Consider the following 104,740-nt stretch of genomic DNA (forward strand, 5'->3'; position numbering starts at 1 on the left):
TTCTACTGGATCAAAACAGGGACAGATGTGTCAACAAAACCCAAATCACCCCTAATCATCACGGCTGCAAAAATGAAAAAAAAAAGAGAAAAGAAATGATCAGTCAAAGCGGCGGTACGTGATGCGGCGCTGGGTAGGATGTGGTGTTGGGAGCTGAGTGAGTGCGCTGTTATTGATGCAGCAGCCAATGAGGTCTGACACATGGCTTCAGGACAGGAAACGCCAGGGGTTATGGGTAAAATGGGTGTTAGCGAGGATGTGCAGAAAACCAGAAGTACACCCACACCTATGCGCGTCCTCCTCGCACGCAAAGGCATAAGAAGAGGGAACGCGCGCGCACACACACACACACGTAGAGACTTTCCATATATTCTGCGGGCACCTCGGCCTCATTAAGGGGAAGTGAAGGGCTCCCTGCTCATCTTTTAAAGATAAAACAAAGTGCTGTGATGTCATACCTCATCAGCCTTCGCCGAGGAGACGAGAAGCACTTTGGCAGAAAGAGCAGAGTGTGTGATCGCCTGAACGCACAGACCTCCCTCTGACACTCTCTCTCCCTCTCTCGCTCTCTCTCTCTCTCTCTCTCTCGCACACACACACACACACACACACACACACACAGAGAAACGCAGCGGCAGTGGATGGTGGATGAGGGATGCATGTTGGTTTGGGGCTAAACATGATATCTCCTCTCCCCAGGGCCAGCCAATCAGAACAGCCTGCCAGGGAAAAACAGGAAAAGCACTCAAGACTGGCCAGGAGAAAACACATAAACACATACACACTACACTAACAGGCACATAAACTCAAACCTACAAAACACACACACACACTCCTGTGCTCTTGCATGCAGCAGAACTCCCTCCGAGCAACCATCCATCCAGACAAAGAGAATTGCTTCGGCAGACACACACCCGAAACGCCGACAAGTACACTTTACGGCATTATGCAAGGGCTTCATCATCGCCATCATCATCATCATCACCATCATCATTATTATCATTATCACATTCGTCACAAGCCAAAATATGAGCCGCCGCCTTACTTGTGCAGAAACTACACCTGCTATCAGCAGTACAACCGAGCCTCCCCTTCGCCGCCAATCCTCTTTTTTCAGAATTGCACCAGTGCCTGGAGGGGGGGGTGGGGGGGTGGGGGGGTGGGGGGGGTAGGACCTTAGGGTGGGAGCTGGAGGGGTACAGGGGCACAGGAAGTAAGTACCTGGGGGGGCAGCAGCAGTCGGGGGAAGCGCCTAGAGGTCCCGGGCCCAGGGAAGGCAGAGTCACCGCTATAGGCTCTGTGTTAAGGGGGAAGGATCGGGGCTAAGTGTTTCCAGGAGGAGTGTAACAGAGGAAATGTTGTTAGGAGGGTGAAACCACGGAAACCCGATTGGTGGAGGGGGGGAAAAAAAGATGACGGTGAATGGAAAAGTATATAGCAGCAGTAGAAATCAACTTTTTTTTGCTGTTTTTGCCCCTTTGCTCTGATTTTCTAAGGGCTTTTTCCTGCCAGTTTTATTGAACTACGAAACAATACATTTGTATTGCATATTGCCCCATAAACAGTGAAGTTGTGTTATTTTAAATCATAATGTACCATCATATAAACAGAGTAACAATAACAGACATATTCCACTGCTTCAGGCTGCATGCTTGGTTGTTTTCTGATCAGATAGAAGTCATACTCTCCCTCAAATGACTTACAGTGGCCCCGGGGGTCATATAAGTGTGAACTCCTTATTATTTAGGGCATTTCAGTTTTAATTTCCCTAGCATTTTATGCACTTTAAAGGGCATTTTTGCGTTAATTTCTGACCCTGCAGTAATTTCAATTTATCTGTTTCAGTGATAATAAGGCTGATTGGTGGGAGTATTGGATGTTGGATGTACACACTTCCACTGCTCTTCTACTCTAAATATGCAAAATAAGCGGTGGCTGTTTACTGTATACCTGCATATACCCTCGACTCCTGTATACCTGCGTATACGCTCGACTGGAGTGCAAGTGCTTACTGTCAAGCCGTCAAACTGTCACACTAGAAATAAATGAGAGAAAACAGCGCATGCTAAGCGACAGACGAGCCTGCAAGTAAAACAAAAAGCTGCAAGTCGCAAGTCACCGGTCAAATTAACGTCATACACCAGAGGAAAGACTAGCAGTATCTTTCAAGGCCCCAGTTATGCAATGTGTGGGCCAGAGCTACAGGACAGACAGGCTGAGAAAAATGGTCACATGGTCAGTAGTCCAGTCCTGGTAAATCCAGGTTTGGGAAGCTGGGTTTGCATGTTAGCCTCGGTTGCTTGTTGACCCTGATATTATAGATCCGCACTAAATTCCTCTCTTGTTTGCTATTACATCATGCCAGCACGTCTAGATGCCAGCAAAACAAAACAAACAACAACAACAACAACAACAAAAACAGCTATACAGATTCAGGATTTTCTTTCTTTTTTCCCCTCCTTTATAACAACTTTTTACAACAATTACAGATAATTAGTCCCACATCAAAAAAAAAAACAGCAGTGACCCAGGAGAACATGGGGGATTGGGGGGTGGGGGTGGGGGGTAGTTGGTGATGGTAGGGTCATTAGGGTGTAGAGCAGTGTGGAGGAAGGGGCGGGGGGGGGGGGGGGGGTAGTGGGGTGACTGAGGGAGACGGAGATGGGGGGGGGGGGGTGAGGGGATTTGCGCGGGGTGAAGGCTGGGTGGGGGGGCGAAGGGTGCAGCTTGGAGGCTGGTGTGTGGGTGGGGGTGCGGGTGGGGGGGGGGGGGGGGCGAGGGTGTGTGTGTGTGTGTGGGGGGGGGGTATCAGTGGGGAATGGTGTCAGCTGCAGAGGCAGCAGGGAAAGCCGACATCTTAATAAAACAGCCTCGGGCTAAATCCCATTAAAGGCCTCAGAGCCTGTTACCACTGCTGGCCAGGTAGCACACACACACACATACACACATGTAGCACACATAACACACACATGCACACATCGTATATTTGTGCGTGCGCGTACACACACACACACACACACGAATATATTATATATGGATCCATGTGTCCGTCTCTCTGTCTGTTCCTGTCTGTCCATGTGTGGGGGGCTTTCTTTGTGTGCTGGGGTTTTGTGTGTGTGTGTGTGTGTGTGTGTGTGTGTGTGTGCGGTTTCGCCATCTGACCATCATGCAATTATAGCCTCCAAATCAACCAGTACTGTACATACAAACCACCAAATACCCCCTCTCTCTCTCTCTCTCTCCCTCCCTCTCTCCCTCTCTCCCTCTCTCCCTCTCTCCCTCTCTCTGGCCTATTGTTCTTCCAGCCACACACTGAAACAACCGCTGAACTCCTGAACCGACCCCGCTATCACCCTGTCAGCCTCTATCGGCGCCGTCGCTTTACCTCTTTCCCTCCGTCCTTCGCTTCTGCACCTCTCCGCTCATTAGGATGAATGGGGAAGAGGTGGAACCGCCTGTCCCGAACGCTTCCAGGAGAAAGCGTTGGGAAATCTCAGCCGCTTGCGGCGTCCCTGAACACACCACCAGAAGCGTTGTAGCTGCAGCAGAGCACGTTGTGTCATGTATACAGGGTTCCTACACAGTTTCAGTTTTGAAATTTTATACTCTTTCCAGACATTCATTTCTTGATTTCATTTGAGCATTTTGATGTTCAGTATGATTTACACTGATAGTCATCTTGCCCCTGCTAACTTTGCCACATCACTCTATAAATGAAGATAATTCCTCACAGCAACAAATATCATAATATGTGACATGATGCATGTCTAAAACTACAGAAATATATAACTGTATGTATATTGGGACAGTGCAATAATATTTTTTCCATTATTTTCCAGCCTTTTTGGTGCAATTTCCAAACTTATCAAGACCAGGAAATTATCAAAGTCCTTTTCCATACATTTCCAGACTTTCCAGACCTGTGTGTTCGTTCAAGGGATGACACAAGATAATATCTCAGCTCATATGCATACTTAAATATGTATTTTCTACCATTTTTACAGATTCAAGTGATTCAAATGGGACAGCAGTGTCACCTAACAGTAAGTGGAAGGCCTGTCGAGCAACAGTCATGTATTCTGTCAAAGTGTCCTTGAGCAAAATCTTATATCATAAACTCTTAGTGGCAAAAGTGTAAAAAAGCACAATTTTTCCTTCTATTAGTGCCATATGATCACTGACTCCAGGTCACAGTTTAGCTGCCTTTTTATTTCCCCCTCCATCACTGCTGGGATGTCTGTCACTGTGCTGCTTACACAGACCGTGGGGTGTTTACCAGGGTGCTGCCACCCTCCAGCAGCCCATTCTGCAGCGCCCCCTGGTGGCTGCAGAGCACACCTGACCGCCTTTATAGGGCAGATAGGCCGACAACCCCCATCCTTTATACACTCACTGTTTAATACCGAGTCTCACAAAGCTATCCCAAGGCTTAAAACTGCATACATCCCATTCATACGTCTGCCCTTCGTGATTGACGTGCATGTGATTGTGTTCAGACTGACAGGGAAACTCTGCCTCATATAACTCCATATGCAGGTGCCTTCCACTGCACTACTGGCTATATCCCACAGATGGGAAGTCAGACTTTTTTTTAAAGGCGAGAGAGGAACAGTATCTTATAGGCACGGCAGGAAAAATCTTCACTGGTGGAGACGAGCTCTGGAGGAGATTTGTCAACGATGGCAATTTCTCCCTGGAGCACTACAGACGCTCGTATGATGAACAGTATCTAAACTGTCCTCTGAGTTTTTATCTACACATACACTCTCTGATTCTGGGCTGGGATCCAAGTATACTGGCCCAAATGAAACACATGCTCACACACACACACACACATACACATACACATACACACACACACCCAAAGTGGGGGAGATCAATATGAAAGAGGAATCTATACGTCCCAAAGTTGAAGTTCAGCCTCTGTCTGACAGAACACACAAGTTCCTGTTGTAGTAAACTATTGTTTTGACAGGATGTCACTTCAGTTCTGCGGAGTGTGTGTGAGAGCGCCGCGCGCCGCGCGCCTCCTCTTTATCTCAGGCCTAAGGCTACTGTCACTGAGCCGGGGGGAGAGTGGGAGACCGAGGCAGACAGACAGAGGGAGAGAGAGAGAGAGAGAGAGGGAGAGAGAGGCAGGGAGGGAGAGAGAGAGGGAGGGAAATAGGGAGGAAAAAGGGAGAGATAATTCACTTGTCAGCTGCCTGATGAAATGCCATTTTAACTGAAGCTGCTAATAGGAGCATTACGGGGGTTCAGCAAGCCGGAGACAACTTGCTGATACTGAAGTGTGTGTGCGCGCGCGTGTGTGTGTGTGTGTGTGTGTGTGTGTGTGTGCGCGCGTGCCAATCCGCTCATACTTTTTTCCTTCCCTTTGAAAACTCTCTTGCTGCCAACAGCCAACATATCGTATTTCTGACTCCACGCTGACTGGGTCATTGTAGTTTTTTTTATTGTGCTGCTCCACCCAGTCACAACACCTGCAGCATCAAACCCAGCCGCTAATTACTCTCACTTGTTAACATTAATATGAGATGGTAAAGCTGCAGAGACTTCACCGCTTCACCCATTCAGCGTTCCAGTGTATTCCAGTCAAACAGCGCTTTCATTTTTTTTTTCAAAGTCTGACAGGAGAAGTTTTGAATATGGTCAAGATTAGATGAATTATTTATATTATTTATATGCTTAGTCACCAAAAGATGGAGTCATAGTTCTTGGTTGTGGCACATTAACTTGTGGTGTAATCATTTAACCAAAGCTGATTCAATTTGAACTTTTGGATTAAATGTAGTTTTGATTGCATTTAATAAGAGTGTGAATAGATCCAACTTCTGATTTAAATTATGCAACAAATTATTTTAATGTTTCATAAAAATACACTTGAGTTAGTAAGATAAACTAAGCCTTAACACACTTTAAAATATAAAAAAATATGTAATGATCGAATCAGCGAATCGTTCCTTTTATTTTATTTGACAGAGGCTAAATTTTGGCTTATTTATTTTATTAAATTTTTATTGCGGGTAATAAGAATGTTTATCAGAAACATTATTCCATTTTGATGCAGTTGTTGAGATTGAACTCCTGATGCTGTCAGTTATACACGGGACAAAATTGACTGCAGTTTTCAAAAACACAACCTTTATATAAATCATGGAAGAAAGAACTTTTTCTTTCTCAATAGGATAAAACCTATTTTTTTGTAATGCTTACAAGGCAACAACAACCACCAATATGAACAAAAAACACATATTTTAAGGACTTTTTCCCTTAAAAGAACCTATTCTCATATCTTACATCAGTTTGATTATACAGTGTGCTATGAATTTAGGTCATAAAGACTTCTGTCAGGCTATAAAGGTAGTAAACTAAAAAAAAAAAACACACCTAAGCACAAAATAAAGTGTGTTTAGGTGGGTTTACTCTCCATTGCGTTCCTGCTTATATATACACAAACTATCTTAAATTACATTACTTGGCTTTGCAATCAAGTTGACAAGAAACTATACGCTTTACTCAATGTAGAGCTTGTTATGTTTCCTGCTCAACGTAATATAAAGTCATTAAAATTGAGATTTTATATCTGCTGGAAAATGATTGTATACATAATTTACTGTACTGTATATTTCCTCCTCTTATAAGCCAGTATTCCACATTAAATGTTGCACCACATTGTGAATTTCTACTCTAATATGGACAAAACACGACAGTTTCTCTGATTTAGTCTTATTGTAAACTGAATATGTATACACTAATTGTGTATATTAGTGGTTATTAACTTCCACCTGACAGTTATTTTTCCTGTTTTGGATCGCGGCCCAAACAGTCTGACGGTGCAATAGATTTAATGCACTTTCTCACACAGATACAATGGCAGCTGATGTGGCATCATTACATCAACCGGTTGTACTGTCCGCCAGCATTATCGTTTTAAAAGGGACATCTAAGACACACGCACACACACACACACACTCTCTCTCTCACACACACACACACACACGCACGCGCAGAAAGAGAGAAAGGGTTAAGAGAGCCCTGAGGCCAAGTGATTTACGCAAGAATGGGCTGAATAGTTACTGCTTCTTTCTGCATGTGTGTGCATGAGTGTGTGTAAGTGTGTGTGTGTGTGTGTGTGTGTGTGGCACTCAAGTATTATACTTGGCCGTTGCCCAGCAGGGTCTCCTTTCCAGCCATACTTGCAGTCAGGTTTTAAGTGATGGATTGATGTCCTCTCTCCACTTATATTAGAGTGATAGCCAAAAACAGACAGCTACATTAAACACACTGCACTACACACACACACACACACACACACACCTACACCCACACACACACACACAGACGTATTGAGAGACAAACAGATAATCAAATGCACTGACATATGGTAACTAACAACTGTGACCTTCAGTGCATCACTAATATAAACACTTATATTTTCTGAACAGCATCAATTTATGCTTAAAAGATTTCATATAATTGACATCATTTTGATATCGTCATGACATATACTATGAATTTATGTCATAAACAGAGTATATTGCATCACAACCACCAGTAGAAACAAAAATATATTATATTTTCATTAAAAAAAATCAACTTAATGCTATTTTTTGCCTTCATGAGAGCCAATCCTCATAGAACTTACTTCCACTTAATATGAAGTACTTTAGTATTTACATGCTAAAGCTTCATATCTATATAAACTCTAATGCTGCAAATGAAAAGGTGGGTAAAGCGGGTCCCTGGGTGCACTTGACAGTCAGTCGGACAGATATATAAACACAACACACTGAACGACCTGCAGATGAGACAGACAGACAGTGAGGCGGTGAGGCTCTGGCTCCAGGCCGCCTCGGTGTGTGAAGAGCCTGAATGCCATCTAGTGGCTGCTGCTGCTGCTGTGGTGGTGACTGTAGCGGTGGGTCATGGCACTGAAGCGGAGCGTCTTCCGTGTCAACAGCGCCCCCTGCAGGGTGAAGCTCACATGCCCCCCCCCTCCCTCCCTCCCAACGACCCATCTGAAAGCAGATCAGTTGTAATGTTGGTTGCATTGTCAGTTTTGACCTGTCCAAGGATGGAAGTCTATATTTTTTTAAGACTAAGTTGGTTAAACCTTTGGCTGCACTCCTTGTGTGTGTGTGTGTGTGTGTGTGTGTGTGTGTGTGTGTGTATGAGGGATACACGGAAAGTCAGATTACCTTGTGTAAACTGTCCAGTGAAGACATCTTCATCGTCTGCTCATCATCTTCTTTCTTCTTTCTGTCCAACATACTTCAGTTTCATCTCCGCATATACAGCAGCTGTAAAGATGCAGCTGAGCTGTCAGTGTCAAAGTTTCACAGATTTTTCCCAATATCATAAGAAAGAGCATTTTGTTTGGGGCGGCCTCACGTCTCATAACTCTGTACTTAAAGTGGTAATCCTCGAATTCCTCTTTTGTTTTATTCAGTCTCCATCTTTGTTGCTGTGGTGTTTCTGCACTTCTCCTCCCAGAGATCACCTGTCAATCAAACAGTGTGTCCAGTACTGTGACGTCTTTTTCCTTGGATTTTCTCTTGATGAAGTTTCTTTTCTTTGTCTGTTCAGTCATGGTGGCTATCACTGCTCATGCTAACTACCCAGTTCTTCTTCTTCTGTTTATTCTGAACAAAACGGAAACGTAAAACGCATCACTTCCCGTTCACCAGAGGGTTTTTCCCCAGGAAAGACCAACCAGACACCGGGTGTTTAGAACAGACAATGTAAAAGCTTTCATGAACTGGATATAGCTTGAATCACTATTGTGTTCTAGCAATCGGTGACAGAAAGCAGTAAAAACATGACATTTATTTATATGAAAATGTCACCGATTATTACTTTAAAGCATTATGGATATGAACCCCGTTTCTTGCCCCGCTGTTGCCACATGTCACCTCCTTTCTCCCTCTCCCTCCATCATATAATAGAGTGATAGAATGGAAAATAATAGCAGAATGCCATAGAGGAGAGGAGTGTTATTCCGCACGCGTCTCCCACCATATTAGTGTCCCTGTAGCCATCAACATTCAGCGAGTGCAGGGGAAAAATAGGGACGCTCTACGGGCCTGCAGTGTCTAGCGGTGGAGGAGCTGGGGACCGGGGAGACTGACATGCGCGCACACACACACGCACACACACACACACACACACACACACACACACACACACACATACGTGTCTGCGTATGTGCGTGCACCTGGAGATTTGTGTGAGTTTATGTGTGCATCTCTCAAGGTGTGCTTGTCTGCCAGAGCGTGTGTGTGTGTCTCTGTGTGTGTGTGTGTGTGTGTGTGTGTGTGTGGGGAGCCGTGGATCTCCTAATTTAGCCTCTAGAGAGCTGAGACGTCGGGGTGTCAATCTCAGCGCGCCGCTTTTTTCCCCACTTAACTTTTTAACCGAGTTTCCTCCTCTTTGCAATCCTCCGTATTTATAGCTGCCAAGCCTGGAGCAGCCACGTATGTCTCTCTATGTGTGTGTGTGTGTGTGTGTGTGTGTGTGTGTGCGGTATTTACCAACATTAAACTCTTTGTGCCGCCTGTGTGTGTGTGTGTGTGTGTGTGTGTGTGTGTGTATAGCTGCACAGCTGTTGATATTGTGGGGTTAGGGGTTTTGGTATTTCAGTCAATTTCCACCGAGACGCAGATGAAGCGCCGCGCGCGCGCGCGTGAGAGAGAGAGAGAGAGCGATGGAGAGAGACAGAGGGAAAAAGTGCAGAAATCGCTGGAGGAAAAAGGGAGAGCAGAGGAAGAAAGGGAAGAGAGGGAGGGGAGGTGAAAGGGATGAGGAGGAGGGGGAGGGGGGGGGCTGGATAGAGGGATGGAGGCAGACTTCTGGCCGGGGCCGAGCTGCTCTGAGACTAATTAAGGTGAGGGCAGTGGCAGAGACGAGGTAATGATGAAGAAAAGGATTTACTCCCTCCATCCCTTCGTCTGCCGACCCCCCATCCCCCCCTCCTCCCCGCTCCCCACCTCTCTAGCCATCACTCTCCCCTTCCTCCCTCTTCCACCTCCCACCCCCCCACCCCCCTCTCCATCCTCCATCCTCGTCCTCTTCTTCCTCATCCCTGTCCATCTCCCCTTTACTCCTTCCACCTCTCATCTTGCTGTTCTAGCTCTGGTCCAGTATTCCGGTCTTTGGGCCTAAAACCAGTTTGCAGGACTGGGGAGGGACGCATTAGATGTAATCCGATTACATCAAACAGCCTACAAATGGATTCCTCAAAAAACGGAAGTGAAAGAGGCATTAAGACGGTCAGGTGAGCATGTGGTCTGGGCAAAATGGCCTCAATAAATCTGTTTGCTGAGATTCATGTGACAAAAAAATATGCGCTCAAGTGCAAAGGAACGATGTTAAAAAGCAGCAAACGTTCCAGTCCCTTAGACTATCATCAGTGCAGCTCAAAGGTTTTACATTCAAACATTAGTAGCATCTTGAAGGTTGACACTGGCTGCAGCACTAATCAAAATGAAGAGTTCATTTCCATAGAATTATATATTCAAATATATATATGTATACTACTTTCCATTCGATATCTTTAAAATATAAATGCTCCAGTCAATCAACTGTTCAGTAAAAAGTGCTGAAATTTGTGTTCATTTTGTAGTTTTGGCCACTTAATGAGCATGAAACACAGATACTTTTGAAATAATTTTGAGATTACCTGTTGGATTACACAATATTTTTTGAATTACAGATGCTAACATCATTCTGCACATTTTGAAATTATAGTTGTTTCTGGTTGTAGACCCTTTTCTTATTAGTTTATCAACTTGAATTATTGTTCAGATAGTGGCAAAGTAATGGCTTATGTTTTTATAGGCAACTTTCCCAACACTCATCCCTCTCTTTACCTGTCTGTTTTTCTTGGCTCTCTCTCTCTCTCTCTCTCTCTCTCTCTATTCTCTCTCATTCAGTGTATCGTCGCTGTCTGGTGAGAACCTTGTATCTCTAACATGTCAACTTTTCAGCAACTAAGACAAACAGCCTTATTTTTAGCTTGACCACCATGGATTTTTGAGTTTATGCAGTGGGGGTTTTAAAGGGTTTCATAAGCACAGAGGGATGTAGACTTTTCTCAGCCCATAGAGAAGCATGGGATCCGTCAGCTGAGGTCAAAACATGAAAATTGGAGGAAAGTTTTCACAGTGATATGGAAAGTGTTATATAGTCTGTGGTTTATCTGTGAGGTCCTATATACAGTATGAAGGGTTTTGATTCAAAATCCATCATTTGAAAAACCTGACACTTAATCTAACCGAATGATAAATAACACAAAACCTGCTACTTTCAGACTTAATTTAAGGGATTGGCTGCTAATTAATTTGCCTTTAAAGATGTAAGGGTTTTTAATTTAATATATGTTTTGGAATAGAACTAGTCACATAGTGTATAGTCTACTGTGTACTGAATATCTTGCACTGTCCTTTTGCATTGTGTGTTTTTTTCTTCTCTCGTTCTTCAGGTCTATCCCTCCATCCCTTCCCTTTCTCCAGCTCTCTCCTTTTCTCTCCAAATTGTAATCAGCAATCCACTGGAATACTCAAGTTTTGTAGCATAATCTGATTACTTTCAGTTACTTCTGGGTTGCTTTGCCTCCAAAATCTGTGTGTGACAATTGAGAACAATTCATTCCTATTTAAAGTGTTGGTGCTGCTGTCAGCATCTATAACCAGTAACAAATGTTTTAGTAACAAAGGTGTAAAATGATCGCTGTGATTGTGGAAATAATTGCTTTTTTTAATTGTTTTTTTCTTACTTGAAATGAAAGTTTATGTGTTGAGTGGCATTATTTGCCTCACTCTTGACAAACCTTATGGATAAATAATGTTTTTGTCTGACAACAGCGTTACAGTTTTTCCTTCAAACATGTATATGAGTAATTCAATAAATATTACATCACTTCAAAAATAGCAGGAATCTGATTACTCTGTTTTTAAACTGAGACCGATTACAAGCAAGAATTACTTTTATTTTCATGACAAATAGTTGTATTTTACAAAATAATTGTATAAAAAATAGAGTAAAAAATAAAATAGAATTAAATTAAACAATTGTATTTTATAAAACATATTTTTCTTTACTTTTACTATTTTTTGTTTGAATATTATTTGATCATTTGACAAGTTTTTGTACTTGTATTCATATTAAGTCAACTGAAAATTATAATTTTTTTAAACGTCCTGAAGCCTACAGGCAGATCTGGTTGGAACCACCAAAAACTGCAGATCTGGATGGCAGCAGCAAATCTTCATATAAGAAATGTTAGAGCTGAAGTGGAGAACAGCGTGTTCTCAGTGGCTGAACATGGGCCAGCCGCTTCCCTAAGAAACGCAATAAACCCCACTCTCGCTCTACCTCTCGCCCTCCTCCTCTCCTCCACTCCTCCTCCCATCTCTCTCTCTGTCAGGCAGGTGTTCGTCTGCTCGCTCGCTCCAGCTGTGACTCTTCCTGTGGCTTTCTCCTCCCTCCACCTTCCTCTCTCTCTCTCTCTCTCCTCCCTCCATCCCCCCCTCTTGTTCCTTAGGTGTCTTTCTGTGGGCAAACAGGAAGCTACAGCGGCTTGTCACGGGGCCTCCGCCGCGCGAACCCCGCCGACTGTGTTTCTGTCAACGAAAACCCCGATTACTTCCCTTTCCCCAAACGTCGGCTTCCACCCACATCTGCTTATCGCCGTGTTGCCGTCTTCTCGGGACATTTGCATACGGTTCGGAGGAATAGAGTCGTATTCGAGCGTGCGGCGGTTTCTCCTCCTGTCATTTCCATGGGAGTAAACGGGAAGCGAGGCCAAATTCCTCCTTGTTTTGACTCAAGTTTGATTGCTTGACTTGAACAAAATAAGTCGCAACATGCATGTTTGGAGCGGTTTATTTGAACTCCGGAGCGTTTCCTCCTTTAGTTCGGTTCATTTGGCCGGGTGAGAATGATGCCAATGGAACTCAGGAGTCTTACAAGGTTTCAAGTCTCATGCAAGTCTTGTGAGTCCATGTGACTTTTGTTTACAAGCCGTGGTTCACCTGTAACTGGGCAGCGTGAACTTAAACAAACCAGTTAACAAAGTCAACTTTTCCACTATGGTTCAGACCAAAGACAACAAACTGAAAGTGTGATCACACCTTTAATCCTTTTGCGCCAGGCTTGATCAAACAGCAAACAAGCAGAATCTAAACTTTTTGATCCGATGTCATTGGTCAGTGTTACTGGTCACAAGTCCCCAATGGACATTTTATCTCCTGTAAATACTAGGAGGAGGGAGAAATTTACAGGTTCCTGGATGGAGTCCTGCTTGCCAAAGGACAATTTCTGACCCGTGTTGAAAATTCGAGCAAATTTGCGTCCATATATCGCTCTGTTTGCCTCCTTCCATTGACTTTGCATGCATTCATACCACATAGGATAGTAGGGCTGCATTGATGTTACTGCACGCTGCAGTTCATAAAGTTCTCTAAAGGTTACAGAAGCAGCTTGGTGAGCGGAAGGCCCGAGTGTCAAATCTCCAGACTGGCTGGGAAAATCCAGGCAGGGAAAAGTGGGATGGATACTGCTTCCCCTTCTATGCAATTACTGTTGAGGAGACTTTGAGCAAGGCACTTCACAGCTAATAGGAGCCTGCCTGAGCTCTTCTGCCGGGTCCCTATTGGCTGTTCCAAAGGTCTAGATCAAAAACAAGAAGCGATCAGGCTCCTAGACTTTGGATCGACCTGCAAAATCTGTACCGTCTTTTAAAATCACTTCTTAAACCTCAGTTTTATAAATTTGCTTTTATGTCATGATATTTTTTCAATTATTTTTGACATCCCTTTTTGTTTTACTTTGATGTTTCTTTCCTTGCTTTTATATTTTGTACTATTTTTTATGTTATGTCATTGCTTTTGCGGTTGATTTAATTTTTTTGATTTTATTTTTTTATTTGTTTTTTTTTGTAAAGCCTTTTGTTACAGTGTTTTGCTCTCAGTTGCTCCATTGGAGCTGTGTAACTCTGTGAACGTGAAACAGGACAGTGCTGAAAAAGCCTTATATTATATAAATACATACATATTATATACAACTATGATTTTTGATAAGGGAAGGAAAGGGAAGCGGGGGAGGAAGAAGGAAAGAAGGGGAAAGAGGAAAAATGAAAGAAGGGGAAAGAAAAGGAAAGAAGAAGGGAAAAAAGGAAAAAAATGGGGAATTGCTATTGGCACAGTATTTATATCTGTCTAAATTAGTTTAATAAAAATGAAGAAATAAGAAAAAGTCTGCATGATCCTTCCATGTAAATAAGGGTTACAAAAAAAACAACACAAACGTAAAGGCCACTGCCAGTATTTATTACAGTGACAACAGACTTCTTCAGCCCATTCATGTGTCCCTCTGTCATGTAACAAACATGTGTCATGTTAACAGCAGCAAGGCCAGAGGAACAAGCTCATGGGGAGAGAGAGCGGCAGATGAAGGCAGACAGTGTGTGAGGATTTAAATAGCACGCCAAATGTTTCATGTGTAATACAACATGTAAAGTCATTGTACCATTACAACACTAATACCAATTCTTCAGCACATTTTGATGCTGTGATAATATTGTTTGAAAATTTAAAAAATGATACCTGGTATGTTTATTTCTTTTAATATATGTTTTGGAAATAGTGGATTCTCTTAAAGAATCACAGAAATCAGATTTTTCTGAGCAGGCATTATAGTTATAGTAGCAGTTCAAACGCTTTAGACTGTAAATATCCTATATTTTCTGTATATACATAACCTTTTGTCTTTACCTATAAATGCACAAAATGCTCTATCATACAGTTTTCTGATAATGAGGCTTGAAAATGTCACTTACAATGAGGCCCATTTTTCACATTGAGGCCCATTTTTTTTTCACATTGAATCATTTTGATCAGATCTTTTTGTGGGCTAAGAGAAAAAAACAGACACCAAAGTTTGTTGCTTTGCTTGGTGTGCCATCACAATTCCCTTTGGTTACTTTAGTTAACAATCAGACCTGATTCAGGCCAGTTCTGCCCGATATAAATCTGACAAACTCTTTTCAAATTTGATCTAATTGTATCTTTCTTGCTAGAAAGTCTAATACATCTTAATAAGATTTTAGGATATACAATGTTTTCTGCTTCCGAATGCCGGAGCGCAGTGTGGAATACCTGCGTCACTAATAGCTGGCTTTTAATTCCTGGGGTTTCAAATAAAATGTATTCTCCCTTCCATCAGTACATTTGAGAAGACAGAGGGTACACCTGCAGTACACGCTCTCTTCTCTGATTTTTCCTATGTTCTGCAAAGTGCACCTTATGTACTTTCACATGTAATGATGGAAGGAAACAACGTGAAGATTGCATGTTTGATCACCTCGCGCACCACACAAAGGAGAAAAGTGCGTTGGAAGAACTTTGGTGTCATTTTTTTTTTTTCTCTCAGACTCCCTCTATGAACTACTGCAACCCACAAAACTCTGTATTAAAAATGTGCAAAAATGCACACAATAAAACGGGGTGAGCAGTATTTCGCACCACTGTAGCTAAAGGAATACACCAAGTTTTAGGGAAATTGTCCCATCGGTTAACTTAGCTGTTAAGTGATGAGAGCATAGACGCCGAAATCATCCATGTGTCCCCGGTAGATCAGTGGCTCTGGTGCTCCATGCTAACACTTTAGCATACACTATGTTGAGTGGTAGCATTATCCAAAGCGAGAAGACTTTTTATTATATGGTCTGTAGATTCATAGATTTTAACAATAAAACATCATTAACTCAATTTAGCTGATGCAGGTTTATTCTTGGAACTATTTCATGAGCAACCACGCATTCATCCACTGTTTTTAGTGTCATACAGTCTCTCGTCGCCTATTACCTTCACTTCCTATGGAAACAGGGAAAGTAGTCCCTGCTAGTTCAAAACACTACATTGTTTTTGTTGCATATCATTTAAGTTTAGCTTTAAAGTTGCTACAAGTTCTCATTTTCTCACTTTTGAGATAATGCTAGTCGCCTACTGTCACTCAACATAGTGTCTGCTAAAGTGTTAGCATGGAGCACTGCAGCCAACGATCTACCGGGGACACATGGATGATTTTGGTGTCTATGTTCTCATTGAAGTGTAAGTTAACCAATAGGCCAATCCAAAGCAGCCTACACACTCACTGCAGAAGGGAAACACACACACACATCCTTGTGCATTTATCCTTATGAAGGAACCTAAACCTAATCCTAATTCCAATCTTAACCCTAAACTAACGTCTTGAAGAGGTGAGGACCGGCCACTTCACAGAAATATCCTCACTCTGAAGATCTAAAAAAATGGGTTCTCACAAGTATAGAAGTACAGGAACACACACACAACACACACACACATCTAGAAATTGGCCACATCTCATCAGGTAATGTCAAACGAAAAAAACAAAACAAACCCATGACAAATGTTTTTGTTGGCAGAATGGCGGGACGGCGACCTTTGACCCCCTCGTCCGCCTTTAGATCCGCAACCCCTGAGAGGCGGGACCACGGCCCAGCGGGTGCTCTCATTGGACAAGGTCGTTGGACATTTCGCCCCAGCGGGGGGACGTGATTGGACCGCGAGAGAGCATGATGGGAGAGAACAAGAGACAGTAAGACAGCATGAAACACACACACACACACACACACACAGAGAGAGAGAGAGAGGAGGAGATTGAGACGAGAGAGAGAGATGGATGGATGGAAAGAGAGATGGGGAGGAAGACAGTGTGTGTGTGTGTGTGTGTGTGCAACAGAAAAGCCCGGATAGCAGTGTGTCAAGAGTGCTGTCAGTCACTCATCCATCCAGCTGGCTAATTGGCTCCTTACCCTCTCTCTCTCTCTCTCTCTCTCTCCCTCTTTCTCTCTCTCCACCTCCCTCCCTCCTTCCCTTCCCTTCCCTCCCTCCCTCCCTCCCTCCCTCGCTCGCCCTCTCTCTCTCTCTCTCCATCAGGCGTTGCTCCTAACTGCGCGCCGGAGGCCAAAATGCAGATGAGCTCTGCCTCGCGTCAGGGGGAGCTTCTGCTCTGCTTAATTATCTGAGAGTGTGTGTGTGTGTGTGTGTGTGTGTGTGTGAGAGAGAGGGAGAGAGAGAGAGAGAGCGAGAGAGAAAGAGAGAGAGAGAGTTAGCTTACCAGCTTACCGGCCCACACACACACACACACACACACACACACACACACACACCGTTGCTGCTGCTGCTGCTGCTGCTGCTATGCTAAACAGCAAGGCATCCTGGGAATTGCAGTGACAGCTCATTTTGGTTTTTTCGCAGTCTATGTATGAAAGCTGCTGAGAGACAACCCTCACCCCCCCTCCCCTCCCCCTTTCCCCCCTCTCTGTACAACACACACACACACACACACACAAACACACTGACACATATATACACACACACACACACACCCTCTCTCACTCTCTCTCTCTCTCTCTCTCTCTCGACGGTGCTCATGGGAACGGGTCCGGGGCCTGTCACTAACCCTCCCCCCCTCCTCCGCCCCCCTTCTCCACCTACCCCCCGCCCCCCCCACCCCTCATCGCCGCGGTGACAGGGCTTGTTGACAAACGCCAGCAGTCATCAGGGCACCATGGGAAATCTTCTGCCACCATTTTGTCAGCAGAATGACAGAAGCTGTTAATGTCTCGCCTCTCTCGCCCTGACACGAGACGCCGGGGCTGACAGACTCTGACACGCGCCATACACACACACACACACACACACACACACACACACGCCGACACACACTCCCCCTGCACATACTCACGCACAAACACACTCCTGTGTATATCCGCGCGCTGACACGAATGTCATGCTCGACGCAGACACAAACACACGCGTCCGCGCGCGCACACACACACACACACACACACACACACACTGACATGCCGCACACCATTCATGTCCACACATTTTATGCCCCCCATCCTTCACTCTCTCCCCCCCCATCTCACTCAACTGAAGCAGTCAGTGTGTGTGCGCGAGAGTGAGTGTGTGTGTGTGTGTTGTCTGACAACTAGATGTGTATGGATGTTTAGTGTGTATGACTAGGGAGTGTTAATGAGGATATGTCTATGAGTGTGTACGGCTCCTAATGAGTTGTACTCTGTGTGTGTGTGTGTGAGAAGCAGTGTCTCAGCTCTCGTTATGGATGCGGCGTATGCGTCTGATCAATAACATTTACAATCCCGACAGGAGATCGAGCCCGGCGGACAACCCTAACCGACCGTTATGAGAACATGATGAACTCCGGACAGAGCGCGCGCGCACACACACACACACACACACACACACACACACACACACACACACGTATGGGCAGCTTCTCTGGACAGCCAATTACCGTTGCTCATAATCCACTTGCTCCACACACACAGCCTCTACCATCCACCTGTATACGGTTTGTGTACAACCGACAGACGTCCAGATGTATTTTGTGAGTGTGTGTGTGTGTGTGTGTGTGTGTGTGTAGTACAGCAGGGTTGCTGAGGATGCCAAAGTTCCCCCTAGAATCCACAAAGCTGCACCGTCTTAAGCGCACAGGCCCCGGATCCGATCGGCGTCGGTAGTTTGCCACATTTCACTGCACCGGCTGCCCTATTAGAAACTGAAACATGTATTTAATGTCTCGGGTTTTTATCGAATCGCACACCGCAGGGACGTACAGTATAGAATTTGTTGAAGGTGTAAACTTTAGGAAGGAGTGCGTATACGTCCTCATTGGTAGGAGTATTTGTATCACTTCAAAGACTGAATTAGGATCAGTTTTGGGCGTTTCAAGAGGTTGGAAGAGAATATGATATCATGACGAGGTAAAAATTCATATTAAAGCAGCTTTGGAAACTGATATCACAGATATAGATACTTAGATACTTTAGATTTGAGGTAATTAAACATAACATTCTCATATGTTTTCATGTCACAAACCCCCAAAACAGACACACATTATACCCCACACATCCCCATTTGATAAGATTTAGTCCCAGTGACCCATATGGAAAGATTGATTTTGTATTGAACTGTAGAACTGTCTACACTATACACAGGGAGATAATAGTGGTGAGTGAGTGAAACCTAGGATTAAAACAGTCACTCATATTGTTTCTAATTGGGAAGATTTCTAGTAGATTTGCATTGGAAAATCTTTTGCTAAAATGCACATTAATCCAGAAATGTACTTGCAACGTTTTAACTTTCATTCCGACTTATGTCAAACATGAGCATATGTCATAAACATATAAGACAAAGGTGTGTTGCAGCTCTCCTATTGGCTATTAAAGTAGGCTGAGCAGCTACACAGCGGGGATGACATCAGGGTTATTTCATTTCTAACACTGGCTTTGATCCCAGCTGGTTCTCAGAGGCTCTGCTCTGGAAGTCAAGTCTGGACACAGTCTAACTGCTGGAGCAGTTAGTTTCCATAACGGGGTAGCTGGTTGTGTGTCGATCGAGTGAAGACGCCCCCAAAAAGTTTGTTTTTGTGTTGAGCAAAATTGAAAGAAAAAGAAATTATTTTACGTCGAGGCTGTTTTTTCGAAGAGGCACATGATGACGTTCTATCAAACTGTGCTCTGGAAAGTGAAAAAAGGTCCTTGAAAGAATCGATTCATTTGCTTTTACTCAGAAACGGGCCTGTAACTGATGCTTATAGGTTTTGCACAAGTGGTATGAGCTTTTCACTGCAGTCTGAATGAAAGAAAACAGTGGATTGCATGATATCGCAGGATAAATATCTTCCTGATATCAGTTCAAAAGAGTCTCCAGAGCTGTTGTAATATAAATTTTACCATGTTGTGAAAATGTTGTGCTCATTTGGGTTGACGTTGAACTTGGCCTCCTCCTGTGCGTCACCATCTGTTAAAAGCTTGCTGGGATGTTATGTGTTTTTCATTTCAGTGGCAATTAAGTGCACTTGGGGTCACTTTCAAGATCACACCATGGACTCTATCAAGCCTGGCAGGCAGCATGGCTTCATCCCGGCCTGCAGATAGAGAGCAGAACTCAATACAGTTTATTCAAATCTTTCCTGTGCAGGCTTCCTCCTGTGGAGCCCTCCAGCATACAGTACAGAGCCAACCTATACTGTAAGACATGAGGGAATGAGGCTTTCATTAGCACCTGGTTAAGATGGGTGGTGTGTGTGTGTGTGTGTGTGTGTGTGTGTGCGTAAGTTTCAATATACTGTACTAGTGTCAGAGCTCCATCTCTTCTACCCACACAGAGATGGAGTTCTGACTCTAGTGCAGTATATGGGAGGTTTAACATTAGGCTACACACACACACACACACACACACAAATGGAGTTCTCACATAGTACAGTAGGCCTACTTTGAAACTTGTTTAACATTACACACACACACGCAGAGAGATGGAGTACAGTATTGTTTAACATTATATGCGCACGCACGCGCACGCCCCCACAGGTGGAGTTCTGACAAGAGTACAGTTGCCTATATCGAAACTTATTTTACATTATGCAGACACACACACACACACACAGAGGCAGCGCTCCGACACTAGTACAGTGTACCGAAACTTGTTTAACATTACCCACACACACTCACACACACTTACACACACACACACACAGAGAGCAAACGGAGCAGGTGGAGGAAGCGCGAGTCAAGTGCAGCTTTCAGCAGGTGCCGCCCCGTGTGAGCCGGCTAGGACGAGATGAAAGGCCGCTTGCACACCGACTCTCTCCCCGACTCCCCCCCCCCCCCCCCCCGCCCTCCCTCCCTCCCTCCCTCCTCCGAACCCCCCCGAACCCCCCCCCCCCCGTTCCCCGCTTCCCTGTGAGCGCGGTGAGGTAGATTTGTAGTGACAGCAGCGGGTGCATTCGCCAGTCATTCCCCATAAAAGGCTCCGTCTGATCAAAGCCCCGCTGAGGCAGGGAGAGGCAGGGAGGCGGCCCCGCTATGTCGGTGTGTGTCGGTGTGTGTCTGCGTGTCTCCGGTGTCTCGCAGGGTTGAGGCGGTTTTTGAAGCTTTAAAAACACAAAAAAAAAAAACCTCCCTCCCTCTCTCTCTCTCTCGCGCGCGCTCTCTCCATCTCCCCGCTATTTACATTTGAGCTCCGTTTTGCCTTGGCAGTAAAACATTGGTTTTATTCCCCTCCGCCCGTAGCCTGTGTGACAGGCTCGGCTGCATTAATCAACTCGTGCCGCTCAGAGTCAAGGATTTATTTTTTTTTTAAACTGGAAGAATTAAATCTTTAAATACATTTTAAACGGAGGTGTCTGGCTCTGAAGTTGTGTTAACAAGCCCCCCGACCTGAGGTGTGTGTGTGTGTGTGTGTGTGTGTGTGTGTGTGTGTGTGTGTGTGTGTGTGTGTGTGTGAGCAGATTCCCCTGTGAGCGCTAAGGGGATCATACACACCAAAGCGTCTGCGTTACAGAAAAAAAGAGACAATGTGTTGATATAAATTTACCCATCCGGAGTAATTTAGACAAACACTTTAGCGGGTGTAAAAGTTCGTTGTGCGCGCGACCGTATTTCATCTAGTCACTCAGCACCCAAATATCAGCAAGCCAGTGTGTGTGTGTGTGTTTGAGTGTGTGTGTGTGTGTGAGACTTTTAAGTCACCTGCCAGTCACATTTCCAATTTTCCATATTCATGTTGTTCTAAAATCACCAGGAAGCCTCAGCGTTCTCCTTTAGCTCCTCATTAACATCAGTGGTCATGTCACGCGCAGACAGCGTTGTTCACTTCCAGTTAAGCTTATGGAATCCAAAGCCAGTCTCGTGCTGACACATCTTAAAGCCAGGGTACAAATACACATTTTGGCAATGCGGATTTTGCCAACATTTAAGACCAAGAGTATTTTTTCCACTATTTTTTTTGTTATCAGAGTTCTATACACTGATCTGGTTTCTTTTGCCAGTTCCAACAATTTGAATCCCCGCTGAATAAAACAGCCTATCAACACTGCAAGATGTCGCCCATGCATCAAGGCCTTCATTCCACATAGACAGTCATTCATTTAAACACCATTGTAGCTGAAAGTATAGGTTCAAACCTAAAGTCAGAGTATGTTTACATGCAAACTAACTGATTAAGGCAATACTCCGACTACTGAAATTGTCATGCAAACTCCTTTATCTGATTTATTAATTGGGGTAAGGTCATAATTAGAGTAACATAACACCTAGATTTCTGCTTAATCTTTCTATTTATTGGGGCATATAAACACCTTAGTCAGATATCTTGTAGTTTTTCAAACTGCACATGTCAAAGGTCACCAGACACAGTAACCCAGATGTTGGATTTACAAAACAAAGCACATATACAGATTAAATGAGCCCATGTAAACCGGGTTATTAGAGAAATCGCGTTACTTCGAACCATGTAAATGTTGTAATCAAAATATTGCCCAGTAATCAGAGTATTAGTGTGCATATAAACCTACTCATTTCCAGAGCAAAATAATATAACAATAACAACAAAAACAGAAACGAGAGCCCATCTGGTTAACATCATACCATTTAATTCCAAGAGTTTGTAAGAAAAAAATATTACAGCGTTTATAAACATTATTATTAGCATCACGGAAGCTCTTCTGAGTGTTCAAACTTTGCTATGTTACATTACCGAATCGGTGAGAACTCCGACTGGCCCCCGCCTCTAAGTCCACGAAATCAAAAAGGCAACATTCCTGGAGAAAACGCTGCTATAATTTAACAGACTCTAAGCAAAGTTACATTTACATACAGTCCTTCACACACACACACACACACACACACACACGTACTCTAGCCGACTCCCCTCCGATCAAGGCAAAGTGGTGCTGGTATGTACAGTTTGTCGCGTGGACGTCGATGTGTGTGTAGTCGTCACGTTGAAGCTGTAGAGTGGGTTAGAGATGTCGGTGCTTTACTGGGGGTAGGCCTCGATCACCATGGCATGACCCTGGAAAACACAGACAGATTCTTTTCATCAGATAAATCATCTAAACAGGGAATAATGAAGAAGTAAAGCAGGATCTCCTTTAAATGCCCATTTGAAAAGCAATTGGCGTGTTGTGTAGAAAAGAAAAAGAAACATAATCCCTGTCCCCTGAATTTCAGCATCTCAGACAGTGGAACCAAAATACAAAAGGGTTTAAATTGTAAAGTTTGAATTCAACAAAAACAAAACAAAACAGTCATAGCCCGTGTGACTCTTCTGCTGTGGTGTAATGTGTGTTCTTTGCTCACCTGTCCTCCAGCGGCGCACGCTGCCACCAGTCCGTACTGCCCGCCCTCCTTCTTCAGCCGGTGTGCCACTGTGGTGACCAGCCGGCAGCCGGTGGCGCCGAACGGATGACCCAGAGACAGAGAGCCTCCCCACAGGTTGAACTTGTCCATGGGCGGAGTCCCCACCTACACACAGTGGGAAATCCACACTTAGGCTGGGGGACGCACTAGAGGATTATCAAGCCGATTAACAGCATTCTCATCTGAGGCTTTGGTCAGGACCGACGTTCTGAGCACATTATCTGGCAGTGTTTACGGATTCAATCTTAACAGACTGAGCAGCCCCAAGATCATATCAAACATGTTTTTTACGACCTGACTATGGGGATTACGGATTCAGTCCAAAAGTGGAGACGCCAATAGCCAATGACAGCCGAGTTTACAGTGAGGTGGCAGAGGCAGAGGAGTTATATTACAAAAGTTACATTAATGACTTGTAGCAAGTTGTTAGCAGTACTTTGCAAGCACCCAGATGCACGGCGTGAATCTATCCTGACAAAACGCCAACAGTAGAAACTTCCTTTACCTTCGATTTCCTGCCCATGTACGTCTGGGCGAACCAGTCTGAGTCCATAGCCTTCAGATTAGCCATGATCTGGCCCTGGAAAACACACACACACACGCATACACACCCACGGAGTTACCATAGATACCAGACAGGAAACACATTGATTTCTACCAGCTCAAAAGCACTAAGTGCAGGATGTGAAGTAGACCAGTCAAATCTTACTCCACATCGCTTCAAACATTGATGTCCATGAATAACGCAGGCCACAATGGGATTGAGCCAGACACAGAGATGGGATCAATACCTCCACTTCAATTATAAAAAAACTGCATATCTATAACTTACAATATCTTGGAGATTGACAGGATATTTATAGACACGTAATCACTCACTCAAACACCTACCGCTACACAAGCGCACACAAACTTTTTTCCCAAATACACTGTGCCAACTCACTGCGAAAGCCTCGTGGAACTCGAAGACATCGATGTCACCCATGGTCAGCCCCGCGCGCTCCAGGACTTTGGGCGTACCGTACGTTGGCCTGAAGGTCGAACAGCCAAACGGTACAGTGTGAGACAACAGAGAATGGGAGTAATGCATTCAGTCACCTAAAATAAACATAATAAGCCTTTTGCAACTTTCATAACCCATCGCGAATCAAACTACAGGTCTTTAAAGGAACAGTTTACATCAAAACGAAAATGCTGTCATTATCTACTCACACCCATGCCAGTCAAAACCTGCATGGGACCTGGTTGTTAGAGTTCCAAAAGGGGCAGAAAATGACCATCAAATTTCTCTCTTTTCTCTTTTTTTAATAATTTCATTTTAGGGTGAACTGTAATGTGTAACAAAGCAGAAGGAAGGGTAAGTTGTGGAGGGACTCACCCCAGCAGCAGCTGGTCTTTGGGGTCCTGGGACACATAGACAAAGTCTCTGCCAGGAAGAAAACACACAACAGGATCAGCACATCACCTGAAATAATACCGTCGGGTAAAACTGAGACCGTCCCACCCATACAAGGAGGGGTGAATTTACCTGAGGTAGGCTTTAGGCTTGTAACCCATGGCCAAGGCTTTCTCTTCAGACATGATGAGCACAGCGGAGGCGCCGTCAGTCTAAGGACACACACACACAAACTAGCAGTCAACTTACAGTCACGACAATTCATGAATGGTGACTTATTCTAGTGTTTGCACTTGCAAGTGAGCTAAAATGGCTAAAATGTAAATCTTATACATTTCATATCTTGTTATCAGTCAAGCAACAGTTTGTGGTGTGTGTGTGTGGGTGTGTCTGTGTGTGTGTGTGTATCAGGAGAGATGGTTTGGCAGTGGTAACCAAACTGTGGGCAGGGCTATATAAAAGCTTTCGTCAACTGGCCCCAATGGCTAGTGGACGCAAAATTTCACGGGCAAATTCATCCAGAGCAGTTTTTTATATAATGGACAAAACAAAAACAAAGTGGCAGGCAGTGTTTGTGCACACACATAGGTATAGCTGCATATGTATGTTTGTGTACCAGGGAGAAGAGTCGGGAACTGTGCTGTGGGGTTTGAGGTGTGTGTGTGTGTGTGTACCAGGAAGGAGGAGTTGGCAGCGGTGACTGTGCCGTGGGGTTTGACGAAGGCCGCCTTTAGTTTGCCCATCTTCTCCATGGAGGACGGGCGGATGCCGTTGTCCTGGGAAACGATGTCACGACCTGGGGAAGAACGGGAGGGACGATCACCATGTTAACGTCAACACACTGAACAATGTTTTCTATGAAATACAATATTTTGAGAAGGTATCCCATTTGTAATTTAGGTGTATGTATATGTGCTTCACAAAACTAGCAATAATCAGGAGAGTAAGCTTTAGTCAAAATCTGGTCAGTAGTGTCTGAGGTATAATGGGTGATGGACAGATGGATGGATGGATGAAGGACAGACTGATCCATAGCCTAAATGTACTTGGGTGATTGCTGCCCAAATATCATTATGGCAAACACGGCAAGGGAAAGATATGCAGTCATGTGTTTACCTGGCACTTTAAAGGAGATGACGTCCTCCAGCAGGCCGGCATCCTGGGCCTTCTTGGCTAGAGAGTGTGATCGCAGAGCGAACTCGTCCTGCTCCAACCGGGAAACCCCGAATGCGGCGGCCAGACGGTCAGCACTGTGGCCCATAGTCTCTGCCGTGGAGAACTCGGCCACAGCGGGAAGCTACACACACATAGTACGGAGGTTAAAGTCAGGGAGGGATGCTGTACGTCAATGATCTAATACCTAATACCTTTATCTAATAATCTTTCTAATACCGGCACCCCATTTTAGTCCGATATCCGATACCAAAATCACTACTTGTGGTGCATCTCTCGTAGGTTTGGGAGTGGGTGTGTACCTCTGGGGAGAGGTGGGCCAGTCGGATGCCGCCGATCAGACTGAGCCTCTGGCCGAGGGTCTTGGCCTTGTTGAGGGACAGCATGGTCTTCCTCATCTTGCGGCTGTGGCGGATGGGGACGTCGGACATGAACTCCACTCCGCCGGCTACGACGGCATCGCACTGGCCTGCAGCGATCAGACCAGCGGCTGGAGAGGAGGGAAGAGGGAGAGAGAGGAGTGGAGGACAAAGAGAGAGAGGGGGGTGGCCGATAAGAGAGAGGGGGTGCATACACACATACACAGCTCTACAGTACTGCTATTTTAGTATCATGTGTTCCTAAAAGTAAACCCATGCTGCCAAGTAAGTTGAAAAAGGAGCACATGTCCTGACATACCTGAAGTCATGGCCTGGTTGGAGGAGATGCAGGCCATGGTGACAGTGTGAGCTGGAATCTTATCAGAGAAGCCTGCACCCAGCGCTGCCTGAAAGGCACACACACACACACACACACACACACACACACACAAACCACCATCATCATCATCATCATCACAGCAAGAAGAGGAAGGAGATCAACGGTAGAATAGCGGTTCTCTTTTCAGCTCTAGACCCAAATGTGAGAAATTTCATCTTGTCATGTGGGGACCCACCAGACCCAAGGCTCTAGCCCGTTTTGGATCCTGATGCATAGGTTAAGAAATACTTGGTTAGATAGAAGGGTAACAAAAATGCGACACATTTTGTTTGTCAGGGAGTGCTATACGAACACGCCGAAATGAGTAAGGGTGTGTTCACTCTATTCTGCTTCTTGCAGAATAGGGTGTGTTCACTCTATTCTGCTTCTTGCAGAAAAAGTACTGCTTCAAACACAATTTGTGCTGATAATGAAAAGCTGTGAGCCAAGTTCCATATACTGGTCCAGCTTTATGAATCAGTTTAGTTAGACTGGGATCCAGTTCAAGATGCGGTGGACTGTTTGACAGTGTTGCCACGTTTTCAGCTGTTTGACTCAGACTGCTGCAGTCCACTCTCTATTCCAATACATACATATACGCCGTCTGGAGGTGATGGTGAAATAGAATTTCAGTTTGCAGAACAAATTCAATGTGTGTGTGTGTGACAGTGACTGACTTAAACGTCTTTAAAATCTTGTGAGCTGCATGTGCTTCCACAAGAATAGAAAATGTATGTAGGCTATTAGACTTTGGTTAAGGTTACAGTAATGGTTATGGCTTGGCATGGACTGGTAAAGGTTAGGATTAGTCAAGCTAATAGAACATATGCACAGGTATGTCACCACAAATGATAGAAACGTGTATGTGTGAGAATACCTCTCTTGCTACGTTGCTCGTCTTGACCTCCTGAATGACCGTTCCATAGATGATGTAGTCTACAGCGTCTTTAGGTAGAGCCGTCTTGTGCAATAGACCCCTACAGAAACCCAAAAGAACCAAGTTCATTCACTGCAACAACCAAAAAACACTTCATTTGAGCACAAGTAGCCTAAAGGTTGGAGAAGCAGGCTTGTGACAGTAGAGGACTGTGGATGTACTGGGCAGCTCTCAGATGTGAGTGTATGTAATCGTATGAATGTGAAGCAGGACGTTGTTCAGCAGCATCAGTGTTGTCAGCAATGTTTTCCTAAATAAAGTTAATAAAAACACTAAAGTTTAACTGTATTAATAGTGATGTAACTACCACAATTAATGCAACAGATACAGGGACACACACACAGATTCATACACAAACTTGATCGCTATGATGAGGCACAAAGTCAACAGAAGTTTCCAAGGCATAGTTATGCAGTCCCTACATTAACGATGGTAGTTAAAACAGGTGCTCATGTCTTGATCTGCCTCCAGCCACTGGTTGCCATGACTAGGGTTGTCAAAAGTATCGATACTTCGATAAGTATTGATACTAAAAATTTGAAACGGATACAATACTCATTTGCAACAGTATCGATACCAGCAGTGCTTTCTCTTAATGAAAAATCAAACATTATTTCTCCGCCTCCACTAGCCACACACACACACACACACACACACACACACACACACACACACACACACACACACTGCACCGCTGCCCACGGCCCCTCCTCTCACTAGTAGCAGTCAGCTGGGTTGTTGCCTCAGTCAGCAAACAATGCTACAGAGTGGTGCCGACGAAGGGGGGTAACACGTCAAACTTGGCGAAGCACCTTAAGGACCGACACGCCAGTCTATATAAAGAATTTCGAGAGGTTAGCGAAAGCTCCCGTTTCAACATCACTGAAGCGTTAAACATTTATCATAAACGTTAACGTACCCTGCACATCATCCGTTTTAGTTTAGCTAGCAAACCAAACGTTAGCTACAGAGCTAGCTAACGTTATCAAGTAGGTTTGGCAGATGCCCGGTTTTCGACTGGACTGTCCGGTTTTCAGATGCATTGTCCGGGCCCGGTCAGAAGGCTCGACCGGACGTTGAAATGTCCGATTAAAATCATTCTGTCAATAATAATCCACTAACTCTAGCCCTGCTGATTTTTCCCTATCATTGGTGGGTATCTGTTGCTTCAACAAGCTAAAAGTGTTCTGTTAGGCTGATGACTAGAGCAAGGTAATCTGCTGTGTAAATTCAAAGTTTTTAATGAGTTTTATCGGCCTATGTTATGGAGAAGCGTGCGTCTGTCTGTTGGTCCATCTGTCTCGTTTGCACCGGGATTTCCCCCTGCGTTGTCGGATATTAAGAGACTAGTTTGGGTCTCTGTGTCTGTGTTTTTTGCTTAGTTGCTTACTGTCTATGCTGCAGAGGCCAGGAGGCAATATGATGTTTCACATGCTTGTGCAGTATAAGCTCACTCCCCTCAATAAAAAAGAGCAAATAATGACGGCGATCGACACCCGTCAATCAAAAATGTGTTGTTTGATCTCAGACAACTTTAAAATATTGTTTTCACGTTAAAATTATATTTTAACATGAAAACAATATTTTTTTTTAAAAAGATTGAAAATTCATTTTCCCCCCTGTGGTATCGAAAATGGTATCGCATATCGATATTTTCCTGGGTATTGTATCGAAGTTAGAAATTCTAGTATCGTGACAACCCTAGCCATGATACCATCACACACACCATCACACACACACTTACTGTAGAGCTGCTCTGGCCAGGTCATGGGGCATCAGGTCACTGTATCTGTAAACACAAACCAGAAAGGTTTCACCTTCACGCCGCTCAGGTCGTCTCTCTTGGCAATAGAATCATTGGTTCCAGCTGGTTCAGCTTTGCCCCTTAAGTTTGTTGTTCATTACTTTAAATCCTCTCACTAGTGATAGGATCACCTAATCACTTATCACCTAAGTCTGTGTAAAAATTCCCCAAAATAGCCCATGAGAATGCTGGCCAACAGCTCCAGTCAGCATACTTAACCACAGGAATAGAGTGCAGACTTACGTGGTTCCAGACAATAGGAAGGGGGTTCGAACTCCTTCCACCAGAACTATGTTCTTCACACCGGGCCGGGCCAACGACTTCTTGCTCTTGGTCTGAACTGAAGACGGATGGACAAACAACACTAAGACCAACACCAGGGTTGCATAAGAGTTAGGCAAAAATGCCTTGACTGGAGTTCATTCATTTGAAAGACCAGAGCTAAGCAGAATGGAAATGTTGTTCCAATGAACCTGGACAGTTCAGTCTTAGATTGTGTACACGAACAAGCGAGGAATTTTGTTCCGAAGAGAGTTATTACAGGGCAACTGAAGGTTTCACAAAGCCAAATTCAAGACCTTTTGACTGCTACCTGGAATTGAATCCAAGACTAATTTAAAAACCAACATAAAGAACATTGAACACAGCTAATGAAAGTTGTGAAACTATAAATGGGCAGTATCACAAAAAAACTGACACCTAATCTTACAAAATGATCTCTACCATTTATATTCTAGCTAGGCATGAGTTCAATGAACTGGCATTTTTTTCCTTTTTAAAAAGCACAGTGGGTTGTCCACTCCCCTTAATAGTTTAGCTTTGTTTGGACAGTAGAGAGGCTGAGGGCAACACAATAGTGGAGACAGTGGAGAGAATTTTCTGGAGCCATCTGACCCTGGGTCAGTGGGGATACATACTGTATATTTACACTGTGTCATTTTAAAGGTGCATTAGGCAAGATTTTCTAATGTAAAAAGCCTAAATCACAAATAGGAGCTACAAAAAAGAAGAGCATTACATTGGGGATGTAAGTAACTGAGATGCCATAAATTCGCCCTATTGGCCCAAATTAATTTCTGATGTTGGGTATGGTCACTGGCGGGAAATCTTCTTGCCACACAGAAAGTGACGAATTGAAACTGAGGAGCGAAATACAAATATGTCTCCTAAGCAGCGGTGAGCGAGCGCTCCGTCCAGAGAAATTTGGACTCAGCAACGTTAGCGGAACCTGCTGTGAAAATATATTTTCAACCCCTACAAGCCACTAAGAACAAGTAGCTTAGGTCCGAGGAGTGCCTAGGGCAGCTTTAATGAAACTGCAATCCCTGTCAGTGAGTGATGACTTACCCTGAGCCTGGAGCTGAGCTGTCGTACTGAGAGAGCGAGCCGCTGCAGACAGACAGAGAGAAAGACATTCCATATCATCTTCAATTAAATCATGAAAACACTTTACCAAACCAATCACTTTAGTACAATGCTCTTATTGCTGTACATACACCAAAAAAGCCTGAATTTGTAATGCAGAGGTCTGTATTTTGGGTCAGGACCCAGAGTTGAGTAACAGGAAGATTAAAAAAGGCCAACACATTATTATGGTGACAACTGGCTTATAATATTTTTTATATACAACAAAAAAGTAAATTACAACTTTCCATCACAAAATAACTCCTGGAATGTACTGAACATCACAGACTGATGATAGGCTATATAACAATTTTATAAGATCTGAACGCAGAACTTTATTTTACCAAGAGATATAATAACTTACGATTAGCCTGCTATCAATCCCACAAAAAATATGTTTTGGATCATAATAAAAAGTAGTCAAGGATCACCTGGGAAAAAGTTTGAAAAGGACTCATGTAAATTTAGTCTTCTGTCTTGAGACCGAGGCTGATTAAATCATGCTACTGTTCTTGTCATGTGGCGATCCACCAGAAGTAGGTCTGTGATGCGTTTTGGATCCTGAGTCACTGTTTAAGAACTAAGGATGTAGAGAAGAGGACTCACCAAACTGTACAGCCCAGGCAGGGCTGACCGGGCTGCTCCGCATCGAGTTCAGCAGCATGGAAGCCATTATGTTCTGCAGAGAAACAAATTCTGATTGTTACTGTAGGATTCCTACTGTGGCCCTGAAGTTAAAATTCCATTTTCCATAAAGAAGTCGGAGCGTTTCCATGACCTAAAAATATCATTTCTTACTGGTTTGTTGTTGTATGTTGTTTTTCTAAAGGGGTGAACAGTCTGGTTTCCAGTCAAGTTAGGCTGAAAACCACCAGCTAATGCAATGAATATATGGAAAAAAAGTTATAAAATACAACTTCCCCAGATAATTTATCAAATTCCCTAACTTTCACTGTCTTGAATACACAATCAAGATTTCATGTTATTCCAAAAATTCTATAACCAGTGGGAACCCTGTTATTATTACTATTATTAATTACTATTATTATTACTTTTATTACATGATAGTGTAGCCTAGAGATTAACATGATCACACTACGTAAACTGTCAGCAAATAAACAGGTCTAGTTTTATAGGGGAAAGGTGAACCGTAATATTAACCTGTGACTTGAATGTCTGACATCACGCTAAAGGTAATAAGACACCATCCCAATCCCAAAAGCTGCTTTACTGTTGATGATTAGCTAGATGTGAGATATGGCAGGCCAGATTATGTAGGATAATGTGACCAGACGATATTATAATATGGGCCAACATGACAGATCATTCCCAGCCACCAGCCCCACCCCCCTAGCCTGGCAGTGACCCTTCACCCAGATTCCTATCCTGGAGAATGACAAGGGCAGAAACGCAGAACCACGGTACTCCAACAGAGACAGAACTGTCAGGTTGACAAAATGCTCGGTGACAGTTGTCTAGAAGCAACACCAATAAAAGAAAATCACCGAACCAGCATGATATAACGTTAGGTGATGTGTCGGCTGTGTTCACGGCAAGCTAGCTAATTTTAGCCGAGTAGTGAGCTAGTTAGCGAAAGTTTCCATATCGTTTCGAGCTAGTCAGTTATGCCTGGGATAAAGAAACACATTGGCAGTGTTCATACAAAGCATATTTTCATTTCCCAGACGAGTATCAACGGTGATGGCTAAGGTGAAGCTTACCTGTACTTGTGTTATGTCTCTGCGACACCGCTTCCAGGTCCAACGCTCGGCCCGACTGACTACAAAAACCGCTAACGTTCTCAAGGACCCATCAAGGTTTTTGCTGACCTAAAATATGCCTGACAGCACACCTGGACAACTAATCAATAGTTACACATGTGTGTGAGTTGACGAACCCCATTTATCTCAGTTTTCAATAAAACTATTATATCTTTTTTTTTATGTCATACAGATTCTTAGAATGTCAATATATTTATATTTTACGTTACGGCAATATTGCATTCTGCTTTTTTTAGGTCCTTGCGCAGTTTGACACACCTCGACACTCTTGCGCCCCCAACCGACACACGTCTTATGGTTAGGATGGCAGCGGTTCGTGCAGCCGGCGTTTTTTCCAGGTTTACAACCAGCAAATACTCCCTGTTGTCAGGTATGCTACATGTAATGTATAATTTCAGCTCTGTTTTATTGGAGATAATTCGTGAATTTTCAGTAACACTATCTATTTCTATTTCATTGATAAAAACCCGTGGTGAACTTTCACCTAGATCAGGGCACCAGGGACTTGAGTAGTGTCGTCCCTGCACGTACCGCCCTCTCTTGTATTGAGAGAAGGCTTCGCCAAGCTCCATTGGCAAATCTGTCACTTTAACGTTGCCTTTTTTAACCATGAAGGTACACATCGGTACAAGCCATTATTAGCAGCCACTATTCAATTCGGCATATATCACATACACAAAGCACTACTTATTTCAATAAATAAAAGCTTTTAGAATTGGTTTGCCTGTTACTCCCACAATGTTCTTCCACCAAAATAAGTTACACGTAGCAGTGGGAACCAATTGCAAAAGTTGAGAATTTATTAAAATGAAGTTCCCTGTGGGACTATCAATGTGCCGAATCTTAAATTATGTTCTTCCAAATATGTATATTTGCCAATAAGCAAGGCTGCATTAAATTGCCAGATTTTTGAGTAACGTTAGAGTTTTGCGTAACGTTCTCTCCATACAAGAGAGCGAGGTGGTGTCAGCGAATTCACTACATTGTAGCCAATGAATAACCAGTTGGCAGAACTTGGGAGACACTTGTCACACATTTTTGGTTTAAAAAAAAAAAAAAAAAAAAAAAGTCCTCTTTGCTTGATGTGTCTGGCCATTGCTGGCTTGAAGCTTTCAATGGTAAACTGATTGTGATTGAAACAGAGATTTTACTGAGGATGGAGTAGAGGATGGTACTTTTTGTTTCTCAGGCTGCACTAGGTTAGGCAGTCTCAGTGTGTCAGATTGTGTGATGAAATTCAATAGCTGTGATTAATACATTCTGATTTCATAACTGTTTAAAATAGACAGAGCAGGAAAACTGACCATATGACAGTATTGTACTAAACACAATGGGACTGATCTTATGACAAGGTCAGCAGCACCTCCAGACTACCTGAATCTGTCTCTCACTCACTCACTCAGTCACTCACTCACTCACTCACTCACATACACACACACACACACACACACACACACACACAGATACAGGACTCTGGTATTATGTAAGTCTGCCTGGTGTTAGTGGTTTTGTTTTGGTTGGCACTCTAATGACACCATCTGCTCACCACTCGCCGAACACTGACTGGCTGAAGTAGAACTCTGTCAATATACTTAGCCAATCCTGCCAATGGTCTGAGAGTGGAAAGTACCAGAAGTAGATCAAGGGTCAAACCTATCTTTGCCTTGTGTGAGGGCAGTCTGGGTCATAGCTAATCTCTCTCTCTCTCTCTGTCTCTGTCTCTCTCTCTCTCTCTCTCTCTCCCTCTCTCTCTCTCTCTCTCTCTGTTTCTCAGGTCATGGCAGGCGAAGCCTCTCAGCGTCTTCCTCATTGGCAGGTAAATATCCCCTTGATGATGGTTGATCCATTTAATGCATGCACACTATTAGGGCTAAACCGATATACCAGGTCGATGTTAAACTTTTGTTAAAAATCAGACAATGGCCAGTCTGTGTTGTCCACCTCCGATATGATGACCACAGCTAGGGAATATGTTTTTGTTATTACTACTTCCAGTGTGGTGTGGAGGATTTTACTCAACAGTCTGTAAAACCTGCAGTGAACCTGCCTCACCCTGCCTTAAGGAACTGAACACCTAACACTCATGTTTATGTGTGCCAACATGCTTCAGGGACAGCAGGTGTTGAAAACTAGCTAACAGTAGCGTGATACAACACTGGTGGCCCTTTTTCTGACGGCCTCTTTCCCTTTTCACTGTTCTGTCCATCAAGCTCGAACTCACGTCAGCTACGAGCTCAAGGATGATGTGGCAGTTGTACGGCTCAACGATCCAACATCCAAGGTGTGTGAGTGTGTGTGTGTGTGTGTGTGTGTGAGAGAGAGAGAGAGCGAGAGGGGGTAGGAGAAAGAGACAGTACATACATGTCAGCGAGAGAGAGAGAGAGATTATGTTTGTGAGTGACAGTCTTTTGTCTGCCTGTATGTCTCCGTCTCTCCCTGACAGATTTGACGTGATTAATCAAAGACTGTGTGTGTGTGTGTGCGTGTGTACGTGCGTGCGCAGGTGAACACACTGTCGGTGCAGATGCAGACTGAGCTGACGGAGGTGATGGGGGAGGTGTGGTCGAACGGAGCGGTGAAAAGCGCCGTGCTCATCTCCACCAAGCCTGGCTGCTTCATCGCCGGGGCCGATATCAAGTAGGCTTACTAGGGCCTGAACAAGGCTTTCAGACACAGTAGAAAAAAAGAAAAGAGTAAATCACAAATCAGTTAAACGTGCCTCCTCTGCTGAATAACTATCAGTGAACCGCTGAGTAAAGTAGTATTCTTTACTTCTTTGTTGGTAGTATGATCCAGGCCTGTAAGAGCAGCGAGGAGGTCACCGCTCTCTCCCAGGAGGGCCAGAAGATGTTCGAGAAGATCGAGAAGTCTCCCATCCCCATCGTCGCTGCCATCAACGGCTCCTGCCTGGGTGGAGGCCTGGAGGTAGGTGTGTGTGTGTGTGTGTGACAGTATTAGGTGGGAATAATGCGGTGACAACTTATGGCTTGATCTGATGTTGTACGTCCTCTCTGTGTTTTCTGGGTCTAGTTTGCGATAGCGTGCCAGTACCGCGTCGCCACCAAGAGCCGCAAAACCATACTGGGCACACCGGAGGTCATGCTGGGCCTGCTGCCTGGAGCAGGAGGCACTCAGAGACTGCCGAAGATGGTATGAACACACACACACACACACACACACACACACACACACACACACTTCTCAGTTACTTGGTTAACAGCTTGACAGTACAGCTTGCATGATCTGTTAAATGTACATGCTGAAAGGTAGGCAAACACTCTTCCTTTTCCTCTGTGTGTGTGTGTGTGTGTGTGTGTGTGTGTGTGTAGGTGGGTCTCCCCGGAGCGTTTGACATGATGCTGACGGGCAGGAACATCCGGGCTGATAAAGCCAAGAAGATGGGCCTAGTGCACCAGCTTGTGGACCCTCTGGGTAAGTACTGTGTGTGACATCTATTGATTACGGTACATAAGAGATGCTGTACTGTTTCCCCACTGTTATTCTCCATGTTTATTCACCCCAGGTCCTGGTCTGAAGCCTGCAGAGGAGAGGACTATTGAATACCTGGAGGAAGTGGCAGTTGGCCTGGCCAAAGGAATCGCCAACAAGAAGGTTCCCCTTACAAAGGAGAAGGGCCTGATGCAGAGTGAGTTACAGACATACTCAGAATGTCATGGTATCCTATTTAGACAGACTTTTAGCATTTGAGACATAGAGAAAAACTAGTAAGACAATTCTAAATAAATCCACCATAAACAACGTGACTCAGTATGTGTCTTTGCATGCACAGAGTTGCAGGATACGGTGATGGGCCTGGGCCCGGTGAGGAAGAAGATCTACAAGACCGTCAATGAGAAGGTCCAGAAACAGACCAAAGGACTCTACCCTGCTCCCGTCAAAATCATCGAGGTCAGAAACCGCCGAATGGGAACGAGCAGAAAGGGTGTTTTATGAGGACACACGTTCCATTGAATGTTGACATTGAATGCATCAAACGTCTCAGACACCACTGGTCTGATTCTCAATCACTGCCAAAAGAAAAAGTTGAAAAGATTATTCTATGTGTGTAATTTAAATAGGTTACGAATCCAAGATGGCGAATGTTATTCTCTCGTTTTGCCCCTGCTGAACTTAGATGACATTTCCAATATTTTTGGATGTCAGCATCACAATTTGACACCTCCTTCATTGCCTCTGATTACCCATGGCAAGAACCACTGCAGTCTAGTGTTTGGCTGTCAAACTGAGGTACTTAGCGACAGCAATCAGTCAGCAGGCATTGGCAGCTAGTTACAAGGTTGTTGGTATGAGCTGACAACATAATCAACAACCTCTTCTTCAAAATTATCCAAATTTGATGTCATCTTAGCTGTGCCAAAGGAGATTACCATAAAACACCAGGACGTTCCCTCTCTATCCAGCTTCATTTTATGCTACAAACGCATATACTGTATATCAGTATATAGACATGGTTTGAACACGTGTACAAATGTGTGTGCGTCTCTGTATCACTGCCTGTGTTGTGTTTGTATGTGCAGAGCGTGGAGGCGGGAGTGGAGAAGGGCGGAGAGGCGGGTTATCTGGCAGAAGCTGTGGTGGGTTTGCATACATCTTATCCAACTCCTAATGCACATTTGGATCTTTTGTCACAAACATAACACTCCTGTGGCGTAAAAAATGAGCATCTAACTTTGGTGAGGGTTTTTTTTTTTTTCCTTTTTCTTACTGGAAGTGAAAGTCAACAAGATAATTAATGTGTTGAGTAGAAAAGAAATGTAGAATTTCAAAAGTACCTTGCACGGATCCTTATTGGCCTACTTTATAATCTATGAACTTATTGCATCAATTAAAATCCAATTTCTCCCTCTAATGCAGAACTTTGGGAAACTGGCGATGACCTCAGAGTCCAAGGCTCTGATTGGCCTTTACCAGGGTCAGGTGACCTGCAAGAAGAACCGCTTCGGGACCCCGGAGAAGGAAGTCAAGTAAGAGCTGTAGACGGGGTTGACGACTGACAAAAAAGATTTGCTGTACTGCTTCGTAGCAGGAAATAAGATGCCCGTACGCACTGAATGCTGGGATACTGATTGTGTGTGTGTGTGTATGTGTGTGTGTGCGCATCAGGAGGCTGGCAATCCTGGGTGCAGGGCTGATGGGCGCAGGTATAGCCCAGGTGTCGGTGGATAAAGGCCTGACCACCATCCTAAAGGACACCGCAGTTGACGGCATCAGCAGGGGAGAACAACAGGTCTACAAAGGGTAAAACACACACACACACACACACACACACTCCCGGCACAATAGCATAAAATCTCCACTAGAGGCCGCCATCACACCACAGCAGACCATAAAGCACCACAGTAACTACACTATTCCTCAAACATGTGTTTTTCTCAAAGATCTCAAAAATCTTAGCAACCATTTTGCCAACTGACAATCTAAAGCCCTGTCTGTGTCTCCAGCCTCAACGACAAAGTGAAGAAGAGGGCCTTGTCGTCGTTCGATCGGGACGCCACCCTGTCCAACCTCTCGGCCCAGTTGGACTACTCCGGCTTCAAGTCTGCCGACATGGTGATCGAGGCCGTGTTCGAGGACATCCACATCAAACACAGAGTCCTCAAGGAGGTGGAGGCGGTGAGTACATTTGTCTGTGTATCTCATAATGCATAAGGCGCTGGAACATTAATTGTACTGTATATACTGTGTGTATGGGGTAATTAAATGCATGATGCAGGGTGTTTTATTCCTCCTCCTCCTCCTTTATTCCTCCCTCTGTGTTCGCAGGTAATCTCTCCCCACTGTATTTTTGCCTCCAACACCTCCGCTCTGCCCATCAAGGACATCGCCGCTGCCAGCAAACGCCCCGAGAAGGTCAGATATACTTACTTATAATCATTACCACATTCATTTTGAGACGTTCATATAATTACCGGAAACAAACAAGACCGTCACCAAGAAGATTGGCAGCCTCTACACTGCATTTTGTGTGTCACCGGATCAGATTTGAACCTTTTTACTCTGCCAGTAATACACAACTTTTTTGCAATTCCTCTATTCTAAGTGTGCATTTTCTCTGCCACTTTGTCGATTGATTGAACGGTGTGTGTGTGTGTGTGTGTGTGTGTGTGTGTGTGTGCGCAGGTGATTGGCATGCACTACTTCTCCCCGGTGGACAAGATGCAGCTGCTGGAGATCATCACCACCGACCAGACGTCCAAAGACACGACGGCCTCGGCTGTCAGCGTGGGCCTCAAGCAGGGCAAGGTCATCATCGTCGTCGGGGTGAGAGCGCCGCCCTCCTCCGCACTGTCTGACCACCATCTGTATTGTATCCATATACCTCGCTGATGTATGAATCTGTCTTCTCTATCTGTATCCGTCTCTCTTTATCTCTTTCTGCCCCCCCCCACCCACAGGACGGTCCAGGGTTTTACACCACCCGCTGCCTGGCTCCCATGCTGGCGGAGGCTGTCAGAGTGCTGCAGGTAAGCTCAGGGCTTCCCCCGGGTTTTACAGAGGTTCAGCTGGTGCAGGGTATCCACTGGTCCTGTTAAAAAGTGTAGAAGTATTCAAATAAATTAGCTCAATTTTTAAAGCTGCACTAGGCAAGATTTTTTATGTAAAACTGCATCAGTCTCGTTCTAAATCATGAATCGTTTCGCAGGAAGGCGTGGGGCCGAAGAAGCTGGACGCCCTGACAACAGGCTTTGGTTTCCCGGTCGGCGCGGCAACGCTGGCTGATGAAGTTGGTATTGATGTAGCAGCACACGTGGCTGAGGTAACTGAACGATCTTGTCTGGCTATGAGTTACTCTATGAGACATGAGTTTATCAGAATAGTTTGCAACAATTCATAGTCAAAACTGTTTTAAAATGTCCAAAAACGTAAACTTCAGTGTGGGGAAAACCTGTTTTTCTTGATTCCCGAGAAGCTGACTGCTATAGAGATATAGAGCACTGCACTGATGTGTGTGTGTGTGTGTGTGTGTGTGTGTGTGTGTGTGTGTGTGTGTGTGTGTGTGTGTGTGTGTAGGATCTAGGTAAAGCTTTCGGCTCTCGCTTTAGTGGAGGAAACGTGGAGGTTCTCCAGACCATGGTGGAGAAAGGCTTCAAAGGTGAAATGACCCTGATTCACTCAGTAGCAGCAGTATTGGGACAATTAACTGAAGTTAATCATTATTTACTTGTTTGTCTGTTAATTCATCCACGGTGTAATATGGATTTAAAGATTTGGTCAATTCAAAGATGCATTGCTGGCATTTGCCAAAGAAATACCTATATTCTGACTAGCTAATGTTTGTTCATTATATATCTTATAGGTCGTAAATCCGGCAAAGGCTGCTACGTCTACGGAAAGGGCAAGAAAGACAAGAGCGTGAATCCTGGCGCCGAAGAAATCCTCCAGAAATATAAACTGGCAGCTCCGCCCGCTGTGTAAGACGACATCCTCCGGTCTGACCGCTCAGTGCTTTACTCTGATCGCTCTGTCTCCTAAATTGAATTTTTTTGTGTGTGTGTGTGTGTTGCAGTTCGTCGGACTCCGACGTCCAGTACCGGCTGGTGTCTCGCTTCGTGAACGAGGCGGTGCTGTGTCTGCAGGAGGGCATTCTGGGAAACCCCGTGGAGGGAGACATCGGGGCGGTGTTCGGACTCGGCTTCCCTCCCTGCTTGGGCGGTACGTTACACACACACACACACACACATGCACACATTCGGACCAATTGCGGTCATAATAAGTCTATATGCTGGGAGTTGGGTTTTCAGCACTAATCCCGTGTTTCGATGCCGCGTCCATCAGGCCCGTTCAGGTTCGTGGACTCGATCGGGGCCGAGCGTCTGGTGGGCATCATGAGGCGCTTCGAGGACGTCTACGGAAACCAGTTCACGCCCTGCCAGCTGCTCCTGGACCACGCCAAAGACCCCAGCAAGAAGTTCCACAAATGATCCGGCACTCTCCCCGTCCCACAGCGACCTTCAACCCTCAGAGAGAGCGAGCACCTCCTGCTGGGCCGAGCCTCGCCGCTGCTGGTCTAGAATGAGAACCGTGGAAATGCAGTCTAAGACAAACCCAGTGACTCAAAGAACTATGACTTGTACTACGATTTATCAAAAACCCCAAACTGAGTATAGCACAATTTAGAAGGCTTTAGCTTTTGGCCTAGACGTTTTTCCGATGGTTGATTTTTCCTTGTGTATATCTAATGTTTCTAAAACAATATATACTTTCTTCAAAAAATCTTTTGTTTTTGAGAGGTCACAGTTGGATTAAGATGGCACTTCTTATATTTTCCCCCAGTTAAAACAAGGCAATTTCATATGTTTATTGGAACATGAAGCACTAACTTTATAACAGGGTTCCCATTGGTCATGGAATTTGTGGAATATCAGGGAATTTAGAGGTTGCATTCCAGACAGGGAAAGTCTGGGGAAGTCAGAGAATATCAGGGAATTTCACAGGAATATCGCAGAATGTATTTTCCAACTTGTTTCACACATTCATTGCATTAGATGGTTTTCAGCCCAACTGCAGTGGAAACCAGACTGAAAAACAACCTCAACAAACTAGGGAGGAAGAATATTTGTCGGTCATGGAAAGTTATGGAAGTCATTAGTTATGGAAAGTCATGGAATTTTACATCTGGGCCACAGTGGGAACCCTGCTATAAGTATTAGATTAGGAAACAAGTGTAGGCAATACTGAGAGGTTATCTAAATTGTTGAATTCTCATACTTTGGGGGTTTTGCTAAAGCATGACATTGATGTCATGATGTTCATGGTTCCAGTGCTTCTGGGTTCCTGTAACAGAGGTTATGCCTTTATGACTAAATAAGTGGATCTGCTGAAGAAATACACTATATTTTTTTGTTTGTTTTGTTTATTTGACTGTTATGCTTGTATTTACCTGATTTCCCTCAATCTGCTGAATGTCCAGAAGCCAGAGTTGGGGTCAGCTCACTGTCATTTTGTCTTTTTTCAAAATGTGAATATTGAAAAACGTCCGGTACAGAGCTGACAAGTAAAATTCCCATTCATTTTTCCCATACGGAGTTTGAATATTAGTCATTACGGTTTAACGGTGTGAGGTAGACTTACCATTAGCTTTTTTTTCTTTTTCTCTGAAGCTATTGTTATGAGCTCATGATTCAACTGGTAGCTGGTTGGTTTGGTTTATATCTGGATTTTCTGAAATGGCTATAGAAATGAATGGGAAATTACTAAAAAAGGGAGCGGGCATGTTTCAGCTCTATATGTACATCTGAAATAACTGGTAGTGAAAGCTGATTTGATTGTATTCTATTTCCATTTTGAGTGGAAAATGCATTAACTTAACATTAACTTAAACTGAAAGTGCATTAGTTAATGTATAGTGGCTGTATTGAGGCTGTACTCAGGGCTATATGGCCTTTTGCACTACCGTGTCCCTCTGATAACCGCATCCAGTCGGACGTCGTTTATTTTATCATTTTCTTTGAATGCAATAACCGCGGTACTGCATCCGGCCTTATCTGCAATAAACCTCACAACCTCCTCTCTGTGTTATTGCCACGGCTCCCGTTTCCCAAAAGCCACCAGGGAAAACAAAACAAGATAACTCCATTTCCAGAGGTCATTAAGTTTCTATTTATTTTGTATTCTTCTATTTATTTCTTCATTCCTCTTCTTACAGCGGGCCCCGCGGTTACATGATCACACAGAGTAGGCTACAGCAGTGTTATGTGGATTTAGACCAAAGTCTCTGGGTGGGGTGGGGTGTTTTTTCAAGAAGCTGGGTCACTCAGTTGGCCAGATAACTCCAGCTGGTCATGGAATTCCTGGAATATCATGGATTTTGAGAGGTTGCATTCCGGGGACAGGGAAAGTGAGAGATTCTCTGTGGAAGTCAGGGAATTTTACAAATGTGTCACTTGACAGGAATACAGTTTCACACATTCATTGCATTAGATGGTTTTCAGTCCAACTGGTGTGGAAACCAGACTGAAAAACAACATCAACAAACCAGGAAAGAAGAACATTTTTTAGTCGTGGAAGCGCTCCAACTATGGAAAGTCGTGGAAAAATCATTGAATTTTACTGCTGTAACAAATTCTCAAACAATTTCTCAAGTGGTCCAACATGAGAAATCATCAGCTGGTATGGCAACAAATCACCCATAAGTATCAATAACATCAACATAATATGCCTCTTCACAGTTATCTGGCTAACTGGGGTAATTTGTCTTGAAATCCCCCTCCTTGTAAAACTCTGTGTAATAGATCTGTGGTTTAAGGCTACAGTCCCTGGTTAAACAACATTGCTATTACCACTAACTGTATGGAGGAACGCTTCGCACCCCTGTTACAGCTGGACATAGAAATAGAATTCATAGAGCAGACACCCTTCAGTTTGGAAAAATAGCGACATCTGTCCCTCGATGTCTGGATTGGGTGAGATCGATGATCATTTCAGTTAACCTACTACTAGACCAGATCAGAGGTTAAGAGTTCAGGACTAGAGGAATGAAAAATGCATCTCAAAAGTACTGGAACAGATAAGAGTGGTTGACATATCAGTTACACCACAGGAAAAGTAGGGAATTTAATACAGATTTAGCGGTTAATCAACTTTAAAGGCAGGATTTCCTATCAAATAATGCCCTTTTGCTACTTGATAATATTGGACCATCACAAGTGTTTTTTATTATCACATGCAACATTAGTAACCCTGCAAAAATTCATCGTCATATTGTCTCTTTTATGGGGCTACGGACCTGTGCTTGCACTTTTTTATTTGATGTCTTCTGTGGATGATTGCTGGAGTGCTGGAGCATGATCTCACTTCTTATTATTCATGTCTAAATCAGGAGCGTCTGATCTGAGGTACATTCTGAGAACTCTATTTCTGTGGCAGTAGAAAATTCTATTATAGCATGGCAGCTGCGCTCTTTCAACACATCCGTGTGTCTGGCTGAAGACAGCACGCCTCGCGTTATTGTTAAAGGGGCAAAAAGTAAGATTTTTACTGTCCCATAGAATGAAAATGACCATAATAGATCTGTGGAGGGTTGATAGAGCTGTTGATCAATACCAATGACTCAATGATTTCATTGGGTGTTGAGATTTCCGGCTTTCAATCCTCCAATATACCTCGCTGATGTATGAATCTGTCTTCTCTATCTGTATCCGTCTCTCTTTATCTCTTTCTGCCCCCCCCCACCCACAGGACGGTCCAGGGTTTTACACCACCCGCTGCCTGGCTCCCATGCTGGCGGAGGCTGTCAGAGTGCTGCAGGTAAGCTCAGGGCTTCCCCCGGGTTTTACAGAGGTTCAGCTGGTGCAGGGTATCCACTGGTCCTGTTAAAAAGTGTAGAAGTATTCAAATAAATTAGCTCAATTTTTAAAGCTGCACTAGGCAAGATTTTTTATGTAAAACTGCATCAGTCTCGTTCTAAATCATGAATCGTTTCGCAGGAAGGCGTGGGGCCGAAGAAGCTGGACGCCCTGACAACAGGCTTTGGTTTCCCGGTCGGCGCGGCAACGCTGGCTGATGAAGTTGGTATTGATGTAGCAGCACACGTGGCTGAGGTAACTGAACGATCTTGTCTGGCTATGAGTTACTCTATGAGACATGAGTTTATCAGAATAGTTTGCAACAATTCATAGTCAAAACTGTTTTAAAATGTCCAAAAACGTAAACTTCAGTGTGGGGAAAACCTGTTTTTCTTGATTCCCGAGAAGCTGACTGCTATAGAGATATAGAGCACTGCACTGATGTGTGTGTGTGTGTGTGTGTGTGTGTGTGTGTGTGTGTGTGTGTGTGTGTGTGTGTGTGTGTGTAGGATCTAGGTAAAGCTTTCGGCTCTCGCTTTAGTGGAGGAAACGTGGAGGTTCTCCAGACCATGGTGGAGAAAGGCTTCAAAGGTGAAATGACCCTGATTCACTCAGTAGCAGCAGTATTGGGACAATTAACTGAAGTTAATCATTATTTACTTGTTTGTCTGTTAATTCATCCACGGTGTAATATGGATTTAAAGATTTGGTCAATTCAAAGATGCATTGCTGGCATTTGCCAAAGAAATACCTATATTCTGACTAGCTAATGTTTGTTCATTATATATCTTATAGGTCGTAAATCCGGCAAAGGCTGCTACGTCTACGGAAAGGGCAAGAAAGACAAGAGCGTGAATCCTGGCGCCGAAGAAATCCTCCAGAAATATAAACTGGCAGCTCCGCCCGCTGTGTAAGACGACATCCTCCGGTCTGACCGCTCAGTGCTTTACTCTGATCGCTCTGTCTCCTAAATTGAATTTTTTTGTGTGTGTGTGTGTGTTGCAGTTCGTCGGACTCCGACGTCCAGTACCGGCTGGTGTCTCGCTTCGTGAACGAGGCGGTGCTGTGTCTGCAGGAGGGCATTCTGGGAAACCCCGTGGAGGGAGACATCGGGGCGGTGTTCGGACTCGGCTTCCCTCCCTGCTTGGGCGGTACGTTACACACACACACACACACACATGCACACATTCGGACCAATTGCGGTCATAATAAGTCTATATGCTGGGAGTTGGGTTTTCAGCACTAATCCCGTGTTTCGATGCCGCGTCCATCAGGCCCGTTCAGGTTCGTGGACTCGATCGGGGCCGAGCGTCTGGTGGGCATCATGAGGCGCTTCGAGGACGTCTACGGAAACCAGTTCACGCCCTGCCAGCTGCTCCTGGACCACGCCAAAGACCCCAGCAAGAAGTTCCACAAATGATCCGGCACTCTCCCCGTCCCACAGCGACCTTCAACCCTCAGAGAGAGCGAGCACCTCCTGCTGGGCCGAGCCTCGCCGCTGCTGGTCTAGAATGAGAACCGTGGAAATGCAGTCTAAGACAAACCCAGTGACTCAAAGAACTATGACTTGTACTACGATTTATCAAAAACCCCAAACTGAGTATAGCACAATTTAGAAGGCTTTAGCTTTTGGCCTAGACGTTTTTCCGATGGTTGATTTTTCCTTGTGTATATCTAATGTTTCTAAAACAATATATACTTTCTTCAAAAAATCTTTTGTTTTTGAGAGGTCACAGTTGGATTAAGATGGCACTTCTTATATTTTCCCCCAGTTAAAACAAGGCAATTTCATATGTTTATTGGAACATGAAGCACTAACTTTATAACAGGGTTCCCATTGGTCATGGAATTTGTGGAATATCAGGGAATTTAGAGGTTGCATTCCAGACAGGGAAAGTCTGGGGAAGTCAGAGAATATCAGGGAATTTCACAGGAATATCGCAGAATGTATTTTCCAACTTGTTTCACACATTCATTGCATTAGATGGTTTTCAGCCCAACTGCAGTGGAAACCAGACTGAAAAACAACCTCAACAAACTAGGGAGGAAGAATATTTGTCGGTCATGGAAAGTTATGGAAGTCATTAGTTATGGAAAGTCATGGAATTTTACATCTGGGCCACAGTGGGAACCCTGCTATAAGTATTAGATTAGGAAACAAGTGTAGGCAATACTGAGAGGTTATCTAAATTGTTGAATTCTCATACTTTGGGGGTTTTGCTAAAGCATGACATTGATGTCATGATGTTCATGGTTCCAGTGCTTCTGGGTTCCTGTAACAGAGGTTATGCCTTTATGACTAAATAAGTGGATCTGCTGAAGAAATACACTATATTTTTTTGTTTGTTTTGTTTATTTGACTGTTATGCTTGTATTTACCTGATTTCCCTCAATCTGCTGAATGTCCAGAAGCCAGAGTTGGGGTCAGCTCACTGTCATTTTGTCTTTTTTCAAAATGTGAATATTGAAAAACGTCCGGTACAGAGCTGACAAGTAAAATTCCCATTCATTTTTCCCATACGGAGTTTGAATATTAGTCATTACGGTTTAACGGTGTGAGGTAGACTTACCATTAGCTTTTTTTTCTTTTTCTCTGAAGCTATTGTTATGAGCTCATGATTCAACTGGTAGCTGGTTGGTTTGGTTTATATCTGGATTTTCTGAAATGGCTATAGAAATGAATGGGAAATTACTAAAAAAGGGAGCGGGCATGTTTCAGCTCTATATGTACATCTGAAATAACTGGTAGTGAAAGCTGATTTGATTGTATTCTATTTCCATTTTGAGTGGAAAATGCATTAACTTAACATTAACTTAAACTGAAAGTGCATTAGTTAATGTATAGTGGCTGTATTGAGGCTGTACTCAGGGCTATATGGCCTTTTGCACTACCGTGTCCCTCTGATAACCGCATCCAGTCGGACGTCGTTTATTTTATCATTTTCTTTGAATGCAATAACCGCGGTACTGCATCCGGCCTTATCTGCAATAAACCTCACAACCTCCTCTCTGTGTTATTGCCACGGCTCCCGTTTCCCAAAAGCCACCAGGGAAAACAAAACAAGATAACTCCATTTCCAGAGGTCATTAAGTTTCTATTTATTTTGTATTCTTCTATTTATTTCTTCATTCCTCTTCTTACAGCGGGCCCCGCGGTTACATGATCACACAGAGTAGGCTACAGCAGTGTTATGTGGATTTAGACCAAAGTCTCTGGGTGGGGTGGGGTGTTTTTTCAAGAAGCTGGGTCACTCAGTTGGCCAGATAACTCCAGCTGGTCATGGAATTCCTGGAATATCATGGATTTTGAGAGGTTGCATTCCGGGGACAGGGAAAGTGAGAGATTCTCTGTGGAAGTCAGGGAATTTTACAAATGTGTCACTTGACAGGAATACAGTTTCACACATTCATTGCATTAGATGGTTTTCAGTCCAACTGGTGTGGAAACCAGACTGAAAAACAACATCAACAAACCAGGAAAGAAGAACATTTTTTAGTCGTGGAAGCGCTCCAACTATGGAAAGTCGTGGAAAAATCATTGAATTTTACTGCTGTAACAAATTCTCAAACAATTTCTCAAGTGGTCCAACATGAGAAATCATCAGCTGGTATGGCAACAAATCACCCATAAGTATCAATAACATCAACATAATATGCCTCTTCACAGTTATCTGGCTAACTGGGGTAATTTGTCTTGAAATCCCCCTCCTTGTAAAACTCTGTGTAATAGATCTGTGGTTTAAGGCTACAGTCCCTGGTTAAACAACATTGCTATTACCACTAACTGTATGGAGGAACGCTTCGCACCCCTGTTACAGCTGGACATAGAAATAGAATTCATAGAGCAGACACCCTTCAGTTTGGAAAAATAGCGACATCTGTCCCTCGATGTCTGGATTGGGTGAGATCGATGATCATTTCAGTTAACCTACTACTAGACCAGATCAGAGGTTAAGAGTTCAGGACTAGAGGAATGAAAAATGCATCTCAAAAGTACTGGAACAGATAAGAGTGGTTGACATATCAGTTACACCACAGGAAAAGTAGGGAATTTAATACAGATTTAGCGGTTAATCAACTTTAAAGGCAGGATTTCCTATCAAATAATGCCCTTTTGCTACTTGATAATATTGGACCATCACAAGTGTTTTTTATTATCACATGCAACATTAGTAACCCTGCAAAAATTCATCGTCATATTGTCTCTTTTATGGGGCTACGGACCTGTGCTTGCACTTTTTTATTTGATGTCTTCTGTGGATGATTGCTGGAGTGCTGGAGCATGATCTCACTTCTTATTATTCATGTCTAAATCAGGAGCGTCTGATCTGAGGTACATTCTGAGAACTCTATTTCTGTGGCAGTAGAAAATTCTATTATAGCATGGCAGCTGCGCTCTTTCAACACATCCGTGTGTCTGGCTGAAGACAGCACGCCTCGCGTTATTGTTAAAGGGGCAAAAAGTAAGATTTTTACTGTCCCATAGAATGAAAATGACCATAATAGATCTGTGGAGGGTTGATAGAGCTGTTGATCAATACCAATGACTCAATGATTTCATTGGGTGTTGAGATTTCCGGCTTTCAATCCTTGCGAATCGCAAGACATTTCAGAAACAGAGGCTAAAAAACCTTGCTCTCAAGTCAAAACAGCAAATGACAAAGTAGTATTATTATTCCAGTATTTTTCATTGTGATATATTCCCTCTTCACAAGACATTTCTGATGGCTCTCTGCTCTAATTAGCTAGGTTACGCCTCTCGTGAAAATGTGATTTTACTCTCTGTGTGTGTTGGAGACTTGTAGGAAGATAGAAGCTCTGTCAATGTTGCAATTCCTATTAGTTGCCAATAGAGGTCAATACAGGTCATAGATTACTTAATGCCCCTTTAATCACAACAACTCATTTTTTACACAAGCTGTGCTGAAAGTTAACACAAGATGTCGAAACAAAAGGAAGTTTGTTCATTTGTTGCCACTGCTGTAACACTGATAAGGGCTCTGCTGAGGTGAAACGTCTGTCTATGACATTTTAAATTCTGTCAAAATATAGTTCATTTTAATGTTTTCTCCACTTTTTACATGTCACGTAGGATTTTGTGGATTAGGCTTTGTGCAGAGCAAAGAAAAAACCTCCTATTGTTTCAGTGTTTAACTCATGTGAAGAGCCTGTGTTCGTTTACAACAGGCAAATCCAAATGATGCTTGAAACCCTTTTGTTGTCTTGTAGCACGGGATGTGTCGCGGCTGACTATCTGTCCCACAGACGAGTTGAAACGGGTAACGTCCTTAAGAGTGTGGCTCTCTGTTGGAGCCGTTTGTTAGTAAACTAGTCCCAGTCTTTGATTCTGCCAGGAAGCAGGCAGTCAGTCTGTCAGTGGGGGCAGAGAGGCCCGGCGTGGCAGCCAGTCTAGGGTCAGTGCCACAGTTTGACCACAGGGTGGCGTGGTTTCCCTCTGCAGAGTCTCTGCTTTAGTCATTGAGGCTCAGCAGCCAGTTGGTCCTAGTGGAAGGCACATTCAGGACGGCTCAGTAGCCAACAGGCACATTATCAGGACAGACAGAAGTGTGTGTGTGTGTGTGTGTGCGTTAGATCTTGGGCCTCCAGCCCTGTATGAACTGTGTGATCTTGGTGACATGCAGCCGGCTCAGGTGGAAGTCATGTGACAGTATGTCCTCGGTCAGCTGCACCAGGAGGCTGCCGTCGATTCGCTCCCTCTGGAACACGCCCACCGCCGCCTCCGATAGGCCGATGAACCGCAGGCAGGCCGACACTTCCTCCAGCGACAGCGCGGACAGGTCGGCGGGGGGGCGCCAGGCGGGGTCGGCGGGCGCGGCCGAGCCTTCCATGACCCCCGCGGAAGTCCCGCCCCCCTCCGCGCCTCGGGAGGAGTCTGTCGCGGGATTGGCAGACGGCTCGGGGGAGGGGCAAGGGGATTGGCGGTTGAAGGGGTTCAGCGCCCCGAAGGGAGCGAATCGGCTCTGAGGGGGCGGGGGCCTCAGGCGTGGGCCGGAGGTGTAGGAGTCCGCCCACGGCTCCGCCCAGGTGGCCTGCGCCGGCTGAGGGTTGGCTGTGCTGTCTGCGGGGAAGGCAGGGATTGGCTCGGGGCTGGAGTGGGCGGGGTTAGGGGCGGGGCAGTCGGCCCAGGAGCAGGGGTAACAGTAGAGGGAGGCGTCTGGAGAGGGGGAGCAGCTGGGACAGAGCAGGGGAAAGTTCATTACCTTCATCACCTAAATGTTTATTCATATCAACCGACAAAACTCAAAACCAATATGTGCAAATTCTGATATTCTGCATATGTGTCATGCTGGGCCACGTATCTATGCATCATATATCATTAGATCATTTGGATTTGACCTATATAGGTTTTTGAAGACCTATACCAATATTTTTTGACTGAAGCTGCCGATTGCTGATATTTTGTGCCATCATTCAATAGCTTCAAATTAGATTATTTTCATGCCAATTTTTTTTATTTTTATTTATTTGTAGCAAGGGTGGAAAAGACTCTGATATAGCATTTAGACCAAGGGACACTAAAACTCTCCATTGACATAGTAATAATAATAGTAATATAAAAATAAAAAATATTAATGCATGCTTGTGTGGAATCTGATCAAAATGTTACATTAGAATCAATTCAAGTTAACGGCTTCCCATAGACAACCAGTGTCTGCCAGTGAATTCTACAATAAATATTTAATTAATCAAACTGCATCATATCCATCATATCAGAGGTGGACCACACTGACTGGCTGATATTTATAACATATTGATTCTTAATAAAATGCCAGCCTGATATATTGACACATATCTCATGCTACAATGACAAAATGATCACAGTAAAGTATAAAAGTATAAAGTTTAAAAAATAAAAGGTGATTTTGTGAGTCTGTATTCTCAGTGATGATCTAATTTGTTTACAGTAGTTATACTAATGTCTCAAAATGACTGTAGTAATGATTTATTGATGTTAAAGTACTACAGGTAGCAAAATATTCATACTGTACCTGTCCTGCAGTCCAGAGGAGTAGAAGGAGAGGTTGGGTCTGGGGGAGGTGGAGGTCTTGGGGAAGCGAGGAGGGACGGGGGGGCTGGGGGCCGGACTGGAGACCGAGCCTCCTTTAGAGCAGCGAGGGGGGACAGGAGGGGCGATCAAGAAGCGACACTCCTCTCTCACCTACACACACACGCACACGCACACACACACACACACACACACACAAATGAGACGTGAGAAAGAGAAAGTTTACTCTTCAAACTTGGCTTCTCGAGAGGTTTTAGAGTGTGTGTGTGTGTGTGTGTGTGTGTGTGTGCGTGTGTGTGTGTCTGCTGGCTCGTTTCTATGTTTTGGTTGGGTAAATGTCAAACTTGATGACCTTTACACCTCAAACACACTCCCTCACACACAGCTCTTCAGACACACACACACACACACACACACACAATTTACTGGCAGGCTAAATATCAGGGAATGAAGAACAGTGTGTGCGACAGGGTATAATTCAGCTGAAGTGCTGACATCAACACCCACGTTCCCTCTCTCTCTTCCCCTCCTAGCTGCCACCACGTCTACAGACAAAGTAAAATAAACAAAACAAACATGATAATTTCACCCTTCCAAACACAGACGCAGTATAAAGTAACATAAGCAGGCAAAGTAGCATGTTTAGAATGGAGTGTTGTTAAAGGGGAACTCCACACTAAAATACTCTTTTTGAGTTGTTTAGTACTGTGTAGTTATGAAACACAACAATGCCGGTCATATTGTCAGCATTTGACAATATGTCGGTGTCATATTTATGTCACTAAACCTGGCTCAGTTCGCCCTCCAGTGGCTAAAATGATCAGTTGGAGATGCAGCCAAGTTCAGGGACAATTGTCCTAAGATACGTCATTTGGTAAAAAAAAAATGTTTTACCACCCCCAGTTCAGTCAGGAGAACTCACGTATTGAGGTTAGTATGTTTATAAATGTTTATCAAATTCAAAAATTAGCCTCAACCGCCGCTGTTACAAAGAAATATAGATCTACACACCATGTTACACATACTTGCACTGACACAGTATTACAGTAATAATCCGCTACATTATGATATAAATAAAGGTCTGTTTTGCTACTCTCTATCGTCAATTGATAGAACACAATAGAGATTCAACCTATATCCAGTTCATGAAAGCTTTTCCATTTGCCGTTCTAAACAGCCGGTGTCTGGTAGCTCTTTCCTGGGAAAAATCCTCTGGTGCACAGGAAGTAATAAGTTTTACGTTTCTGGTTTGTTTGGAATAAATAGAAGAAGAACTGGGTAGTTAGCATGAGCAGCGATCAGTGGCGGCTGGTCAACAGAGGGCGCCAGGGCACCGCACTGCTATAACATATCCCACACCATGGGAGTAGAACTTTATACCCATCAGTAAAAAACCATACAGCATACATGTTCACCTGCATCCTTGGCGATGCCATGTTCGTGTGCTGTGTGCCAATGCACACAGCACACGAGTGTGTGGCAGAAATTCCAGGAAGTGTGTGTGTGTGTGTGTGTGTGTGTGTGTGTGTGTGTGTGTGTGTGTGGTCAGTGAGGTTTAAAAGCTGTAATGTATGAATAATTGAAGCCAGCAATCTTGACTTTTAATAACCGGATGCTGCCTTGGACAGATAGGCAGGAAGAGAAAGAGAGAGGGGCAAAAAGAAAGAAAGGAAGAGAGAGAGGAGTGCAACTCACAGCATCTGATTTTGGAGGTACAGGTGGCGGGGTGGACACTCTCGTTACCATGGTGCCGACAGAACCGTCCAATGAGGAAGAAGAATGGAAGGAGATGAGGTTTGGCTCCTTCCCCAAGCCCTCCGCGTTCTGATTGGTCCAGAGCTCCTCGTAAGGGATCTCCTCACTGGTCCTCATGTCGGCCTCCGGCCACTCGGGAGTCACATACTCCCTCTCCTCGCCCGGCCCCTCCCCTAGCCGCTCCCCCAGCGAGTCCCTGCAGCGCTGCGATAGGCCGTCCGAAACCCCACCCCCGTAGCCGCACAGAGAGAGGCGCTGCAGCGCCGGCGCCAGCGAGTCCTGACCCGACACGCACATGCGAGAGCGCCGCGGGCTCACGCACTCCTCCGTCACGCACTCCAGCTCCGGCCGGGTTTCCCTGACAGCGCGGGAGTAGGCGTCGGGGTCGAAGGCGTGCCGCAGCAGCAGGCTCTCCAGCGCCGCCGTGTGGACGGAGGCCTCGGCCACGTTGAACCGGGGCATGCAGCGCAGCAGCAGGAAGTGGGAGGGGGAGACTTCCTGGCGGCGGAGCACCATGCAGAGCACCACCGTCTTGCTGACGATGTTGAGCAGCTTGTAGCGGTGGCCCTCCCGCACCACGTGCCGGTCGTAGGGGTTACGCGGCGGCCGCGACGGCACCGACACATTGACGGGGAGGCGGACCCTCTCGATGATGCTGCGCACCGTGTGCTCCGCTCCCAGCATGCCCTGCTCCAGGGGGGAACGCGTGCAGAATCGTCCACGGCAGGCGAAGGGCAGGCTGACGCTCTGGTTGGTGCGATGGTTCATACACACCAGGCAGGGAGTTTTACCTGAGGAGGCAGACACAGCAGTAAAAGTTGATTAGTAAAAGTAAAAGGTAGCCTGTTTGAAATGTAGCCTACCCAGAGCAAAAGTTACTGAGTTACTTTGAAAAGGCAGACATTGTTACATTTTCACCGTGCAATGCCAAAAGTACAACAGGACAGAGTTCAAACTTCTTTTAACAGGATAGGATGACGGTAACTTAGTGATCTGTGATTTTTGAAAGAAAGAATGAAAAAACAACAGAAAAGGTAAGGGTACAGGACTGTGTGCATAACGATATTCAGGGGGAACGAAGTAGGGTACTCATCCCATACAACATTGTGAGTGACATCATCGATTTGGGAATAGTGATTACTGGTTTGTAATGATTTTCGCCCATTTCATCCCTAAAAAAGACTGGCAAAACCACATGCTAGCTGACTAATGTTACTTGGCTCTTGTCTGGCTACCAACTACACACCATTCTGGAGCAGGTACCATCTCTATGGCCTTTCTGATTGGTGGGAACTTGCTAAAGCTTGTGGGTAGAGTAGTGTTTGATGAACCTATAGTCGTTTTACAATCTGATACTTACAGCAAATAATCAAGTTCCCTATGAGGACTTGCTCAGTAGTCCGCAGAAACCCAGCATCTCTCATTTTTTCCACAACTACCTTAAATATATGGGTACTGTGACATAACTCAGTTTCATCTTCACTCCAGAAGTGAGAGGATCCAGAGTTACCAAGGCAATACCAAGGTAATATTGAAATATCCCAGGTACCTTATCCAGGTTTCTCGTTGTCAGGACAGGAGCTTATCCCGGTTATTGTAAACGGGATCTAAACTTTAGCCTTTAATTGAAGAGGCCCAAGACATTCAAAGACACCTATGTGTATCGGCCTATGCCTTCATCAAGGTATTGGACACACAATTTGTGGTCATGGTATTTCCTTTCTTTCTTTCCAGTACAATTCCCAGTCTCCAAGTCTACCTGGGGTGGTTAAGGAACATCTGAAGTGTTCCTAATGTTGTTCCTCTTTAGGCACGTTCACACCAAGCAAGTTTGGAGTAGTTTATTTGAACTCTGGAGCGTTTACTCCTTTAGTTTGGTTCATTTGGCGGATAAGGAGACGGATGTTGACATCTGATAGCCAGCAGTTCCTCATGCTTGGAATGAACCGAGGGCAAACTTGGAGTCAAGATAAGGTTAATAAATTCTTTGGTACCTGCTAATCAAGTCAAGCTGCAGTCTGGACTGATGTTCATATGCAGCTGTTTCTTCGTGTGTTCTTAACTATTACAAACACCATAGAAGGTAAATCATGGCAAAGTGAGAAGACAAGTCCATCATGCTTAGATGAAGTTACCCAAACTGTCCAATAAAGAAGCTCCTTGTGGGTCCATGTGACTTTTGTTTACAAGCCCTGACTCACTTCTAACTGGGTAGTGTGAACCTAAGCAAACCAAATACAAAAATGCAATAAAATAAACTTTTCCACTATGGTTTGGACCAAAGAAAATGAACTGTAGATGTGATGGCACCCTTAGAAAATCCCTTAGGGAGTATTAGTGTGCATGTAAACATACAGTAATAGGGCTCCATGAAACAGAGAACTGGACACAGCGGGTTAGGCCTCACTTACTTCGGGGAGTCTTTCCCAGGCGTCTCAAGAGCGCGCTCAGTCCCGTCTTTTCCCTCGAGGGCGTGGCACAGAGAAGCTCCGCCTTCCCCATGAGTGACAGCTCATCTCCAGCCTGCAGAGTGAAGCTGTAGGGCTCACTGTCCTCGCTGAACTCTCCTGACACCACCTGCAACACACACATTTACACACACACACATACATATACATGTTATGTGATATTGTACGACAGCAAATTTGAGTATATACAGAGTATGTACTGTTCATGTTGCTCAAAAACGGTGAAATAACCTACATACACGTCCTTCACTAAGTGTTTGGTAAGACATTTTTTTACTATTTTGCCTTACTGTTCTTTTGTTCTTGTCATTTGTTCTTTATTTTCCTTGGTTGTAAAGCACCTTTTCTGAAAAACGGGCTGTCTTAGTGTTACAGAGTCTTATAGAGGCTGTCTAACCATTTATTTTTTAAGTGTTACATAAATAAAGGTTATTATTATATTATTGCTACACTACTCATTACTGGGAAGAGTAATACTATTATTGTAACACATTACGACCCAACCCAACAATTATAATGTCAGTGCCTGGTAGAAAATCATGTTGTCAGGAGCTGAGAGAAACTGCTTGGTTTCTCCTTGCTGCTCATGTATTTTGGACATTTTCCGATGCATCATCAGTCACTTGTCTTGGTCGCAGTTATGAAACTCCACCGGTTAAAAGCTGAGTGTAGCGATGGAGCGCTAACCTTGACGCTGAAAGTGATGGTTTCCATGACAAAGACTCGGTCAGGGAAGACTCCGGCAACCTCCTCCACACTGGAGAAATACTGGACCGGATCCCTGACGTCCCGGTCTTCATCCAACAGCTTGAACCTCCCTACAGAGAGGAGGGAGGAGGAGGAGAGGAAGGAGGATGAGGAGGAGGAGGAAGGAGGGAGGAGGATGAGAAGAAGGAAGGATTAGGAGGAAGGAGGAAGGAAGAGGAGGGAGGAGGAGGAAGGAGAGGGGAAAGGGGAGGTTAAAAGTTGTTTTTGTTCTTTCTTTCTTTCTTTCTTTGTGTCTACAACCTTACTTCAAACACACACACACACACACATATACACACACACACATCCACAGCAGACACTGTTTGGAAGAGAAGAATGCAGAGACACCTCCGTGACCTATGACCTGGCTCTCTCTCCCGGCCAATCAACAGCCGACAGGGTTGGCATGGCAACCAATAAAGGACCCCCATTCTCACGCAGAGCAGAGACACATCACCATGGAGACACTCAACACATACACTCACACACAACTCTCTCTCTCCTTCACCCTTTCTTTCCCTCGCTCATCCCCCCCTCTGTCCGTAAATCTTCCACACTCCTGCTCTCTCTCTCTCTCTCTCTCTCTCTCTCTCTCTCTCTCTACCTCTCTGTACCTCTAATCCAAGTATTCCAGATCAGGAAATGATGTACCCTCTTAACTAAAATGGTTCTATGTAGTACCAGAAAATGGTAAAGAACCATTTAAAAAGGTTCTTTATTGTTCCAAGCTTAAATGGTTCTACTTAGGACCTTTTGCTGCTGTAAAGAACCATTTTAAGAATGCATGAGGTGCTCAAAATCAGCAGAATTGAAAAAAAAAAGGCTTTAAAGAGCTACACTAGATTCTTTATTCTGATGTTCGGATGGTTGTTTGAGTCATTATGGTGTTATTGAAACACTAGAACCCTCCTTTTTCTGTGTATGTGTGTGTGTGTGTGACACAGACACAGTGTGTGTGTGGGAGAGATCAGAAAGTTTTTTTGTCTGGGAGGCAGAGCAGAATAACAAGCACCTCCAGGCCAGCAATATCCAGATCCCCTCCTCCTCGGCATCACCTCCCTCCCTCCCTCCCTCTCTTTCTCTCTCCCTCTCTCCCTCTCTCTCTCTCTCTCTTTCTCTTTCTCCTCCACCCCCCACCTTACAATTCAACCAGAGCCCTGAGGATAAGGAGCTTCCACCCTCCAAACAATACCAGCAAGTGCTACTTTGTGAGTGAGAACGGGTTTGAAATGAAACAGGGTTTACCACTAAAACAAACTCTGGTTTAGGACTGAAGGAAAAACTCTAGCCTCCGTCCTGCAAAGCGTTATTTAGGTACTGGGATCATCAGCAAGTCCCCAAATGTTGCCAACGCTTCCTTCAGAATACAACAGAGAGACTACACTATAATATCAAGCTACCATGAAAATGTAGTTCCAGGAAATAAAAACTGCATCACAAAGAGGCTTTTAAACTCCAGAGCCTGTAGCTTTCGGTTCACATACAAGGCTTTGGGTGCTAGTTCCACATTGCAAGGGTGCTTGAGGCGCCACTTGCTTCCCTGCAAGCCCTTCATGACAAGGGATCATTCAGCTTTCCTGTCCTCTACCCTTCAGTCATCCTTGATGCTCACTATGGAGGGAAGAGGTGATAGAGTGAGGAGGAGACAGAGAGAGAGAGGGAGGGAGAGAGAGGGGATGAGAAGGCGGGAACATCCTGTTGTTCGTCCCCAGGGGGAAACCTATATTGCTCTCCTCCTAAGCTTATTTAGACTTCCTGTATGAAATCATCACGCAGACATTAGCTCATCGGCGATGGCCTCTGATTCAACAACTTACCTGGCATCCTTAAAGGAGACATAAAGGTAATCTTAAAAGTAAACGTAAAAATATATAAGTAGTAATTCTACAAAGATATAAAAGTCAAATTTACTGATTATTTGGTCTAGTGTTAGACCGATTTACCGGCTTGGCGATATATCATGCCAACATTGGCCTTTCATTAAAAATCAGATCTGGTTCAGTCAGTTGCAGCAGTTGATGCAGTTTGATTTATTACATATTTATTGTATAATTGATCAATACTACACTGGGTGTCTATGGGAAGCCCAGAACCTGAACTGATTCTGAGACATTTTGATCAGATTCCGGCAGTTATCTGTTATCATTATTATTATTATTATCATTACACTCAAAGAATTATTAGACTCTGTTACACTAAGACAGCTCCTATAAGACTGCGATTCACGAAGACAGTTCCTATAAGACTCTGAGTACAGAGTAAAGACATTTTTATTATCCCTGAGGGGCAATTTGTCTGGCAGCCAGCAGATTAAAAGCAGCAATAATAACACACAAACATATAAAAGAGAGAGTACATCAAAGTGCATCATCGACGGTACAGAGCGTATATCAACAATATGAGCAAACATTATAGTGGTAGCAGCAGTCGGTGCCAACATCACCATCATTTGGTACTACTATCCCCATCATCCACACTAATGTGCCATCATACATTAAGTTAAGAATTACATTTATTAATAACATAATTTGCATCAGTGATAAATGAATAGCGGGACCTGTTTGTTTTACCCATAGGCATCCTGTATCTGCGTTCAGATGGAAGCAGTATAAACTCTTTGTAGAGTGGATGCTGAGAATCCCTAAGAATGGCTTGGGCCTTTTTGGTGGCACGAACTTTGTACAGGTGGAGGAGATTATTTGGATTGGTGCCAGTTATTATTGCTAAGTTTATTCCTGTTCTTCAGGCTAAGATTGCCAAGCAAGCAAATAGAAGAAAATGTTAAAACAGACTCAATAAAAGAAGAGCAACAGAGAGACTGAGAGTTCTGTCTACCTTAAAACTACAAACCTTCCTTAAAAAGAACACGTTGGTTGCTTTTTGGTTGCTTTTTTTTTTTTTAACTAAGACAACCCCTATAATATTTTGTAACATAAGACAGCGCCTAAAAGACTCTGTTACACTAAGACAGCTCCTATAAGACTTCATTACAGTAAGACAGCTCTTATAACATTCTGTTACACTAAGACAGCCCTTATAAGACTCTGTTAAACAAAGACAGCTCCTATAAGACTTCATTACAGTAAGACAGCTCTTATAACATTCTGTTACACTAAGACAGCCCTTATAAGACTCTGTTAAACAAAGACAGCTCCTATAAGACTCTGTTACACTAAGATAGCTCCTATAAGACTCTGTTTAACTAAGACAGTCCCTATAAGACTGTTACACTAAGACAGCTCCAAGTGGACTATCACTCCAAGTAGACTATCTACCAGCGTGAAATGAAAACTCACCTTTTCTAGAAACCCTAAAAAACTCTCTCTAAAAAACTCTAAAAAAGAACTGTTGTTTTTCTACCTGGCTCTTATTTCTTCACCTACCACATCTCTATTATGCATAAATATCCTAGGGGCACGGAAACTATTGCCTGGCCACTTTGACATTGAACTTTGCATTCCTTACTGCAAGCTGCTTGTGATATTGCCGATCTAAGAATTGAACATATTGTACTGGTGTACAGCCTCAGTCTCAATCACACCGGATAAATGCGTCAGCCAAATACCTAAAATGTAAAATGCTGAAATGCCCAAAATGACGATGATCTCAACATTCTAATACCCACCCCCACCCCCCCATGTCCTTTCACTCTTCCGATACGGAGCCGGAGAGGCGGCAGCAGTGTGAGGTGACATCAGCGCTCCATCAGAAGAGGAAGCAGCGGAGAGGAGGCATTAAGATCCAGTTACAGGGCGAATAATGTGACTGGTCGGACACTCGGAACAATGAGAATGCGGGGATGAGCTCCGGTGAGGTAATACTGTCCAGACCCCATTGAGCAGGAAGACGACGCGTCAATGGGTGCGAGTCGGGTGAGGTCACGTTTGGCGGGCTGGCTGGCTTTATTGATGTATCGAGTGTGTGTAAAAACTGCACTAGGCTTCCACCGATATGGGTTTTTGAAGGCCAATATTGATATGGATATATGGATATATGGATATGGCTTCAGTATTAAAGCTGCCGATAGCTGATATCATGTGCCAATATTCAAACTCTTACATTGCTGCCTTTAAATGAATTAATTTACAAAAGAAACATTATTGAACAATGAGATAAATTAATGTAATGTCCAAAGAAAATACAATTTCACTGTTTTTTACAGATTGTTTTTATGTTGCTGTGGTCAGAGGAACTTCCATCATATCAGATGTGGACGACGTGACTGATATCTGATATTTAATAAAAGGCCAATATTGGCCCCATATATTGGTTTGTGTGTGTGTGTGTGTGTGCGTGTGTATGTAGGTGCAGCCATGTTCATCTACTCTTGAAAAGACATAAATTCCCCTCCATGAATAGGACAACTGGAAAAGTTTGACCTTGTGAGAAAAATTTTGTCTCCATAGGGGAAGTGGATATTTTTAGGGTAGGGATGAGACATTTGGCTATTTAGCAGTTTTTGTCCACACTTGTGTGGAAAAGCAGTGTGTGTGTGTGTGTGTGTGTGTGTGTGTGTGTATGTGTGTGTGTGCACGCGCTCACCCTGGTATTGCAGAGGGATGTCTATCTTGGGTCCGATGACGTAGTGTCCCTCCTCTAAGCTGTGGGCCGTCACCGTGGTCCACTGGCGACAGGAGTGTAACAGCACCACATCCTCCTCCGACAGGCCCTCCACACACTCACCTGACACACACACACACACACACACACACACACACACACAAACACATAGAAATGGATTATGCTCAAACAATAGTTTACTGGCTTGAGGGCCAAAACAACAGGCTCTATTTGTAAGGTCACACTTAGCTCAGCAATGGAAAACACTAATACCCCCCCCTTCCCCCTGCCACACACACACACACACACACACACACACTCAGTATTCAGTGTCCGTAATTACCGCCATCAGTGATGATTCTCCTCCCCTAAGCTACTCATCAGGACCCCACTATGTGGCAACCCCCTATTACACAGCCCACATACACACACACACACACACACACACACACGTACACACACACAGCTCTCCAGCTTTCACTCGAGCCATCATGTAGCAGAACATTGATTTCTGCTGAGAGCACAGTGGTACAATTCAATCACATAACACACACACAGCTCACTCTCACTATCTCTCTCTCTCACACACACACACACACACACAAATCACATGGATGGCCATCTTTTTGTTCATGTTACTGATGGATAGCTGCTTCTCCCAAGCCTTTTAGTCTAACAATTACATTGATGGACAGCTGAACAGGAACACAAGGACGCATGATGAGGGGCTGGAAATAGAGATATGAAGAGCCTTTGACTCAACATGTAATTATCATCAAGGGACTACTCCAACTATTTGGGAGTTTGGCCCATTGGTCACCTTACCCAGTATGTAACAAAAGGAATGGCACCAAAATCATCTCTGTGTCTCCAGTAGATAGCTCCATCCGCTGTGCATGCTAACGCTGTAGCATACGGTATGTAAAGTAATCATAGGCGACTAGCATTATCCTAACAGTGAGAAAATGAGAACTTGTAGCAACTCTAACGCTGGATGGTTTGTTAATTTTGATGACATGTGTCTGAACCTGCCAGGCTTGTTTAGGAGATTGGTAAAATAGACATAAAATTTGACAAAAAGAAGCACTTTCAACGGCAGAAGATCTCTCTTCCCATGAGGCTTCGAGCATAACTTGTTTTGTTTGTTGTTAGCCAGACAGCTAACGTTTTTGTGCTGTTGATTCGTAATGAACTTCACTAAAAATGAAGATTGAGATTTGTTTTCAAACGTTATGAATTCACAGAATAAATGCCAACTTTGTATTACTAAAAAGGTTTATCTTCATACTTTGAAAAATGCTACTCACCTATGTTTATTTAACACACTGTATGTTACAGCGTTAGCATGCTCACAGGACAGAGCTATCTACCAGAGACACAGAGATGATTTTGGTGCCAATCCTCTTGTCACATATTGGGTAAGCTGACCAATGGGCATAAGAATGTATTTATATCATTTATAATGCTTAGAACATCACAAATGTATGGTTTCGCCTACACCTTAATCCAGTGAACCACTGCAAGACCCTGAGCACTTTTCTCAAGTTTTAAAGTCCGAGAGTTGTACATTTGTTTTGACTGCACTACCCATCCCCCTCCATAAGACCTCATAACCAAGGGGGATTCTTTCAATAACTGGTTTTAACATGGGGGGATGCCACAGACTCCTTTATAGTCCCATTTCAGGGCTTTCCTGGCCTATTGAATGGGCAACATAAGTGGTTAATTCAGAGATGTGATCAGGACAACACAAAAAAGCAGGAGGACATCTTTTTTGGTGTGCTCCTGCCTCGTTAATTCTTCTTCAGTTAGTGATTTCCTACATTTCCCAGAATGCCTTTGAACAAGCCCGAGAGAACAGGCATGAACTTGTTGCATTCAGCTGTGGGTTATATGTGTAGGTGGAGAGAGCAATAGAAATAGCGATAGCAGAGCGAAAGTTTTTCCAGTCACCATCCTACTGTCAGTGGAGAAATTGGTCTCTCTCCTCTTCTACGATGGATCTCTCCCTGTATGATTGTTGAATGTCTCTTGGTGCAAAATGGTGGCTCTAGAAAGAAGCCCTCGCTCTTTGATTCTGAGGGACTGACATCAAAACATTTACCACTGATGTTTTAGATCGCTGAAACATTTTCTGCTATCAAACTTGTCTCTTTAAACAGACAACGGGAAGGAAGGACAGGAAACAGCAATACATTAGCCCACCATCCACCCCCTGCTGGTTGAATTTGATCAAATTGCCCACTACATAAAGTTTGGAATGTGGCTTAACGTTTTTGTTGGCTTCCAAAACAGACCTGCCGCTCTCACTGTTTTACCAGCCAATTTGATTTATCTCCAAAATTCTATTTGGTAAACTGCCACAGAGGCTGCAAACTGAATGTGGGATTCTCTGTGATAGCCTACCTTTATATTCTCTATGTGATATGTATGGTGATATTTTATGGTGGTTTGCACTACTTTTGTAAGTGTTTTGCTTTGATTGTTTTCATGTAAAGCACGTCAAGTTTCCTTGTGTATGAAATGTGCTGTACAAATAAAGCTTGACTTGACCCACATTTTTGTCAGTGGTTAATTTGGCACCATGCTGGCTGGGAGAGAGGGGCCCATCTGCATTCATGCTGCACTGGGAAGACCCCCCCTCCCCTCCATCCCCACCCACCCACCACACATTGGACTGCAGTCTCTGCATATCAAATTATGATTATTGTGATTATGGTTATGATTATTAAATGGAGAAGAAATTGGAGAAAATGCTGACTTCATGTCCCACTGTAAATAAATAACCACCATCTGGGTTGGCTGCCTGTGCAAACAACCAGTCAACTGTGGGGTAACCAGAGTGCGGTTAATAAACACCTACTGGTGCTCGCTCTCTCTCTCTCTCTCTCTCTCTCTCTCTCTCTCTCTCTCTCTCTCTCTCTCTCTCTCTCTCTCTCTCTCTCTCTCTCTCTCTCTCTCTCTCTCTCTCTCTCTCTCTCTCACCCCCTCTCTCTCACGCACGCCGCCGAAGCGAGGTGCGTAATTTTCGGGGACCCTGACAGGGCCGCGGCGGGCGCGCGCCTCTGTCCACGAAGCAAAGTTGAAGGTTTCCTCGTCGCCGCTCGTTAGTATTCCCCACATTCACCGACAGATTACAGCATTTACATATGAAAAGAATTGAGCAGCACTTCAGCAGCACAACAGACACTTTGTGGCTTTCCGGGCAGCGCTGGACTGCAACAACTTTGGCCATGACACCCCGCTCCCTCCCTCCTTCCCAAAGTAAAGACCCCAAATCTGGCTAAGCAGAGAATCACATTGGCAGCAATAAAGAAATCAAACAAACAATGTTTACAATAGTAAACATATCGCCCCCCATGAATGATGAAATTCCTCTCTAGGCCAATCAGTAACAAACATGATGCCTGGTTCTGATCTGTAAATCGCATTTGACCAACAAATGAACAAACAAACATATAGCAAATCGGAGGGAGGCCTGCAACTAATAGGCTAAATTACATCTGACAGCTTGCAATTGGAACGAATGAAATGAATGCATGAATGGAAAGTATGAAAAAATGAACTGCGGCATTATGAGGGTGTGCAGAAGTCTTTACGAACAGCTGTGACACTGATATGGGCTAAAATGGACTAGCGGACACCCTTCCAGGTTTTTATAAGTTTGGTGTTTTGAGTCTTTATGTTCTGGCAACATAGATGGCAAGCGCATGCATGTTAGTGGAGGCTTATTCTGACCAACTTATGTGCAGTGATGTAGAGCTCAATTTAAAGCTGCACCAGGCAGGATTTTTATGTAAAAATACACCTGTCTCACCAGCTTAAATCAAAAAGTAAGCCTGCAACAGAGAGAGAATGTCTCATCAGCTCTATTTCAGACGTCATAAATTCACCCTGTTTACCCAAATTAATATTTGGTGTCAGGTAGGTCAGTGGCAGGAAAACATTAGATATTTTGCCTCTCTCGTCTCTTTGGTGTCCTTTGGTATGAAACAGACCAGCCAGGTTGGTAAACATGAGCGTGCTATGTGCACTTTACTGACATCACCTTACAGGATTTCTGGGTATTGACCTCAATTAAGTCAATTAAACTTTCAGAAAATATATTGATTTTCCTGTTTTCAATTAATAAATCCTATCTTCATATAACTTACATTAGATAGTACTTTCTTGAATGTAGCCTATAGGCTACTATGAAATGATCTCATATAGATTTATGTCAGCTAAAAATGGTGAGTAAACTCTGTTACAAATAAAGAGGTGGGCAAACTGACTTTAGCTGGGTCTACCCTGCACTAGCCTACATGCCTGCTCTCTATTAATATATACCCTATACTGATCAAATACATTTTGCAATTTTTTTTTTATTGCATTTCTGTCCATTTGTACATTCTTTTTTTCCACTTCTGAACTTTGTATTACTTAATGTGAAATGCAAATTGATCAGTGAAGGTTTTATTTTTAAAGTTTGAACGGAAGTCCTATTTTACATTCTGGCGAGCTTGACACTGGTGAAATACGCTGCAGATTCTTCCTTAAATACATTTTTGTTTTCGCTTCCACACTTTGTATTAGGCCCCTACTAAAAAAATCCGTAGAAACACACGTTTGTCGATAACGGTTTTATTTTTCAACGCTTTGACGGGAAGTGCTGTTTTACATTCTGGTTATCTTTAAACGGGTGCTGTGGAGCCGACGGAGCGGAGGGGGACGTTAAAATAACAGTTGTCAGAGAGAAACAACTGCCCTAAAAGTTTTTAACGGTCGAGGTGCGGGTCAGAAAACATGGAAAAGCTCGGTTCTCTCTTACCGTGGGCCAGACGGACCAGTGTGGGCAGACGGAACTTGCTGACCACTGCGTCTAACGGCAGCGCCAACGGGCTCCAAGCGATCTCCGACAGGCTCGCCGACAACTTCTCCATCCTCCCGGGTCATCACGGTACCGGAGATGATGATAACGATGATGATGTTGGTGGTGATGAAGATAATGATGAGGTGGTGCAGGGTGACGGTGATGGTGGCGGTGGTATAATGGCAAAGAGTTTCGCCATGTTTGAATAAGGGCAGCGCAGTCACAGTCAGTGCGCGCGGGGCTCGGCACGCGGGGGCGGAGGGAGGGAGCGCGAGCCCTCTCTCTCTCTCTCTCCCTCTCTCCCATTCACTCTCTATGTCTCTCTCTCTCTCTCTCTCTGTGTGTGTGTGTGGTGTGAACATGGGCTTCAGTTGGTATGGCAAGGTACCTTAGCATAAATGAGTCCAACATTGCAATGTTTATCATTATAATACAGAGCAAAGATAAAGCTAAAATCAACAGATAGCTAATTGGAAGCTAAAAATATCACCTCAGTGGAGCATTCAGGATGCAGCATTCAGTGTTCCCTCTAAGATGACAGTTTGGTGATCTATGTCTAATCATTTACCACACTGACGAAGTATCTTGTCAGTCATTGCGACACTTTGTCCTCTTTGATATAAGCAGGTTTGGATGTTTTGGTGGCAAATGCAGGGACTTTGCCAAAGCTTAGGGTGGTGGTACTCAAAGTGGGGTCCGGGGGCCCCCAGGGGTCCTTGACGGGGTTCCAATGGACAAAATGAAGAATATCTTAATTTAACTTTTAATTCACAAGACATTATACCAGTTAGATAATGCCTATAAGAATGACTATTTTTAATTGCAGGTTTCTCTCTCCCCACATAGGCCTACCGTGTAGACAGTTCTAGAATTCAATACTAAACAATAAAAATCTTCCCATATGGGGGTTCCTGGTACAAAATCTTATCAAATGGGGGTCTATTTGGGGGCCCATGACATGATAACATTGCATAATTCTTCCCTTTTAGGGTTTAGTAAATGAACACCCTTGGGTCCAGGAGCAGGAACGGCCCATGACTGCACACCCCAGCCTCTCAGACCGAATATTATTTAATGATGGAACATTACAGCGGAGCAAATTCATGAATGCCTACACAGCAGACAAGCGTTTCATCCCCCAAAAGCAATCGATTCATCTCAATCCCAATGGAGCAGCTCCAGAAAAGGTCTCATGGTGACATTATGCAAGAGTCTCTGTTCTATGATTTCTAGATTGGGAGAGAATATGCTCATGTTCATAAATATTTTTTGAAGTTCATCGCAAAAATATACGGAAATTCTGTTTTAGGGTAAATACTCCATTAAAGAGACTTAGTGCCCAGATCAGACATTTTAGCAAAGCTCCCTCCCTCCCTGGAGAGGGCATCTTCAGGGTGAGAGTGATCTCTTTTAATCCAACTTCAAAAAAGGGATTTGTCATTCGCAGCACATCCAAGTGTCTACTTACGGACAATGCATCTTCACCACATACATTGCACATCCCTGTTAGTGCAAGATAAATTATTGCAGATTGGAGTTTTAGTTCTACAAACATTTCTCGGGGGCAGAAATAATCTGATTGGTTGAGTTAAACCTCAGTGGGCGGAGCCAAAGAACCACAGTTTTTCAGAGCCACGTTAGCTAACTGGCAAACTTGAATCGCAAGGAAGGAACTGGTCAAAATATAAGTAAAAAATATAAATGCAATGATGTCTTTTTAAAAAAAAATTAATTCATGACCATGGTATTCATGATATTGGAAGGTCAGCAGGCAGCTAACTATCTTATAAAACCTAGATAGCTACAGGCTAGTATGGCTAGTTAACTTAGTATAGCTACCGTATATTACATTTTTTCAGTTAGTAGCAAGAGTGCTAGGCTTCATAGTATTAGTTTCCTCCTCTCTTACCCCTTACCCTTTGGCTCCACCCACTGAGGTTTAAGATTAGATTATTTCTGCCTCCAGAGCAGCTCTGCCTCTGAGAAATCTTTGTAGAACTTGCTCTATACTCTAAAACAGTGGTTCTCAAAGTGGGGTCTGGGGACCACCAGGGGTCGTTGAGGGAGTTCCAGGGGGTACCCAGTAAATTGATGATTTGTTAAACTTCACATTATTTAATTTACAAGACTGTCTCTCTGCCTGCAATACAGATAGTCATGGGATTCTGGACAAAATCATAACAATAAAAAAATATTCTCAGATTTCGGTCCAAGAGACAAAATCTCATCAATTGGGGGTCCGTGGCTCTAATGTGGACTAAATTAGGGTCCTTGATATGAAAAAGGTTGAGAATCACTGGACATCATGTGTTGAAAAAAAGATTGCTTTTCTGAAAGTCCAGCATGTTTAGAAACCTCCTTCTTACAACATAGAAAAACATTTCACAAGGCCGTTTTTGTTTCTGAGACAGCGGCACTAACCTCCAGTTCGCATTTAACTTTTCAAGTGCACACCGATGGCGTCGAAAATAATTTCTCTCAACACTGCATTTGAACCTTTTTATTTACCTCCATAAGCTGCGGCAGCAAGAACAGTAATAGCTCTGAGGGTCACGGGAGCCGAGCGACACCCATCCATCCAAGTCACCTGTGAGCAGACTATGATTAGACAGGCCCGGAAACACTTTCTGACCTATTTCACATGATCCACTTCGAGTAACAGGTGTGTTTCTCTATATGGTGCAAGATTTTGGGTCCATTGCAGTCTGGACATTAGCCAAAACTCATTTGTTTCAATGTTAGAATTAGTTTCATTGTTCTTATAATAAAGGTTATGATATCTTATGTCCTATTTCTGTGGGCATATAAAGCATTTATACTGTATGAATCTGCCTTATCACCACTGTATTACATAGGAATAGTCACAAGTTTCCCTCTTGCTCGTCCACCAATAAATCTCTGGTTCACTCCCGGTTCAATTAACTAAAATGTAAACAGAGACTGTGATTCACTTGCTATTGATTTTTTAACAATACACAGGATTTGATGTTGCGGAGCTTTGTGCCATAATCCAAGGTGAGTGTTGAGGCTCTGCTGCCATAAATCTACAGGACCATCAGATAGGCAGCACCATTCACCAGCTACCTAATCTAAATGTTAATGTTGAGAGTGTGACTGTGGTTAATTCACTCTCACTTCAGTGAATTAAAATGTAAACCGAAATTGTGATTCATTTGCCACTGATAGTGCACCCATTCTCAATTCTTTACTCATTGGTGGGATATGACAACTTCCTCAAACCAAACTTTACAAAAAACAAAAAATCCACTTGCACAAATGAATGAACTTAAACTGGACTGAAACAACTGAAGAGCTTTAACAATATGGAGGCAGCAATAGACAAAGTTCAGAGAAGCAGGCTTGTGGTCTGAAGGTTGTCGGTTCAAATTCCTCAATAAGTAATGCTTTCCCCTCCCTCACAATCTATTGTTATGCCATTGAGCAAGGCACATCAACACCCCACCCTACTCCTAAGACTTAAAGCCAAGGATCTACTAAAGGCCAAAACCATGTTGTCTGATCCATTAACAGTGCACTTGCGCTTGAAAAATAGGTAAACCTGGATGCAGCAAGTTCTTACACTTCTGCCTTACTGCATTTCCAAGGGAGCGCAAAATGTAGAGGAAAATATGGCAGTTGCAATGCTGGAAGCTCACTTATTTTGCACAGGGATTAAAAGAAAAGCATGTTACAACTTTGTGCTTTAGTGTGATGGCAGTAGCATCACCAAAGCTTGAACTTAACAGACTTGGAATGGCAGTAAACAATTAGTGTTAAAATACCACAAGGCTTAACAGTTTAATTGTAATTCCCTTATCTTTATTTCCTTTAAGAATTCATTAATTTTGTGAGTAAGTTATCCTTTCTGCAGTCAACATAAGAGAACACGCTTCTATTACTTTATGATCATAATGATACAAGAGTGTGCAAGAAACCTAAAAAAATTTAAACAGCAAACAGTGAAATGACAAAGATTCTGGGATAACTAAGGACAACTTTATTTGTTCCATATAAACAGATATTCAAACATTGGTTGGACTTTAGCGGTCAGGGCGTTATTTCACAGCAGGAAGAGCGGTGGTCAGCGTGGTGGAAAACTCAATGGGCAGGCTCTGCATAGGGAGAGGAAGAAAAAAAAAAAGAAAATCACCTGATCAATGACAGAAATGGATGTAATAAACCCAGACAAGACACTAGTGAATTTCTTGAAGCACTAAAAAACCCAGGAGAGAAGTAGAAGGAAATTTGACTAGTTGTACAAATTCCAGAGTTACAAATTTGTCATTTTATTTTCCATCCCGAAGATGGATTGATGATTGCGCTGATTAGGGTCACATCAAAAGTCTGCAGTTAGAAAAACAGGTTTTTCTGCAATATTGCACAGCCTTTAAAACAATGTAAAGTATTTTCAGGAATTGGAACATTTTCAGCTATATTCTTAAAGGGTAACTTCGGTATTTTTCAACCTGGACCCTATTTTCCCATCTTTTTGTGTCCAAGTGACTAAAGGGGACAACAATTTTTGAAAAGTGCTTGTTTTTGCCACTGATCCAGTCTGTGTGTAACTTCCTGCAACAACTCAACTCTCGCAAGACTTGGTTACACACAGACCGGATCAAGCGAAAGGTAAAGAAAAACGTTTCATTTCTCTGTAGGGTCCTTTCCATAATGTTGTCAGACACTTATAATAACAATCTGAGCCTGTCAGTGGCAAAAACAAGCACTTTTAGTGGACGTACGATTTGCCCCGTCGGATTACATTGCAGCTCGTTTCGCGGCTGCCGGCTGAAGCAATCTCGCTCAATACTGGACCAATTTCAAAAATTGTTGTCCCCTTAAGTCACTTAGACACAAAAAGATGGGAAAATAGGGTCCAGGTTGAAAAATACCGAAGTTACCCTTTAAATTATATATTCTTTTTTTTTGATGGGTCAAATCAAAAGAAATAAGTGACCCAATAAATAAAACAGTAATAAAAATACCATAGTAATGCAACTTTAAAAAGGGAAAGAAATAGTTCTATAAGCCATCATAAAAATGTGATTCATGTTATCAAATCAGCTGCATTTGAGTAAATCAAAGATGAAAAAAAATTAAATTAACAACTTCATAACCACATTACAAAGTGCATAGGATACTGTCACAAATATGGAAATGTAGCATTTCTTTAATCTGGATTATGGTTAAAAATGCTACAGTCATGCCCTCTATAAATTATTAATTGAAGAGTAAGTCAACTCAATACAACACTGTAATAACATTTCGATCAGTTGTAAAGTTTCCTTAGTTGTGATTTATTATCTATGGATGATGAAGTGTCCTGGGGAACTCATGCTGGAAACCAGACTAGAAGAGACTGCAGGATCAGCTGTCCTTCATTGACATCTAAAGGCAGTCATACGCAACTGCACAACATTTTTCCACAGAAACATTTCTCTGATTGTGGAATCGTGGGAAACCGAGGGGCTACCTTATTAGCTACCTACGCGCTTTAAAAATTACATTTCACTTTCATTTTCCCTGTTGTGCTATTGCCTATAAAGCATTAGGTCTCTTCAATACATCTTATAGGATTTAAGTTATAGGGTAAACTCAAAATACAAGCATGATTTTTCAGGTTCTTTTATAAACTAGATGTGTAATTTCTCTTTTGCATCCTCATATAAAATGTGCGGAACATCGATCCCAAGACAAAATACCTCAAATAAATCATCTTGAAATAATTTAGTACAACAAAGTGTGCAATAAGTCAAGGTGGGTTCATATTTTTTTTTACTCATGTCACAGGCTACACACATTAAGTATGATTGACAAAACGTTAGGCTACTTACTGTCCTTCACTGCTTTCTTGCCTGTAATGGGAAAAAAAGAGGATATATTAGTCACATTAAAATATATCACAAAGAGACTTAAGAATTCAGTGAAACATTACGTATTTTCTGGCTGCAATAATCACAGGTATACCTTACAGGAACTGTTTCTTCTAGCAACATTTGGGAGTAGATGAAACAGTAATCTTTAAACGTACCCCCGTAGGAAACTTTGTAGTACAGGTATGTCATGATGCCGAGTCCCACCCACATCTCTTGGTATGCCTTGGTGTAGTAAGGGCCCATCTTGGCCCACCAACCTGCAAACAGGCGTCCAGCCATCTGTGGGAGAAAGCAATAGCACATGACATGACACTGAATAATGTAGCCTCGGTCTATTTGCAAATGGCTGTATTACAGATAATGCCAGGATAGACTTGACTGGTACAATCAGAGGCTGACCTAGCCCTGTTCTCTGGTATGGAGAAAAGTCACGCCAAACTCCATTCAAAACTCTGACAGTTTAATGCCATTTAATGCTGCTCGCTTATAAGAAGGTACATACCTGCTAGAAAGTGAGTTCAGGTGTTTTAAGAATAATCAGAAGCCACTCTTTAATTCGGCATACATTTATTCTAATACATAAAGCTGCACTTATTTCAACTGGTTCGCCTTTTATTCCCACAGTCTTCTTCCACTAAAACAGTGGTTCTCAATCGCAGTCCCCTGCTGGTTTTCATTCTAGCCATCTAATCAGGGACAGATTTACACCTGGGATGCCAGGTGAGTGGAGAAGCCCCTGACTGCATCAGGGGTACTTGGGTGAGTGCAATTAACTGCAGTTAACTAGCTGGTACGATAGAAAACCAGCAGTACTCTGGGTGCTGAGGAGCAGGATTGAAAACCACTGTTCTAAAATGTATGCACCTTTGTGAATAAGTAAGGCAATTTTACATTGTAGTTTAGAAGTTATTAAATAAGAACAACATGTTTTAGCTAGTGTGGTAGCACTAAATAGGTAACAATAAATAGTAGCATTTGATATATGACGTTGGTCACTGTTATGAATTTCTGCTTGACCCTCACCAGTGTCAGGCCTAGCTTAGCCTACACTACGAACTGGGACAGTTAACCAATTTTCATGCAAAAGCAAGATGAAGGTGGCACCTATTCATTCTCTGGGTGCATCAGATACATTGCTGGAGCACGATATTTAGTTAGTAGAATCAAGGGACTTTGCCTTGACCCCAACGTGTTCACCAACTTCGCTACCTAACTTTGGGTTACTTAGCTAATTTAGCTACAGCTAACGTTACCATTCAACGCTTCGAGAACACCCAAATGTATATTTATCTAGCAATTGAAATGTGTAAAACGTTTACAGCAAAGGAGGAAACAGGTGGATATCTGGATACAGGGCACCTAGCGTTAATTTAACTTATCGAAGTAGCTAAATCAAAAGCTTCATCGCTAGCGTTAGCCATCTGCACTGCTGTAGAGGGCTCACTAGCCCAAGAAGCTAGCAGGGTTAGCTAACATGAATCAGTCAGGCCTTGCAAATGTGGCACACAGAATCACTGCATGCATTTCTGAATAGTTCATTTCTAAGTATCGAAATAAAATAACAATCACTTCGCTGTTATAATCAACGTGACTTTGCTAGATTAGTACTGACAACCCTCTCACCTTTCAGTTTGTACCGCAGGGAAGGTCAAGAAAGCTGCTGCGGGACGTCAAAGTCGTGTGTGAGACTCTTCTTCTTCTCTGACTGAATAGCTGTCGCACTGATGTTTGAGTACATATCGCCACCAACTGGAGGTACATATGAACTGATTTGAGACCACTCTCGTGTCTTGATGCTAACTCTGGCTCCACCTTGAGGACTGATATCGCTCCATTATTTTGGATAGCCAAAAGCAAGGTAAAATCCAGCATTAGCTCTGGCTAATAGGCCAGGCACGTAAAACTCTGTCTGTGTAAACTATGCATCACACGCAGAACTGCAGAATTGGGTGTTTTGTTATTGTATGTGTACTAAAGCTGATGTGCAGCTTCATTTTCATTTTAACCTTTATTTACCCAGATAAAGTTGAGAACACTTGCTCCTTTCCACCAGCTGCTTCCCTCACATTCATGCAGTAGGCCTACTGGCTGCCTTTCAAATAGGAGCTACATAGCTTTAGACCTTCCAGAGGAACAGATTGACCATGTTATATCCTGTTCTGCTTTTAGGTTCCACACAATGGCAGAGGTGGAAATTTGCTCCGGTGAGGGTGCAGCTGCTACCTGGCACACAGGCTGGCCACCAGCTCTGTCTCCTCCTCACCATAGTGAAACAACAAATAAAACATTGGCACTGCTCTCAAGGGTAAAAATGTCAGTGTGTCACGTGTTCAACTGTTGGTAAGTTTACTTTCTCTTCTGGCTATAGCTGAATAAACAGATAAGAAAGGAAGCATATACCTTGGTGAAGGAGCTTGCTCTGAAACCCATAAGCCAATAAACATGATTAAAGGGATCAAGTTGCCGTCCTGCACCTCATGTCCATGGGGTCTCATCAGTTTTATTACCTCTGTTACAAAACTTAATAAAAATGTCTAATGGCTTAGTGCAAAAAGTATGCAACCTGCTCTCAGTGATGTCACTTACTTTTTTGGGCGCCATCCTGAATGCTTCTTCTCTCATTATTTTGGTCAAAATGTTAGAGCAGGAACACAGTAATTATTTGTCAACTCTGTTACTGTAATATTCAAATAGTGCTAAAATAACAACAACAATAATAATATGACAAAATATTCCATAATTTTCTGCCTTTAATCATGTTGCTTGACATCTGGAAAAACAGTGAAAAACATTAACTGTTACAGTCAACTCTGTTACCATCAACTCTGTATACCTATCAACTATGTAACAGTCAATTCTGTAACTGTCAACTCTGTTACCATCAACTCTGTAATCAACTCTGTACCTATCAATTCACTGTCTGTAACAGTCAACTCTGTAACTAACTAACTTCTGTAAATCTGTAACTTTAAATAGTAACAGAGATGACAATGAGGAAAAGTCAGATGTTACCAACTACAGCATTGCAAAAAAATGCATCATTGCCTTTTGATCAGCAGACAATTGCTGAGTAATCTGTAATTTAAATGGAGTTGTAAATTATTCTAAATTGGAGCACAATGGAAGCCAATAGGTTGAGTACTAAAAGTTCTATAACTCAGAAAGAAAATGTTTTGCTTTGCTCAATGTACCTAGTCAATTGAATTTTGAATTTCCAATTTGAAAAAAAAACAAAAACAACTCCAATACGAAAACTATTGTGAACAAACACACAGTAGACTGAAATAGATTGACTTGACTCTTGGATTTCTCAAGGTATGATTAAGCCAAAGTTGTAGCCAAAGGGTACTAAGTTTGTGTCGCAGCCTGCAGGAGTGATTTGGGCCTGCAGTGAGTGTGGGTGGGACTTTTCTCTCTTTCTTTCCCCTCACGCTCCAATAGACAAGAGGCACCTTGTTTCATTTATGACCACCTAAAGGGTAAGTCCTATTTGAAGGGACTAAATGAATCAAAATAGAGGTCTGCCAATATGAAAGGACACAGCTGAGGAGATTTACACACTTAACACTCCACTATGTTCTCCATGATACTGTACGCTACCTAAGTGGCTCAGCGCTACTGTCTTCAGTGACTAAAGCATTGGTGCCAGGTACGTTGGAGATTTATGACCAGGCCATCTATTTTTGTATATCTAGATAATGTAGTTGCATGTCAGTGTGTCTCTGTCTATTTCCATGCAGCATGGGTACTCCTACTCCTTCAGCTCTTTGTTTGAGCGTTTGCATGTGTGTGCTTGCATGTGTGTGTTTGTGTGTGTGTCTGTGTGCCAATGTGAGGGTGTGGATGGGTGCGTTCTCAACATGACTAATCAAGTGAAAACACTGTCGATGGAGCCGGCAGTGGATCCACAAAAGACGACTTCCGCGGGTGCCAGTGAACTAAAATGTTTTGGAGAAAAGATTGACATTGCATAATAAAACCTTAGTAAGTAGTTTTTCCATTTTGGCGTTTTGGATTTCTCTTGAGTGGATAACTAGCCTCCTGGACTCTTCCAAGGTTGATTTGGTCCCCTGGTCAGAGACTATGGCTTCAGGTAGAGCAGAGGAAGACTCCCCTCTGGACGATGGAGGCATTCCATTGGACATCGACAATGTGCACATGCTGCTCCAAGGTCAGTCTACTCCTATAGGCTACTTTTTATAGATGTTGTGGCCTGTGATGTGCTGTAATAAGGCAAAGTATGAACTGCACGATCAGCCTCTAAGGGTTGATTATGGTTTATTGACTTAGTATAATGTGATTTGGCTGAAAAATATTTTTTCACACTTTGGCGGCCCCAAGTGGCAGCGAGAGCTAACTGTTTGAAAAGTTTGAATGATCTCATTACCCAGAAATCATGTAACGTGACTTCAGTAAACTGCGCACTCCTCGGACCTAAATGTCTTGTTAGTGGCGGGTGGAGCAGGTGAAGGGGACAGGACACTCTGCTCTGCTACAGCCTTATTTTGAGATCTAGACAGATAGATAGTGTGCCTCCACTAAGCATAAATTAAAACTTTTGATCACATATATGAGGTTATCCTAAGTCAAGTTTGACCACTAAACAAATTGGTGTAGTTGCTACAGGCAGTAAATCTGTGATGATGGCTATGGCTATTGAAAAAGACACTTTATTCATTGACTGCACCACTGGCAGTATTCTCCCAATGTATTGTGCTATAATTATGGTGGAGCAAAAATGAAAATGTATGCAATGACTTTTTGTGCAGCAGTAATGCTGTATGCTAGCTTGCTTTTAAATAAATCTGCGCTTCCACCAGTGCCCATCACCACTGAGGAAGATGGATGTCCTTATAACTTTTTTGACAAATAAGGACTTTGCTGTAGGCTAGAGGGGATGTTTGCCGTGAGCGGCTTTGACAGTACGCCAAAATAAACAATGCCAACTGCTTATTATGAATAAACATTAAACATATTAGTGGGATAAAAGTGACACATTCACATGTTAGATGGGAGGCATAATCACTGAACTTAAAAAAAGTTAAGTCAATTCTCTGAATATTTTACAATCATACTTTCACACTATACCATCGTTTTATCATTATGTTTGTTGTAAACCTCTGTAAAAGATACATGATTGTTATTTCACCTGAGAAATCCTGTTTGAGGGAGACTACCTTACAGTGATTTTAGAGCAGGAAGTTATTATGTGTTATTATATGTGATTGTTGTCATCATGTGGGTGAAGCCTCCTATTGTTGTTTGGACTGGTTGAACTGGGTGGAGCTGGAGTTGCTCAGGAGTTTCTGCCTTGACAGGCTCTTAAACAAGCACAGTCGCTGAGTCATTGGTTCATGGACAAATCTAATATCAACCAGTCTGAGTCAACAAATCTGCAAGTCTGACAGTGTGCTTTCCTATTTGCCTCATACAAACCTTCAAGGTCCTTTATCTACAGACAGAGACTGAAAGTAAGTGAAACAAGTCTCGGCACCGCCTGTGCAATCATAGTTATGTTTTGTAGGCGGCAACAAAGCTCATGCGAGATGTGGAAGTTTATAGTTTATCCTAAAATGAGAACTTATACCTAAAGCTAAAGAGGACAATCAACCAAAAACTTGGTATATTCCTTTAAGTGATCTGTAAGTTTCATATTAACAGGGAAAGCCCTAAGCTGTTTTTTAAGTTAAATATACTAAAAGATTAATGTTGTTTTGGCAACAGAAGCTTAGAATCTGTCTAGTGCCTCTCTGAGAGAACCATGTATGCCCTAAAACCCTTCAGACTGTGTGTGCATGTTTGTATGTGTTTCTGTGTGTCATGGTTGTGCATATGTCTGCTTGTGTGTGTGTGCGTGTGCCTCAGTGTCTATGTCTGTCACTGTCTTGGAACCCATCCCGTCTTGTAGCCCTACCACTTTGGCCAGATCCTTTATTAGCTTAGAGAGGAAGCCTTCCACTCTGGGGTCTTCAGTATCAGTAACCAGTGGGACAGAAGGCAATTCCATGTCGTATGAGGAAACTCATTTCTCTACTCACTATACACTGGCTTGTTGACTATTGGATATAAGCATGGAGGGTCAAAAAGTCCTTAGGTCGTCTGGCATTGGTGAGTAACCTACGACCTGGCTGGAGCTCATGTGCTCGGGGTTCCCATGGTTAGGAAGTTTCTGGAATATTATGGAATTCAGAAGTGTATTGCAGGCAGGGAAAGTCAGGGAAATTGGTAAATTCTCTGGGGAAATGCAGGGAATATCAGGGAATTCTACAAATGGGTCACTTCGCAGGAATATACAGTACTTGTTTCACATATTTATTGCATCAGATAGCTTTCAGCCCAACTGGAGTGGAAAGCAGACTGTTCACTCAGCATCAACAAACCATAAAGAAAGGTTTTTTAGGTCATGGAAGCTCCTCAACTTGGAAATCATGGAAAAGTCATGGAGTTTTATGTTGGGGCAAACGTAAAATCCTGTGTGGCAATGTTTCACAGGGGATGGATACATCTGATTTGTGCAGCTTATATAAATCAATCTGCTTGGCGATATTTGTTTCTTCTCAACTGAATAAACATTAAATTATGGTTTTTGGTGTACATTACCCCTTTAAATATCTCATATGATCCCTCAATACCGTATATATGCCAAGAGATTGCAAACCCCCAAATCTGTAAATACATCCTGTATGTACTGTGTACTGGTTAAAACTTGATGTCATTCAGTTTAAAGCAATGTGTTTTTTTCTTCCTCTGCTTCTTTCACAGTGGAACAAGAACAGATTCAGAAAAGAACATTCACCAACTGGATAAATGCTCAACTCGCTAAGGTACACTGGGAAAATCATTTTTGTGCATGGCACTTTAATAGGATAAACATCTTTCATGCATTTGGGGAAGGAAAGAAAAATCTGTGGACACCCCAAAATGTCTTTGATATATACTGTATATCTGTATATTTGTAATGGTAAAACAGTTAATAGACCAATTGAAATTCTTTGAACAAAAAAATTTACCGTTTTTATGTTTGTCAAAGCATTATTTCTACTGTGGGAAGAACCATTTACCTGGCTCATTGGCCTGGTGTTTAATCCAAACATGAAAGAGGACCTTCTATACAAAAGTTTGCATTTCATTTTCAAATATGTTATGTTTTTGGAAGATGATAGTGGAAAGGGGCAGGAGAAATTGAGAAGGAAGGGATTGGCATGACAAAAAAAGAGAGCTGGACACAAACTTGTAAGGCTGCAAACATGTAGTGTGCTGGTGTTCACCGCATCCATGCTCCTACCACTGCACAGAGCCTCAAATCTCACATTGATTTGGTTGTGGATGCAAGAACAGACAGAAAATGGACAGAAGTTTTGCTGGATAGATTTCTGTCCGTTGTTTGGGAACATCAACATGGTGGGCGAGGCAGAAGTACAGTAAGGAGAAAACATGCCCAGAAGGCTTTACTCATGACAGCGCTACTTAATAGAAAAAAGAAGAAACAGACTGTACAGTATAAATTCAATTCAACAACTAACCTGGAAAACCTACAATCATCCCAATGTGATACCAGGCTTCCCAGGCATTTTTCCAAAAACAAACATAGGAATGCCTCAAATTGGCTAAATGGATGGTGAGGAATCCATCCTCTTTTTCCTGATATATGATATACTCCACGTATTAGAGTTCATATTAGTTTTGGTAACATATAATGTTACTGAGAAGTAAGACAAGATTTTGTATTGTTCCTACCTACCTGTAATCCAGAAGATCCCTGGAGCAAAACCTACTCAGACCTACTAATAACCACATTACACTACACTTGCTTAATGCTGCACTGCTTTTCATATAGTCATTCTGAAATGTTTGGACAAGAGTGAGTGATATACCATCAATATTGTTTATGAGAACAAATTAATTGTGAAGTCTACCCAGAAAGCGCTACAAAATGACATGACATCATGCTATGATAGGGCTGTAAATGATAGGAGCCAAGCTGGACTCATTATAGAGCGTGACATGCTGACTCATTGGTCAGACAGTGAGGTGCGATGAAGGAAAGAAGCGACTCACCCTGGCTCTCATTAGGAACGAGACCTTGAGCTGCTGGTGACATGGGCCCAGAGTATAAATAGTGCCCCGGTTGAGCAGAACAGCACGTAACCCGAGCCCAGTCACGACCCCGCATCTAGCTGGATACACTCCAAGTTCAAACTCTCACTGGTTCATAACACATGTAATAACCTGCCATCTGTTACAGCCATTTAAGCCCACTGACAATCCCCTACAGGAAATGTTCCCTTTATATCTGGAAGACAAAGTGCAGTGTTGTGACTTGACCTGCACCTAAAGCCTCCACCCAGACACTTAGCTGCTTTTGAATTAATACGCTAATTAGAGTTATATGGCAGTACGTTTTTTGCCCTTTTGGGTTATGGGTTGTATTTTTGAAGGTGCAGCACATTTTTACAATTGTCCATTAAAGCTCAGATGTATTTATAAGCTCTACTTTTTCCTGCTCTAATTTTTATATGCGAATGAATGAGAACACCTACACATGGCCTTCATCTGCCGAGATCCAAAAATGAAGAGATACAATAACTTTTATTTTGATTATTCCACTCACAAACACTAGTCTGTGCAATATACGTTCAATATCAGGAACTGCCTTCCTGATACTGAGTCAAACCTCTTTTTGCTCAATTCTCTGAAGGCTTACAAATCCTTCTTCAACCTGCTTCTTCCCCTTCACCTACATCTCCCCTTCATGACTGAAATGGATTTAATAGGTGAAATCAATAAACATTCATAGTTTTCACCTGGTTTGACACCTGACAGCTTATTTGATGGAAAGATCAGGTGTTTCTAATATTTTGTACACTCAGTGGAGCTGGACTGATTATGTTGTGTGTTGTTACAGAGATGCCCTCCGTCCTCGGTGTCAGACCTGTTTTCTGACCTTAGGGATGGGGCGCGGCTGCTTGACCTATTGGAGGTGATGAGTGGCCAGCGTATGGTGAGTTACCGCACCGTGCGTCTGAGTTCATTGAGTTGAATAGATTCCCAGTAGTTAATGCAGGGATCTCAAAAGACAAATACAAACAATCCAAAACACAAAGATGCTACAATGCTAACTTTGCTAATATGTCTTCAGAAGGATTCCTAAACTCTATCATTATCACGACACAGCTGATATGCCACATTATGTCTACAGAAAAGGGAAAAGGGCCGTGGGGTTTTCCAGCAGAGGGCCAACATTGAGACGGCGCTGAAATTTCTCAAGAAAAAATCGGTAAGACTTCCACACTCCAAAAGATGGATAGCATCTGAATCTGTGGTGTGTTTTGTTGACTTTTGCTGTTGTTGGTTGGTGCAGGTCAAACTGGTGAACATAAACATCCCAGATATCACTGATGGACGGCCCTCCATCATCCTTGGTCTCATATGGACCATCATTCTCCACTGTCATGTAAGTACAGCCAAAACATGATCTATTTTCAGCATTTTACTATTACTACTACTACTACTACTACTACTACTACTATTACTACTACTACTACTACTTGATTCTAATGAGACATTTGGTCAAATACCACACAAATATGAATTCTTATTATTATAATAGAGACTTTTAGTGTCCCATGATGGTCTAAATGCTGTTTCAGAGTCTTTCCCACCCTGACAAGAACAAAAGTCTGGGGGAAACACTGAATACTTGGAAATGTTTGGGAATTTTCTGTCATGGATATGGTCAAATTTTAAAAGTAAAAAAGTATCGTCAGTCTCCACTGTGACGATGCATGAGTGATGGGAATGAGGAATTGTATAGACCTATCACTATCTATGTCTATATATTTTAGATTGAAGAGCTGGCCAACGCTCTGTCCTTCAGCTCTCGCCATTCCTCCCTTGACTCACTGGCCAGCTTGGACTCCTGGTCCAGTAGCCCTGCCATAGGAGGTCCAGCCCCAGCCAGTCCCGTCCCTCCAGGTCGGACGTCGCCCCTCCACAGCCGCTTCCGACTATCCGCCAAGAAGGCCCTGCTCATGTGGGCCAGGGACCAATGCCAAAGGTGGGTTTATTAGCATAAATATTAATGGTTAAAAGAAAAGCATAACATACTCGTTTTGTTTTAAAAAAAAAACAAAGATGGTCCAAGACACTTATGGCAAAAGTTAAATGTCTTTGCTTTATATTGGCAGTCTGAAAAGTTAAAACTGATCAGTGCATTTCAGCTGCAATGAGCCTATGACAGTGTATGTGTCACATGGACAATTAAAGGCTTTGAGGTTTTGCTATGGGCAGCATGGTGGCTGAGTGGTTAGCACTGTCACCTCACAGCAAGAAGGTCCTGTGTTCGATTTGCATGTTCTCCCCATGTTGGCGTGGGATGCGTGCACCTTTTTCCGTAGAAAGACACACAACTCAGGTGGATTGAAGACTCTAAATTGCCCATAGGTGTGGATGTGAGAGATTGGTTGTCTATCTGTGTTAGCCCTGTGATGGACTGGCGACCTGTCCAGAGTGTTTACCTGCCTTCCAGCCAATGCATGCTGGGATAGGCTCCAGCCCCTTGTGACCCTGAATTGGATTAAGCATGTAAAGACAATGAATGAATGAAGTTTTGCTATCACAACAGAGTGCTTCAGACCCTCTTTGGTTACATTCTTGTAGTACGCATTCCAAAGAGCACGAAGCTTTCTGCTTTCTTTGTGCCACAGACATTTCTGTTGCCAAGTATTGCTCCCAAATCTTTGGTGTCTTCATATTATTTTCTTCCTTTGTTTCTTTCTTTTTCTTTCTTTCTCTGTCTGTGTCTCTCTCTCTCTCTCTCTCTCTCTCTGGCTCTCTCTTTCTCTCTCTCTCTCTCTCTCCAGGGCTGGCTGCTGTATCAGTGTGAAGGACTTCAAGTCGAGCTGGAGCAGCGGAGTGGCCTTCTTGGCCATCCTGTGCTCGCTCAGACCGGAGCTGGTGGATCTCTCCCTGGTCCAGTCCAGAAGCAACCAGCAGAACCTGGAGGAGGCGTTCCACCTGGCCGAGAGGGAGCTCCACATCCCCCGTCTGCTGGAGCCCCAGGGTGAGACCGATGAGACAAATTACTGTTTCAGTAATAACATTGCATTTACCTATCAAAACTTGAGCTATTACTTTTGTTATCGCCCTCTTTAAATATCAGATTGAAATTGAAATTGAAGTATATTTCCCTGTACTTCAGATGTCGATGTTAAAGACCCAGATGAGAAGTCCATTATGACTTATGTGGCCCAGTTTCTACAGTACTCCAATGACATGCCAGCACCTGATGACCATCTGCAGGTTAGCAATCACACCACTGTTTTCTCACACAGTGTCACTTCACACTTACTAAATAATACAGGGGCTCATTTCCAACATCTGTTAATTCCTACCTTAAAGCAATATTCCACTTAGTTTTAACATGAGGGTTATTTGGCACTTGACCACCATGAAAACCAGAATATAAACTAATTACCAAGATTAGAAAATTAACATAAAAAATTACATCAATTTATTTGAAGAAAAAGGGGGCCACTTCTTATGTTGCTGTACTGTTGCTGAGTACTTCTCCTTGAATAAGATATTTTAGTTCTCTTTCCACACCTGCTGCTTATCTCCCCTGTCCTCTTCCTCCAACTCGTTTTCATGCTGTCTTCTGGTGGCTGTGGTCTAGCTGTTTTCTCTGGCCCAGCCCTGCTGTCTCTCTCCGGTCAACTTGCCCGCTCACTTCACTCCAGCTATTGCTGTCTCACCCTTACACCAGGTAGCTATACACACAGTATACGAGGCCTGGTTCCATTTATTTTTGTTACTTTCTATTGGTCTCTCTCTCTGTCACACATATTGCACTAGTGCTGCACATTTTCTTTCATGCTAAACATTGCAATTGCATGTGATTAAAGTTCATTAGGAGCATGGCAATGTCTGTATAGGAATTAAAGGGGTTTTAATTAATCTACACCCACTATTGGGCACATTAGGAATTGCAACAACATCAGCAGAACTTGTTTCCTCCACAACTCCTCTGGCCTCAAGTTGTGTAGTGTGTGCCTGGCTTTATACATCTCTCTCTCCCCACTTTTCTGTCTCTCTATACTGCACTACTTGAAAAACAAGCTGATATCTGTAGGACAGCATATTGCACAGCCCCATTAAAAATAATACTAAAAGATAAATAAAAAATTATGCTTCACATTTTTGGTCCTTGTTCATGATGCATTTGAGAGTTACATCTGTCCACTGATTGTGCATCTCTAACACACTTAGCGTATCTTAATATTCTCTCACCCTTTCACAGCACACACCCTCGCTCACCCTGGTAAACACTCTCAAGGCATGTAAATGTCATTATTTACTATTATGATGTTTAAATTTTAGGTCTCGCCCAATCAGCGAGCGCAAGAGGTGACTCGCTGGATAGAACAATTCTACCAGGAACTGTCGGATGGGTGGACGGCTACAGAGAAATCAAGCTATGCAGAAAAATATCAGGTAAGGCCAGGCACAAGGACTGAAATGGCAGAGGACACTTTGATATTGTTGTGTAGTGATTAAGCGTTATTACTGTGTGTTTCCGCTTTGTCAGACATTTCAGAGCCTTGCTGGGTCCTTCAGTGAGCAAAGGGGGCCAGTGATTCCCCTCCTCGGGGCCATAAGACGGTGCGCTGAGCCGAGCCAAGAGCAACGTGCTCTGAGAACAGCCTGGGATCGTCTAGAGGCGAAGGTGAGGAATTCACCTGGGGCTTTACATCTGTGTGTGTTCCCCTGCACTTACACACCAGTATACACAGAGGCAACAAAATAACACCTAATAATATATGAATATGCTGCTTATGAAACCGCTCTTGAATTTGTTTAACAGTGTTTATGGGGCATTGTCATCTTAGAATACAGAAATGGTGGGAGCAGTGTTTGCCCCCCAGGGTGCCTCTGGTCCTGTAAAATGGCCTCATATTCCTTGGCTGTTATAGGACCATGCAGAGCAATCATCAGACCTAATGACTCCCAGTAGATGGCTGACATACCAGTAGAGATCCACCATGTTTAACTGTTGGCAACAGACATTGCTGGTTGAAGGCTTCCTTTGGCTTTCTCCAAACATAAACCCCTGAGGATGAGAAAAAGACTGAAAGAGCACTCATCAGACCATATTACTTTTTTCCACTGCTCAGAGGTTATGAGTGTGTGTGTTTCTATGTGGGTGTCATTCTCCAGCTGCAGAGGTGTAAAGTAGAACTGGACTTGAGCCTTCCCCCTCCTCTGGACTCGGTTGTTGCTTGGCTGCAGTGTGCTGAGGCAGCGCTGACGGAAGAGGGAGGGAGGGCGGAAGACCACACTGACGCTGCTAAAGAAGCAAGAGCCCAACAAGACGCGCTAAAGGTTTGTCACAGAGATTTTCAGCATTCCTGAGATGGATAGCAAAGCCAGTGGCTTTAGAGCGGGGGGACAGAAAAGCATCAGTGCTCAGTTGGCAGCATAAAATAATCTTGAGACGTCAGACTACACTGTCCTCCACAATCCAGTTTATGTGCTTATGATCCTTTCCCTGGTTTTCTTCAGACTTTGATTAAGGAGATGAGCCACCACCTCAACACCCTCCATACGTTCCACAACATGGATGACTCTGGTGCTGTAATCGTGCCCTATGAAAAGTTTGAGGAGATTAAAAGACGGTGAGATGGCTATTTTGCTTGTGTAATTACTGGATGTTTTTTTTAGCACTGCTCCCATGCACATATCTGTATGATGTTTTATAGAATTCAGGTTATGTTGTAATGCTATGTGTTTAGAAAGTGAAGAATGATTTGATTTGCTGAGCTGACATGTATATATTAAAGGGGCATTAAGTAATTAAAGCCCTCTATCAACCTCTATTGGTGACCAATGTATTACAACAGCATAGACAGGTGTCTGGAAAAGCATACGGTAGCCTTTAATGGGCAGAAATATATACATTCTCACAGTAGAAGTAAGCTAGCTAATTACAGCAGACATTCAACAGAAACATCTAGTTAAGAGGTAAATTGTGCATGTAAAAATGTACATTTATGTGATATAAATCCTACTTTTTACACCTTTTTAAAATATGCTTTTTCCGGAAGCTGTCTTTTTTGACAGAAAAGTTCAGTTCTTGCCATGCCAGACTAATCAGACTTCAGTGTATTAGCTAGTGCACAGCACAGCACTCTACCTGTTTCACCTGTCATTATAAATGGTCCGTTGTGCTAATTAATTTATTTGATAATTGATTATTTTCTTCTTCATTTGAAAACAGTTTAACTAATGTCCGAGTCACAGCCAAGTATCAAGGGATCAAGTTGGAATACCAGGAATACCGACACACCGTACTGGACCTCCTGAGCCGCATCGATGTAAAGCTGCATTCCTGGAAAGCTCCCTACAGATCCCAGGAGGCACTGCTACTGCTTCTGCAGGACTGGCATGTAAGTGTGTATGTGGAAGAGTAGGATTTAACTCACTGTTACACCGGTTCCTATCATACAGTACTGTCAATAAGCGAACAGCAGAATGTCACGAAAAAGTAAACTGCAGCTAGTAGTTTCAATGAAGCAGTGAGTTGAGTCATTCTGTCCTCAAATCATCTACTTTGTCTGTATTTCAGTGATATTTTACAACCCTGCCTCCAAACTGGATATAGAAACCTTAAACGGAAGTCGCCATTTTGCGTCATCTTGTATGCCATAGATTAACATCTTGCCATTTAGTGTGTAGTCCAAAATCCCTTTGGAAAATATGAATGGGCTTTTTGAAATATGCCAACCAGACGTACACCACTAGTCTATAGCCCACTATCAATAAGTCTGCCAATTTGTCTGAACAATCCCATAATCCCAAACCATAGAGGATCACAGGGTTATCAGGTTGAAAAATTCAGATGTTTGAGCTCAGAATCTCATATTACTAAACAAACTTGCCATGGACCCAGGGGAAAATGTTGTTATAGTTTATAAAGCTACTATACTATTCTATAGGCTTAAGTTGCTGTTGTGAAAATGTTTTACTTCATTCAACCCTCCAAAACAAACTTGATGCTTTTTGCCATGGATTTGTTTGTTTAGGAAACAGTGGAGCGCCACGGCCTGGTTTTGATTCTGATGGACGCACTCCAAAAACTGAAGGAGAAGGCTAACACTTACACCAGCAAGGCAGCACTAGGTATGAGCTGACGTGTCTGTCTCTGTCTGTGTCTGTGTCTGTGTCTGTGTCTGTGTGCATGTGTGTGGGAGGTAGAGGATCTGGGGGCATCTTGAATTCGTTCAAGATGTCATATTGTTAAAAGACAGGGCAGCCTTTAACCCCACACCCTCTGCACTCCTCAGGTGAAGACGCCCAGCTTGTTGGTCGACAGGTGAAGGAAGCGGAGAGCGAAGCAGCCTTGGTTACAGAGGCTGTGACGGCTGTGAGAGGGACGATGGAGAGAGTGTTGTCTGCTTGGGAGGCTTACGACAAGCGCCTTCCTTCTCTACAGGCATGGCTGACAGAGAAGGCACAGCCACAAGCCCAACCCCCTGCTGTGGCGACGCAGGTAGCTAAACATCAGCCTATTTGTCCTGACTGTGCATGTGTACCTCACATCAGCAATCAAAGGAAATTTTACCATCATTAAATTATTGTTAATGAGTTACTACATTGTCACTAATAGATTATGTTGTGATTGTATCACTGTGAAGTACAGTTTTTGGAATCATATTTTTAAACTGCACTAGGCAAGATTTGTATGTAGAAATATACCCATCTTACACCAGTCTAAATCACAAAATGGGGCTGAGGTTTTGGTTGTTTTCAAAACCCTGTAGGAAAGGCCCCAGGTTATGAGTGAGTGGAGTTCCTGTCAGGCTCAGTTAAATGAGGTGGGGAACTTGCTCATTGAAGCGACAGAAACGTCCACCAGCCTCGCTCTGGCCAAGCAACTCAGCAAGGTCAACATGCAGTGGGCTGAATGCATGAAGAGGACAATGTTCGTAAGTATGGATGTTCCATACAAACATAACATCAAGGGAGGGTCAGAAAGTTGATACTAACTGTATCAGTTATGTTGGGCTCTAGCCTTAACAAGTTAGATAGTGACAAGAAAATTGCAGTTTTGATGATGAAATTATTGGTAGTTGTATACAGTGATGCAGTGGTAAATAAAAAGGTGGGTAAACCTCCAGCCACTGATCACCACAAGGCAAACAAAAAACAATATACATTTATATTTATGATATATATGATTTTTGTGGGGTTTTTTCCCCTTAAAAGACCATATCTTCATATCATTTTCATCAGTTTGATACTACTTACTTTGATGTGTACTAAAAATAAGTCAGCCTGAAAAGGTAGCTAAACTGAATTTAGGTGGGTTTACTCCATCCCTGGTTGACAGAATTTAAACAGTGTTGCAGTTTTTGATATAATAATTATCTGACCTTTTGAAAGTTTGTAACACATAGATCGTACAGCATTTGTTCCCATACAGGTTAAGTGCACCTACATAAAGGTTAGAGAAGCTTGATGGTCATGAAGCATTTCTTTCTTAGGAGGCATCACCCGAGCCCAGCGTTGGTCCTCCAAGTCCTCAGATGGTGCAGACATTGGCCCATGAGGCAAGCTGGCTACTGAGACAGCCACTAGAGGTGGCCTCTGTCCCACTCAAGGCTAACAGACAGAAACTACAGGTTGGCTAAGTCATGGATTGATGCTTGGATGGATAGATAGAAACTCAGACAAAAAATAGACAACATTTTCCACACCTGAGCTTCTTTCTCTTTTGTGCTCCTTCCATTTTTTTCAGCTGTTGAGTAAAAGGATGGTGGAGGTGGACCTATCTTCTCTCAGTCCATCTCCAGACTTTCAAGCAAGTCACATTGAGAATCTCCAGCAAACTCTCCGAGAGGTGAGGCAGCCTCTCGCAATCCAAATATCTCACTGTGTCCCACTTCTTTATGGTGTTGTATGACAAACACAGGATAGGGCTGAGTCCTAATTCCTTGCATACTGTATGTTCCTGGATAGGTATGGCAGACGCTTGTTAAAGCAGAGGGGACATGCGGGGAGCTGCAGCGGGCTGCATCCAGACTAGAAGGCCGCCTGGCTGAACTGAACCACTGGACCACCGAGGCCCTGGAGTGTTACCAGCACTTAAAGGAGAGAGAGCAAAGAGGACGCTCTGGACTGGAGCCAAGAGCTAAAGTCAGCAAAACAAATCTTTGAGTCCTGAAACAGCTTCTAAGTTACCATTTATTGTTTGCTGTGTTAAATACAAACAGAGAAAAACAGATTTAAAGTGGTAATCTGTGAGATTCTCATTTTTTTTGTTTTGATGAGTATTTATTTTGGTGCTAAGCACTCATTGCTGTGGTGTTTTTGCACTGCACTTCCCAGAGATCACTTGTGGCTCAAACTGTGTGACGTCTTTTTCCTCGGATTTCCTATTGAGGAAGTTTGAGTTTCTATAGGTGGCACAATGTTTAGCTTCATTGTGAAAGTGCTTGGTTTAGGTGCTTCACAACACACAGTAAAGGCCATACTCCTCTCTAGGTGCTGATCTCTCGAGGCTTGCAGCTGGAGGGCCAGGTTGTAACTGAGGGACAGGATCTGCAGGGCCTTGTGGCGCAAGCACAGAAAACTTCTCCCCTGCAGTGCCTCAGTACCTCTACAATGCAGGACAGGGTCTCACAGGCAGTCTCCCAGTGTCAGGTGAGTTAAAATAATGTATTATAACTTGTTGATAACTTTTGCATCATGCAAGTTATTCAGATTCTATTTTTCATCCTTCAGCTAAAGGCACCATGCCTCTTTGTGTGTGTTTGCTTTCCCAGGAAATTGTTGAAATGTTTAGGCGACATGTTGGTGAAACTCCTGACAATCAGCCACCCTTCAAGACAATCCGTCAGACGCAGACAGAGCCTAAGTCAGGGTTACTTGTTGTGGCCGCAGCCAAGCATCTAGACCAGATTGAGAAAGTTGAGCTCCAAACCCATAACCCAACTTGGACTCCATCTCAGACCCCTGGCGTTTGGCTTCAGGTATTGCCAAACAACGACAGCCATTCTCAGGACATGAACATAAAGGAAGAAATGACCATGGTTGTGCCCCATGCCGAAACCCAAATACAGCCTCAGCCTTTGATTGAACGAACAACACGTCAAGTTCAGTCTTTTCTGGCTCAACCTCCAAAAGAAGCTGAATCAGAGCTCACAACTCAACCTCAGTCATTTGCCAAATCTCATGCTCAGGTTCCAACTCCGAGTCAAAAAGATCAGCCTCTACCTACTCTGACCCACGTTCCTGCTGGACCAACATCTCAGCAGCTAGCTAAAGCTCACTGTCCAATTCCATCTAAAACTGGGACAAGCACAGTCAGAGAGGAAATGGAAAGCTCATCTCCCACACAAACTCACGTGCCTAAATTCAGAAAAACGGGGCGACCGAACACAGCATCTCCACAGCCACCGGTTATGGTCAGAAGTGAAGTTCATTCAAAAGCCCAGTCCATGGCCAGGAGCAGGCTAGGCAAGGCCAGGTTTCGCCTGCAGGAACACATCCAGCAAGCCATCACGCTGTTCAGCGGCAAAGAGATATCTGAATGGCAAGCCAAGAGAAAACAGGTACAATCTCAATCATAGCAGCATGGAAAATAAGATGCACATCACTGCGCTCTTTTTTTTGGTGAAGGGAATTAGTCTCCCTGAAGTTTCAAGTCCATAGAAAATTGTTAATTGTGCATGAATACTGAATTATTTTTTATATGAACTTGTGTCTCTGATAAGTGTGTGACATTTCAAACTGGTCTCTGCCTGACTGCAAGGCAAGCCTTCCAGCTCCTTGTTGCTTATTACATGCTTGAAACAAGAGCTTGGTCTTTCTCAGGACTTGGGCTTTTCATGACGCAACATCCAGACCTTGAAAACTGTAAATCATATCTGAAACTTTGAGTTCTGAATCAGGACATATTCCTAACAGGTCTGTGATGTTTTGTTTTGCATAGCTGTTTGTCATGTCCATGCATGTTTGCCCAGCTGTGTCTTTCTGTGCATGACATTTGCTTCCAGAGGGCTTTAAGGATTCTGCGACCGGCCGTCCTCGAGGAGTTCCTGGGGGCAGCGGAGGGTTTTGGGGCCTTCTGCTCCGGGGCCCAGCTGCAGGACCTGATGCTGCTGTCTGACTCAGTCAGAAAGCAGTGGGAGGTATGACAGCAGTGGGAGGTATGGGTAGTTAGCAAAACCCAATCTGGCACCCCTTCAGTACCAGCTATGTAAATTACATGGCTAGTGTGCAGCTTTTCTATGCCAAGAATGTCAGAAGAATTATCTACCTCCTCTATTTGGATATCTCAATTTCAATCTGTGTAGCTAGTTAGCTACAAGATGGCACCAAAACTATCTGTCTTACATTGTTAATTGGTTGTCTTTTTTTTGTCCAATGTTTTGGTTGGAAAATGAAATTGAATCTTGCAACAGTACGATAAATGGCAGTGTTTGTGTGCCTAAAGCTGATGCAAAAAAAACAGCCAACACTTCGGCACACAGTACGGTTGTCAGTCTCTGTCTTTTAATTTTATTTGCACTGGAAAAAAGGAATTTTGAACCATCCTCAGTATTGATAGAACTGGAATTATTACAAACTCTGATTTTAATGATATCCAGCAGGGTTTGAATATTTTAATTTCAAACTGTCTCTTAAAAAGATATATAGAATAGAATAGACAGTTCAATCAAATGAAGATAAATAATAGAAAATATTCCTTATTCCACTTTATATTCAATATAGATCCATATCTTCTCTACCTTATATATCTGTAGATTTCCCATATACCCTGCTTCAGTTCTACAGCCAGCTGAATATGTCTAAGGCCATGATTAATAAGGTTGACATTAACTAATAGTTATCTGAGGAGCTATGCACTTAGTTTGTACTTGATTGATTGGATTTGGGTAGAGCAGTGGTCAAATATGATTGGTTTAGACATGTTTCCCATCCAACCTTTGAAATCCTGTTGCAGTGAGGTGATCAGCAGTCTTTTGCTGCCTCAGAATCAAAACATACAGACATAATAACTGATTTTGTCAGATTGGAGATTGTTTAAATGTTGGTTGGAATAATATCCAGTTCCTTTCCTTTTTGTGTTGTCTCCCCTGTAACATTGCACTCATATGACCATAAAAACCTTTTAATCCAGTATTTTACGGGCTCCCTCCAGCTTTAGGCCTTTCGAATCATGACAATCCTCCCATCCCTGATGTTTTTTTCTACCAACTTTCCTTTAACATTTCCCCAAATTAAGTGTCTGACTGTCTGTGTTGTGTGACACCCAGGATGTGCGCTCAGATATGGCCGCCTTTGTACCCATTTTACGGTCTCAGATCAGAGGAGGAAAGCAGCCATTTTCTACTGTGGAATGTGAATTGCATGCTAATACTCTGCATGAGGCCACTGACCAGACTGACTCTGAATATGTGCAGAAACAACAGGTACTTGCATGTCTCTATATTATAACATTGCATTGACATACTGTATGATTGTGTTGAGAATGGGTAATTGTCTGACTGTCCTGCATATGGAAACTCTCAAACAGTTAACCAGAGTTAACAAACAATTACATTTCTAGTAATGGGGATTAGAGTAAGTGAAGCTCCAATGCCATGTCAGCATTGTCCACTTTTCTGGTAGAATATGTTTTGAACCACAGGGGGGCAGGCATGCACTTTTGTGTCATTACATCACATTGGTAGTTAACCAGCCTACAGTATTATCCAAAGACCTTGAAATTGATATACATCATTTGAAGGCAGGCAGTTGGACAATCAGATAGTGAGACAGACAGATGTTTGAGTTCAGTTTCTTGGAAGTTCAAAGTACGCATTCCTCCTAGGCATGCCTTTCGACTGAGGGCACCGCATCTGTCGGAGATCACGTTGAAACCTTCCGAGAGCTTTGTGAAACCCTGGCACCAAGCAAATCCTCCAGCCTGGCTACAGGTCAGCCGAAGGACTCAGGTGGAGGGCGGGAAACAGGATCAGAGCCCGGCGGCACAGCGCCCCCACAGGACAGGTGAGATAATGCTGGAGAGGCATCATGGGGTGTAATGTTTTGCACATACCTCTACGATTGAATAAGGAAAATGCCGCATCCCACAAATGTATCTCCCCACATTTCATTGAGGACTTAAAAGAAGAATCCCTCCTGAAGCAAAATTCACGAGTCATTCCTACAGTCTTGGACAGCGCTGTTTGGATTTGTGGTCATGAGTGAATCTCAGTGGAAGTCAGAGTTCACACGGGCCTTGAAAATCCTTGAAAGTTTGTGGATGTGAGAAAAATAAAATAATGCCTTTAAAAGTATTTTTGAAAATGGATGGATGGCCTTTAAAGTACTTGACTGATTTATTTATTTTTCATTAAAATGTAGTACCCACATGTCTCTCTGTCCTAGAATCAACACTTATCATCATGGAGGTTTGTGTTAATATAGCAGCAGTTTTAAATTGAATGGGTTCAACATGACTTCTTGAGTTGTTGAGTAAACAATAAGGCCTCTATGGTGTCTAATTTTGACCAATGTCGTGTCTTAACCCAAAACATGCCAATCTTGAGTCCTTGAATTTGACCAAACAAGACCTTGAAAGTTATTGAAAATTCCTTGCATTTGATGTCCAAGTGAGTGTGGGAACCCAGGGTCCAGTTTCCTTTGAAGGCAGTTGTACCTTTTTCTTATCATTTCTGTGTTCTTTGGCTCATTTAAGAATATAAATTTGTCAATTTAATTGGATTTAGCTCATATTTCAGATGAAAGCCCAACAGGAAATTTAATTTGCAAAATTAGTTCCAAGGTAGTCTTTGTGCAAAAAATTAAAAAGCCTTTATTTCATGGCTTCAAAAGGAGCACAACAAACTTCAGTTCAGGGAAATTTAATTTGAATTCAGTTACAATTCAACATTCAGTTCAGAACATGTAGGTATATTGAATTGCATTGAATTGGGAATTGCAGCATTGAATTGAAACAGACAGATTAGTTATTAACCATTGTCACTGAGTAATCCTTCAAGCCTGTCTATTAATTCTAATGAGATGTCTGTTGGACAAGGAGATTTTAACTGATTGTCCTGGACCTCCCCCTGTTGTTGTATGTTTCTTACCTCAGCAGGGGACAACAGCTCAGAGGTAACACCCTGCTGACAGCAACTGGCACACAGGCTGGCCCGCAGCCAAGCAGCAATCTCCCACAGACACCAAGCCTGGACTGCCCACAGCAAGACCTCTCACCTTTGGGTAACGCCGGGCCACTGCAAGCATCAAACCGCCCGCTACATGCCAATATCCTCCCATTCCCACAAGTTCAGGACTGCCCACCAGATAGTGAGGACCTCCTACCACAAGCTAAGGGCTGTGCAGTACCTGGACAGGACCCAGGGAAAGATCAAGAGCCTGCACTGCATGCCAAGGATCAACCACTGAAAGCCCGTCTACTGCGAATCCCACAGAGCCATCAGCAAGGCCAAGCTCATTTGCAGGTGTGGAGAGATCACATGGCAGCTTTTCTTTAGCTTCAGCTTTTCGCCACTGACCATACTCAGCATCAACAGTGTCTCATTTAGTGGGGATGGGATCCAGCCACACTTTGTGATTGAGACTGATAAGAGGGTGTATTGTTACATTAAAATCTTGCCTAGTGCAGCTAGAGAGTCTTCCTTAATGATGCAGTACTGCTGAAACCATAAATGCAAATACTAGATGGAGAAAATTGTGTGTCTGAAATGTTTGGATATTTGCATAAAACCTATTTTGTGTAGAAATTAGATTTTTCATTTACATTTGACATGACTTAAAGCAGTTACATTTGAATGCACTGTGTACATTAATCAGCCATATCTTATTTACTTTTTTACGTCCCCGTTAAAGTGGCCATTGGCCTTTCCCTAAGCCTCCCTGGCCAGAAACAAACGCAGCAGTTTGATTGGCTGTTCCTGGCACTTTTAAGCCACAGCACCAGCTGTAGGGCGCTAATCCTGAGTAATTGGATAGGCTCACTACTCTATCTTTTCTCCTTTTCCCCACTACACTGTTGCCACGCGCCTCTACCGTCACCAAGGCGATCGTCAGGGGTGACATCATGGAGACCAAGCAGGAAGCAGAGCGGACGGTTATCCCCCAGGAGGCTGCCCCCCCACAGGAAGAGTCCTCCTCGGAACAGGAAGCACTGGAGAGGTAAGGGTTAATATCGCAATCAAGCTTCACTGTACATTCTTGTTGTTTCACAGAACTGTCTCAGCCCTAGTTTATAAAGTTTCAACTGGGACTTTACAGATTAGTATAGTAGAAGAAAAATCTAATTGAAATCCAGGGTAAATTCATCCTACAGACATCTGGATCAGCAATCCTGTGGCAATGACAACTTTAATGCATTTTTGCAATTGTTTTTTAACTTAACGTGTTTTTGTTTATACCCCTACCTCTATTCACTCTATTCTCATTTACATTCATTTTGTCTTTGCTGTATCCTGTTACTAATTTACTGCTGCAATTATCCAATTTCCTCACAGGGATCATTGAAGTTTCATCTTATGTCATCTTATCTTATTTCTTTATATTTGCTATCAGTACTATAAACAACTAATATTCTCTTATTAATGCAGACAAATTTGTGCGCATGAAATAGCAATGAGGCCCTCAGTTAGTGAACATGTGTGTCAGTAGGTGTACTGAGGGGACATTTGAGTGTTAGTGTATTATTGTATTATCTTTCTTGTTCCTGTTTTTATCACACTTAACAACACAAAATTATCCTGAAGGTATGACAAAGTCTTCATTGTACCTTGTTTTCAGTTCAGTGAAATAAAGATAAACATAGCCACTAGTGAGATGAATGTGACATCACAGGTTTTGCACCATGCTCCCTCCCAGTAACTGAGTGAGTCGTTGTGTACATCTTCTACCTTTAGGTACAGAGACTCCTGCTTGGCCTTTCAGTCTCAACTCCAAAAGAACGGGCAGTGTTTGGAGGAGTTTATCCCAGACCCAGTCACCATCTCTACCCTTCGGACCCAGCAGAAGCACCTACAGGCCAGTTGAAGCATCACTTAAGTTCCTTCAACAAATCACTTGATACCACTAGACCTTTAGTTTTGGAATCCTCCTCTTTAAATGCATTAGACTGCACATTACTTGTGCTCTTTGCTGCATCTTGGTGCATTTCTGAACTGAAAAACCAAACCAGTGTTAAGCAGTCGCTTGCAAGATCAGTCCCTGGGATATCAAATTATTTCTGTGATTACTTTTGTAAATATGCATCCTCTCAACAGACTTTAAAGCAGGAGACGGAGGCGCTATGGTTTGAGTTTGAGCTCCAGTATGCCCAGGTCTCCCAGTTCCCCCAGCTGATGACGGGGGAGGGACAGGGTGGAGTGGAGAGGGACAGGGTGCAGCTCATTCAGCAGTGGCGGGACCAACAGATCAGCCTACAGACCAGGTACAGTCCACCTCTCAAATTACAAGTATTGATTACTCTATTTGCACCAGAAGCAGCGTTGTACCCCTTATTCTTGTTGGTGGTCTTTTCTCAAACATGCTCAACAGGTATTGTTTTGTGTGTGTGCATTTTAAGAGACTAAGTTCTAGGATATATTATGGTCATTTTGTGCTATGGGGCAGTAAATATCTTACTTGTTGTCTCTTTAATATATTGTTATTGAATATTATCATTTCAGTAACTTCACTCAGAAGTGCCATCATTTCACAAGAACTGAAAATGTAAAAGATGTTGTTGTTGCTTTGGTGTTTGTGTTAGAATGGCATCCCTCGAGACCACTGCTGACCTGATAGAGTCTGCAGATGGTCAGATGGCACTGATCACAGAGAAGCTGGACCGGATCACCAGAGAGTCTGTGGACATCTCTTCCTTGACCCTGGGTTATCCTAGAACTGTATCTGACTTAAAGGTATGTCTATGCTCTATTCTAACTTGTTTCATTCAGGAGAATATGCATATATTTATTAATCCCTGATGCAATCCTGATGCAGAAAATGGATGACAGACTGCAATCTGAAATGAGAAAGCTATCAGGACGAGGCACTGAGGAGGAAAGGGAAGGGCCGGACCCCACTACCGATTCATGCCTTTGCCACGCTCTCCATAACCGCGTCCATCATGTCAACCAGCTGAGACAGCGGCTGGAGAAGGTTCAGTCAGCTGCCCAGGCCCTGGAGTGCTTTCTGGCCATGGTGAGGGAAGCCGAGGCTGAGATTCCAACCCTGCTAGCAAACCAGGAGCCCAGCAGGCAGCGAAATGAGGCAGTCTGGGACCAGGAGAGAGACTCCTGGCAGGCAGCAATGCAGCAGGGGTTGTGCAGTGCCAGGGAACAAGCTGAGAGTGTTGACAGCCTCATAGAGGCAGCAGGGATGACTCTGAACTTGGATGGTGCAACAGTGACATGCTGGGATGTGGTGGCATCTTTGTCCCGGCGACTTGAAGAGGTGGACAAAGAGTTGACCGGAAGCAGGAGGGAGGAGAATAAAGAGAAGGAGTTATGCCATCCGGGAAGGGAGCAAATACCGGAGAATGAGGAGTTGAACCCTAAGGAGACGTGCTGGACAAAGACCAGGGATGATTCACCTGGGCAGGGCCAAGCAGAGGAGCAGGAGCATCACACTCCAAGTGGGCTGGAACTAGAGTCCGGGTTGGAGCCTAAAAGGAGCAGGTGGAATGAAGAGTCCCGGACACAAACAGAGGAAGAGCAGAATCAGGAGGAGCACAAGGCTCAAAGACGGATTGCTGAGGGTGAGGTCATAAAGGCCAAGGCCCAGAGAAGAAGCAGCCAGGGAAAGAAGGAAGGAGAAGAGAAGAAGAGCACGATCCAAAGTAGATTTGCCTTACTAGCGGCGCTGAGGGAGATACAGGGAGCAGCTGAGCGGCTGGGACTGCAGGAGCCCACTCTTCCTGCTGTCCAGCAGAGGTATCACACTGACCTGGGTCCAATAGTATCTGCAAATAATTCTTTAGTGTTTGTTTTAGCCTGCTTGGAATATCAGATAGGTGGTGTTTACAGTGTCAGAACACTGAAGATAGTGTTATGTAACTAAACTGACTTTCAGATGCTCTAAATGTCTAAGCCTAGTTAATAAGTTAATAATCCTCACAAGTTAATAATTCTCACAAGGCAATAATAATTATTCACAAATGCCATTATCTCTGCTCCATCTCCATCTCTATCTTCTCTCCCTGTACACCAGTCACTCAATACACAAACGATTGTTTCTTCCTTGGCAGGGTGCGTGCTTTGACGGGGCTGGACAGCCGTCTTGCCGACCAGCACTCTGAGCTGCAGTACCTGCGTGATACATCTTCACAATCAGGAGTTTCTGATGTGAGACACATCGGAGAGGTGGAGGATCTCTGGGTGGAGGCTCAGAGAGCAGTGACTGAAAGGTAAGGAGAGGAGGGGTGGTAAGAATTGAGCAGAGTATATGAAGTTTCATGATTCCTGTTTCAGTCTCTTATGGTTCATTATTAAGTCACTCAAGTTGTGTGCAGTAGTTTTTGATGCGTGGGTTTCTGTGTGTGTGTGTGTGTGTGTGTGTGTGTGTGTGTGTGTGCGGGGGTGGACGATTTACAGGCTGGAACAGTGTCGTGTCCTAACAGAGCTGCTGAAGAGGTTTCAGAGCATTCGGGGTGAGCTGAGCTGTACTTTGCAGAGAGCAGAGTGCACCATCAGCGAACAAGCCTCCTACATGGGCAAAGAGAACCTGCAGAGACTCCACTCTACGGTATGCTGCACAGCTTAATTAGCTTAAAGGAATACAACTGTTTTGGAAGACTTACCCATTATGTGATGAGAACATAGACACCAAAATCATCCATGTGTCCCAAGTAGATCATTGGCTCTGGTTCTCCATGCTAACACTTTAGCATACTGTACACTACATGTACTGTTGAGTGCGTTTGTGTATTTATTGTGTGTGTGTGTGTGTGTGGTTTCTCAGGTTCAGGCAACGAAGGCAGAGCTGAATGGCCTCGGCGATGGGATAGAGGAGGTCCGCAGTATCTGTAGGCAGCTTCAGACTCATCTACGTCAGATCCCAGAATGCACCATCATCCCGTTTGAGGGCGAAGCCGACGCCCTCATGGACCGCTGGCTAGATGTGAGTTAGGTCATTTTCAAATCTCACCTTACCCTTACCTACAGTACTTCTACAGTAGTTATTTTGCTGATTTAGTGTCATAGTCCCTGTATTATTGTATTGTTATAGAACAAAAGAAAGAGATTTTGATGAGCCAAGACTGTATTTTTCAGGTTCTGCATTCATTTGTGTATTTTTGTCACTTTTTTAATTGGAATACTTCATTTAAGAAAGTAAATTATATCTTTTTGCATTATTATTATTTATAATATAGTAGCTCACCATAATACACACATGCACCATGTACGTGTTGTGAGATGGATGTGTAACCTGTTAGCATTAATCTATAGCTTGTATCTGTAACTGGAACTCCTGCAGGTAACAGAAAGAACAGACTCTCACCTCGACAACCTCCACCTCGGCCTGGCTCTGTGGGATGGGGTCCTCCAGCTGGGGGGGGAGGTGGAGAGCTGGACCGCCAACAAGCTGGCAGCGTTTACTCATTCTCCATCCTTTCAGACTGAGGAAGAAGTCAGGGCCTTGCAGGTAAAACCGTCTTGTTGTTATCGTTCTGTTGTTTTGTGGGCTGTGACCTCTCTGGGCCGTCTGATGGGCAGTCACAGGGTGTCCAGTTTTCTCCAGTTTGCTTTGAATGATGATCCCTTCTCTCTGCCTCCAGGATGAGATCCTGGCCCAAGAGGAGAATATGGAGCGTTTCCACTGTAGAGCCACTGAGATCCAGGTGCTGCTCCAAAGCACCGAGCCCCCTCTGGAGTTGCAGGTACAGCATGTAACTGACTGGGACAGAGTAACCAGGATAACTAGATAGATGTAATAGATATAGTCTTGGAGTAATTTTCGACCCCAATGTAAGCCTGGACAACCATGTTAAAACAGTTGTGCAGTTGTGTTTTCTATGACTCAGGAGACTTTCCAAAATTAGAGGTTTTCTGTCTTTTAATCACCTGGAAACTCTGATCCATGCCTTTATTTTGTAACATCTTGACTACTGTAACTGTAACCTGTATAGCTGTCTAAACCAGCAGAATCTCCAGATTAGTCCAACATTTTACAGCCAGACTCCTGACAGGAGCTAAGAAGCAATGTTACCCTCATTGAACACACTGACCTTTCAGACTCATACATGGGGCCTCAGTGCCTTGCCAGAGATTGATCAGAGTGAGTTATGACCAGCCTTAATTTGATTTCTCGTTTTGTCTAGGTGGTGGAGACCCAGATGAGAAAGAAGATGGAGCAAGTGAAGGAGCTTTTTTGTGAAGTGGAGGATGTTTACAGGCATATGGTGGCAGCTAAGGGACATGTCAGTGCCAGGATGGCCGAGTGCCACGACTCCCTCCAGAAGATTCAGGACTCCCTCGTCACTCTCAGTGGCCCGGATGCTGCAACAGTCCTCGCAAAAATTCAAGTAAGGGCCAAGCATGCAAAATTGCATTCTAAATACATGTTCAAGGTGCATTGTGCAAATGTTTTGCATATAATCACACCTGTCTCATCAGCCTAAATCACAAAGTGGTGCTGCAGCGGAGAAGAATGTCCCATACCCACTAATTGAGATGCTGTAGATTCACCCTATTTGTCCAAATAAAATTCTGGTATTGGGTGGTCATTGGTGGGAAATCTATTTGGGCAAATCAAGTGAAACTACGTCATCTAAATTTGTATGGGTGTATTTTTACATTAAATTCTTGCGTTTTAAGAATGAAATTACATGTAAAATTTATGTTTGAATTATATACTGCAGACATTGATGGCCAAGGCTTTAAAATCCTAATCTTTCCTCTAGTAAGTTCTCTGTAGTAACTTCTCTTCCTGTTCAGGATATAGGTGGCCAGCTCCAGACCCAGAATGATCAGGCTGATGGGCTGCTGGAGGACCTGCGTCTCATGGCCTGCATAGCCATCCCAGAGAGCCTCCAGAGTCTGGCTGTGGATGGGATTCAGCTGCAGGAGGAAATCAGAGCCACCCACCAGCTCCTCTCTCAGGTGGAGGAACAGACTGAGAGGGATGTCCAGGCTCTCACCAGGTAATAGAGGTCACACTTAGAAGTTTCATGTTCAAGTTTCAAGTCGACTGTCACGTGTAAAGCACATGGGTTTACACATCTGCAGTGAAATGCTCAGTCATGCCTCTCTGGAACATGCATCTACATAAAATGAATCAACATAATATGTAATAATACCATATATGCATTAGAATGATAAGGATGTGAGACGAGATATGAGAGATGAGCTTCTGGTCAGGTTTTTTTGGACCTTGATCAGATGCTTTCTGTTTCTTTGTCTAATAGCTGCTTGATCACATGTGTGCATTCTACGGTCGAGTCATTTTGTCACCATGATGTCACTTTAATTTATGTTGTGCATATGCGTGTGTGTGTGTGTGTGTGTGTGTGTGTGCTTGCATACGCATGTGCGTTTTAGGCTGCAAAGGGAGAGTGAGCATCTGGAACAATGGTTGCAAACTGCTGAGGAAAAAGCAGAGGAGGATGGTAGTCTCCTGCAAGAGGAAGCATTTCAACAAAGGTAACAGCAAAACAACAAAGGTTTTCTAACTCAAGTAAAGGCATATGTGAATTAACAAATCCTGTAAGAAGGTCTTAAGTGAGGGGGTGAACATTTTAGGTTTATTTATGAACTGTTATTTGGCACATTTTGCCAACAGTAGATATTCATACTAAATAACCATTTTGTTTCTTTCAAAAGATGATTGATTAGGATGATAACTGTTACTTGTGATTGTGACATGGGTAATATAGAGGCAGATGTGCTCTATTAGACCATGAAGGCCTCAGAAAGCAGTCAACTCAAGACTAAGAACTGAAGATTTCAGTGAAGAATAAGGCAGAGAAACAGGTCAATGGTTTAATAAACCAAGTACATGTGTGGATCTACAAAGTGAAAGACAAGCTGCAGTGGCTCTGCCTGGAATATATAGTGATTCTGACTCATGCTAAGAGTCATAAATGATGGAGGTTTGTACAGCTTGTTATTCACTATTGACTCATCTATAGCTACATGTCTGTTTCTACTGACACGAGAGGATGATAGTAGAAGTATTGGTGAAGATATTATTTATGACTCAACAGATAGTTGTGAGTCAGGACTAGGTAGGTCACAGCTGTACTGATGTGGTGAAGTGGAAACAGCAAAAAGGTCTTGTCCAAGGTGCAGGAAAAAGAACCAAAGGAATTGACAAAGCTTTAATACTAAACAACAAGGTGGTTCGTCAGGGTTACAGGATTGAAGGCATAGTCAAAAATAAATATCTTCAGTGACATCCAAAATGGCTGAATGGATAAAAACGAGTTTTAATCCCCTCACTAACAAATTTGACTGTGAATAAACTTTAACGGAGTGTTGACTTTCTGCTCACCTGTTTCCATGCAGGGAGAGAACAGAGACCCTCAGTCAGCTTCTGTCATCCTTACAAAGCAGCACGCTTAAGCAATCTACCTTGGTGAGAAAGTGTGGCAAACTGCTGGACCGATACCACAACCTCCAAACCAACATACAACAGGTTGACTCTCCACTCAGCGAAAGCCTCGGCCTCCAGAGTCCCATAGAGCAGAGTCTGCACAATACCCAGGTAACAAACCCCACCTACTTAAATGTTTGATTTCTGTAAATCTTATTCTGTACAAATCTGAATATGATCCATTTGGTTATTGAAAAGTTGTACAAATCTTAACATATGACTTTAGACACATCAGAGGTGGTTGCTTGTCATTCTGTTATGTGTATCACTAAAAATGCATGCACTCACAGCAATGTATGATGTTTTGGATAAAATGGTACCAACAGTATGTTACTTACCTCTATATAAACTATCTACACTAAGTAACATATTTCTTACAGGCTGTAATAAGTGTGATGGCAGCCGAGGCTCAAACCAGCCTCACTCAGCAAGTCAGTAGCCTCCAAAACCACAAGGGGGCACCACAGAGTTGCATCAGAGAAAATGTGGCACAGCTTGAAGAGAACGGGACCCAGAGAGTTCAGCGAGTGAAGGAAGAAGCCTCCTGTCTACAGAAAGCACTAAAAGACTTGGCTGAGCGTTTGGGAAATCTGTCTGGGGACGATGAAGTGTTAACTGATATCAGCCAGCTTAAACAACAGTGGTGTAAAATCCAGGTAGTGTTAAGGATCCTTCATGTTACCTTATCCCAGATTAATACTGTGTAATGAATTCCTGGAGTCATGCATTCTTCATGTATACACACACACATACAGAGAGAGACAGTAGGCAATACTATCAATGACAGAAGACATTTCTATCTTTCTCAGGACTGTGAAACCAGTTTGACAGAGTTTGCTGCAAGAGTTTATGACCTGCAAAACACAGGAGAGTCAAAGGTCACACAAGAAAAGCTTCCTGCAGATGTGATTTTGACTGTCGATGAAGTTGCTAAAAAACTTGACAGGTACGATTGCATTCCTCAGAATGAATAACCATCCACATAAAGCCACCGTATGTTCACTAAAAATATCCATGCTGCGGATACAATCACTTTAAAGGTGCTATGTGTAGCATTTTAACATCAGTAAGTCACTACAACATTAATATTGAGACATTGGTATAATTACTGTAAACAAACAAGAGTAGCTCCTTAGATGGGAATGTACTGTATTGGATTGCTTTATGGCACAAAACAGGAAGAGGGCGCTGTTCTTCCAGCACAATCAAAAGCAAAAGCTTTCAGAGTTTCTGGGAATGGCAGATGGAGTGAAAGGCTGATGGAAAAAATCACTTCCAACATGTTAATCCTTTTCAGTAAAGCGAAAGACAAAACTTGTCAAGTAGCAATATCCCTAATGTTAAGAAACACTAACAATACCACCATGGTCTCATTTATTTACAGCAAATTGACCAAGGAACCACAATTAGTTTGACAGTGATATGCCGATGTTTAAAAATGTGACACGTAGCACCTTTCAAAATTTTAAAATCTCATATGAGCTCCTTGTCCTTCCGCACTGGTTTGCTATCTCTCCCTCTTGTTCCATTGTAGCCTCAGTTCCAGTTTTCTCCAAAAGAAGCAGGAGTCTGCAGACAACACTGCCAGCAGGGTCAGAGAGATCATCAGTCAGCTGCAGCAGTGGAGCCAAATAGTACAGGCTGTACCATCACATTCAAGCCAGGTAATACTTACCAATCTGCCCATACATAGTTATCCATTCGTAAATACACAGATAGTTAATGGAACGTGTAATTTGTTTGTATTCCTAGCTTCCATTTCACAAAAAAAACACGATTTCAGGCAGTGAAATACTATTCTGTTCTGTCCTTTTTTGTAAATCTTTAACATTGTGCCTTTTATATACTGTGTGAAGATGTGTTTGCAATCATTTAACTGAAGCTGTAATCTCTGCCAACAGAACTACCTAAAATAAGTCATGAAAGTCATAAAAGCTTATTTAAGATGAAACTTTAATGAGTATACTGTATGAGGGCCAAATGAATAAACCAACCAACAATAAACCATCAATATATACAGAACATTGTAACATTGTTCCTCTGAATAATAATATGAAATCAAATAAAAACAATGATTATTCGTTGTCTTGATTTGAACTGGCCCTTTCTGCTCTTGTTATGATCCATAAGTGCATGGCAATGGGTTGTTTACAAGAAAGCACAGTAGCAGTAATAACTCTGTAAAGAATATGCTGTTGGAGTGTGCACTTTGTGTTAATGCCATTACTATTATATTTTGCCCCATACTGTCTGCACAAAAATATATGATTTGTCTACCCAGGTAGGCAGGAGATTATGATTATTGTTTTGCAGAGCTGTTCTTAAAATGGATTTGTTTCCCTGTGTGTGTTCTTCATAGGCGACTCTGGATGAGGGTCTGCAGCTTCAGCAAACCCTTCAGGGGGCACTCTCACAACGAGACTTTTTCCTGAACTGTCTGGGACAAAAGCTCACAAAGAAACTGGAAAATAGTGCCTCAAATGCCCTCAACAAAAGCACGCATCTGCTCGACACCTTATCTAAATGCCCGGTGAGTTTCCTTTTAGTCACGGAAGTGTTAATTATTCAACAGTCCAATATTATTATGGTTGGAAAGATGATTATAATCAGGTATTTACTATTTGTGTTTGATTTTCTGGGTTTCACAGCTGAGCCAATGCCATGGTGAAGTGCAATTGGGCAATAAAGAGTTGCATGGCACAACTGATGAAGAATCTTTTAGGTGTGATGAAACTATGGCCATGTATAGTCCTGGGTCCCCTCACCCTTCTTCCACAGGCTGCAGGGAAAACTCTGAAACGGATCAGAATGACAACAACACTCAAATCAGAGGGACTTATTATACTTCAGAAAAAATGTATCCTTGCACAGAGCCTGCCATGGAAACATCAGGAAGACCAAGTGTGGAAGCCGATGGAACAAAACAAGACCAAGGATGTATTTCTATGCAGCAAGCAGAGACTTCAGGCATGTGCACTGCAGGTAGCCTCATGCAAACACCCAAGGAAGATCTCTTAGCCCCAGATCAACTCCCAGGCACTGAAATCCCA

The 104,740-nt window shown here is 43.3% G+C and overlaps 7 protein-coding genes across 8 annotated transcripts; 4 read left to right on the plus strand and 3 right to left on the minus strand.

Annotated features, from left to right (window-relative positions):
* Nucleotides 1-22,468: 22,468 nt before the first annotated feature.
* On the minus strand, nt 22,469-32,478 carry hadhb (hydroxyacyl-CoA dehydrogenase trifunctional multienzyme complex subunit beta). 2 transcript variants are annotated; one of them, XM_078290032.1, is made up of 16 exons: nt 32,457-32,478; nt 31,316-31,415; nt 30,653-30,694; nt 29,549-29,645; nt 29,246-29,290; nt 27,442-27,541; nt 26,505-26,592; nt 26,129-26,316; nt 25,770-25,950; nt 25,328-25,449; nt 24,786-24,865; nt 24,636-24,683; nt 24,201-24,288; nt 23,763-23,837; nt 23,198-23,362; nt 22,469-22,910 (listed from the first exon to the last, which is right to left on the minus strand). In XM_078290032.1, exons 2-16 carry the CDS (start codon nt 31,380-31,382, stop codon nt 22,875-22,877), a joined length of 1,422 nt encoding a protein of 473 aa, XP_078146158.1. In that variant the 5' UTR covers nt 31,383-31,415; nt 32,457-32,478; the 3' UTR covers nt 22,469-22,874. The 2 variants fall into 2 exon arrangements, with proteins under 2 accessions (XP_078146158.1, XP_071777441.1); XM_071921340.2 differs by having other exon boundaries at nt 31,316-31,388; nt 32,431-32,476.
* Nucleotides 32,479-32,750: 272 nt separating this feature from the next.
* On the plus strand, nt 32,751-41,381 carry LOC139928699 (trifunctional enzyme subunit alpha, mitochondrial). The gene is made up of 21 exons (XM_071921339.2): nt 32,751-32,860; nt 34,265-34,306; nt 34,701-34,771; nt 34,994-35,127; nt 35,277-35,415; nt 35,521-35,640; nt 35,820-35,922; nt 36,014-36,136; nt 36,281-36,399; nt 37,029-37,085; nt 37,366-37,475; nt 37,615-37,749; nt 37,953-38,124; nt 38,275-38,361; nt 38,632-38,772; nt 38,907-38,975; nt 39,155-39,268; nt 39,523-39,604; nt 39,809-39,923; nt 40,019-40,164; nt 40,288-41,381. Exons 1-21 carry the CDS (start codon nt 32,785-32,787, stop codon nt 40,431-40,433), a joined length of 2,301 nt encoding a protein of 766 aa, XP_071777440.2. The 5' UTR covers nt 32,751-32,784; the 3' UTR covers nt 40,434-41,381.
* Nucleotides 41,382-42,312: 931 nt separating this feature from the next.
* On the plus strand, nt 42,313-46,164 carry LOC144542789 (trifunctional enzyme subunit alpha, mitochondrial-like). Its single transcript, XM_078290070.1, has 7 exons — nt 42,313-42,369; nt 43,690-43,758; nt 43,938-44,051; nt 44,306-44,387; nt 44,592-44,706; nt 44,802-44,947; nt 45,071-46,164. Exons 1-7 carry the CDS (start codon nt 42,313-42,315, stop codon nt 45,214-45,216), a joined length of 729 nt encoding a protein of 242 aa, XP_078146196.1. The 3' UTR covers nt 45,217-46,164.
* A 3,220-nt stretch (nt 46,165-49,384) lies between these two features.
* On the minus strand, nt 49,385-65,275 carry gareml (GRB2 associated, regulator of MAPK1-like). Its single transcript, XM_071921355.2, has 7 exons — nt 65,164-65,275; nt 60,336-60,476; nt 55,734-55,864; nt 54,990-55,155; nt 52,519-53,369; nt 50,807-50,976; nt 49,385-49,988 (listed from the first exon to the last, which is right to left on the minus strand). Exons 1-7 carry the CDS (start codon nt 65,273-65,275, stop codon nt 49,385-49,387), a joined length of 2,175 nt encoding a protein of 724 aa, XP_071777456.2.
* A 3,904-nt stretch (nt 65,276-69,179) lies between these two features.
* atp5mj (ATP synthase membrane subunit j) lies at nt 69,180-72,812 on the minus strand. The gene is made up of 4 exons (XM_071921356.2): nt 72,702-72,812; nt 71,234-71,357; nt 71,037-71,057; nt 69,180-69,317 (listed from the first exon to the last, which is right to left on the minus strand). Exons 2-4 carry the CDS (start codon nt 71,355-71,357, stop codon nt 69,304-69,306), a joined length of 159 nt encoding a protein of 52 aa, XP_071777457.1. The 5' UTR covers nt 72,702-72,812; the 3' UTR covers nt 69,180-69,303.
* A 2,349-nt stretch (nt 72,813-75,161) lies between these two features.
* Nucleotides 75,162-89,553, plus strand: LOC139928706 (nesprin-2-like). Its single transcript, XM_078290071.1, has 22 exons — nt 75,162-75,249; nt 77,841-77,902; nt 79,984-80,079; nt 80,278-80,355; nt 80,440-80,532; nt 80,924-81,135; nt 81,941-82,140; nt 82,279-82,379; nt 83,457-83,570; nt 83,665-83,802; nt 84,294-84,458; nt 84,639-84,751; nt 85,354-85,522; nt 86,159-86,255; nt 86,420-86,625; nt 86,897-87,061; nt 87,620-87,757; nt 87,874-87,975; nt 88,095-88,271; nt 88,620-88,778; nt 88,901-89,107; nt 89,497-89,553. Exons 1-22 carry the CDS (start codon nt 75,162-75,164, stop codon nt 89,551-89,553), a joined length of 2,937 nt encoding a protein of 978 aa, XP_078146197.1.
* A 5,186-nt stretch (nt 89,554-94,739) lies between these two features.
* LOC139928705 (uncharacterized) lies at nt 94,740-104,122 on the plus strand. The gene is made up of 18 exons (XM_078290073.1): nt 94,740-94,771; nt 95,021-95,141; nt 95,381-95,547; nt 95,866-96,016; nt 96,099-97,030; nt 97,345-97,503; nt 97,691-97,841; nt 98,058-98,216; nt 98,574-98,741; nt 98,875-98,976; nt 99,418-99,621; nt 100,034-100,239; nt 100,637-100,738; nt 101,603-101,801; nt 102,071-102,346; nt 102,500-102,636; nt 103,225-103,311; nt 104,050-104,122. The coding sequence occupies exons 1-18, from the start codon at nt 94,740-94,742 to the stop codon at nt 104,120-104,122; spliced, it is 3,426 nt and encodes a 1,141-aa protein (XP_078146199.1).
* Nucleotides 104,123-104,740: the final 618 nt, after the last annotated feature.

This window comes from Centroberyx gerrardi, chromosome 18 (assembly GCF_048128805.1).
Source record: "Centroberyx gerrardi isolate f3 chromosome 18, fCenGer3.hap1.cur.20231027, whole genome shotgun sequence".
Lineage (NCBI taxonomy): Eukaryota > Metazoa > Chordata > Actinopteri > Beryciformes > Berycidae > Centroberyx > Centroberyx gerrardi.

What these genes read in the sequence shown, in the direction of transcription:
- hadhb (XM_078290032.1), bottom strand. Translation starts at nt 31,382, where the DNA reads ATGGCTTCCATGCTGCTGAACTCGATGCGGAGCAGCCCGGTCAGCCCT. An exon ending in AGCTCAGCTCCAGGCTCAGG is followed by an intron (nt 29,646 to 30,652) that starts GTAAGTCATCAC and finishes ATCCGTCTTCAG; the next exon opens with TTCAGACCAAGAGCAAGAAG. An exon ending in CTGCCAACTCCTCCTTCCTG is followed by an intron (nt 24,866 to 25,327) that starts GTACACACACAC and finishes GTGTGTCCTTAG; the next exon opens with ACTGACGGCGCCTCCGCTGT.
- LOC139928699 (XM_071921339.2), top strand. Translation starts at nt 32,785, where the DNA reads ATGGTTAGGATGGCAGCGGTTCGTGCAGCCGGCGTTTTTTCCAGGTTT. An exon ending in CCAGCTTGTGGACCCTCTGG is followed by an intron (nt 35,923 to 36,013) that starts GTAAGTACTGTG and finishes TATTCACCCCAG; the next exon opens with GTCCTGGTCTGAAGCCTGCA. An exon ending in AGGTCATCATCGTCGTCGGG is followed by an intron (nt 38,773 to 38,906) that starts GTGAGAGCGCCG and finishes CCCCACCCACAG; the next exon opens with GACGGTCCAGGGTTTTACAC.
- LOC144542789 (XM_078290070.1), top strand. Translation starts at nt 42,313, where the DNA reads ATGGATTTTGAGAGGTTGCATTCCGGGGACAGGGAAAGTGAGAGATTC. An exon ending in TAGCAGCACACGTGGCTGAG is followed by an intron (nt 44,052 to 44,305) that starts GTAACTGAACGA and finishes GTGTGTGTGTAG; the next exon opens with GATCTAGGTAAAGCTTTCGG. An exon ending in CTTCCCTCCCTGCTTGGGCG is followed by an intron (nt 44,948 to 45,070) that starts GTACGTTACACA and finishes CGCGTCCATCAG; the next exon opens with GCCCGTTCAGGTTCGTGGAC.
- gareml (XM_071921355.2), bottom strand. Translation starts at nt 65,275, where the DNA reads ATGGAGAAGTTGTCGGCGAGCCTGTCGGAGATCGCTTGGAGCCCGTTG. An exon ending in CCATCACTTTCAGCGTCAAG is followed by an intron (nt 55,156 to 55,733) that starts GTTAGCGCTCCA and finishes TGTGTGTTGCAG; the next exon opens with GTGGTGTCAGGAGAGTTCAG. An exon ending in CCTGGGAAAGACTCCCCGAA is followed by an intron (nt 53,370 to 54,989) that starts GTAAGTGAGGCC and finishes CTGCCTCCTCAG; the next exon opens with GTAAAACTCCCTGCCTGGTG.
- atp5mj (XM_071921356.2), bottom strand. Translation starts at nt 71,357, where the DNA reads ATGGCTGGACGCCTGTTTGCAGGTTGGTGGGCCAAGATGGGCCCTTAC. An exon ending in CTACAAAGTTTCCTACGGGG is followed by an intron (nt 71,058 to 71,233) that starts GTACGTTTAAAG and finishes TTCCCATTACAG; the next exon opens with GCAAGAAAGCAGTGAAGGAC.
- LOC139928706 (XM_078290071.1), top strand. Translation starts at nt 75,162, where the DNA reads ATGGCTTCAGGTAGAGCAGAGGAAGACTCCCCTCTGGACGATGGAGGC. An exon ending in TGATGAGTGGCCAGCGTATG is followed by an intron (nt 80,080 to 80,277) that starts GTGAGTTACCGC and finishes TTATGTCTACAG; the next exon opens with AAAAGGGAAAAGGGCCGTGG. An exon ending in AGGCAGTCTCCCAGTGTCAG is followed by an intron (nt 88,779 to 88,900) that starts GTGAGTTAAAAT and finishes TTGCTTTCCCAG; the next exon opens with GAAATTGTTGAAATGTTTAG.
- LOC139928705 (XM_078290073.1), top strand. Translation starts at nt 94,740, where the DNA reads ATGAGGCCCTCAGTTAGTGAACATGTGTGTCA. An exon ending in TCATGGACCGCTGGCTAGAT is followed by an intron (nt 98,217 to 98,573) that starts GTGAGTTAGGTC and finishes GAACTCCTGCAG; the next exon opens with GTAACAGAAAGAACAGACTC. An exon ending in AGCCCCCTCTGGAGTTGCAG is followed by an intron (nt 98,977 to 99,417) that starts GTACAGCATGTA and finishes CGTTTTGTCTAG; the next exon opens with GTGGTGGAGACCCAGATGAG.